Consider the following 144,179-nt stretch of genomic DNA (forward strand, 5'->3'; position numbering starts at 1 on the left):
ATGTGACATGAATGTTCAGATCCTTAAGATTCGAAACAATAGTTTGCTATTGACATGAAAACAATGATACTTCAAGCAAACTAGCAAGGTTATCATGAACTTTGGAAATAACAAGGCCAAAGAAAGTAATCCCTACAAAATCATATAGTCTGGCTATGCTCCATCATCCCCACACAACGAATTTAAATCATGCACAACCCCGGTATTGGTCAAGTAATTGTTTTTGCACTCTTACTTTCTCAAACATTTTTCAACTCTCACGCAATACATGAGCGTGAGCCATGGATATAGCACTATAGGTGAAAAAGAGTGTGGTGGAGGTTGTGAGGCAAAAAGGAGGAGATGGTCACATTGACTCGATGTATCAAAGGGCTATGGAGATGGCCATTAATAGATATCAATATGACAGAGTAGGGATTACCATGCAATGGATGCACTTAGAGCTATAAGTGTGTGAAAGCTCAAAAGGAGAACTAGTGGGTGTGCATCCAACTTGCTTGCTCAAGAAGACCTAGGGAAATTTTGAGGAAGCCCATCATTGGAATATACAAGCCAAGTTACATAATGAAGATTCCCACTAGTATATGGTGGTGACAAAACAAGAGACTCTCAATCATGAAGAACATGGTGCTATTATGAAGCACGAGTGTGGAAAAGATAGTAGCATTGTCCCTTCTCTCTTTTTCTCTCTTTTTTTATATATTTATTTGTTTGGGCTCTTTGGCCTCTTTCCATATTTTTTTTGTGTGGGCAACTTTGGCCTCTTTTTTTTATTTACTCACATGGGACAATGCTCTAATAATGATGATCATCACACTTTCATTTACTCACAGCTCAATGCTTAGAACAATGATGACTCTATAAGAAATGCCTCCGGCAGTGTACCGGGATGTGCAACGATCTAGCTTAGCGTATGACTCGCTAGCTATCTTACGGTCATGCAACGACAATATGAAAGTGACGACACAAGTCATGAGACGGAACCGTGGGAGTTGCATGGCAATATATCTCGGAATGGCTATGAAAATGCCATAGTAGATAGGTATGGTGGCTGTTTTGATTAAGGTCTATGGTGGTTTTGTGTACCGGCGAAAGTTGCGCGGCACTAGAGAGGCTAGCAATGGTGGAAGGTGGAAGTGCATCTATACCATGGACTCACATTAGTCATGAAGAACTCACATACTTATTGTAAAAGTTTTTATTAGTAATCGAAACAAAGTGCTAAACGCATACTCCTAGGGGAATGGTTGGTAGGTGTTAACCATCGCGCGATCCCGACCGCAACACAAAGGATGACAATCAATAAATTAATTGTGCTCCGACTTCCTAACATAGTGGTTCACCATACGTGCATGTTACGGGAATCACTAACTTCAACACGAGTATTTCTATATTCAGAACACCCTACTAACACGTCTCTTAATATTACCAAATCCATGTCTCAAAACTAATTGAGAGGAATCAGACTTCTCTTTCTAATCAATGCACAATAATATGGAAGTTTTATTGTATCCTCTTTGGACGCCTATCATCTTTAGGACTACTTTCATAGCACAAGCCAACTACCAAGTTACTCAGAGAGAGCACTCTCGAAAAGATATAAGTGAAGATCGAGAGTTCTTATTTCTCCAAAATATGACACTACCGTGCTTTAAAAGATCTAAGTGAAGCACACAGAGCAAAGTTATCTAGCTCAAAAGATATAAGTGAAGCACAATGAGCTAAATTGCCTAACTCAAAAGATATAAGCAAAGCTCAATGAGTATTCTAGCAAATTCACGATGATTGCATCTCTCTCTCAAATGGTGTGCAGCAAGGATGATTGTGACACAACAAAAATAAAAGACTCCTATAATACACGACGCTCCAAGCAAAACACATATCATGTGGTGAATAAAAATATAGCTCCAAGTAATGTTACCGATGGATTGAAGACGAAAGAGGGGATGCCTTCCCGGGGCATCCCCAAGCTTAGGCTTTTTGGTGTCCTTGAATTTGGCTTGGGATGCCTTGGGAATCCCCAAGCTTGAGCTCTTTCCACTCTTTATCCCTTTGTCCATGAGAACATCACCCAAAACTTGAAAACTTCACAACACAAAACTTAAACAGAAACTCGTGATATCATTAGCACAAGAAAACAAACTACCACCTCTTTAGGTACTGTAGCAAACTTGATTTCTATTTTATTGGTGTTAGATTACTGTATTCTCACTTTTCCATGTCTAGTACCCCCCGATACTATCCATAGTTTCATCAAAATAAGCAATCAACACAACAAAAACATAATATGTCAAAAACAGACCAATCTGAAGCAATATGTATACTTCGTATACTTCTGGTATCTCAAAAATTCTGAACAATTATGACAATTTGGGCAATTGACATATCAACCAGAAGCAAAAAGAATCAATTCAAAAGCTCTTTCTGGATAAAAATGAAAAATAATTTCGTGAGCGAAAAGTTTCTGTCTTTTTCCAGCATGATCAAACAACCATCACCAAAACTAGTCATAAAGGTTTTAATTGGCACAAACACAAAAAGAAACAAAAAAACACAATCATAACAGAATTATGATGATGTGGACACAACAAAACAGAAAGCAAAAAGCAAAGATAAACTCATTGGGTTGCCTCCCAACAAGCGCTATTGTTTAACGCCCTTAGCTAGGCATTTGATAATTCAATGATGCTCACATAAAAGGCAAGAGTTGAAGCACAATGAGAGCATCATAAAGCATGTGAAAAACACATCTAAGTCTAACATACTTCCTATGCATAGGCATTTTGTAGGAAAACAGATTGTCAAGACAACCAATAGCTACCATATGCAAGGAAGAAGAGAGAGACAATAGCAATCTCAACATAGCGAGAGGTAATTTGGTAACATGAAAGTTTCTACCACAATATTTTCCTCTCTCATAGCAATTACATGTGGGATCGTAATCAAAATCAACAATATAGCTATCACAAAGGATATTCTTTTCATGATCCACATGCATGCAAAGTTGACGCTTTTCAAAAATAGTGGGGTTATCATCAACTAAAGTCATGACTTCTCAAAACCCACTTTCAATAATATTGCAAATATCATAATCATCATGAGGCTTAAACAAATTTTCAAGATCATAAGAAAAATTGTCACCCCAATCACGATCATTGCAACAAGTAGTGGACATAGCAAAACTAGCATCCCCAAGCTTAGGGTTTTGCATATTTTTAGCATGATTGTCATTAATAGAATTTATAAAGAAATCATTGCAATCATGCTTTTCATTCAAGGAGCCCTCGTGAATCACTTCATAAATTTCTTCATCACGATTTTCAGATTCACGCATCTCAAGCAAAACTCCATAAAGATAGTCAAGTGCACTCAACTCACTAGCAATTGGATCAACATAATTGGATCTCTTAAAGAGATTAGCAAGTGGATGAGGATCCATATAAATAGATTTTCAGCAAGCGAAGATGCAAGCATATTGAAGGCACATAGCACACAAGCAAAGGAAAGGCAAACGAAAAAGGCAAATATTTTTGTAAATTTTTGTTTTTCAGAAGTGGGGGAGAGGAAAACGAGAGGCAAAAAAAAGTAAATGCAAGAGATGAGTTTGCGACAGTTACTTGGATAAGCTTCACTTAGGCCCTGTTTGGAACCATAATAGATTATAATAATATGGATTATGAACATAGATTATATAATCTGGTTTATGAAAATAATCCAGGTGGGCATGTTTGGAGGCCAAATTATATAAACTGTAAACCAACTTTTAAATTGTACAATGACATGTTTGCCCTCTGTTTTTTTTCAACAATCATTTTTTTAATTCATCTTGCCATTTGGTTTGCTTGGCGCCAAGTTTGAATAGATAGACATTTGTACTAGCCATGTACGGACGTGTTATTTCCCGGCAAATTTGTACTGTAGACTAATCATTGTACGAAAAAATACGATAGACGCACATCGTTAACTTTGAAGAAAAATCTCATCCGAACGAACAACATAGTTACATGGTCCATGGGAAATTAAAAATTACATTACAAAATTATCATATGATACCAAATCTACTGTACTTCGATATGGCAGAGAGGATGGTGGGATTGGAGGTCGACCGGTCTACCCACTGCGACCTACGCCACGCACACGTCCAGCACCACGACCAACGGCTGCGTCATCTGATCCCGATACAAGGCCGCGGCCACGGCGACCACCGCGACCACCACTCTCACCACTACAGCGCCCCCACGTCCACCACCAGAGCGCCCAACACGGTCAGCTCCGGTGCGCCCACCATGGTCACTCGTCAGGCCCGCCCCTGCACCACGACCACCGCCTTGTGCGGCTCCGGCCAGGAACTCCGGTTGCTCTTCTCCATACAGCAGGTCCATGAACGAGCCCCATAAATTGAGGTCGAAATCTCCAAGAACAGCAGATCCACGGGCAGGGACTGAATCGAGCGGGTTCAGTTCCTCTGCCTCCTCCTCTTCTTGCGACGCCATCTCGGGCAGGGACTGAATCATGCAATGGGGATTGAACCTGCATGACTAAGGGGAAGTGGCAGCGGTGGCGGTGCCCTAGGGTTGGAGCAGGGGGCGGCGCGATGGGACTGGAACCGCTCGGTGGAGGAGAAGGCTGGTTCGTGCGCGATGGGGATTGAACCCGCGCGATGGGGAAGAAGAGTCGGGCCGTGCAGGAAAAATAGGAAAGTGGCGGTGGCACTTCGTAATTCTCTTGAAGTTTACAAGGGTAACAGGTCATTTGTAATCCATGATCTCATTTTAGCTGGGGTAGATCAGATTATGAGATTATAATAATCTGGTCATCTAGTTTATAAAATCTACAATATAAATTGTCCTGTTTGGAAACACAATAGATAATAAAAACCAGATTATATAATCTGGGTGGTTCCAAACAGGGCCATAGAATAATCCCCGGTGCCAGAAATTGACACGTTGGAGGAAGACTATTCTTGACTTGATGCTCCCCGGCAATGGCGCCAGAAATTGGCACGTTGACGGGAGACTATTCTTGACTTGATCCTCCCTGGAAACGGTGCCAGAAATTCTTCTTGCTACCTCTTGAGCTTGTGTTGGTTTCTCCCTTGAAGAGGAAAGGGTGATGCAGCACAGTAGCAGTAAGTACTTCTCTCAGTTTGAGAACCAAGGTATCAATCCAGTAGGAGTATCAAGCCAAGTCTCCACCGTACCTGCGCAAAAACAACAAACTTGCACCCAACGCTACAAAGGGGTTGTCAATCCCTTCACGATTGATTGCAAGGTGAGATCTGAAGGCGGAAAGTGCAACAAAGTAAAAGTGTAAAGCTGAAAATATGATGTGAAGTAGACTCGGGAGCCATAATGTTCACTAGAGGCTTCTCTCATGATATCAAATATTATGGTGGGTGAACGAATTACTGTCGAGCAATTGATAGAACCGCACAAAGTCATGACGATATCTAAGGCAATGATCATACATATAGGCATCACGTCCGAGACAAGTAGACCGATACTTTCTGCATCTACTACTATTACTCCACACATCGACCGCTATCCAACATGCATCTAGTGTATTGAGTTCATGACAAACAGAGTAATGCCTTAAGTAAGATGACATGATGTAGAGGGATAAATTCATGCAATAGATATAAACCCTATATTTTTACCCTTGATGGCAAAAAACACGATGCGTGCCTCGCTACCCCTTATGTCACTGGGTGAGGTCACCGCACGGTATGAACCCAAAACCAAGCACTTCTCCCATTGCAAGAATCATAGATCAAGTTGGCCAAACAAAACCCACAACTCGAAGAGAATTACAAGGATATGAAATCATACATATAAGAGATCAGAAGAAACTCAAATAATATTCATAGATAATCTGACCATAAATCCACAATTCATCGGATCTCGACAAACACACCGCAAAAGAAGATTACATCGGATAGATATCCATGAAGATCATGGAGAACTTTGTATTGAAGATCCAAGAGAGAGAAGAAGCCATCTAGCTACTAGCTATGGACCCGAAGGTCCATGGTGAACTACTGACGCATCATCGGAGAGGCAATGGTGTTGATGGAGAAGCCCTCCGTGTCCGAATCATCCCTCTGGCAGAGCACCAGAATGTGCCCCAGATGGGATCTTGCGGAGACAGAAGCTTGAGGCGGCGGGAATGTATTTTCGTGGCTCTCTCCCGTGGTTTTGGATTTTTCGGGGATTTATAGGCAGAAGAAGTAGGGTAGAGGAGCCAGAGGGGGCCCATAAGCCTGCTAGGCGCGCCCCCAGGTCGCGCCTAGGGGGCTTGTGACCTCCCCCGGGGTCCTTTGCCTTGGTTCTCAAGTTCCCCGCGTATCTTCTGTTCCGGAAAAAATGTTTTCGGGTGTTTTATTCCGTTTGGACTATGTTTAATATTCTCCTCTGAAAAGGGTCAAAAACATGGAAAAAACAGGAACTGACACTTGGCACTGAGTTAATAAGTTAGTCCCAAAAAAGATGTAAAAGTCATACAAAACATCCAAAGTTTGACAAGATAATATCATGGAACCAACAAAAATTATAGATACGTTGGAGAAGTATCAACCCTTCACAGAGGGAAGCACAGAATTGTAGAGGTGCCAGAGCTCAAAGCTTCAGTTGAGGGATAAAATTATTTTGGGTGGTATGCTTTTCCTGTCAATGAAAACGACTAAGAGTTCCCAATATCTTCCATGATAAAAAAATCATAAGTGGTTCCCAAACTGAAAATAAAGTTGACACCTTTTTACACCATTCTTTCACATTCCACGGTTAGCCGCATCCACATGTACCGTCCATACCAATACTTTCCAAGGAATTTATTATTTGACAACATAAAATAAATTTTCTTTGCATTTCGGGATTGGGAATCCCTATTACCACCATACTCTCGTGCAATGACAAGTGAATAAACACGCATCTTGAGAATAACCTATTTAACATGGAAGATACCGAACACTCCTTGCTGCTTCATGAGCGGTACGGGCACACAAAACAAAAAATTATTTTGAACATTAGAGTGGGAACTTGCAAATTTACTTAGAATGGCGTTGAAATACCACATATAGGTAGGTATGGTGGACTCGTTTGGCACAAGTATGGGTTTAGGATTTGGATGCACAAGCAGTATTCCCGCTTAGTACAAGTGATGGCTAGCAAATAGATTGAGAAGTGCCCAACCTAGGAACGAAAACCATCATAAGCGAACATTAAACATAACTAACACCAAATAATGCAACACAAGTAGGATGTAATTTCATAGCATAACTATTGACTTCATGTGCATGCATAGGGAATCACAAACCTTAACACCAATATGCTTACTAAAGCATAATTACTCATCAACATAACTCACATATCATTATCTTCATATCGCAAAACTATCGCAAAGAATCAAGTTTAACATCCAATGATCTTCATGAAAGTTTTATTATATCTTTCCTGTATATCTATTACTTTGGGACTATTTTCATTTAAAGCAAATTTCCATTGCAAATAACAAGCTCTAAAACAAATATAAATGAAGAACAAGAGCACAAGTTTCTTTGAAATTTTCAACTCTAAAAATAATATAAGTGAAGCAAGAGAGGATTTCTTCAAAATTTCTACTAACTCTCAAAATAATATAAGTGAAGCACTAGACTAAATTTATTCAAAATAACAGCACCACCATGCTAAAAAGTATGTAAGTGAAGCACTATAGCAATTCCATGGATCTAAAAAATTTAAGTGAAGCATAAAGAGCGATTCTAACGAATCATAGCATAATTTGGCTCTCTCAAATAGGTGTGTACAGCAAGGTTTTTATGAAAAACTAACAAGCAAAGCAAGCAAAGACTCATATAACATAATACTCTCCGAGAAAAACTCATGATATGTGATGAATAAATATATAGCTCCAAGTAAAATTACCTATATTGTTAGAAGAAAGAGGGGATGCCTTCCCCAATCTTAGTTGCTTGGTACCCTTTGGATATTACCTTGGGGTGCCATGGGGCATCCCCAAACTTAGGATTTTATCACTCCTTATTCCTTCATCCATCGTGATCTCACCCAAAACTTGGAAACTTCAATCATACAAAACTCAACAAAACTTTCGTGAGATCCGTTAGTATAAGAAAACCAAACTTTACTTTGGGTAGTGTTGAAAACCCATTCCAATTTTGTTTTTGCATTATACCTATTGTATTCTAACTTTAACATGGCTTATACCTCCCGATACAAACCATAGAATCATCTAAATAAGCACACAACACAAAGAAAACAGAATTTGTCAAAAACAGATCAATCTCTAAAGATTCGAATTTTACCCATTCTTGTGTAACTCCAAAAATTCTGAAAAGTTAGGAAACATAGGGAATTTGTATATCAATATTGTGTAAGAAAATTCAGACGGTTCAATGATTTTTAAAATTTTTGCTACTGGACGCAAAAGTTTCTATTTTCCAACAAGATCAAAGCAACTATCACCCAACATGATCCTAAAGGCTTTACTTGGCACAAATACTAATTAAAAGATAAAAACACAATCATAACAGTAACATAATTCTTCAAACACTCAAGAACAGAAAGAAAAAGTGAAAAATCAATTTTATTCATTGGGTTGCCTCCCAACAAGCGCTATCATTTTACGCCCCAAGCTAGGCATAAAGCATAGATTTCAAGTATTGTCATCTTTAGTTTCCAAATCCTCAATCAGACATCCATGATTGCTTAGAGATCTAGCATGCATATTCTCAAAAATTACACTCCTAGGAATAAATTTAAAGAGTTCATTCATATGAGTAAGTTCATTCAAGTTGGAGTGGGCTCTAATCATCTTAAGATCTACGTTGTTGCTAGAAGAGGCACCCTTCTTCTTGGGAACTTGGGTAGTTTTCTTGCCAAGAGGAGTTTTCTCAATAGTTTAAATGGAATAAAAAGGCGTGCTCAAGTTACAAAAAAAATCCTCTAATTTATCAACTCGAGCAGGACTCTCTACTACCCTTTCATTAGTTATGGGTTGTTTCTCTTCCAGCATTTTAATAGCTTCTCCCATCTTTGAACAAATACGATTAACAAGATCTTGCATCTTTTTGTCCAAATTTTCAACATGCTCTTTGGTAAGAATTTTCTTTTCAATAGCATCTAACCTTTGCATAACATGCTCAAGAGTTAAAAACGTTTCATTTATAATGATAGGTGGAGACCCCAATAAACTTCCCATGGCATCAAGCATCAGAGGGTGGAGAACTTAAGAAATTCCCCCGGTGATAGTGTCAAGAACAAATCTATACCAAGTAGTAATTCCCACATAAATTTTTGGAAGAAGAACGATAGTAGATTGCTTGTGGATAGATCTATCATGAGCATTGCAAATCCTATAGCAAGCATCTTTCAAACTTTCTCCTCCCATTTGCTTAAAATTGAGAACTTCAATCTCACGGGTGCCCATTGCGAAGGAGGAATTTGCTATATCGATAAGCTAATAAGAGATCCAGCAACAAAATGGCAAACGGAAAGAAGGCAAATGAAAAGGCAATTTTTTGTGAAGTGGGGGAGAGGAAAATGAGAGGCAAATGGCACATAATGTAATTGCAAGGATTTGAGAGTTTATGTGTAGGAACCTGATAGATCTTGACTCCTCGCTGATTGTGTTGGTGTAAGGACGTGGATGTCGCCTAGAGGGGGGTGAATAGGCGCTTTAACACAATTATAGTTTAGGCTTGAACAAATGCGTAATAAAACTAACATTTAATTTGTCAAGCACAAAACCTAAAACAACTAGGCTCACCTATGTGAACCAACAACTTATGCTAAACAAGATAAACAACTAAGTGATAGCAAGATATATAACAAGAAACAATATGGCTATCACAAAGTAAAGTTCATAAGTAAAGGGTTCGGGTAAGAGATAGCCGAGGCACGCAGAGATGATGATGTATCCCGAAGTTCACACCCTTGCGGATGCTAATCTCTGTTTGGAGCGGTGTGGAGGAACAATGCTCCCCAAGAAGCCACTAAGGCCACCGTAATCTCCTCACACCCTAGCACAATGCAATATGTCGTGATTCCACTAAGGGACCCTTGAGAGTGGTCACCGAACCCGTACAAACAAGATTGGGGCAATATACATAACTTAATTGGAGGCTCCCAACAACACCACAAAGCTTCACCGCAATGGATTGTGGCTCCGAGAGACCTCAAATGCTTGAGGAAATCTCCACAACCTAATTGGAGACCCCCGACGCTTGACCGGAGATTTACACCACAATGATTGAGCTCCTAGGCACCACCAAGCTTCTAGGATGCCAAAGCACCCAAGAAGAACAAGCTCTAGAGTACCAAGCACCCAAGAGTAATAAGCTACTCAAACTTCACTTCCATGTATCACCGTGGAGAATTCAAACCGATGCAACTAATGTAATGGCAAGGGCACACGGAGTGCCCAAGTCCTTCTCTCCCGAATCCCTCCACAACAACTAATGCTACGGAATAAAACGAGAGGAAGAACGAAGAAGAACACGAAGAACTCCACGATCTAGATCCAAGGGGTTCCGCTCACAAAGAGGAGAAAGTGATTGGTGGAAATGTGGATCTAGATCTCCTCTCTCTTTTCCCTCAATAACTAGCAAGAATCATTGGAGGGATTGAGAGTTAGCAAGCTCGAAGAAGGTCAACAACATGGGAAGAACACGAGCTCAAGAGTTGGGGAGCAATGGGGAAGAAGACCTCCTTTTATAGTGCTCCCAAAATCCAACTGTTATGTGCAATGGTCCCGCACATGCGGTACTACCGTTGGGATGAGCGGTACTACCGCTCCAACCCAAGCGGGACTTCCGCTTAAAATGGGCAACAACTCATTAGAATCCAGAGAGTAAAAATAAGCGGAAGTAGGGACAGAAGGGGAGGGTGGCAGTACCGCTGGAGTAGTATTACCGCTCCCCCCAAGCGGTACTTCTGCTCAAAGTGGAAAAACGCATCAGTGAAGCCGAAGAGAAATTATAAGTGGAAGAGAGGCCTGCAGGGGAGGACGGCAGTACCACTAGAGCAGTACTACCGCTCTGCCTAGTTGTACTTCCGCTTCAGAGAGAAAACCTACCCAAAACCGTCATAACTTTCGCATACGAGCTTCGAATTGAGCAAACTCAAGCTTGTTGGATAGCACATGACAAGTACTATCCAAACAACAATGATTCACATGAAGAACCGACAAAAACTCTAACATCAAAAACATCATAGAATATGCACATGAACTCTATTTTCTATGAATTTGAGCTTGTCGTGGAGATGACCATAAGCTCAAGAACCCACATAGAGAAAAGCCAACCAAGAACCAAGGAAGATGACCATTCCAAGAATGCAATGGTTTGAGCTATTAACGAATGATACGATCAAGCTACTCACTTGAGTGCCTACCTTGATAGTACGACAATCTATCCTAAAATAGAAAAGCTATCAAGGGAAAACCTGTACCTTGCACATAGTCTACTTGAGCTAGATGGTGACGATCTTGACTTCCTCAAGATGGGCCACCTTTATTGATTACATTGGCTTTATGAAGACTAGTTGATTGCTCCCCATACTCATTATGGGTGAGCCACTCTTCAACACATCTTCACAAGTACATTGCCACCACAACGGACGGCAAGCTTCAAGCATGATATCTTCGTGATGCTCCACTTGAATTTGCACACCACAATCTTGATGACGATCACCACTTGATGTCATCCTCCATTGGTCTTATGAGATCTTACTCTTGACACAATCCCATGGAAACACACCTAACCCAACATAGAACTCTCACGAAGACCATGGGTTAGTACACAAGGCGTAATGGACAATCCTTACCATACCATGGGATCACTTGATCCCTCTTGGTACATCTTGTATGCTTTGTGTGTTGATCAACTTGATTCACTCTTTGACTTAGTCTTGATCAACCTTGCGTCTTCATGACCAATCTTTGGATAAAACCTTGAATACCACACCTTGGTCATCATATAAAATCCTTGAAACCAACACATGGACTTTAAGAAGTGCCATGGACAAATCCTTCGAATATAACTCAAGGCAACCATTAGTCCATAGGGATTGTCATCAATTAACAAAACCACATATGAAGAAATATATCCTCTAACAGTTGGTTTCCCTCCAAGCTTAAAGGGTGATGTAGCACAACGACGACAAGTATTTCCCTCAATTATGAAACCAAGGTATCAATCGAGTTGAAAGATCCACAAGACTATGTAAGCGATACATGCATAGAAATAACAAATCCTTGCAACCCAACGCGTGTAGGGGTTGTCAATCCCTCATTGGTAAAGTGAAAGGATAGATTGATAGATGCAAATAAAGTGTTGGTAAATAAAACGAAGCAAGGTACTTTTGGGTATTTTGATAATATATATTTGAAAGTAAAAAAGCAAATAAAATGGAAATACGAATAGCAAAGTAGAGATTGCAAATAGATGATGTAAAATAGACCCGGGGGCGTAGGTTTCACTCGTGGCTTCTCTAAAAAAAATAGCGAACGATGGGTAGACAAATTACTCTTGGGCAATTTATAGAAGAGAAAATAATTATCATGATATCCAAGACAATGCTCATGTATATAGGCATCGCGTCCAAGACAAGTAGACTGACTTCTGCGTGCATCTACTTCTATTGCTACACACATCGACCGCTATCTAGCTTGCATCTAGTGTATTAATTTCATGGAGAAATGGAATAATGCATTAAAAATGATGACATAATGTAGACAAGATCTATTCATCTAGGAATAGACCCCATCATTTTATCCTTAATAGCAACGATACATGCGTATCATGTCTCCTTCCAATGAGCACCGCAAGATGGAACCCATCATAAAGCACCTCTTCCCATTGCAAGATAAACAGATCAAGTTGGCCAGACAAAACCAAAATATCGAAGAAGAAATACGAGGCTATACTAACCAATAATGGATATAATTTCATAAATGTGATCATAAACTCACAATTCATCCGTTCCCAACAAACACACCGCAAAAGATAGAGTTACATCAAATAGATCTCCAACAGACCATTGTATTGAGATGCAAAACGAGGGAGAAAGCCATCTAGCTAATGCCTACGAACTCGTAGGTCTGATATGAACTACTCACGCATCATCGAGGAGCACCAATGAGGATGATGAACCCCCCCGTGACCGTGTTCCTCTCCGGAACGGGCTCTAGATTGGATTTCATGGCTTCTGGAACTTGCGGCGGCTGAAACGATTTTTCGTCTTTGCTTCTAGAGTTTCTGGAATATTGTGGTATTTATAGGGCACAGAGGCGATCAAGAGGTGCCCGAGGCGCCCACTATCGACCAGGCCGCGCCAGGGGCCTAGGGTGCGCCCTGGTACCTGGTGGGCTGCCTAGACCTCCCCTCGTGATCATCCCTGGTCCTCAAGTTTCTTACCGGTCCAAAATATATCTCCAAAAGTTCTGTGGCATCTGGACTTCATCTGGTATTGATTTTGTGCGAAGGAAAAAAAACAGCAAAAAACAGCAAGTGGCACTCGACACTATGTCAATAGGTTAGTCCCAAAAAAGATATAAAATTGCAATAAAATGATAATAAAACATCCAAAATTGATAATATAACAACATGAAACAATAAAAAATTGTAGATACGTTGGAGACGTATAATGCCGCCTCATCGGACCGCCTTCGCAACGCGGTGAAAGCCGACCCACGCGAGAGGAACGAGTTGACTAGGTAGTTGGTTGGAGTTGGAGTTAAGGTTGGGAGATGTGAAGGTGTGGATGGGCCCGTGAGGGCACGTGTTGTGCGAGGGAGAAGGCTCACGAGTCAAGATTTTACATCTGGATGAATCGGATTAGTTTCCTTAAAGATGCTTGTAAGGAACCTATTATTGGTAAAACTAAAATACAAACTTATGCTACTAATCTGGTCATGTTGAATGCTTATATTAAGAAGACTCCTTTTCTTGTAGGAAGCATGCTTACATTGTTGTTCTAAGTTAGGGCAAACTTTTTTTCTTGTAGTTTTGTTTGGTCGTAGGTGGTTGTTTTTGGACTTCTCCGGGTGTGGTGTTTGTGCTATGCTCGTTGTTCGCATCGAGTAATAGTTTTTTTACTTGAAATTTTGCGAGAAATTGCTTTTGGAGCTCGGCCTCCATGGAGGCCTTTAAATTTGAAATTCAAAATTTATGAAAATTCATATTTTTACATTTCATTTTTTAAAAAAATACAAAGACAAGTGAGGGTGTAACACACGTATGTCTAAATTCTCAGAAAAAATACGTTGAAATGGGTGTTGTACAAAAAAAACAAATATGGGGCTTTTTAACACATGCACAAAAAAACAAATTACTATTCATCATTTCAGGTCATGAATTTGTATTTTTTGTGCAGATCATATTTCAAAGTATTTCATCCTAAAATTTTACACAAATACACATAACATCATCCTTCTTTACTTGCATATTTTTTCAGTTTTTTTTTAAACGAAAAGTTTGAAATTTGAAATTTCAAAAATTTTGAGTTCCATGAAGCTCGGCCATCAAAGCGTTCGTTCTCAAAATTTGCCTTCTATAAAGCTACGGTACACCTAGAGGTATTAAAAAAAAAACTTTGTCAATCATATATCTAATAGTTTTGGCTCTTTTCCCTCGCATGTGCATAGTTTTGGTTTTATATGATTTTACTAGTTGTTGGTTTTTTTTTGCATGTGTTGATGTTGATGCTGTGCATCCTAATGATGCAAATTTTTGATGTGTGCTAATCGTGTTTTTATGCTCATGATGTTTCAATTTTTAGGGTTCTTGATGCTTCATTCCAGCTAACTAGCAAAAAACTCGTGTGTTGCAATAGAAGGAAACAATACAACACACCTTACCTCAATAATAATGACTCAAGACCTCAATAAATTCATGTCCTTTATTTGAACATGGCATCACATCTATGTTCTCTCTCTCAGCATAAGATGGACATCAACTTCTTTTTTTCCATGCGATGTTTTGTCGAGACATGCATGTGTGGTTATTGATGGTTTCTTTTCTTTTCAACCAGATTTTGATGAGGTGTTCATTTGCAACACGAATCGGCCTCAGTACGGATAAAAGACGGATTGTGCACTATTGATTAAAATTACACTATAAATATAATTTAAAAATGTTAAAAAGATAAAATAACATCATATTTACACTGTACACATCACTTTTGATTAAAATTACACCAAAAAATAGAATTTAAAAAATGTTAAATAGACAATATAACATCCTATTCAAATTTTACACATTTTTTAATCAAATTTTATATATAATAATTTGAAATTGAAATTACGGTTTAAAAGATATGATTTTTTGAAGTATTTATCACTTATAGTTGAACTGCAGATTGACATATCTTGGACATTGACTGAGCACTTTGCAAGCCCCACAAATGTCAAATGCCTTTTGTAAATCTTGAACAAATGTGAAGTATCTACAGTTAATTAGGCCGCACACAACAGCTCTACTATGAAAGAACAGAGAACATAGAATTGATAGCTCAGAACAAGAACGGACTGATGTTCTGCTCCATCTTCATCGCGGCCACCGGCGACAGGAACGAGGCGGCGTAGGAGTCGTCCCATGGCAGCATCAGGGAGCCGGGGCCCTGCAGGTCGTCGAGGCTGATCCCCATGAGCCACTCGTCGGTGTCCAGCTCCAACTCCTGCACCTCCTCCTTCGGCAGCATCGCCGCGTTTGTCGTCCCCATTCCCTGGAGCGCCGTCGGCAGCGAGTCCAGCTCCGGGAATGCATCGTTGTCGACATCGGACTCCGGCGTCCATGTCTCGCCCCCCGAGGCCGACTGTGACGCCACAGCCTTGACGCGCGCCTCCTGCCGCTGCCGCTGCATCTTCTCCCACTAGTATCGGTTAGAACGGACGAGACTTTGGAGCCGAGCACGCGCGCATCTCCGAGACGCGAGCAGCTCGCGGCCACGCTCGGTGAGCTGCAGCAGCTGCAGGGACGGCATCCCTCCCGCCGCCGCCGGTGCCGCGAGGCACGACCTCCCGGGAGCAGCAGGCCGGGCGCACGACCCGAGGGGGAGAAGATCTTGTATGCGCACGACACCTCCGGCGGCGACATCGCCCTCCTTCATCGGTCCGCGGAGCTCGGCTGCAAAGACCGGCGAGCGGGCCGCGAGCACGCACCGGTGTGCGGAGACCGTCTCACCGCCGACCTCGAACACCACGTCGGCATCCTTCTCGGTCTCGAGGAGCTCTCCCAGGTGCCGGCCCAGGTCGCACGGGGGCACGGAGACCAAGCCGGTGGTGTACACGGCGCGGAAATCCTGGACGACGGCGATGTCACACCGGATGGTGAACGAGTCGTTCCTGAGATGCTCGGATGCCTCCAGGTCCGTCCTTTTAATGAACTGCGCCGCGCAGGCCGACAAGCTTCCCGGGGTATAGCTTCTCACCTTCTCCAGCGAGAGCAACTCAGCTTGCTCCACCTCAGTCCCCGCCTCGCCGGCAAGGCAGAACAAGTGGTGCGACTTCGTACGCGTGGTGGTGGAGAACGCGAATGGATAAGCTACGAGTGGAGGAGGACAAGGGCTGTTTTGCAAAAATGAAACGTTTTTTCCACTTAATGTAGGACCGCGGGTTGATTACGAAAAAATAGGGAGACGTTTTTGTAAAAATACCACAACGGACAACCAGAACCCTATTTGCTTTATTATTAGGAAGAGATTTGAGTTTTTTCGACAAAGAGCGCATCTTTTTCGTCAGTGGGCTAGTCGGTAGTGGCCCATCAGAGCCCACATACCTAGGGTTCGCGGAAGGTATAAACACCGCGCCGCCTTGCAAATAGAACCCTGCCGTCGCCGCCGCCGCCGCCGCCGTTCTTCTTCTTCCTCGCTTCGTGTTAGAGTTAGGGTCGTCAGCTTTCTCAGGTACCGGCGAGCAGTCCGTGGCAGAGCTCCGACCCTGTCCTCTTGCGATTCTATTTTCTCCATCTTATTCAAGCTCCTTCTGTTGTTTTTGCCCGACAGATCAGAGATGGCGGTGCCGCTTCTGACGAGGAAGATCGTGAAGAAGCGGGTCAAGCACTTCAAGAGGGCCCATAGCGACCGCTACATCGGCCTCAAGTTGACCACTTATACCAAACTTTTACCCAGTGGAATTCGTAGGTGCAACGCCCGCGTGTTTTGGTTGCTCAGTTCAGATGATGTGTTCCGCCTCTAGATCGCGATTCCTGTTCGCCGGTGTGGTTGGTTGGCCTTTCTGAGTAGTTTCTGAATTCTGATGCTAAATTCTAAGCGTGACTATTGTTGGCCGTTATAGTGGCGGGCATTTGAGCTCGAGCTCAAAAGGGTACTTTCCTGCTAATCAACCTTACTTATTTGGACTTGACGCCTCATTTGAACACTTCGTGCATTGCTGTTGTTTTGGTTCACTGTGTCATTCTTGGGTTTGAAATGAAGGAAATGATGTCTCAGTAAAAGGTCTGAGGAAGAGAACATTTTCTTCAGCGAGCATTGGGATTAAGTAAGAGAGCACACTAGCCCTTGCACAAGTATAGCACTGGCTGTCGCAAACTCTTCTACAACAATACCTTCATGTTTTTCATGAAGTGGGTTGGATATTAAAGGCGTGGCTTCATTCTGAGTATGAGTGCTTGCCTAGATTTCTCCCAACACTTGTTATCCAGTGGTTGCTGAAGAAAATCTTGTCTTCCACATGATTAGAGCCTTCTGTCTGATCCTTCCAGTAAACGGATTCTTTCCCTGTTATATTTAATTGGTGGCTGTAGTCAATTTTCTTTTTCTGAATTTAAATTTTTGTACCTCCTCCGATCCGTATTGCTTGTCTTGGATTTGTTTAGATAATTTAAAATTTTCTGAACATCCGTATCTAGGAAAATCTAACACAAGTAATATGGATAGGAGGGAGTATATTCTTTTGTTCGATGAATCTGTGGTAGCAAGTGCACCTTCCAAAGAGGTGATGTTTCTCTAGATGTAGCATTTGTGTTGCTACGCTCAGCATCTTTAAATATCCGTTGTTTGCATGGACTGCTTTTTTTTTTTAAACGTACTCCTCTGTAAGATGTTTTAACCTTTTTCTAAATTGGATGTATGTAGACACATTTTAGTTTGTTTTTTCACTCATTTCAGTCCGTATGTAGTCCATATTGAAATATCCAAACATCTTATAATAGTGAACGGAGGGACTATTTTCTAAGCAATATCTTAAAAATTGAATGTATAGCTTCTTGTAGCTGTAGCTTATTCCTGACTGGCAACGTGCTTTATACAACACATAAACAGCAGCATATGCTAAACTTCTTTTGTGTTTCTTATATGCTTAAGTTCTGTGTCTCCTTGGCAAATTGTTTTTCTTAATCCCACATGTTAACTATTACCTCCGTCCCAAAATTCTTGTCTTAGATTTGTCTAGTTTTGGATGTATCTAACACTAAAATATGATTAGATACATCTGTATTTAGATAAACCTAAGACAAGATTTTTGGGACGGAGGGAGTACTTATCTTGTGCTTAAACCAAACATTTTCACTTCTCTATAACTACAGACCAGCTGGCGCAGGCCAAAGGGTATTGATTCCTGTGTCAGGAGAAAGTTCAAGGGATGTACTTTGATGCCCAACATTGGCTATGGTTCTGACAAGAAGACCAGACATTACCTGCCGAACAAGTTCAAGAAGTTTGTTGTCCACAATGTCTCCGAGCTGGAGTTGCTTATGATGCATAACAGGTAACTTGTGCTGTCCATATTAGGTGCTGATTGGTGTCAAGAACCTAATATTCTGAAGTTAGATGGTTCTTCACTGTTCTGATTCTGAACTGTGCTGATTTGTGTCAACATTCTTCATTTTCTGATTTAACTCTTGCATCGCTTTTATTGCCAACAGGACATACTGTGCTGAGATCGCCCACAATATCTCTACCAAGAAGCGGAAGGACATCGTGGAGCGTGCTGCGCAGCTGAATATTGTTGTCACAAACAAGCTTGCTAGGCTTTGCAGCCAGGAGGATGAGTGAAATGTTTTCTTCGCACTCGTGTTATTGGCCGCTTTGCCTATTGGCTATTGGAAACTGTTCGCTCTAGGAGCTTGTCTAGTCATCTGTTCGTTTTATGATATGAACACGCTGTTATTATCAGTAACGAGTGGCAGGCTAAATTTCTGTTAATGGTATCAACCTCAAAATCAGAAACTTGGCTTTGTCTCTTGAAGACAGCATGCTGGTCGTCTTGTTACTTTCCCAAGTCCCCTTTTGTTGTTAAAATGTACTGTAACTGGTTAATGATCAATGTTCGGTACATGGTCCTGCTTTCCAAAGCAAATGTCCTAATGTTTGATCCGAACGTTGATACCCCAACAGGTTTTAATGTCTTACCTAAATAGTTAAAGGCGACATAATAATTCACTGAATGTAAGAGTCATCTTTCTCCTTTCATTTTGTCATCCTCTTTTGAGGAAATTTCGCGAACCACTAACTACTGGGTTCAACTCTGAATTTTCTCAGGTAGGTGGTTGATTTTGCACAAAACACCATCTATTCATATAGCCTGTTGTAATTATCCCAATCCACCATTTGACTATGTTCGCGTTATTCCAGATCAGTGGACCTCTGTTTATATGCACACGATGGCAAGAAAATACGGTTTTAGTTGCTCACTACTCCCTCCGTTCCTAAATACTTTCCCTAGTTATTGGAAATATGATTTAGAGACAATAATAAAGTAATTATTATTATATTTTTTGTTCATAATAATCGTTTATTATCTATGCTATAGTCCATATGCAAGCATACGCTTCATGCTTGTTTGAGTAATAGCAAGGATCTTCCCCAAAATCATTCTATGAATAGCTAGGATTTTCAGAAGAAGATGCCATTAGTTTGATGAATATCGAGAATTCGCGTGGCTGAAGCTGAAGCAACTACTTTCGAAGTAACACAAAGAAAAGCAATGACTCGAGTGGGGGAGTTAGAGTCGAGAAGAGGATTCCTCGCTTCTTTCTCTCATGCAAAACCGTGCATGAGACTATCATCTCGTGCGACTCCTAAGTGATAAAACAAAGAAGAACTCGTCTTCTCTCTTTTTTATTACCTTCCTCGCGTATGTATAAGATCAAATCCATTCTTTTTTAAATTAGTATTGATCCAAAACTCAAATACATGTGTGGATACATAGACAATAAAAGTGTCCCTAGTAAGTCTTTACCGGACTAGCTCGTTGATCAAGCATGGCTAAGGTTTCTTAGCCATAGACATGAGTTGTCGTTTGATAACGGGATCACATCATTAGGAGAATGATGCGATGGAAAAGACTCAAACCGTAAGCATAGCATTTGATCGTATCAAATTTACTCTTATTGCTTTCTGCATGTCAATATATGTGTTCTTATGACCATGAGATCATGCAACTCCATGACACCGGAGGAATACCTTGTGTGTATCAAACATCACAACGTAAACTCGGTGACTATAAAGATGCTCTACATGTATCACTGAGGGTGTCTGTGGAGTTGGCATGGATAAAGACTGGGATTTGTCACTCCTTGCAACAGAGAGGTATCTCAGGGCCCACTTAGTAATACAACATCACAATAAGCTTGCAATCAATGTGATTAAGGAGTTAATCACGTGATCTTGTATTATGGAATGAGTAAAGAGACTTGTCGGTAACGAGATTGAACTAGGTATGGAGATACCGATGATCGAATCTCGGGCAAGTAACATACTGATGGACAAAGGGAACTGCATACATGATTAGATGAATCCTTGGCATCGTTGGTTCGACCGATATATATCTTCGTAGAATATGTAGGAACCAATATGGGCATCTAGGTCCCGTTGTTGGTTATTGACTATAGAGGTGTCTCGGTTATGTCTACATAGTCCTCGAACCCGCACGGTCTGCGTACTTAAAGTTCGGTGACAATATAGACATAGTTGAGTTATTGTGTTGGTGACTGAATGTTGTTCGGAGTCCTCGATGAGATCCCGGGCATGACGAGGAGCTTCAGAATGGTCCGGAGGTAAAGATTGATATATGGGAAGTTGGTATTCGAGTTTCGAAAAAGTTCCAGAAGGTTATCGGTTTTATGACGAAGGTTTTGGAAGAGTTTCGGGGGTCCACAGGGAGGGTCCACCTGCCCCGGAGATCCCCATGGGCCATGAGAGGGGGCGCACCAGCCCCTGGTGGGTTGGCCGTCCCTCCCACCTAAGGCCCATGCGGCCAAGGAGGGCTGGCCCAGAGGTGGCCACCGTCCCGCCTTCCTTGGGGGCCAAGCCACCTATTTGTGGCCACCGCCCACCCTAGGGAAACTCTAGGGCGCCGACTTCGTCCTCCCCTTCCCATATATATACTAGAGGAGAATAAGGGCAGCCGCACCTAAAAGCCACGACGCAACCCTCTCTCTCTAGTAGTGTTTCTGCACCGTCACGATTGCGGTAGTGCTTGGCAAAGCCATGCCGAGATCGCTCCACCGCCACCGCCACCACGCCATCGTGCTGCCAGAGAACTCATATGCTACTTTGCCATCACTCGTTAGATCGAGGAGGCGAAGGCGTCATCGAGCTGTACGCGGAGGTGCGATCCATTCGGCACTTGATCGGGACGTTCGTGATTGGATCGCGGGACGGATTGTGATTAGATCGCGAAGACGTTTGACTACAACAAACATGTTTCTTAATGCTTCCGCTTAGCTATCTACAAGGGTATGTAGATGCAATCTCCCTCTCGTAGTTGTTGATCTCCATAGATGATCTTGGTGAGCGTAGGATTTTTTTGTTTGTTTCCCATGCGACGTTCTCCAACAACGGCATCATGAGCTAGGTCTATGTGTAGATAACATGTACGAGTAGAACACAAAGTGTTTGTGGGCGTTGATGTTTAGATTGCTTACTTAGTCTTATTTTGATTCGGCGGTATTGGGGATGAAGCGACCCGGACCAACCTTACTCGTCCATGTACGAGAGACCGGTTCCATCGACTGACATGCAACTTGTTTTATAAAGATGGCGGGTGTCTTTCTCTCCCACTTTAGTTGAATCGGATTCGATAAAGGCTGTCCTTGTAGAAGGTTAAATAGCAACTTGGGCATCACCATTGTGGCTTTGTGTAGGTAAGAACGGTTCTTGCTAGCCCATAGGAGCAACGTAAAACATGCAACAACAAAGTAGATGACGTCTAACTTGTTTTTGCAGGGTATGTTGTGATATGATATGGCCAAAGACATGGTGAGATATATGTGATGTATGAGATGATCATGTTTTTTTATATATTTATAACGACTTGCATGTCGGTGAGTACAACAACCGGCAGGAGCCATAGGATTGTCTTTAATTAATTTGTGCCTTTTTTTGCTTTACTTTATCGCTTTGAGTTAGCAATAGTTGTAGAAGCTTAGTTGGCATGACAACCCCGATGGCGACACGATGATGGAGATCATGATGATGTACATCATGGTGTCATGTCGGTGACGATGGAGATCATGCCGATGCTTTGGAGTTGGAGATCAAAAGCACAAGATGATGATGGACATATCATGTCACTTTTATGATTTGCGTGTGATGTTAATCCTTGGGACTTTTCCATTCCCCCTAACTTTGGCCCGACCTCATCTTTACCCCTAAAATAAAACAATGCTCAACTTTGCCCCTCTTACATTAGAAGCCCTTATGGAAATACCCTTCTGTGCCGTTTCTGTCCGGTCAACGACCTTTAAGTGTTAATGATCTGTTCTTTAGACATAGTTGCCCTTGTGTGCATATGTCACTTATACGTGGGGCCTACTTTGTAAAAATGAAAACAAATCTCTCACACGTTAGTGTAACACTTACACTTGAGGTATAAATAAGAAAAAAAAGGAAAAAAAACTCTCTCCCACCTACCTCTCTAACTTACATGTGGGTACTAGCAAAACCTAATAAAAAAAGAAAAGTAAAACAACCCCTCTCCACCTAACGATCTCTCTCATCTATGACATTCCCTGCGCCGCCGGCCCGATCCCTGCACTGTCAATGCCGCTTGCTTGAAAACATGTCTACAATCACCAAAGACCTCCGCTGCATCTTCCACTGTGAGTAATTGGACCAAGGCGTGCCATAGCGATAGATCCTTTCTGGTCTTCTCCGACTCCGGTGTCGCGCCGCCGCTGCCTATCCCTTCAAAGTGGACGCCGATGGATTCCCTCAGGTTCTGTAGCTCTCTAAAGACCCGACGAATCTTATGGCGCACCCAAGAGTATCCTCGCATCCTCGAGCCACCACTCCCCAAGCACCCGCATCGACGTGCGCCGTTGATGACGAGGAGGTCGTCTCCGAGCGCCTCCAACCTCACAGACCCACTCCCTCGGCAACGAGACGTGCCCGCGTAGCTCCTAGCGCCTCCAGTACAAGTCACATGACCCCGAGGAATCATTCCCCTGATGCCAAGATCCGCCAGTCGCCGTCGTTGTTGGAGTCAAGTTCGGTCTTCCCCGCCGGTCCTGTTGGACGCGATGCAACACCCCGAGAGCTCACCCACCACCTTACCTTGCTCGTGTGCCCACCCACCTTGCTCTCGTGTGGGATCGTGCTCGCCTTCGTGCGTGCTCGTGTGCTGCGTGCCGGTGCAGCCGGATTTGAGCCGCCCGAGCCGCTGCCTGTGGCCCCCACATTTTGGCCAAGTCACTAGTTGACCCAGTCAACTACAGACTTTTTGACTAAGTCTATGGGCCCACATGTCATACACTATGGCTATTCATTTTTCTTTCTTTGAGGTGGATCCCACCTATAAGTGTCATAAGAAAACAAGGGCAAAAATGTCCAACGAACACCCTTGTGACGGTCAAAGGTCTTTGACCAGACGGGAACGACACGGGAGGGTACTTCCATGATGGCACTGGCACCTAACGGTAGAGGGTATAGTTGAGCAGTGTTTTATTTTAGGAGTAAAGATGAGGTCGGGCCAAAGTTAGGGGGGGAAATGGAATTGTCCCTTAATCCTTTTATGCATCTTATTTTGCTTAGGATGACGATAGCATTATAAGATGATCCCTCACTAAAATTTCAAGATAAAATTGTATTCTACCCAAGTGTGCACTGTTGCAAAGGTTTGTTGTTCCGAGGCACCACATGATGATCGGGTGTGATAGACTCTACGTTCGCATACAACGGGTGTAAGCTAGTTTTGCACATGCAGAACACTTGGGTTAAACTTGACGAGCCTAGCATGTACACACATGGCCTCGGAACACAAGAGAGCGAAAGGTCGAACATGAGTCATATAGTAGATATGATCAACATAGAGATGTTCACCATTGAAACCACCTCATCTTACGTGATGATCGAACTTGGGTTGGTGGATTTGGATCATGTTGCACTCGGACAACCTGAGGGATGTTGATTTGAATGGGAGTTCTTAAGTAATATTATTAATTGAACTCATTATCATGAACAATAGTCTAAGTTGTATTTGCAAATTATGTTGTAGATCAATGGCTCGCGCAATAGCTTCCCTGAATTTTAATGCGTTCCTAGAGAAAGCTAAGTTGAAAGATGATGGAAGTAACTTTTAGGGTTGGGTCCATAATTTGAAGATTATCCTCATGGCTTCACAAAAGGCTTATGTCCTTGATGCGCCGCTTGATATGCCACCCCTCCAGTGTCGTCTGTAGATGTTGTGAATGTTTGGCAGGCGTGTGTTGATGACTACTCGATAGTTTAGTGCGCCATGCTGCATGGCTTAGAATTGGGACTTCAAAGGCGTTTCGAACGTCATGGAGCATATGAGATGTTCCAGGAGTTGAACTTTGTTTTTAAGCAAATGCCCAGATCGAGAGGTATGAGACCTCCGATAAATTCTTTGCATGCAAGATGGAGAAGAACAGTTCTGTCAGTGAGCACATACTCAGAATGTCTGGGTACTAAAACCGTTCTACTCAGCTGGGAGTTGAGCTTCCGCCTGAGACGGCCACTGACAGAGTTCTTCAGTCACTGCTACCTAGCCACAAGAGCTTTGTGACGAACTATAATATGCAATGGATGAACATGTCCATCTTAGAGCTATTTGCGATGCTGAAAGTCACAGAAGTAGAAATCAAGAAGGGAAAGGTAAAGAAGGGTAACTTCAAGAAGAACGGCAAAGCAGTTGCCGCTCCCATGAAGAAACCCAAGGCTAGACCCAAGCCTGAGACCGAGTGCTTCTATTGCAAGGGAACTGGCCACTAGAAGCGAAATTGCCCCAAGTATCTGTCCGATAAGAAGGCTGGCAACGTCAACAAAGGTACATATTATATACATGTGTACGTTTCTATCTCTTGTAGTAGTGCCTGGGTATTTGACACCGGGTCAGTTGCTCATATTTGTAACTCGAAGTAGGAACTACGGAATAAACGGAGGCTGGCAGAGGACGAAGTAATGATACACATGGGAAATGGTTCCAAGGTTGATGTGATCACCTTCGACGTGCTCGCTCTTCGATCACCGTCAGAATTAGTGATGAACCTAAATAATTGTTATTTGGTGCCTGCGTTGAGCATGAACATTTTGTTTAGATCTTGTTTAATGCGAGATGGTTACTCAATTAAATCAGAGAACAATGGTTGTTCTATTTATATGAGTAATATATTTTATGGTCATGCACCCAATGTGAATGGTTTATTCTTGTCGAATCTAGATAGTGATGGTACACATATTTATAACATTGATGCCAGAGGATGTATAATTAATGATAGTACCACTTTCTTGTGGCACTGTCGCTTAGATCATATTGGTGTAAAATGCATGAAGAAGCTCCATGTTGATGGACTTTTGGAGTCACTTGATATTGAATCACTTGACACATGCGAACCATGCTTCATGGGCAAGATGACTAAAACCCCATTTTCTGGTACAATGGAACGGTAAGTGACTTGTTGGAGATCATACATACTGATGTGTGCGGTCCAATCAGTGTTGAGGCACACGATGGATATCGTTACTTTCTCACCTTCAACGATGATTTGAGTAGATATGACTATATTTATTGGATGAAGCACAAGTCTGAAATGTTTGAAAAGTTGAAGCAATTTCAGAGTGAAGTTGAGAATCATCGTAACAAGAAGATTAAATTCCTACGATCTGATCGAGGTGGAGAATATGTGAGTTATGAGTTTGGCATGCACTTAAGAAAGTGTGGAATTGTTCCACCGTTGATGTCACGTGGAACACCACAACGTAATGGTGTGTCCGAACGTCGTAATCACACTTTATTTTTTTGAAGGAAAACTATAGGGGAAACCCCCCACAACGAGTTTTTTTTGAAATAATAAGAACTCAAATTCGCACCCATTGGGACTTGAACCTGGCTGCCTGGGTTGTACATCCACTCCACTAGCCAAGTGAGCTAGGCTCACTTCCTTTAATCACTCTTTATTGGATATGGTGCGTTCTATGATGTCTCTTACTGATTTGTCACTATCGTTTTGGGGTTATGAATTAGATACAATTGCATTGACTTTAAATAGGGCTCCATCTAAATCTGTTGATACGACACCGTATGAATTATGGTTTGGCAAGAAACCTAAGCCGTGGTTTCTTAAAGTTTGGGGCTGCGATGCTTATGTTAAAAGGCTTCAGCGTGATAAGCTCAAACCCAAAGCAGATAAATGCGTATTCATAGAATAACCAAAGGAAACAGTTGGGCACACCTTCTATCTCAGGTCCGAGGGAAAAGTGTTCGTTGCTAAGAACGAGTCATTTCTCGATAAAGAGTTTGTCTCGAAATAATTGAGTGGGTGGAAGATAGAACTTGATGAGGTTACTGAACCGTCACTTCAACCAAAGAGTAGAAGGGCGCAGGAAGATGCTCCCGTGGAGCCTACATCAGTTGAAGAGGAAGCTAATGATGATGTTCATGAAACTTCAGATCAATTTACTATCAAACCTCGTAGGTGGACAAGGACACATACTGCTCTTGAGTGGTATGGTAATCCTGTCTTGGAGGTCATGTTGTTGGACAATGATGAACATACGAGCTATGGAGAAGTGATGGTGGGCTCGGATTCTGACCAATGGTTAGAGGCCATGAAATCCAAGATGGGATCCATGTATGGAAACAAAGTGTGGACTTTGGAAGTGTTACCTGAAGGTCGAAAGGCTATTCAGAACAAATGGATCTTTAAGAGGAAGACGGACGCGGACGGTAATGTCACCGTCTATAAAGCTCTACTTGTGGCAAAGGGTTTTTCGCAAGTTCAAGGAGTTGACTACGATGAGACTTTCTCACCCGTAGCGATGCTTAAGTCCGTCAGATTCATGTTAGCAATAACTCCATTTTTCTATTATGAAATCTGGCACATGGATGTCAAAACAACGTTCCTTAATGGTTTCCTTAAGGAATAGTTGTATATTATGCAACCGGAAGGTTTTGTTGATCCAGAGAATGCTGACAAAGTACGCAAGCTCTAGCGATCTATTTATTAACTGGTGCAGGCATCTCGTAGTTGCAATCTTCACTTTGATGAGGTGATCAAAGCGTTTGGGTTTATACAAGTTTATGAAGAAGCTTGTATGTACAAGAAAGTGAGTGGGAGATCTATACCGTTTCTAATATTATATGTGGATGACATATTGCTGATTGGAAATGATATAGAATTTTTGGAAAGCGTGAAGATATGTTTGAACAAGAGTTTTTTAGTGAAAGACCTTGGAGAAGCTGCTTACATATTAGGCATCAAGATCTATAGATATAGATCGAGACACTTAATAGTACTTTCACAAAGCACATACCTTGACAAGGTTCTCAAGAAGTTCAAAATGGATCAGTCCAAGAAGGTGTTCTTATGTGTCTTGCAAGGTGTGAAGTTGAGTAAGACTTAATGACCAACGACTATAGAGGATAGAGACAAGATGAGTGTCATCCCCTATGCTTCAGCCATAGGCTCTATAATGTATGCAATGTTGTGCACAAGACCGTATGTCAGCCTTGCCATAAGTATGGCCGGAAGGTTTCAAAGTGATCCAGGAGTGGAACACTGGACATCGGTCAATAATATCCTTAAGTACCTGAAAAGGACTAAGGAGATGTTTGTCGTTTATGGAGGTGATTGATACGTCCATTTTGCATCATGTTTTCATGTTGATATTTATCGCTTCTTTGGCTGTTATTTCACTTCACGGTACTATTCTTATGCCTTTTCTCTCTTATTTTGCAAGGTTTACATGATGAGGGGGAATGCCGGCAACTGGAATTTTGGCCTGAAGTGGAGCAAAGTTGATATACCTATTCTGCGCAACTCCAAACGCCGTAAAAATCAACGAGGATTTTTTTATCGATTTATCAAAAATATTGGGCCGAAGAAGTGCCAAAGGGGCACCAGGGGGTGCCCACAAGCCTGAACGGCACGGCCACCCCCAGGCTGCGCCATGGGGGCTTGTGGGCAGCCCACTAGCCCACTTGCTCCCCTCTTTTGCTATATGGAGGGTTTCGTCCAGGAAAAAAAAATCAAGGATGAGCTTTTTCGTGGTTTCGCCGCCGCCACGAGGCGGAACTTGAGCAGAACCAATCTAGAGCTCCGGCAGGACGATCCTGCCGAGGAAACTTCCCTCCCGGAGGGGGAAATCTTCGCCATCGTTATCATCTACACTCCTCTCATCGGAGGGGACTCGTCACCATCAACATCTTCATCAGCACCATCTCATCTCCAAACCCTAGTTCATCTCTTGTAACCAATCTTCGTCTCCCGACTCCGATTGGTACTTGTAAGGTTGCTAGTAGTGTTGATTACTCTTTGTAGTTGATGCTAGTTGGATTATTTGGTGGAAGAGTTTATGTTCAGATCCTTGATTCTACTCATTACCTCTCTGATCATGAATATGACTATGCTTTGTGAGTAGTTACTTTTGTTCCTGAGGACATGGGATAAGTCATGCTAATAATAGTCATGTGAATTTGGTATTCGTTCGGTATTTTGATATGTTGTATGTTGCTTTTCCTCTAGTGGTGTTATGTGAACGTCGACTACATAACACTTTGCCATTATTTGGGCCTAGAGGAAGGCATTGTGAAGTAGTAAGTAGATGATGGGTTGCTAGAGTGACAGAAGCTTAAACCCTAGTTTATGCGTTGCTTCATAAGGGGCTGATTTGGATCCACTAGTTTAATGCTATGGTTAGACTTTGACTTAATTCTTCTTTCGTAGTTGTGGATGCTTGCGAGAGGGGTTAATCATAAGTGGGATGCTTGTCCAAGTAAGGGTAGTACCCAAGCGCCGATCCACCCACATATCAAACTATCAAAGTAACAAACGCGAATCATATGAACATGATGAAACTAGCATGACAGAAATTCCCGTGTGTCCTCGGGAGCGTTTTTCCTCCTATAAGACTTTGTTCAGGCTTGTCCCTTGCTACAAAAGGGATTGGGCCACTTTGCTGCACCGTTGCTACTTTTGTTACTTGTTGCTTGCTACGAATCATCTCACCACACAATCACTTGTTACCGACAATTTCAGCGCCTGCAGATTTTAGCTTGCTGAAAACCACTTGTCAGATCCTTCTGCTCCTCGTTGGGTTCGACACTCTTACTTATCGAAAGGACTACGATTGATCCTCTATACTTGTGGGTCATCAGTGATCAAGAGCTCGTTGTAAAGGGTTACGTTGATGGTAGATTTCACACTCATCTGGATGACTCTAAGTCTCAATCCGGATACATATTTATTCTAAATGGTGGAGCAGTAAGCTGGTGCAGTTCCAAGAAAAGCGCGGTAGTTGACTGTAGATGTGAAGCGGAGTACATAGCTGCTGGAGTTGTGCCTAGTGCCCTGGATCCACTCACCATGTTTTGTGATAACACTTGTGCCATTGCTCTAGCCAAGGAACCAAAGTTTCACAAAAGGACCAGACACATAAAGTGCCATTTCAATTCCATCCACGATGACATCAAGGAGGAAGACATAAACATTTGCAAAGTACATATAGATGTGAATGTTGCAGATCCGTTGACTAAACCTCTTCCACGAGAAAAACATGATCAGTAAGAGAACTCTATGGGTGTTAGATTCATTACCTTGCAATACTAGATTATTGACTCTAGTGCAAGTGGGAGACTGTTGGAAATATGCCCTAGAGGCAACAATAAAGTGGTTATTATTATAGTTCCTTGTTCATGATAATCGTTTGTTATCCATGCTATAATTGTATTGATCGGAAACTCAAATACATGGTTGGATACATAGACAACAAAAGTGTGCGTAGTAAGCCTCTACTAGACTAGCTCGTTGATCAAAGATGGCTACGGTTTCCTAGCCATAGACATGAGTTGTCATTTGTTAACAGGATCACATCATTAGGAGAATGATGTCATGTACAAGACTCAAACCGTAATCATAGCATTTGATCATATCAAGTTTACTGCTATTGCTTTCTGCATGTCAATGTATCTATTCCTATGATCATGAGATCATGCAACTCCCTGGCACCGGAGGGATGCCTTGTGTGTATCAAATGTCAAAACATAACTGGGTGGCTATAAAGATGCTCTACAGGTATGTCTGCGGGTGTCTGTGGAGTTGGCATGGATAAAGATTTGGATTTGTCAGTCCGTGTGACGGAGAGGTATCTCGGGGCCCACTCAGTAATACATCATCACAATAAGCTTGCAAGCAATGTGACTAAGGAGTTAGTAACGGGATCTTGTATTACAAAACGAGTAAAGAGACTTGCCGATAGCGAGATTGAACTAGCTATGGAGATACGGGTGATCGAATCTTGGGCAAGTAACACACCGATGGACAAAGGGAACTACATATGGGATTAGCTGAATCCTTGACACCGTTGGTTCAATTGACATGTATTTGTAACGCCCAAGATGCTATCCTATCCTTATTTTGGCTCGAGGGCCCCGACAGGGATAGTAGTGCATCTCGTTGTTTCGCAAGAATGGATATCATTACAAGTACATGTATAAAAGAGGTGAGTATATGGAATTGGCTTACACTTGCCACAAGCTACAACATGAACATCTCAATACAACAGTACGTTCAATCACCAAGTAGAAGAATAGGGTCCAACTACGGATGTAAACAAATGATAAAAGAACGATATCCATCCTTTCTATCCCAGGTTGTCGGCCTGGAACCCATTCCAGATCAATGAAGAAGAAACTCCAAATAGAACTATCATCGCGCTCATGCCAAAGTATCGCTTTACCTGTACCTGCAAGTGTTGTTGTAGAAAGCTGTGAGCCACACAGACTCATCAATCTCATTTCCAAAGGTATCAAGACTTGCAAAGCTTAATGGGTGAGGTATGGTTAAGTGCCGAGGCTGTAGCAAGTACTAAGCATTTATTTGAGTGGCTAACATATGAGTATAAGAATAAGAGGGGATCCTGAACACCTACTTACAAGTCAAACATAACCCCACCATGTTCTCTCTCGGATTCAGAACTCACAAGAAGAAACAGTCACGGTTACACACACAATTGTCATGTTTTAAGAGAGTTTACTTCAAGTTTGCTATGACCGTGTGTTATATAAAGTTTCCAAGTTGCCACATAATCGCGAGCATGGCTTTCCGGAAGACTTAAACCTGTAGGGGTGCTCCAACTTTTTCATCACAAACTACCATAAGTTGCATGCAATAACCTCAACCACGAAAAACCTATAATCTCCTCAGAATTCCGATGCACGACTTCAACCTCGAGATAGCCCAAAGTATCATCGAAATCCCGTGCACAAGACGTTCGAGAAAGGTAAAACAAATCCAACGAGGCCACCCAGTGAGCCAGATCCGCATCTAGAGCCGCGCACTCTCTATCTGCGGGCGTCATCCGTCTATGCAAAGTGGACGATGGCCAAAAGATGCCTCGAGTTGCCCCGAGGTGGCACCGCCGACTGCTAGGTAGGTGGACCAACACTCATGAGGAGCACTGGACTGGCGGGTTGATTAATTATCCACATGGTGATCAATTATCTATGCAATTTTTTAGTTGTTATTAAGAAAATAGTACCGATGTTTAGCCTTACCAGAAGAGTTTTATCCCAAAACAAAAATCAAGGGGGTACCCATAACAACACCAAGCATCTAAGGAGCGCTCAATATGGAACATAACACCGGTACACAAGTAACTAGGGCGACAAAGGTGTAACAAAACACCGAGCTAGAAGGCCAAGCCTTCCACCACTTACCAAGTATATAGGTGCATTAAATTAAATAGCAATAATATGGTGATATATCAAGGAACCCATGTTTTCACATGGAAGAAGCTTGCACATGCAACTAGCAACGCTATAAGAAGGGGTGAGCAAGCGGTAACATAGCCAAACAAAAGTTTTCTGGTTTGTGGAGGGGGTTAAAGGCTTTTCATGGAAAAGTTGGGAGGCTTGACATAACAGGTGGTAGGCAGCAAGAAATCGCGATAGAAACAATATAACTAGCATAGCAATGATAGTAGTGGTATCTAGGGAAATGATCATCTTGCCTGAGATCTCGCTTGGAAGAAGTATGAATCCATGAAGTAGACGAACCAACGTAGCCGAATGAATCCTCACATTCTGAAGCAGTTTCAGAACTCTATCAAGAAGAACAATCTGAAACAAACAATCAACGCACGATAAACACCACAACATATTCATGACATGATGTGCACGAAATTACGATGCATGTCCATTTAATTATGCAAGACACGACACATCACAACAATCAACTTCTACACATTAAGTGAAGCTCAATATGCAACAAGTTGCATATTGATGAAACTCGACATTTGAATTACTTAGTCCACTCCCCTTTAGGTACACGACCATGTTAAATGTTATTAAACATGGCAAGAGGTGAAGCATAAATAAACTGCACTATCTAAGCATTTGAAATGAGGTCTGAAACAACATATAACATTTCCGAAATGACCCCATATGTTAATTTTGAAATTGATCCTGATCTGAATTAAATATATTTTTATATTTATTAAACAGAAAAATAAGTGCACCATGTGATTCTACACGTCATTCTAGTTGATTTACATATATGGATCATCTACAACGTAGTTACGATCTAAAAGATATGACCAACAAAAGATAATATGCCATGAATGCAAATGACAACCACAAGCATTTGAAATCATGGATGCAACAAGATATTACAGAGCTACATGAAATTCCAGGCAAGTTTAAATTAGGCCGGAACAAGAATAATAATTCCGAAAAGTCCCCATATGCCAATTAAGATTTTGGTACTGTTCTGCGTATAACACAATTTTATTCTACACGTTATTCTAGACGTTATTCCCCATATGCAAAATAAATGCCACCATGTTATTCTACACATTTTGCTGGTCAAGTTACATATGCAGAATATTTTAAACGGAGTTACGGTTATTTTGTTATGAAATTAATCATTTTAACATGGTATTTATGCAAAAAATGAAATCAGCAAATCAAATATTTTAAACATGGTTTAAAGTTGGATATTTTGAAACTACGCAAAATTTTAAGCATTTTTCATGTATAAAGTTTTTAAATCTGATGCACGATTATTTTGCTGTGAATTATATCATTTTAATGCGGCATCACGCAAAACAATGCAAACAACAAGTTTAAATATTTGAACACATGTGAAAGTGGGATATTCTTATTCTACAAAAAATTCTGAGAATTTTCCGAATATAATTAATTTTAATCCGTTGCACGGTTTGTGAGATATTAACTGCATGCTCAATATGGGGTTTTCTACAAATCTATAATCCCCTAGATAATAGACAATATCTCAGACAATGAAACAAACTACATGGGCCGAATCTGTGTAGGACATGGGCTAAGAGATGGGCTCAAGATATACACAACGCACATGGGCGCACTTTAGTGGGGGTATGCTCACCTAGGGCCTGGAAGGCCTTCGTTGATGGGCTGGGCCTCGGCGGGAGAGTTGGGCGTGCTGCGGCTAGCGAGGCGCGAGTCGAAGACAAGCTGGGGCGGGGGCGTTGGGCCGAGGAGGCACAATAGGCTGATGAATCCTGACACGTAGGCGACATGGGCACAGGAGGTGGACCGGCACGGGTCGCGAGCGTGCAGACGCTGGTCGTCGTTGTCCCGTCGTCTCGTAACAAGCCAAGGAGGAAGATGCCAAGACGCTCGAACTCAGGGAGCCATGGCGGGCGAGGCGGCGGAGGGATCCAGTGAAATGCTTCGGGGGGATCTAGCAGAGGTGGGCCGAATCTGGGGCGCGAAGGCGAGCATCCATGGCGACGGCGACTCCATGGCTAGTTCTTGCGGGAGAGGGAGAGAGAGAAATCATGAGGGAGAGAGACAAAGAGGAAGGATGAGAAGGGATGCGCAAGGGCCGGTGGGGATGACCTTTGCAGCAGCGGCGGCGGCTCCGGTGGGGCTTCCAGCAAGGTTTGGTGGGGTCGAGGGCGACTTGGCTCGGGCACGGGGACGAGGAGAGGGAGGCTCCTAGCTGCGGGAGCAGGCGACGCTTGGTTGCGGGCGCCGACGGCGGCTCGGCCGTGATCTGGGTCTGGCGGGCCTGGTGCGGTGGTGGATGTTGTGGGTGGCGGATGGGGGTTTGGCAACGTGGAAAACGAGGGGGAGATGGCTAGGGTTCCATTTTTGGAAGGGAGGCATGGTTTAGATAGGTAGGGCTAGGTTTAGGGGGGGTTTAATACCGTTTTTGAGCCCTCCAATCGTGATTGAACAACTCCGGTCACGGGGAATGTTTAGCTAGGATGTAGTGGGTTGTGTAGAGTTGATTGGAGTAAGATGAGAGGTAAGTACGAGGCCCGCGAAAGACTTTCAAATACCGAAAACGTCTGCGATTTAAACCGGCTATAGTGTCGCAATACATTTAACGGTTTGGGTATCAAACGGACTCTGATTGTAATGAAATTTGGCAGACGACCTATCTAGACTATAATAAGACCGCACTCCAAGTTTCAACCCAATCTAAGGAAGTTTTATATGCACTTAAAAAATATTTTAATGATGCTGTGGGCGCGTGCGTGTGAGGTTGGTCCCGAAACGGTCAACGACAAAACGAGAGAACTCGCAACTGCCAATGGATGCAAGTTTAAAAATGACAGCAATGAAGTGCCGATGCAATGCAGATGATGTGCATGATGTGATGATGAATGCGGCGACCAAATAAATGACACGACATCAACATAATAAAAAGAGAATCTTCTGGAGCGCCGGTTCCGGGTTGTTACGACTCTCCTCCACTAACAAGATATCTCGCCCCGAGATCTTAGAATAAGAAGGGGAAGAGGAAGAGGGACAAAAGAGGTAAAACTTAGTTGCTTCTTTGACAAATGAGTGAAATCAACAATCCTTGAAGGTTGCAAAGAGATGAAGAATGACATAAGGAGCACGAAAGAATTCAAAAGAGATTTGGGCAACACTTCGGTTGGAAATAGAGGCAAAACTTGATAAGATGAAATGAACTTGAAAAGATTTCACAACACTACAGTTCAATAGATAAGAAAGGAAGGAACATGATCTTGAAAAATGAGGTGATGGAAAATAAGAGAGCAACATCACAATGGCTTTGGAACAAAAGAATAGAAACTATATCATTTGACGAAGAATAAAATGACAATTCTACCACAATTGAATTTAAAAAGCATCCTTACGAAGAAGAACTGAACGGAGTTGTTGGAAAAGCAAAAACGAATAGAAAAGCTTGTTGTGGGCCTATGGAAAACAACTCATAATGATGAGGTGATAACCAACCACTAACGAAAGAGATTGCTTGGAAGCAACAAGATAAGCAAGGCTTCTTTCACCAAGAGGATATATTGAGAACTTGGATCAACAATAATAACCATAATAGCAACAATCCTTAGGAAAACCTTAGGTTAAATCCAATCCAAGATAGCTTCAATGAAGAAATCATGGGTTGAAAATATCTCATGATCGAAGAAATTGGTGGGTTTAAATATCTCATTCTTGAAAAAAATTCTCTTTGAGACTCCTCATGAATCAATAATGCTATAACACCACCTCAAATGATAATGGAGGAAGAATTGCACTTTAAATGCAAGATGAATGATACTTGAAGTACCGCCACAAGAATCTTGATGAACACTTCGTGAAAGAATTATATCATTAACGAACCACCATGAAGAGCCTCCATATACAAAAGAATGATGAAAACAAATGAAGGTTGAAATAAAAAGATTATGGCCTTTCAAAGACTTATATGAAGCTTCACAAAGAGATAATTGAGAAAAATTGAACACCGCAGAAGAAAAGATGGAAAACTTAGAATTGTGATTTGATATCATGAACAACTCGAGAAAAGAATTTAAATAACTTCAAGGGAACAAGAATAAGAATTATGTTATGCATATCCTTGACCAAGTTCAATTGATGACAAGTAGCGGATTTGGCATACGACTTATTCCTCTAGAAAAACATTAATTGATATGAAACAAGCTTGAAGACGTCTTGAAAGAAACACCGGTAAGAGTTCACAAACGAATGAATGGTATACACGATAGCGAAGAGACTGTGATCCGCCTAATATGGAACTTGAATGAAGCACCGAAATAATTGAGATACGAACAAAGAGATAACAATAGAGAAGAGTTAGAGAATGAATCCTGAAAGCTGAGAACAAAGAAATCTTCTGCAATGATGGCCTTCGAGAGGACCGAGAAATGAAAAAACTCTGAAATGCATCAGATAGATATGGAAGGAATTTCTCATGACTGGAAATAATTTGAAAGGATAACAACATGCTGAAACATAAATCTTCAAATGACCGAACCAAGATTTAAGAGGAACTCTTTTTGGTGTTCAATGCAGAGGCTAATGGTTAGAAACACCACCAAGAATTACTGAGACACTCTAGAATAATGAATAAGGAATGGTTGAGACAAGGATGGAAATAATTCAGATCAATTTTGGAGAAAGAATATGACTGATGAGTTCGCTGTTACGCCACATAATAAAAGAATTAGAGATCTCTGAAAAATATTGAAAGTGCTAGGTAAGATCCTGGAGAAGAACCTGTGGGTTATGGGCCCACTCAAAGAAAGCACCACATAAACGATTGCTTAGGAAGAGCGATTGCACCGGTTCAATGAAATATTGATGAGGTTGAGCACCTTGAAATAATTTGAAGGATTTATAATTAAAACAACAAACTTCTAAGGTATCTTCAACACTCCGGATAGAATAGAGAGAGGTAATAAACTAGAGAGGCTTGAATAAGAATTTCTAACACGGGAAGCATTGAAGGAATGAAAATGATATGATGGACACCGAAAGCTTGAATTGAATCCTTCGGAGAAGAAAACAAGAATGAAGAATGATAAAATTATCACGTGAGCATATTCACAACGAATCATCGGATACAATATGGAAGAGAAGATGAGGGTAGCATCAATGAAAAGAAAGGCACTTGGATGATAATTTAATCATTAAAGAAAAAGGGCGGGAGGGTGGGGATAACAAAGAGAACTTCAAACAGATGAGGCGAACTCCGAAATGAAATATGAAGTTGGATCTTGCAAATATTGGATAGGATTGAATTGACTTGAAGAGAAGCACACTCGTTGAAAATAATTTCATGACAACTCCGGTTGTTCCAATGGATTAACATTCCCATAAAAATATTAGAACACCACTTAGGAAAGATATGAAATCAAGACTTGACATCGAAGCAACTTGAATTACCATACTCCAACAAAACAAAGAATGAGGCTTGCGAGTTAAGCGAGAAACAAATTCATTGTAGAGTTTCCGTCCGATATTTTCGTGGTAAGGCTCGCACGGGCTGGATCGTACATTGGATTATCATATTGAAATGACGCTGTAATATGCTCCATAGGCGTAGCGAACGACAAGGCTTGACGAAGCATGCCGAGACTGTCCTCTATAAGAAAGACCGTGAACAAACAAACCACTAGATGTCGAACCCCAACCTCACATCATGCATCTGTTGGAAGATAGCCTAGCTAGCTACTTGAATTCCCACCTAAAATCTCCCAAAATTTTCCAGTTATGCAATCGGGTCCACGGATACAAGGAGTAAAATCCATCACTCAACTCCGAGCATGATACTACGCTCCAAATGTATCACCTCCGTCAACACATAACCAGAGATCTCAAAAACTCATCTACCTCAGACCCTCCTAATCACAATAATACCAATTATGACAGTACATCTCGACGCTCTCCCTAGTACTCGGTGATGCCAAACTCCTCTCGCCACAAATAGTATTGAAGCAATTTCGAACATCCGCGTCCTCACATGCTAAGGAAATTGAACGATAACGGTGTGAAAAGAATCCCGTGGAGCTCAACTCCGCGGGATGCTTCTACCCCAAATTGACAGGAGACACCAGGAACAAAATCCTGCTCACAACAGCATCATATAGTTCCCAAAATACCCGCGTGATCCTAAAATTTTTAAGTGAGAAGAGGAATAGAATCAAAATTCCTACGTCAAGATTCCTCACCAGAGCATAGAAGAGGAGTAAAAAGAATCCTAATCTCCGATATAGAACTAGACACAAAGTTGTTTTACACTAGACTCTACTCGGCCAAGTTTGACCAATCAAGGGGGCAACTAGGTCGGTACTGCTTTGATACCAACTTGTAATGCCCAACATGTGATCCTATCCTTATTTTGGCTCGAGGGCCTCGACAGGGATAGAAATGCATCTCTTCGTTTCACAATAATGGATATCATTACAAGTACATGTACAGAAGAGGTGAGTATGTGGAATTGGCTAGCACTCGCCACAAGCTACAACATGAACATCTCAATACATGAGTACATTCAATCACCAAGTAGAAGAACATGGTCCGACTACGGACGAAATCAAATGATAAAAGAACGACATCCATCCTTTCTACCCGAGGTTGCCGACCTGGAACCCATCCTAGATCAAAGAAGAAAAAGAAACTCCAAATAGAACAATCATTGCACTCACGTCAAAATATCGCTTTACCTGTACCTACAACTATTTTGTAATAATCTGTGAGCCACATGGATTCAACAATCTCATTTCCAAAGGTATCAAGACTAGCAAAGCATAATGGGTGAGGTATGCTTAAGTGGTGGGGCTGCAGCAAGCACTAAGCATTTATATGACTGGCTAACTTATGAGTACAAGAATAAGAGGGGAGATGATCTATGCATAAACGACCGTGAACTAATAATGATCAAGAGATGATCCTAAACACCTGCTTACGAGTCAAACATAACCCCACCGTCTTCTCTCCTGGAGTGAGAACTCACGAGAAGAGACAATCACGGTCACACACACAATTGACATATTTTAATAGAGTTTACTTCAAGTTTGCTATGACCGGGTGTTAAACAAAGTTTCCAAGTTTCCACATAACCGTGGGCATGACTTTTTTGAAAGATTTAACCTTGCAGGGGTGCTCCAACAAGTCCATCACAAAGTGCCACAAGCTGCATGGAATAACCTCAACCATGGAAAACCTGTAGTCTCTTCGGAACCCCAATGGAAAACCTCAACCTCGAGATAGCCCAAAGTATCCTCGGAATCCCGCACACAAGATGTTCGAGGAAGGCAAAACAAATCGAGCAAGGCCACTCGGTGAGCCAGATCCGCATCTAGAGCCGCGCGCTCTCTATCTACGGGCTTCATTCGTCTATGCAAAGTGGACGATAGCCAGAAAATGCCTCGAGTTGCCCTAAGGTGGAACCGCCGACTGCTAGGTAGGTGGATCGACACTCATGAGGAGCACTGGCCCAGGGGGTTGCTTAATTATCCACACGGTGATCAATGCCCTATGCAAATTTTTAGTTGTTATGAAGTAAATAGTACCAATGTTGGGCCTTGCCAGAAGAGTTTTATCCTAAAACAAAAATCAAGGGGGTCGCCATAACAACCCCAAGCATGTTAGGAGCGCTCAATATGGAACATAACACCGATACACAAGTAACTAGGGAGGCAAAGGTGGAGCAAAACACCGAGCTAGAAGGCCAAGCCTTTCACCTTTTACCAAGTACTCCCTCCGTTCCTTTATATAAGGTGTATTTGTTTTTTGATAAAATTCCACAATGTAAGGTGCACTTCTTCTAATTCTTTGTAATTCCATCATTAGCCCTTCAAAAAAAGGAAAGTATCTCTCCCCTGATTGCATGCATCTCTTATTATAAAGAGAAAAAGAAAGAATCTCTCTCATGATTGTGTGTATCTCTTACTTCCCTAGCCTAAATGATTTTATTGCCTCTAATTAATGATTTGGCCAAGGTTAATTTCGTCTTAACATGTGTATAATTATGCGCCTTGGTCACCATGCCGGAAATAATACACCTTACATAAAGGAATGGAGGGAGTATATAGGTGCATTAAATTAAATAGCAATAATATGGTAATATATCAAGTAATCCATGTTTTCACATGGAAGTAGCTTGCACGTGCAACTAGCAATGCTGTAAGAAGGGCTGAGCAAGCGGTAACATAGCCAAACAAAGGTTTGTTGAGATGTTGAAGGGGTTAAAGGATTTTCATGGCAATGTTGGGAGGCTTGACATAACAAGTGGTAGGCAGCGAGACATAGCGATAGGAACGATACAACTAACATAGCAATGATAATAGTGGTATCTAGGGAAATGATCATCTTGTGTGAGATACCGCTTGGAAGAAGAACGAATCCATGAATTAGACGAACCAACAGAGTCATACAAATTCTCACACTCCGAAGCGGTTTCAAAACTCTATCGAGAATAACAATCCAGAAACAAAAAATCAACACAAGATAAACACCACAACATATTCATGACATGATGTGCAAGCAATTATGATGCATGTCCATCTAATTATGCAAGACACGACACATCACAACAATCAACTTCTACACATTAAGTGAAGCTCAATATGCAACGAGTTGCATATTGATGAAACTCAACATTTCAATTACTTAGTCCACTCCCATTTAGGTAGACAACCAAGTTAAATGTTGTTAAACATGGCAAGAGGTGAAGCATAAATAAACTACACAATCTAAGCATTTTAAATGAGGTCGGAAACAACATATAGCATTTCCGAAATGACGCCATATGTTAGTTTCGAAATTGGTCCAGATCTGAACTGAACGTATTTTTATATTTATTAAAGAGAAAAATAAGTGCACCATGTGATTCTACATGTCATTGTAGTCGACTTACATATATGGATCATCTAAAATGGAGTTACGGTCTAATTAATATGACCAACACAAGATAATATGCCACAAATGCAAAAAATATATGCAAATGACAACCACAAGCATTTGAAATCATGGATGAAGCAAGATATTATAAAACTACATGAAATCTAGGCAAGTTTAAATGAGGTGGGAACAACGAATAACAATTCTGGAAAGTCCCCATATGAAAATTGTGATTTCGTTACTATTCTGCCTATAACACAAATTTAGAGTTCTTAAATAGCTAAGTAAATGCCACCATGTTATTCTACACGTGTTTCTAGTCAAGTTACATATGTGGAACATTTATAAACGGAGTTATGGTTATTTAGTTATGAAATATATCGTTTTAACATGGTATTTATGCAAAAAAATAAATCAGCAAATTAAAAAATTTAAACATGGTTGAAACTTGGATATTGTGAAACTACACAAAATTCTAAGCATTTTTCATTTATAAAGTTTTAAGATCCGATGCACGGTTATTTTGCTATGAATTAAATCATTTTAATATGGCATCACGCAAAACAATGCAAACAACAAGTTTAAATGTTTTTAACTTGTGTGAAAGTGGGATAGTCTTAATCTACTCAAAATTCTGAGCATTTTCCATATATAATTCATTTTAATCCATTGCACGGTGTGTGAGATATTAAATGCATGATCAATAGGGTTCTGTGCAAATCTGTAATCCCGTGGATAATAGACAAGATTGCACACAGTAAAAAAGCTCTATACGAGCCGAATGTGTACAGGATATGGGCTAAGAGATGGGCGCAAGATATAAACAACGCATGTGGGCGCAGTTTAGTGGAGTGTGGTCACCTAGGGCTTGGAAGGCCTTCGTTGATGGGTTGGGCCTTGGCAGGAGAGTTGGGCCTGCTGCAGCTAGCAAGGCGCGAGGCAAAGACAGGCTCGGGCGGGGGCGCTGGGCCAAGGAGGCACGCTAGGCCGGCGGAGCCCAACACCTGGGCCACATGGGCGTGGGAGGTGACCTAGAAGGGGTTGCGAGCGGACGAACATTGGCAGTCGTGCTCCCGTCGCCGTGCAACAAGCCAATGAGGAAGATGTCGCGACACTCAAACTCAGGGCGCCATGGCGGGCGAGGCGACAACGGGATCCACTTAAATGCTTCGGGGCGATCGGATCTGGCAGAGGGGGGCAGATCTAGGGCACGAAGGCGATCATCCATGGCGGTTGTGGCTCCATGGCGAGCTCAAGTGGGCGAGGGAGAGAGAGAAATCGTGAGGGACGAAGATAAAGAGGAAGGAACACAAGGGATGCACACAGGCCGGTGGGGACGACCTGTCTAGCAGAGGCGGTGACTCCGGTTGGCAGCGGCTCCGGTGGGGCTTCCGACAAGGTTTGGTGGGGTAGTGGTCAACCTGGCTCGGGTGTGGGGACGAGGCTCTCGGGAGGAGTGGGAGGCTCCTGGCTGCGGTGGCGGGCGGTGCTGGGTTGCGGGCGTCAATGGTGGCTCGACCCCGATCGGGTCCGGGACGGGCCACATTTGTGTCTGGCGGGCCCGATTCAGTGGTGGAGACCATGGGTGGTAGCTGGGGGTTGCTTAGCATGGAAAACAAGGGAGATATGGCTAGGGTTCCATTTTTAGAAGGGAGGCATGGTTTAAATAGGTAGGGCTGGGTTTAGGGGGGTTTAACATCGTTTTCGAGCCCTCCGATCGTGATCGGACGACTCCAGACATAGGGAATGTTTAGTTGGGCTGCAGTGGCTGTGTAGAGTTGTTTGGACTGAGATGAGACAGAAGTATGAGGCCCGTGACAGACTTTGAAATATTTAAAACGTCTGCGATTTAAACCGGATATAGTGGCGCTATACATTGAACATTCCGGGTATCAAACGAACTCCGATTGCAATGAAATTTGGCAGGCGGCCTATCTACACTATAATAAGACCGCACGCCAAGTTCCAAACCAATCTGAGAAAGTTTTATACGCACTTTTAAAAACAAACATTTTAACGATGTCGCGGGCGTGTGCGTGTGAGGTTGGTCCCTAAATGGTCAACGACAAAATCGGAGAGAACCGACAACTAACAACGGATACAAGTTTAAAAATGATAGCAACAGAGTGCCGATGCAATGCAGATGATGCGATGATGAATGCGACTACCAAATAAATGGCACAACAACAACGGAATAAAAAGAGAGTCTTCTAGAGCGTCGGTTCCGGGCTGTTACAGTATCTTCGTAGAATATGTAGGAACCAATATGGGCATCCAGGTCCCGTTGTTGGTTATTTACCGTAGAGGTGTCTCGATCATGTCTACATAGTTCTTGAACCCGTAGGGTCTCCACATTTAACGTTCGGTGATGATATAGACAAAGTTGAGTTATTGTGTTGGTGACCGAAGTTTGTTCGGAGTCCCGGATGAGATCCCGGAAATGACGAGGAGGTTCGGAATGGTCCGGAGGTAAAGATTGATATATGGGAAGTTGGTATTCGAGTTCCAAAAAAGTTCTGTAGAGTTACCTGTTTTGTGAAGGAGGTTCCAAAAGAGTTCCGGGGGTCCACCGGGAGGGTCCACCTGCCTCGGAGGGCCCCATGGGTGTGAGAAGTGGCGCACCAGCCCCTGGTGGATTGGCTGCCTTTCCGACCTAAGTCCCATGCGACAAAGGAGGAGGGTTGGCCCAGAGGTCGACGCCGCCCCTTCTTCCTTGGGGGAAAAGCCACCTATTGGTGGCCGCCACCCTCCTTAGGGAAACCCTAGGGCGCCGGCCTCCTCCCCCCTATATATAGTAGAGGAGAGGGAGGGCAGCTGCACCAAAAAGCCACGACGCAACCCTCTCTCTCTCTCTAGTAGTGTTTCTCCACCTCACAGTTGCAGTAGTGGTTGGCAAAGCCCTACCGAGATTGCTCCACCGCCACCACCACCACGTCGTCGTGCTACCGGAGAAATCAGCTGCTACTTCACCATCACTTGCTAGATCGAGGAGGTGAAGGCGCCATCGAGTTGTATGTGCGCTGAACGCGGAAGTGTCATTCGTTAGGCACTTGATCGGGACATTCGTGATTGGATCGCGGGACGGATCATGATTGGACCGTGAAGATGTTTGACTACATCAACAACGTTTCTTAACGCTTTCGCTTAACGATCTACAAGGGTATTTAGATGCAATATCCCTCTCGTAGTTGTTGATCTCCATAGATGGTCTTGGTGAGCGTAGTATTTTTTTTTTGTTTCCCATGCGACATTCCCCAATACTAATGCCTCGAAATATCCCTCATGAATCAACATACTGGCCTTAAATAACTCCCCATGTGAGGGGTTTGAGGTATTTACGGAAATACAATTATTCCTCACATAGATCCCAACTATATGTTGAGTGGCCAATGATGTATGCCGGGTGATGATATCGGTATGCAACCGTATTACCATAGATGGGAAATACTTGGTATATTTCCATGTATCAAAGATACACGGGAATAATATGATGCAGTTTGGTCATGAGCGTGTAAAACTACATGGCTCCAACATAAAGTTGGCAAGTTGCAATGTCAAAGTAAAGATCATGCAATGAGCTTAATTCTTTGGATATGATTATAGCAAACCATTTTGTGTCTAGACAAATAGGACAAAGTGTTAAACTTCAACCCTAGGTGCAAAGTGAAGGCACAAAAGGAGAATTCTGCAACTTGTCCATTCGATTTGCTTAAAATCGATGTCAGGATAACGAGCCAACGGTTTTGTGTGAATAAAGCACATACTTAAGACCATCATGTAGATATGTCTTTTAGAACCATGGAATATCTGAATGGTCTAGTCAATGGATGGGAAGAGTCAGATACCTCGACTTGATGCATTCAAGGAGTCTAAGTGGTTCAACATAGATTTTAAGGTGCACAAACCTTAAAATTAGCTTCCCTGTGCCACATGTAGTGCACACAAAATCCAAATGTTGTTAGAATTTATCATCATAATAATCATAAACTATTGGAATTTTTGATAGTTCTGGTTTCAACCCGATGTCTAGATGACCAAGGAGAGTAAGCCCCCAATCCTCCCATCATAGAGAGGGCAAATTGAATCGGTGTCTCCCATGGATGACTCGCCATCAGAGTTGACAGGGGTGTCTCCATCGGTCGTCGACTCATCCGGGAGGGTGACCCCCTGCATGAAGCCAACGAAGACGCGAGGCCGCCTGTTGGGGATGTAACCTGCGGATGACCCGCCCTAGTTGGGCCGGATTATCCATTGGGCGACTCATCTAAGTGTTTAGTTGGGCCTCGTTTTGGCCGAATCAAGGTTGCACGACGAGTATGGCTCTTGGCGGGTCTCCCAAGCTTTGGAAGATGGCGATTTAGAGATCGCAATGGTCACGAGTTGTAAAAAGGAAGGAATCCTTGTAAACCCTAGGGAATCGACCTGTATATAAAGGCGAGGTCCTGGGGGACAGAGGATAGGTTAGAAATCATCGAGTGCTAGGTTCAGGCGAGTTACGCCTTCCTTGTAATCGAATCCACATCAATACGCACAAAAGCAGGACGTAGGCTATTACCTCCTCTCGAGGGGCCGAACCTGGGTAAATCGCCGTGTCTCTCCCGCTTAACCCCTTTGAGTCGCCACCAAGGTGCGATGGCTCCAGTATTAAGTCCTTTCATGAGGACATCTGCCGTGAAAAAACCACGACAGTTGGCGCCCACCGTGGGGCCTACACACGGTGGAGTTGAGTTCTCAAAGGGAGCCCTACCAGGGTTTGGGAGTTACGCGACGGCGCTCATGACTCGGAGCCACCGCGGGATAACCTACATCGACAACCAGCGATGGGGACCTGAAGCGAATTCGATTGAATCTGGCTACAGGGTCCCCTTCGGCAAGATCAACGTCTTCATCGGTATGATCGGATCATCCGTTCCTGAGCCGGACATCTCCACCGACATTGTCGAGCCGGCCAGGTACGTCCGCCCAGTCATAACGCAAAAATTAACTCGCCCGGTCTTTGTGGGGTTCAAGCAGGGATCGGAGGAGCCAGAGCACTTGGCAACTCAGGAAACTACCCCGGTCAACGTGCTTGCCGCAACTCGCCACCTGGAGTCTCTTCCGATTCACGGCAACACCCCAGCCGAGATAGAAGCAAGGAATGCCATCGAGATGTTGAAGACGGCGGTGGTTCAAAACGCCCAGTTCTCGCATAGCCTCGAGAGGTTGCACTCCACCCCTCAGGCGAGTTATACCAGGAGCAGGCCTGAGGACCAGCCTGCCGTAAATAGTGGGCCGCGACACTTCCCGCAGGACAACCCGCCCGAGTGGAACCCGCCGGGCCGAGACTTCCCGAACATCCAAAACGAGGCTCCGGCCCCCTCGTAGGGAGCGGAGGGCGAGTTGGGGTACCATGCTTGTCCCCGGCCCTTCGGAACGAAAGGATGCCCAAGGATTTTAAGGGACCAAGGAAAGTGCCTAATTATACACCAGACCTTGAACCAACGTCATGGATCGAGGGTTATGAGATTGCCATGGACATGATCGACGTAAATGAGGCGGTTTGCGCCAGATACTTCACAATGATGCTCGAGGGGTCGGCACGCACTTGGTTGAAAAACTTGCCTCCCAATTCCATCCAGTCCTGGGCCGAGTTAAAAGAGCGTTTCATCAAAAACTTCCGGGGAACCTGCAAATGTCCGATGACGATTGTCGATCTACAACATTGTGTTCAGCGCTCGGATGAATCGGCCCACCATTGGTCACGGCGGGTTGCAGAGATCATTCATTCGTCAGATGGTATTACGGCGGCTCAAGCTGTGCTTATCCTCGAGCACAATTGTCATTACGAGCCCTTAGTGCAGAAGTTTGGGCGACTCAAACGGAAGGTCCAAGACATGGGCGAACTAATGGACACCCTCACTAGATATGCCGAGGCCGATGATACTAAGGATCCCGGCGAGGATGGTAAGGTTAACTCGCCCAAAAAAGGCGAGTCATCCAAAAATCATACCCGTTTCCAGGGGCGCAACCGTCACAATCAGGGGACCAATGGCAAACGTAGACCGCAGGAGGAGCCCTCGGACCTGGTCGCCAACACCAATGCTAATGACGGCAAAAAGAAGAATCGAGGTTTCAGTGGGAAAAGGCCGCGTAACTATTAAGAGTTACTCAAGGGCCCTTGCCCGCACCACGCCACGGCTGACGGCACGGCGAGTCATTCTTGGGAAAACTGTTTCGTGATGCGAGAGTTTCGGGCGGAGGCGATCAAGAAAAGTCAAAACGAAGATCCAGACCGACGCCTGGACCAACTCGCCGCGTCCAACCAAAGACAGAACCCCTTCGGCGGCTTTCCCGAACAGGGGGCTCAGGGAGGCCCGCAGCCAGGCGGTGGCCAGTACCTGGTGCACCACCAGCGGCGGTACAACCCGCCGGGAGTTTTCCAGCAGCCGCCCCCACAGGGGGCTCCACAGGACCAGGATGATAATGGGGGCTTCCGCCGCAATCCCAAACAGCTAAGTAATGGGAAGTACCACGTTTTCACTACTAATGCTTGCAGGCGTGATAAAAAGGTAAGTCACCGGGCGTACAGTATATCTGAGCCGGCGATTCCCAGATATCTCCATTGGTCTGAGCAGACCATAACATGGAGCAGGGAGGATCACCCGCCAAGAGTAGATAACCCGGGCGATCTAGCATTGGTCGTGGCTCCCCAAGTGGGAGGTTACACCCTATCAAAGGTATTAATGGATGGTGGCAGCAGCATCAATATCCTATACTTCGACACCTTCCAAAGGATGAATCTATTGGAGAAAGACTTGATGCCTTCAACCACGGTTTTCCACGGAATTGCCCCGGGCAAGTCGGCTTATCCCATAGGCCCGGTCAGGCTCACAGTGGCGTTTGGAACTGCGCAGAATTACAGGTCGGAGTCTCTAATCTTTGAGGTGGTCAAGCTGAAAAGCCCCTACCATGCACTGTTCGGGCGACCGGCTTACGCCCGCTTCATGGCCCGCCCGTGCTATGTCTACCTCAAGCTTAAAATGCCTGGTCCCAAAGGACCCATCACAGTTGATGGAGATAGAAGGATTGCAAAAGAATGTGAAGAAGGGGACGCGGCTTATGCGGAAGTCGCCTGTGCAGCAGAAGAGCTCAAACACCATCGGGCCAATGTTGACCCGGCAGACATGTCACCGCTCAAGAAGCCAACTACAGATTCTGAGTCACCCCTCAAGTTCAAACCGACGGATGACACTAAGACAATCGATTTTGTGCCTGGCGATTCATCCAAGCAGTTCACCATTGGGACGGGTCTGGACCCCAAATAGGAAAGCGCGCTCATCGAATTCATCCGTGAGAATCGGGACATCTTCGCATGGAAACCTTCTGACATGCCTGGTGTACCAAGATAATTCGCTGAGCACCATCTTAACGTTGACCCAAAATGCAAACCTGTCCAGCAGTACCTTCGCAGATTCAATGAGGAACGACGCAAGGCGATTGGAGAAGAAGTTGCCCGCCTTTTAGCCGCCGGGTTCATCGTGGAAGTTTTTCACCCCAAATGGCTGGCTAACCCGGTGTTGGTACTCAAGAAAATTGGCACTTTCCGTATGTGCATTGACTATACAGACCTCAACAGAGCTTGTCCCAAAGATCCCTTCGCTCTTCCCCGCATCGATCAAATCATTGACTCGGTGGCGGGATGCGAACGATTGTGTTTTCTGGACGCCTATTCAGGATATCACCAGATCAAGATGGCCGTAGAGGATCAGGAGAAGACGGCCTTCATAACCCCCTTCGGGGCCTTTTGCTATGTGTCCATGCCTTTCGGACTCAAAAGCGCGGGGGCGACTTATCAACGCTGCATCCAGAATTGTCTTCGTAACCAAATTGGTCGCAACGTCCATGCCTATGTCGACGATATTGTGATCAAGACCCGCTAGGGGGAGACACTATTGGAAGACCTTAAGGAGACTTTTGATAATTTATGGGTATATCAAATGAAGTTAAATCCTACCAAGTGCGTTTTTGGTGTACGTGCAGGAAAATTGCTGGGTTTCTTGGTATCGGAGCGCGGCATCGAGGCTAACCCAGACAAGATCGAAGTGGTTACCTCTCTCGGAAAGCCGGCGAATGTTAATCAAGTTCAACGGCTAGCGGGTCGCATTGCGGCTTTAAGTCGTTTTGTGAGTCGCCTAGGGGAAAAGGCGATTCCTCTTTATCAATTATTGAGGAAGTCCGATCGATTCGTGTGGACAAATGAGGCAGACGAGGTGCTCGAGGCCCTGAAACGCCAATTGGTTAACCCGCCGGTCCTGGCAGCCCCGACTGAAAAGGAGCCTATGCTTCTGTATATCACGGCGAATTCCAAGGCAGTAAGTGTGGCCATGGTCGTTGAAAGAAAGGAATAAGGGAAGGAATACCCAGTGCAATGCCCAGTATATTTTATCAGCGAGGTGTTAACTCTTTCCAAACAGCGATACCCGCATTGGCAAAAACTGGTCTATGGGGTGTTTATGGCGAGTCGAAAACTTAAGCATTACTTCCAGGAGCACCCGATCACAGTGGTTAGTTCTGCTCCCCTTGGTGACATTATCCAGAATCGGGAGGCAACAGGGCGAATCGCCAAATGGGCGATAGAGCTTGGGTCTCATCACATACAATATACTCCCCGCACAGCTATCAAGTCCCAGGCACTAGTTGATTTCGTTAACGACTGGACCGAGCTACAGTCTCCGGAAGACCGGCTTGACCTTACCTACTGGACTATTTACTTTGATGGATCCAGGCAGCTGGAAGGCTCGGGGGCTGGTGTGGTGTTAGTATCCCCTCAAGGAGATAAGTTCTGTTACGTTCTCTGACTCATGTTTCCCTGCACTAATAATGCGGCGGAATATGAAGCTTTGCTTCACGGCTTGCGACTCGCAAAAGAGATGAACCTAACACGAGTCAGGTGTTTTGGTGACTCCGATTTGGTGGCGCAACAAGTTTCGGGTACCTGGGACTCTCGGGATCCCATGATGGCGGCTTACAGACGAGCTGTGTCTGACGTGGCGGGTCATTTTCATGGCTATCAGGTGGACCATATTGACCGGCGCCTCAACGCGGCAGCTGATGCCCTCTCACGACTCGGCTCACAGAGAAAGCCGGTTCCCCCTAATGTTTTTCTGGATATCTTGCATAAACCATCCGTGGTTTTACCCTCAGAGGAGGAATTGGCGATACCACATCCCGAGTCTCAGCTCGTGGCAGCTCTCCATGTCACTTCGGATTGGGTTCTCCCTTATCTGGCTTATCTCACTCGCGGCGAGTTACCCACCGATGAAGTTTTGGCTCGCCAGATCGTTCGGCGCAGCAAATCCATGGTCATCATTAATGGCGAGTTATATAAACGGAGCGCTTCTGGGGGTTTTCAGCGATGTGTTTCCCCCGAAGAAGGATGCGCGATCCTAAATGACATTCATTCCGGAGACTGTGGGCATCACGCCGGGTCACGTTCTTTGGTATCAAAGGCTTTTCGTCATGGTTTCTTTTGGCTGACGGCTCATGCGGATGCAGAAGACATAGTTCGTCGGTGCGAAGGGTGCCAACGTTATGGGAGGCAGGCTCATGTGCCGGCTCAAGAATTGAGAATGATTCCCATTACTTGGCCCTTTGCAGTCTGGGGGCTGGACATGGTTGGTCCCTTTAAAATGTCCTCCAACAAGAAGACCCACCTATTGGTGGCAGTTGATAAATTCACCAAGTGGGTTGAGGCGGAACCTGTTGGAGCTTGCGATGCGGAGACAACGGTCAAATTTTTGAAGAAGCTGATTTTCCGGTTTGGATATCCGCACAGTATTATTACTGATAATGGTACTAACTTGTCCCAAGGGGTGATGCAGGATTTTTGTCGTCGAGAACATATCCGACTTGATATTTCTGCGGTCGCTCACCCGCAATCTAACGGGCAAGCAGAACGGGAGAATCAGGAGGTCTTGCGAGGGATCAAGCCCCGACTCATGGTTCCCCTGGAAAGGACTCCAGGGTGTTGGGTTGAAGAGTTACCTTCGGTACTATGGAGTATTCGGACCACCCCGAACCGGTCCACGGGATTCACCCCTTTCTTTTTGGTCTATGGAGCAGAGGCTGTTCTTCCTACAGACATAAGGCATGACTCTCTTAGAGTCGCCGCATATGTGGAGCAAGATAATGAGCTGGCGCGTCAAGATTCTTTGGATGCCTTGGAGGAGGCGCGTGACCTAGTTGCGGCCCGTTCGGCTATCTACCAGCAAGATCTGCGGCGTTATCATAGTCGCCGGGTTAAGAGTCGGACCTTTCAGGAAGGCGACTTAGTGCTTCGTCTAATACAAGATCGTGCAGGCATGCACAAGTTGTCACCCCCTTGGGAAGGGCCGTTCGTCGTCAGCAAGAACCTCCGCAATGGCTCTTATTATTTGGTGGATCTTCGGCCTAATCGACCGACCACGGAGGCTGAGTCAACTCGCCCCTGGAATATTGCCCATTTGCGGCCTTACTACACTTGAGCTCTTAAGCTCTACACTTTGTAAGTTTTTCAGTTTCATTATGAAGTAATAAAATACTCCCCGACTTGGGGGCTTCTTCATTAAAAAACAAATTGTGCCATCCTGTTGCGACCGTATGAGCCGACAGAATTTGCATTTTGGGTGGGTGCACGAGCTTTCTGACTCGCCTCCCCCTGTCGCGACCTTATGAGCCGACGAAACCTGCATTTAGGGTGGGTGCACGAGCTTTCTGACTCGCCTCCCCCCGTCGCGACCTTATGGACGAAACCTGCATTTAGGGTGGGTGCACGAGCTTTCTGGCTCGCCTCCCCCTGTCGCGACCTTATGAGCCGACGAAACCTGCATTTAGGGTGGGTGCACGAGCTTTGTGACTCGCCTCTCCCTGTTGCGACCTTATGAGCCGACGAAACCTGCATTTAGGGTGGGTGCACGAGCTTTCTGACTCGCCTCTCCCTGTCGGGACCTTATGAGCCGACGAAACCTGCATTTAGGGTGGGTGCGCGAGCTTTCTGACTCGCCTCTCCCTGCCGCGACCTTATGAGCCGACGAAACCTGCATTTAGGGTGGGTGCACGAGCTTTCTGACTCGCCTCCCCCTGTCGCGACCTTATGAGCCGACGAAACCTGCATTTAGGGTGGGTGCACGAGCTTTCTGACTCGCCTCCCCCTGTCGCGACCTTATGAGCCGACGAAATTACTGTTGCTATTTTTCGTTGTGGCATAGCCCTGAAGGTTTTAAGCCTTTTCTTTCGGATGCTTGTTGAAAATATCTATAGTTTGTTTGTTTTCACATATGCTATTCTCAAAGCTTAAGACAGGAGGGTGATAAGAATTGTTTCATCCATGGCGAATTAAGCGCTATAAAAGACTCTTATAAAAGGCGGGTCAAATATTTCAAATCGCCTTAAGGGCGATATAAAAGTTCTTGCAAGAGGTATCATCAAAAATAGTACTGACTTACGGAAAAGGGACCTATTACATGGCTCTCAGGCCAAATTCAATAAAATTTACTTTGCTGGCGCCTCGGGATCATCCTGATGTGAGCTCTGGCCGACTTCGATTTGCAAGTCGCCCAATACCCAATTGCACTTGACCAAAGCAGCAAAGTCATCTTCATCAGTCAGAATTGATGCCAGGTCTGCTTCCAAGTCGAAAGGATTCTTGGGTCACCGAGGAGTTAGACTGGTCGTCACGAAGGTTGGCGGGCTGACCTTCTTGTTTCTGCTATCATAAGCCGCCTGGTATTTTGTTAAGTCAAGGCTTGCGGCAAGTTGAGTTGCAGCCAGCCGAGAGTCCTTGACGACTCGCTGATAGTCCTCTTCAACAAATTCGGACCCGTCGTCCTTGAGCTGAGGAAAGCCTGCGGCTACTTCTTCTACGTTGATTTCTGGAGCATATGCCAAACAGCGACTCAGGACAGTCAGAATACCTCTCCGGGCGGCTGACCGAGTTAACTCGCCAATTTGAGGGGGAAGTGTGGACAAGCAGCCAAGCACCTTCTTGATGGAAGTGATAGGTTCTTTGGCACCCATCACAGCTTTAACAGTCAAGACACTGCCTGTGTACAATTGCTCTGTCAGCGTGTAAATCGCCTTCAGCATCAACACACAGTCTTCTTGAAGGTTGGCGGCTCTTGGACCTGAATCATGATGATTAGCGACTTGTCATAAGTAAAACAAAAAAGAGAGGAGGAGATCAAAGGTTCAAGTAAAGCTTACCAAAGACGGCTTGCGTCATGTTGGAGATATGACGCTTTAAGCCGGACAATTCCTGTTGTACAGTGGCCAGCCTAGCTTCAGCTTTCTCTGCCCTCTTCAAAGCGGCATTTTGTTCAGCCTGGGCTTCTTTCAACTCGGCCTTGAGTTTTACCAGTTCGGCCAGGGCCAATTGACATTTTTCCTCCGACTTAGCTCGGGCGTCTTGTTGTCCAGCTAAGTTTTTCCTTAAATCGCCCAGCGCCGATTTGGTCTGAGCAAGGTTTTCCTATTGAAAGTTTAAAATAAGGGCAAGTCTCAGAATTACTGCAAAGCAATATCCCTGACACTTGGGGGCTAATGTATAATTTTTTCAGGTGAAATTATACAAAAATCAAGACCCGGCTCATCTTTTTACTAATGACCCGGCCCTTGGGGGTTACTGGTCGCGAAGTTTTTTCTAAATTTTCAAGACCCGGCTCATCTTTTTACTAATGACCCGGCCCTTGGGGGTTACTGGTCGCGAAGTTTTTTCTAAATTTTCAAGACCCGACTCATCTTTTTACTGATGACCCGGCCCTTGGGGGTTACTGGTCGCGAAGTTTTTTCTAAATTTTCAAGACCCAGCTCATCTTTTTACTGATGACCCGGCCCTTGGGGGTTAATGGGAATAATATAAGTATAACAAAATTTACCTCATGTTTGTTGTTTAACATCTTCAGCAGGTTTTTCTCCATCTCATAGCTCGCCTCCAGGCGACTTGCAAAGCCAGAGCAGAGTTCCTTAAACTCCAAATTTGCATAGTCGGAAAGTTTCGCCTTGGAGAGCCCAGACTCGGGAATGGCTTGAGAGGAGGATGCTACATGTTTGGACAAAACTGTAGCCGCCGGTTTAGAAAAGCCAGAGCCAGTAATAACTACAGCATCTGGGTCTTCTGTTGTCATCAATGGGCTCGGAGGCTTAGGGGCATCCATTGTTTCCTTGAGTCGGAGTTGATTCTTTCGTGGGTTCTGAAGTTGCATCAGGAGTTGATCCACTGGTTTTCCTCTTCTTGGCTTGTGCCCTGAAAAAAGGGAATAAGCACGTTAAGGAATTGAAAAGATCGTTATACTCAAAAGTCAAGGCAAGGTTATCAAAAGACTTACCCCGGAACTCGAATCATTGGTGGAAGTGTTGACATCACTGAATCGCCGGAAGTGGGAGGAGAGTTCTGCAAGAATTATACATCAATAATACAGGCGGGTTACAAACATGATCCAAAGAAACATGAAGAATGGCTACTCATAAGAGTACCTCGCTTGGCTTTCTTTTGTTCGTTGCTCGTAAGCCAGACACCAGATCGCCGGAGTGACTTCGTGTTTTCCGGTTTGAGGCATGCTGTGCTTTCTTCAGTAGGAAATTTGGGTCCAAATAAGCATTTGGATGTGAGAAAGGAACTTTCCCACAAATTCGCCTGGCCGGCTTAGGTGGAGAAGGAGATGAATCGGAGGAAACAGAAATTACCTCAACAGAGTCCTCTTGGCTTTCGTTATCTTCATTCTATTTCAAAGGAAGGGAGAGATATAAATACAAAGGCTAACAGTAATAGGTGGCGAGTGAAAAGAGAACGAATTTTTACCTCCGAAAGTGCATCGCCGACTTGAGATTCGTCAACTTCGGATGGTTCAGCTGCAGCAGATTTGCCTTTACCCTTGGTTTTCTTTGAGGGCGGCTTGACATTTTTCACGGCTTGCTTTTTGGGCCTCCTGGACCAGAACTTATCGCCTTTCTGAAACGGCATATATTACGAAACCACAATGCAAATGAAGCATAAAGAATAAAGACCAAAGGCGGGTTAGATTTGTTTACCTTGGGCGCCGGGTTAATTTTGCAGAAAGGCTTAAGGCCGATTTGGCCGCATTTCCCCGCAGGCTCGCCAGTCAGCTTTTTGATAATGGTAACAATATCCTTTTCCATTAAAGCTGTGCGGAAATAGAATTGAGGATGATCCAGGGTGCCATCAAAGTCACACATCATACCATCCCGGCGGCTCAGAGGGAGGATACGCCATTCAACCCAACAGCGGATTAGGTCGACCCCGGTAAGACCATTGTTCGTCAAAGATCTTAATTCAGATAGTATTGGGATGAATTCCGATTACTCTTCCTCGGTAAGCTTGTGTGGAAGCTTGAAGTTGGTCGGAAGGCGAGTTGTCCTATAACCCAGAAGCTTGTTCTCGCCAGCAGGAGACGTCTCTTGGCAGTAAAACCAAGACCCGCCCCAGCCTTTGGGATGGCTAGGCATGGTGAGTGAGGGGAATGGGCTATCCCTGCGGCGTTGGACATTGACGCCACCAAGTTCCAAGCTGGGGCCGTTGTGGAATTCCGTTTGGCGATTCAGATGAAAGAAATGCCAGAATAAAGGGACAGAAGGCTCGATCCGTAGATAAGCCTCACAGAGAACTTGGAATTGGCACAAATTACTTATGGAATTGGGTCCCAGATCCTGGAGACGGACGCTCATGGAAGTTAAGGCGTCCCTAAGAAACTTTGATCCGGGCGGCTTAAAACCTCGCTCCAGGTGTTCAACAAAAACGATTATTTCCCCTTCTTTGGGGTTAGGGAGATCTTCTCTGAACCTAGTGCGCCAGCCAATAACATCCTGAGGATCCAAACTGCCCGTTTTTACATAATCGGCTAATATGGAGTCATCGACCTTGGTAGGAAGCCAGTCGCTCTTGAAGACGGCGCCCATGCTACAAATAAGTAAAATATGATATTACATGCCTTGGACACCTACTGTATGGGATGAAATCAGTTCATTTAACCCGCCGAGTACTTTGATTAAGGAAGGGTTTTGACCCGCTAAGATCAAAGGGTCGAGTTGGGTCACTATGGCGACTTATGGAAGTGTGGCTATTCCAAGGACTACGTTCTGAAGACGGTAAGTGCGTTTCATTTGAAGTACCAGGAGATGAAGACTATAAACAACTTTTTGCAAACAGTAAATAAGGAATGGATCTACCAGACAGACGCGAAAACCTAGAGAAAATGACTGGTCACGACAATTTATTATCAGATGATGCCCTTCGCTTGGTGAAAACATTATTTTTGAAGATTCACGAGTACAGCGGGTAGATGAAAGTATTCGGAACATGAGCTATCCTACCAATACTCGTGCTAATCGATTCAGAGCAGATAGCGTCTATATGCAAGGAGCTTCAAGAACACGGCAATGGCGGAAGTTCAAGCAGAGAATAAATCTACTCCTAAAGATAGGTGGAAGCCTAACCTGATGCTGTCGGGTGAGAAGAGCTGACGATGATGGGGTTTGCTGGAGAAGCACGGGCGTCCCGTCGAGCGAAGAGGTTTTCGGTGGCGGCGAAGTTCGTGGTGAATGGCAAGGTGACCGGCGGCGATGCAGTCGACGATAACGATGGCGGATGCGTTGGTTGCGGCAAGAGAATGGACGACGGAGAAAGCCCACAGGCAGCACCGAAGTTCCTCGCGTGAAGGCCGAAAGCACGGTCGGCGACGGATTCCTCGGGGCGATGCGTTTTCCTCGCTGCGCCGATGGGGAGGAAGGTGACAGGACTGGTAGGTGGGAAGCGCCAGTTCTGTCCCCCCTGGCCTATTTATCAAGGCAGGTGCTGGAATCGAGGCGCCATGAGCGGGAACCGCCGGGGAATAAAAGATTCGCTATAAATGTGCGCCAAAAATTTCGGGATAACAATGCGCTAAGGATTCGTTGGAGTTGTGGCGGTCTTCCCGAAAAAAGAGGAATAAGAAAAGGCCAGTTAGTAATGATCTGGCGACTCAAGGGATTGTCAGTGCCCAAGGGCGATGGCGGGTGTGCAATTTTTTGACAAATAAAGAAAAAATAGGGGATGAATCGCCTTCAATGGAGCAGAGGTATTGGCATGAAGAAGAAAGGTTCAAGTCAATTTGGGGCCTAATGTTGGGGATGTAACCTGCGGATGACCCGCCCTAGTTGGGCCGGATTATCCATTGGGCGACTCATCTAAGTGTTTAGTTGGGCCTCGTTTTGGCCGAATCAAGGTTGCACGACGAGTATGGCTCTTGGCGGGTCTCCCAAGCTTTGGAAGATGGCGATTTAGAGATCGCAATGGTCACGAGTTGTAAAAAGGAAGGAATCCTTGTAAACCCTAGGGAATCGACCTGTATATAAAGGCGAGGTCCTGGGGGACAGAGGATAGGTTAGAAATCATCGAGTGCTAGGTTCAGGCGAGTTACGCCTTCCTTGTAATCGAATCCACATCAATACGCACAAAAGCAGGACGTAGGCTATTACCTCCTCTCGAGGGGCCGAACCTGGGTAAATCGCCGTGTCTCTCCCGCTTAACCCCTTTGAGTCGCCACCAAGGTGCGATGGCTCCATTATTAAGTCCTTTCACGAGGACATCTGCCGTGAAAAAACCACGACACCGCTCGACCTGACGTTCGGCGGGTTGAGAGAGCCGAGCCGGCTCGACGATGTTGATGTAGATGTCTGGCTCGGGAATAGGCGCCGCGATTTTGCCGATGAAGACGTGAATCTTGCCGAAGGGGACACGGTAACCACATTTGATCGAACCAGCCTCGGGACCCCAGCTCGAATTGTCGATGTAGAACTTCCATGGTGGCTCTTGGTCTTGTGACCAACCGCGTAGCTCCCGAACCCTGGAAGGGCTCCCTTTGAGAACTCAACTCCACCGTGCGCTGGCCCCATGGTGGGCGCCAACTGTCGTGGTTTTATCATGGCACATGTCCTTGTCAAAGGACTTAGTGATGAGGCCATTGCAACTACGTGGCGACTCAAAGGGGTTGATCAGGAACGAGAGACGAGTTTACCCAGGTTCGGCCCCTCCGATGGAGGTAAAAGCCTATGTCCTGCTTTGTGTGTATTGATGATGAAATCGATTACAAGGGTGCGGATTTGCCTGACCTAGCTCTCGATTGATTGTAACTTGACCCTATCATCCTTGAGACTCGCCTTTATATACAGGTCGAGACCCTAGGTTTACAAGAGTCCGGGTCACGTTATGATTTGTGACCGATTATGTCTCTAACTCGCCTTGCTCCTTAAGCAAGGAAACTCCTGGTGACCTTCTTCCTTGTGGGCCAAGAGTCGCCATCATCGTGTCCTGGGCCGCTGCTGGCTCTCTTTAGTAAACCTCCTTGCGCCTCCTACATTGTATGTCAGGGCCCATCTTGAGTATGAACATTGAGCCACCTGTTGGGGAACGTTGCATGGGAAACAAAAATTTTCCTACGCACACGAAGACCTATCATGGCGATGCCCATCTCCGAGTGGAGATTTGGATCTACGTACCCTTGTAGATCGCACAGCACGAAGCGTTAAGAAATACGGTTGATGTAGTGGAACATTTTCACGTCCCTCGAACCATCCCACGAACCGTCACGCGATCCGTCCCATGATCCGTTCCGATCTAGCGCCGAACGGACGACACCTCCGCGTTCAGCACACGTACAGCTCGACGATGATCTCGGCCTTCTTGATCCAGCAAGCAAGACGTAGAAGTAGATGAGTTCCCCGGCAGCGTGACGACGCTTCAGTGGTGGTGATGATCTACTCCTGCAGGGCTCCGCCCGAGCTCCACAGAAATCCGATCTAGAGGTGAAACTGTGTGGTATAGGCTAGAGTTGCACGTGGAAAAGTTGTGTCTCAAAAAGCCCTAAACCTCCACTATATATAGGAGGGAGGGGGAGGGGCTAGCCTTGAGGAACAAGGCCCTCAAGGGTGCGCTGGCGCTAGGAGGAGGAGGACCCCTCCTCCAATTCAGTTTGGGAAGGAGGATTCCTCCCCTTCCTTCCCACCTCCCTCTTTCCCTTTTCTTTTTCTTTTCTTTTTGGTATTTTGTTATGTGGCGCCATGGGCTCCTTGGGCTGACTCCACCAGCCCACTAAGGACCTGTGGAGCCACCCTAGGGCCTTGGGCTCCTTGGGCTGACTCCACCAGCCCACTAAGGACCTGTGGAGCCACCCTAGGGCCTTGGGCTCACTCTCGGGTGGTTGGGCCCCTCCCGGTGAACTCCCGGAACCCATTCGTCACTCCGGGTACACTGCCGGAATTGCACGAAACTTTCCGGTAACCAAATGAAACCATCCTATATATCAATCTTCGTTTCCGGACCATTCCGAAAATCCTCGTGATGTCCGAGATCTCATCCGGGATTCCGAACATCATTCGGTAACCATACATATAACTCAACTATACTAAAACATCGCCGAACCTTAAGTGTGCAGACCCTACGGGTTCGAGAACTATGTAGACATGACCCGAGGCACTCCTTGGTCAATATCCAATAGCGGGACCTGGATGCCCATATTGGATCCTACATATTCTCCGAAGATCTTAGCAGTTGAACCTCAGTGTCAAGGATTCATATAATCCCGTATGTCATTCCCTTTGTCCTTCGGTATGTTACTTGCCCGAGATTCGATCATCGGTATCTGCATACCTATTTCAATATCGTTACCGGCAAGTCTCTTTACTCGTTCCATAATACAAGATACCATGACTTACACTTAGTCACATTGCTTGCAAGGCTTGTGTGTGATGTTGTATTACCGAGTGGGCCCCGAGATACCTCTCCGTCACACGGAGTGATAAATCGCAGTCTTGATCCATACTAACTCAACGGACACCTTCGGAGATACCTGTAGAACACCTTTATAGTCACCCAGTTACGTTGTGACGTTTGATGCACACAAGGTATTCCTCCGGTGCCAGTGAGTTATATGATCTCATGGTCATAGGAATAAATACTTGACACGTAGAAAACAACAACAATAAAACAGCACGATCAATATGCTACGTTTATAGTTTGGGTCTGGTCCATCACATGATTCTCCTAATGATGTGATCCAGTTATCAAGCAACAACACTTGCACATAGTCAGAAAACCTTGACTATCCTTGATCAACTGGCTAGCCAACTAGAGGCTTGCTAGGGACATTGTTTTGTCTATGTATCCACACATGTATCTATGTTTCCATTCAATACAATTATAACATGGATAATAAACGATTATCTTCAAACAGGAAATATAATAATAACTATTTATCATTGCCTCTAGGGCATATTTCCAACAGTCTCCCACTTGCACTAGAGTCAATAATCTAGTCCTCACATTGCTATGTGATTTACATTGTAATAAATCTAACACCCATACAGTTCTGGTGTTGATCATGTTTTGCCCGTGGAAGAGGTTTAGTCAGCGGGTCTGTTATATTCAGATCCGTGTGCACTTTGCAAATATTCACGTCCTCTCCTTCGACGTAGTCGCGGATGAGGTTGAAGCGTCGTTTGATGTGTCTGGTCTTCTTGTGAAATCATGGTTCCTTTGCTAGGGCAATGGCATCATTGTTGTCATAGAACAAAGTTAGTGGATTTAGTGCGCTTGGCACAACTCCAAGATCCGTCATGAATTGCTTCATCCAAACACCCTCTTTTTGTGCCTCCGAGGCAGCCATGTACTCCGCTTCACATGTAGAATATGCTACGACGCTTTGCTTGGAACTGCACCAGCTTACCGCACCCCCATTAAGAATAAAAACGTATCCGGTTTGCGACTTAGAGTCATCCGGATCGGTGTCAAAGCTTGCATCAACGTAACCCTTTACGACGAGCTCTTCGTCACCTCCATAAACGAGAAACGTTTCCTTAGTCCTTTTCAGGTACTTCAGAATATTCTTGACCGTCGTCCAATGATTCACTCCTAGATTTCTCTGAAACCTGCCTGCCATACTTATGACCAAGCTGACGTCTGGTCTAGTGCACAGCATTGCATACATGATAGATCCTATGGCTGAAGCATAGGGGACAAAACTCATCTATTCTATATCTTCCGCAGTTGCTAGGCACTGAGTCTTACTCAATTTTATACCTTGTAACACTGGCAAGAACCCTTTCTTGGACTGATCCATTTTGAATTTCTTCAAAACTTTATCAAGGTATGTGCTTTGTGAAAGTCCTATCAGGCGTCTCGATCTATCCCTATAGATCTTAATGCCTAGAATGTAAGCAGCTTCTCCTAGGTCCTTCATAGAGAAACTTTTATTCAAGTAATCCTTTATGCTCTCCAAAAACTCCACGTTGTTTCCATTCAACAATATGTCATCCACATATAATATTAGAAACGCCACATAGCTCCCACTCACTTTCTTGTAAATACAATATTCTCCAACCACTTGTATAAACCCAAATGCTTTTATCACCTCATCAAAGCACTTATTCCAACTCCGAGATGCTTGCACCAGTCCATTAATGGATTGCTGGAGCTTTCACACTTTGTTAGCATTCTTTGGATCGACAAAACCTTCGGGTTGCATCATATACAACTCTTCCTTAAGGAAACCGTTAAGGAACGCCGTTTTGACATCCATCTGCCAGATTTCATAATCGAAAAATGCAGCTATTGCTAACATGATTCGAACGGACTTAAGCATCACTACCGGTGAGAATGTCTCAGCGTAGTCAACTCCTTGAACTTGTAAAAAACCCTTTGCCACAAGTCGAGCTTTATAAACGGTCACATTACTGTCTGCGTCCGTCTTCTTCTTAAAGATCCATTTGTTCTGAATAGCCTTGCGGCCTTCAGGTAGTACCTCCAAAGTCCACACTTTTTTCTCGTACATGGATCCTATCTCGGACTTCATGGCCTCCAGCCATTTGTTGGAATCCAGGCCCACCATTGCTTCTTCATAATTCGCAGGTTCATTGTTGTTTAACAACATAATTGGTAAGATAGGATTACCGTACCACTCAGGAGCAGTACGTGATCTTGTCGACCTGCGAGGTCCAATAGGAACTTGATCCGAAGTTTCACGATCACCATCATCAACTTCCTCCTCAACCGACGTCGCAATGACAGGGGTTTCCCCTTGCCCTGCGCCACCATCTAGAGGGACTAGAGGTTCGACAACCTCATCAAGTTCTATCTTCCTCCCACTCAATTCTTTCGAGAGAAACTCCTTCTCAAGAAAAGCTCCATTTTTAGCAACAAACACTTTACCCTCGGATTTGAGACAGAAGGTGTACCCAACTGTCTCTTTCGGGTAACCTATGAAGACGCACTTCTCCGCTTTGGGTTCCAACTTTTCAGGCTGAAGCTTTTTGACATAAGCATCACATCCCCAAACTTTAAGAAATGACAATTTCGGTCTTTTGCCATACCATAGTTCGTATGGTGTTGTCTCAATGGATTTTGATGGTGCCCTATTTAAAGTGAATGCAACCGTCTCTAATGAATAAGCCCAAAAAGATAATGGCAAATCAGTAAGAGACATCATAGATCGCACCATTTCTAACAAAGTACGATTACGACGTTCGGACACACCATTACGCCATGGTGTTCCAGGCGGTGTCAACTGTGAAACAATTCCACATTGTCTTAAGTGAGCACCAAACTCGAAACTCAGATATTCACCCCCACGATCACACTGTACGAACTTGATCTTCTTGTTAGGATGATTTTCAACTTCACTCTGAAATTGCTTGAACTTCTCAAATGTTTCAGACTTGTGCTTCATCAAGTAGACATAAACATATCTACTCAAATCGTTAGGGAAGGTGAGAAAACAACGATATCTGCCGCGCGCCTCCACACTCATCGGACTGCACACATCGGTATGTATGATTTACAACAAGTCACTTGCACGCTCCATTGTTCTGGAGAATGGAGTCTTAGTCATCTTGCCCATGAGGCATGGTTCACACGTGTCAAGTGAATCAAAGTCAAGTGACTCCAAAAATCCATCGGAATGGAGTTTCTTCATGCGCTTTACACCAATATGACCTAAGCGACAGTGCCACAAAAACATGGCGCTATCATTGTTACCTCTAACTCTTTTGGTCTCAATGTTATGTATATGTGTATCATCGCTATCAAGATTCAATATGAACAATCCTCTCACATTGGGTGCATGACCATAAAAGATACTACTCATAGAAATAGAACAACCATTATTCTCTGACTTAAACGAGTATCCGTCTCGAAATAAACAAGATCCAGATATAATGTTCATGCTTAAAGCACGCACTAAATAACAATTATTTAAGTTCATAACTAATCCTGATGGTAACTGAAGTGAAACTGTGCCGACGGCGATTGCATCAACCTTGGAACCATTTCCCACGTGCATCGTCACTTCATCCTTTGCCAGCCTTCGCTTATTCCGTAGTTCCTGTTTCGAGTTGCAAATATGAGCAATAGAACCGGTATCGAATACCTAGGCACTACTACGAGAGTTGGTTAAGTACACATCAATAACATGTATCGAATATACCTGATTTTTCCTTGGCCGCCTTCTTATCAGCCAGATACTTGGAGCAGTTGCGCTTCTAGTGACCCGGTCCCTTGCAATAATAACACTCTGTTTCAGGCTTAGGCCCAGCCTTGGGTTTCTTCGTCAGATTGGCAACAGGCTTGCTGCTCTTCTTGGAGTTACCCTTCTTGCCTTCGCCGTTTCTCTTGAAACCAGTGGTCTTATTGATCATCACCACTTGATGCTCTTTCCGGAGTTCCGACTCTGCGACTTTTAGCATCGCGAATAACTCGTCGGGTGACTTGTTCATCCCTTGCGTGTTATAGTTCAACACAAAGCTCTTGTAGCTTGGTGGCAGTGATTGAAGAATTCTGTGAGTGATAGCCTCTTGCGGGAGGTCAATTCCCAGCTCAGCTAGACGGTTTGAGTACCCAGACATTTTGAGCACATGTTCACTGACAGACGAATTCTCCTCCATCTTGCAAGCATAGAATTTATCGGAGGTCTCATACCTCTCGATCCGGGCGTTCTTCTGAAAGATAAACTTCAACTCCTAGAACATCTCATATGCTCCATGACGCTCAAAGCGACGTTGAAGTCCCGGCTCTAAGCCATACAAGACTGCACATTGAACTACTGAGTAGTCCTCCTTACGTGTCAACCAAGCATTCTTAACATCTTGGTCAGCCGTAGTGGGTGGTTCATCTCCTAGCGCAGCATTAAGGACATAATCCTTCTTCCCAGCTTGTAGGAGAAACTTAAGATTACGAGCCCAGTCTACAAAGTTGCTTCCATCATCTTTCAACTTAGCTTTCTCTAGGAACGTATTAAAAATTCAGGGTGACTGTCGCATGAGCCATTGATCTACAACACAAATATTTCAAAGTGGGATTAGACTATGTTCAAGATAATTAGAGTTTAACTAATCAAATTACTTGCTAAACTCCCACTCAAAAAGTACATCTCTCTAGTCATTTGAGTGGTACATGATCCAAATTCACTAACTCAAGTCTTATCATCACGTGAGTTGAGAATAGTTTCAGTGGTAAGCATCTCTATGCGAATCATATCAACTATACGATTCATGCTCGACCTTTCGGTCTCATGTGTTCCGAGGCCATGTCTGCACATGCTAGGCTCGTCAAGCTTAACCCGATTGTCCCGCGTGTGCAACTGTTTTGCACCCGTTGTATGTGAACGTTGAGTCTATCACACCCGACCATCACGTGGTGTCTCGAAACGACGAACTGTCGCAACGGTGCACAGTCGGGGAGAACACAATTTCGTCTTGAAATTTTAGTGAGAGATCACCTTATAATGCTACCATCGTTCTAAGCAAAATAAGGTGCATAAAATGATTAACATCACATGCAATTCATAAGTGACATGATATGGCCATCATCTTGTGCTTCTTGATCTCCATCACTCAAGCACCGGCATGATCTTCTTGTCACCGGCGCCACACCATGATCTCCATCATCATGATCTCCATAAATGTGTCTCCATCGAGGTTGTCGTGCTATCTATGCTATTACAACTAAAGCTATGACCTAGCAATATAGTAAACGCATGTGCAAGCACAAACGTTAGTTTAAAGACAACCCTATGGCTCCTGCCGGTTGTCGTACATGGACGTGCAAGTCGATATTAACTATTACAACATGATCATCTCATACGTCGAATATATCACATAACATCATTGGCCATATCATATCACAAGCATACCCTGCAAAAACAAGTTAGACGTCCTCTAATTTGTTGTTGCATGTTTTATGTGGCTGCTATGGGTATCTAGTATGATCACATCTTGCTTACGCAAAAACCACAATGGACATGTGCACATTGCTATTTAACCTCTCCAAGGACTGCCTTGGTCAAAAACAATTCAACTAAAGTTGAAGAAACAGGCACCCACCAGTCATCTTTATGCAACGAGGTTGCATGTCAATCGATGAAACCAGTCTCTCGTAAGCGTACGAGTTATGTCGGTCCGGGCCGCTTCAATCCAACAATACCGCTGGATCGAGAAAAGACCAAGGAGGGCAGCAAATCGAACATCACCGTCCACAAAACCTTTTGTGTTCTACTCGAGATAACATCTACGCATGAACCTAGCTCATGATGCCACTGTTGGGGAACGTTGCATGGAAAACAAAAAAATTCCTACGCACATGAAGACCTATCATGGCGATGCCCATCTACGAGTGGAGATTTGGATCTACGTACCCTTGAGATCGCAAAGCAGGAAGCGTTAAGAAACACGGTTGATATAGTGGAACGTCTTCACGTCCCTCGAACCGTCCCACGACCCATTCCGATCTAGCGCCGAACGGACGACACCTCCACGTTCAGCACACGTACAACTCGATGATGATCTCGGCCTTCTTGATCCAGCAAGCAAGACAGAGAAGTAGATGAGTTCCCCGGCAGCATGACGGCACTCCGGTGGTGGTGATGATCTACTCCTGCATAGCTTCGCCCGAGCTCCGCAGAAATCCGATCTAGTGGTGAAACTGTGTGGCATAGGCTAGAGTTGCACGTGGCAAAGTTGTGTCTCAAAAACCCCTAAACCTCCACTATATATAGGAGGGAGGGGGAGGGGCTAGCCTTGAGGGACAAGGCCCTCAAGGGTGCGCCGGCGCTAGGAGGAGGAGGACTCCTTCTCCAATTCGGTTTGGGAAGGAGGAGTCCTCCCCTTCCTTCCCACCTCCCTCTTTCCCTTTTCTTTTTCTTTTCTTTTTGGTATTTTCTTATGTGGCGCCATGGGCTCCTTAGGCTGACTCCATCAGCCCACTAAGGACTCATGGCGCCACCCTAGGGCCTTGGTCTCACTCCGGGTGGGTGGGCCCCTCTCGGCGAACTCCCGGAACCCATCCGTCACTCCCGGTACAGTGCCGGAATTGCCCGAAACTTTCCGGTAACCAAATGAAACCATCCTATATATCAATCTTCGTTTCCGTACCATTCCGAAAACCCTCGTGACGTACGAGATCTCATCCGGGACTCCGAACAACATTCGGTAACCACACATATAACTCAAGTATACTAAAACATCGCCGAACCTTAAATGTGCAGACCCTGCGGGTTCAACAACTATGTAGACATGACCCGAGGCACTCCTCGGTCAATATCCAATAGCGGGACCTGGATGCCCATATTGGATCCTACATATTCTCCGAAGATCTTATCGGTTGAACCTTAGTGTCAAGGATTTATATAATCCCGTATGTCATTCCCTTTGTCCTTCGGTATGTTACTTGCCCGAGATTCGATCGTCGATATCCGCATACCTATTTCAATCTCGTTACCGGCAAGTCTCTTTACTCGTTCCATAATACAAGATCCCGTGACTTACACTTAGTCACATTGCTTGCAAGGCTTGTGTGTGATGTTATATTACCGGGTGGGCCCCGAGATACCTCTCCGTCACACGGAGTGACAAATCCTAGTCTTGATCCATACTAACTCAACGGACACCTTCGGAGATACCTGCAGAACACATTTATAGTCGCCCAGTTCCGTTGTGACGTTTGATGCACACAAGGTATTCCTCCGGTGCCAGTGAGTTATATGATCTCATAGTCATAGGAATAAATACTTGACACGTAGAAAACAATAGCAATAAAACGACACGATCAATATGCTACGTTCATAGTTTGGGTCTAGTCCATCACATGATTCTCCTAATGATTTGATCTAGTTATCAAGCAACAACACTTGCACGTAGTCAGAAAACCTTAACTATCTTGATCAACTCGCTAGCCAACTAGAGGCTTGCTAGGGACATTGTTTTGTGTATGTATCCACACATGTATCTATGTTTTCATTCAATACAATTATAGCATGGATAACAAACGATTATCTTTAAATAGGAAATATAATAATAACTATTTATCATTTCCTCTAGGGCATATTTCTAACACCACCATCATCTTGACCCGGCCTCATAGGGCGGGTCATACGATGGGATAATATCCCCAACACATTGGCAATGGAAGAACTGCCCCAAAGTTTGCGAGGAATGTACCAATGTCACAAAAAAGAGGCCACCATCGTACTAGAGGCGGTGACATCACATGACTTGTGGATTTGGCATGCTTTCTTTGAAATGTCGGGTTCTCACAACGACATCAACGTGCTTCAACGATCTTTGGTGTTCGGGAGGCTTTGCAACGGGGAATCGCCTCCGTGCAACTACACCCTCAGTGGCCAAGACTACAACATGGGATACTATCTTGCCGATGGCATATATCCTCAGTGGGTTGCATTTGTGAAGACCATATCTGAACCACATGGGAGAAAACAAAAGTACTTTGCAACAATGCATGAAGAAGCTAGGAAGGATGTGGAGAGGGCTTTTGGAGTGTGACAAGCGCGTCGGGGAATTGTTCATGGGGCTGCAATGATGTGGGAACAAGAAATTTTGTGGCAGCTGATGACATGTTGTGTTTTTTGTACCATATGATCGTCGAGGATGAGGGTGATGGTGTAGCTCAAACCAATGATTTCGAAGCATCTAGAGAACAAGTTGAAACCCGTGAAGATCAAGATGCAATGCAACTTATGAATTTTGTGCAGATGCATCAAAATCTCCGAGATCATCACGTGTACACGCAACTACACAATGATCTGGTGGACCATATGTGGACCCGCAATGGAAATTAAAGAGGAGATGATTGATTGTGAAATCCAAATAAAATTGATGTAAACACTTTTTATGTTCGGTACCAACATTTGTTTTACATGCGATGTTTTAGTATCGGATGATCCACATGCGTGACTTTGCATGAATTTGAGAGTCCGGATATGAGGTATGTGGATGCATGGAGCGAAATATGAGGGGTCATCCGGATGCGTTCGCGAGCGTTCCCAAACGCGTCCACGGACGTATAGGGCCCGAATTTGCCCAGTCCGACTGTAGATGCTCTAACATCCTCGTGTGGACTTTGCCTGGCGCTTCACACAGCGCCTCCGCGTGCGCTATCGTTGCAACTCAGCATTGCGCCACCGCACGGGAGGGCACCATGCCCGCTAGGCGCCCCTTACACTCGTGGGTAGGTTACGACGCCTCCACGCTGGAATGAGCATTGCCTCGCGTAAACCAGGTCGCATGCCGATCGAACGACGTGGGTCAAACGCAATATCCGCATGTCCTCGAAGACGTGTCGGCGGCTTGCTGCTTGCCGGAGTTGCTGCATTGGTCGTGCATATGAGGCACAACGCGTGGTCGGTGGCCGAAGTCTTCCACTGCGCGAGTCTTATAGCCTGTGTCAGCTGCTCTCGGGGATGGCCTTTCTATCTTAACAAAGAGCCAAGTAGTGATAACGTGTGAAAGTAAAACAAGGTTGAATGAAGTGAATGAATGATTAGTCTTAATTTCTATTGATTCTCAAATATATACACATGTGGAAGAGATGGTAAAAAAATATATCTATTCGTAGACATCCCTCTAGAATAGGTGCCTATTAGCAATAGAGAGAGAAAGGACATGATTGTCCGGGTTGGACACACTTCTTTACTAATGACTGCTCATTAATTAAGATGTACTAATTAACAATTTACATTTACTAATTAATGTACTAATCAATTTCTAAGGCTGGTTGTAATGGGTAGTATTATATACTAGTATCATGCATATGATACTAGTGTATGATACCACATCCCTAATGCATAGTATCATATGTTAGTATCATAGGGTAGTTCATATATTGCCATGCAAGACACATAGTAGCACATCATTTAATATGATATGGTATCATGATATGATACTCAATCCTCTCTTTCTTCATTTAATTCTATACCACATCATCGAAATTGCCTAGTTGACATGCATGATACTACCTATAATACTACCATTACGGGCAGCCTAACAGTGCATTCGAATCCGATCAGAACCATTTTCCATTTTAATTTCCTTGGCATACGGGCCCACCTATCATGGGAACTATTGTAATAATCGTGTTTCGTTGCTAGTAGTAGACTTCACATGCCACATCAAGTGCGGAGCCCGTCTGCACACTTTACATATACAAATAAAATAAGCATCATATTCACATGTCGGTGTCAAGTTTTAAAACCAGTTTAATGTATTTTTAAGTTTAAACATTTAACTAAGGGAACCACTAGGGATCAGACTACTGATCCCTAGCATCTCATCAGACCAGTCCATGGCCGTATGACAGTGGTCGTCAGACCTCTTTAAAATAACGTCCTGCTTTGATTATGCGGCTGCTATAACTGATTAATTAATTCTTGTAGCATCCCATGCATGTTGCTTGTGCTTCCATCCCCCTTTCTTGTAACGTGCCCATGTTGTTTCTGCTTTCATCTGATACGTAAACTTTTGCATTGTACATTTTTTTGAAAGAAATATTATTCAACAATTTTTTTGGATGTTAAGGAAATTCACTTTAATTTCTTTGATGTAAATTTTTTTTTTGTGCGGTATATCACTTTTCTATGTTTCCAACAGAATAATATTTTGCTTCCACCCTAGACACAATTTGCTTAAAATGCAAATGAAATTTGGCTGGACAAAACAATTTCTTTTGTTGCTTCCATGTAACAAAAATTTGCATCCAAGTTTTTGTTTTCACAAGGAAATTTTGATTCCCACCTATCTTTTTATTATGTTTCCAACAAACGGAACTTTGCTTCCACCTACTATAGAAGTGTTTCCACCGCAAATATAATTTGCTTCTAGCGAGACATAAGTTTTCACCATGCTACATCCGCTCATACAACTTATTTCGGATATGCTGCAAATTTTCTTCCGAAGGTTGAAGTACTACAGTGCTTTGTAAGGTCACATTTTATGTTTCTTAAATACTATTGACTTGCTTCCCTTTAAAGTACTACAGTGCTTTGTAAGGTCACATTTTATGTTTCTTAAATACCATTGACTTGCTTCCCTTCATCTGGCACTTGTTTGTCTTCATTGTGAAGTAGAGTGAGGTATCGCCACGCTTGTTAGTGCATGTACTAGTTGCCTTCTGATATTCCTTTCTGGTCTGCACTGATCAGCCCTGAAATATGCACACATATGCTTGAAGCATAGACAAGTTAAGCATGATGCATTATTATCAAAGGTAAGAAGCAACAATTTTACTACATGTACATTGCAGTACTGAAGAAGAGAATGTTTACATTCGAACGACACATGCAAATTATAAACATAATTTGGAAGCTAGAACTCTGGAAGCAACTACTAAAACGAAGAAGCAAAAAATGTAGTATCATGTGGGGGCATGTTATGTTCCAATGGCGACAACAAGGACAATAACTAACTAAATTGCAATATAAGGCGCATGAAAAACTTTAGCAAAATGTACCTATAGTGTAGAAGCATAGTGCACTTCAGAAGCTTCGTATATAGGAAGCATGTAAAGATAACCGGCACGAATTGATTATTGAAGCAGGGAAATGTAAGCAATGGTCTACTAAAAACTAGATAATTAAAATAATAGGAAATAATATCAACATACTAATTCAAAGCAACTAGAACTCAGAAACACGTTGGGTACTATATCGAAGCATGGCATGTTTGAGAGGAGATAACAATGGAGAGAGTGCATCACAAAAAAATCAGGGCGGTTGACAAGTGCAATATATTTGATTGTGACATTGGGACTTCGAAATAGGTGAGAGGGGGAGGCCATTGCATGTTTATTGGCCGACCGGTGCTGCTACGGCGGCTGATTCAGCCGGAGGGTGACCTGGTGAGGAATCAATCAAAACAAGAGAGACACCTCATACCCTGCTATGTCTCCTGACCCCCGGAGGTCACATCGATGGAGAGATGGAGCTTCTCGTAGCAGAGGAACGGATCCAGATGGTGGGGCAGCCGTGGCCCTCGACGATGAGGTAAGCAGGCAATGTGCTGCGAGCTCGGGGGCGATGCGTAGTCACAAACCAATGGTGGTGCCGTTGACGGCAAGCACACGGGCGGTGCATCTTAGCTGAGAAGAGGGGGATTGAGGCGATTAATTAGGGATGGGTATTTGTTTCGAGATGGGTTTGAGAGGGCATTGTTTCAATGCAAGGGAACGTGATAAGCATTATATTCGCCGTGAGATTCAACAAAAATTAACGGTAATCGGCCCGTCTGCAGATTTGCTTCAAATCAGACTACTTATTATAAGTATTTCCCTTTAACTAAACATATGTGTCAAGTTCAAGGGGACCTCCTATGCGCCGCTCGTTGCGGTCGACTACCGAGCGGACGCACACACGGTCGCCCCACTCGACCCGCCCAGTTTTTTTGGTCTTAAGAAAATCTGATATTTTTTTGTTCCTTTTTTTTCTTTTCGGTTCGTATTTTATTTCATCTTATTTTTTTTTCGAATATGAAGCAAAAACATTTTTCGAATTTTAAGAACAATTTTTGGAAATCCATATTTTTTTAATTCCATAAAATTTTCAAAATTTATGAATGTTTGAAATACTACAATTTATTGAACTTTGTAACAGTTTTTAAAAGCAATAACATTTTTTGAAATTTAAGAACAATTTTCAAACAAGAACCTAGTTTAAAAACTGAACAAGATTTTAATATTTCGAGTTTTTTGCGAAAGTAAAGAACATTTTTTGGAAATACCAAACATATTATCAAAATAACAAACATTTCCAGAAAATCCCGAACATTTATTGAAATTATGAATGTTTTTGAAAAAGCGGCAACTATTTAAATTTAAAACATTTTTAGATAAAGCAAAATTATTTTTCGAATTTCAAGAACAATTTTTAATTTTATGAACAGTGCTTTAAAAAGATATTTTTTTGGATTTTTGAACATTTTATAAAAGCAAGAACATTTTTCGAAATTTAATACCAATTTAGAACAATAACTAAATTTAAAAATTGAACAAAGTTTTCATATTTCGAAAGTTTTTGAAAATACCAAACATGTTTTGAAATTTCGACCATTTTCTTGAAAGAACTGAACATCTTTTGAAATTCCAAACATATTTTAAATTTATGAATATTTTTTAAAAATGACAACTATTTAAAATTTAGATCATTTTTAAAAATAAATTGTATTTGACGTTTTCTTGAAATTCCACAACATTTATTGAAAATCCAGGTCATTCTTTGAAACAAAAACAGAAAATAATAAATAGAAAATAATAAAAAAATGGAAGACAGTACAGGTAACCTTCTATAAGTTTCTTAAAACCAGGATCTGTAAAAAGCGCTAAATTGTCCAGCAAATTAAAGTCGGACCCTCATCTCGCTATGCGTTTGTCCGACAACTCATCGCAGCGAACAGCAAATAAGAGATTTTAAGTTCAAGCATCACTAATATAATTGCAAGATCCTATTTACCGCTCGTTGCGTCAATCTGTCGGGACGCAACCGGCCGGCCCATATAACTGTTGCAACGCCTCGGTTTTGAAACCTTCTAGGGTTTTCCAGTTTTTTTCGGTTTTCGAAACTTCTAGGCCAGAACCGGTATTTGTTTTTATTTTTCTTTATTATTTTATATTATTTTTGTGTTCTGTTTCGGAAAATGTTCTATATTAAAAAAAAGATTTTTAGAAAATGTTCGGGATTTAAAAAATTGTTCTTAAAATTCTATATTTTTTCTTTTATGAAAAAATGTTGTCGACTTTCAAAAGTTATTTTCAAGATTCAGAAAATATTTGTGCTTTAAAAAAACCGCACTTCCAAAAAATTTCGGGTTTTTCAAAGTTGTTCCGTTTCAAAATTTTCGATTCAAAATTCAAAAAATGTTTGTGCTTTAGAAATTGTTCGCTCTTACAAATTTGTCCAAAATTTACGTTTCAAAATTGTTCTTGGTTTTGAAATTTGTTCTCAAGATTAAAGAAAAATGTGTTTTAAAAATTTGTTCACACTTTTAAATTAGAACAGGGTTTTTCAAAATTGTTCTCCATTTCAATTTTTTTATCAAGATGCAAAAAATGTTCGTGTTTTAAAAATAGATTAAGGATTTTGCAAATTTATTCAGTATTTTTCAAAATTATTCTTGGTTTCAAAATTTGTTCTCCGTTTAAAAAAGTTTATGTTGTCAAGAAAAGATTGGGAAATTCAACATTTGTTCGCTTTCATAAGAAAAAGAAAAAGAAATAAAAAAGAACAAAAGAGGAAAAAAGAAAGAAAGAAAATAAGCAGAAGTTCAAAAAATGAAACAGAAAGAAAGAAAAAGGAAAAATACTGGGCTGGCCCAGTCCGACGATCACCCTGTGCGACTGAGCTACTCCAGAAAACCCTATTTGCTGCCCTGTATAAAGTGATGCCTAACTTTCGCATATAGTGGGAGGTTGGGCTGGCCCATGTAGCGGCGCTGCAGTGCCCGGTTTTGGAAACCTTCTAGATGTTTTCATCCGTTTTTTGGTTTTGGAAAAATTCTACAAGGTTTCCCGAACTGTTTTTTTCTTTTTCGTTTTTCTATATTCTTTCTCTTTCTTTTTTATTTTCTGTTTTTGCTTCAAAATTATTCGGGATGTCCTTTTTAAAACATGGATTTTTAAAATTTGATATTTTCCAAAAAATTGATCTCAGTTTCAAAAAAAAATCTAAATGTTTAATTTTTTTCTCATTTCAAAAAAAATAATTCTTAAGATTCAAAAAATATTCGTACTTTAGAAATTTGTTCGCGCTTACAAAATTATTCAGCATTTTTCAAAATTGTTCTTGGTTTTAAATTTGTTTTAAAAAATCAAAAAATGTTTATGATTTAAAAATTTGTTCGTGTTTCGAAATTTGTTCAGGGTTTTTTAAGTTTGTTCTCAGTTTTAAAATTTGTTCTGGAGATTCGAAAATTGTTTGTGCTTTAAAAAATTGTTCGTGCTTTCAAATTTGTTCGTGATTTTTAAAATTGTTCTCAAAATTCAAAAAATGTTCGCGCTTACAAATTTTTTTGGTAGTTCTTTTCAAAATTCAAAGAATGTTCGTGCTTTAAAAAATTGACCATGCTTTCAATTTTGTTCACATTTTTTCAAAATTGTTCTCGGTTTCAGAATTTGTTCTAAAAAATCAAAAAATGTTTGTGCTTTAAAAATTTGTTCGCATTTTCAAATTTGTACGGGTTTTTCATAATTATTCTCCTTTTCAATTTTTTTTTTCTGAAGATTTAAAAATTGTCCGTGCTTTAAAAAATTTCCTGCGCTTCCAAATTTGTTCTTGTTTTTTGAAAGTTGTTCTCTGTTGGAAAACTTGTTCTCAAAGTTCAAAAAATATTCATGCTTTAAAAATTTGGTCGCGCTTTCAAATTTGTTTGGGGTTTTTCAAAAAATTTCTCCATTTGAAAATTTTGTTCTCAAGATTCAAAAAATATTAGCGCTTCCAAATTTGTTCATGTTTTTTATATTATTCTTGATTTCAAAATTTGTCCTCAAAATTCAAAAAATATTCGTGCTTTAAAAATTTGTTCGGTGATTTTCAAAACTGTTCTCCTTTTTTAAAATTTGGGCTCAAGATTTTAAAAATATTTGTGCATTAAAAAATTGTTCGTACTTTCACGTTTTTTATTGAATCGAAATGGGTTTCTCCCTGCCCCATTTTTATTAGAAATGAGGCAAAACAGCCCGTGCCAGAAGTGTATCCAAGACAACTTAAAAGATTATCCTTGGCAACTAGCGAAATAACCAACAACAAAAGAAAAAAACTCAACTCCATTAAACTTTGCTAGTTATTACAGAGAACCAAACTGCTGCAGGGTAGACTACTACTACTAGAGTTCCCAAGTCATCTCCACGCAATCCTTAGCTAGATGCACCTTAGCAGTAGAGCAGCTTCAGAGTGACGCAGAGAACCTTCCATTGTTGCAACTGTCCACTGAGTTTGGCAAAGACGCAGTTCACATTTTTTCACTTGCGCCCCTCGAAGCAAAAATCATTTCTCACTTTCCATATACTCCACAAGGATGCAACAACAACCATATTAGTGACAGAGTTTTTCTTCTCAGAATGCAATAACATAATTAAAATTGGTAATATGATCAATACTGAAGCATTCAGCCACAAAGGACCAAACATGACTATCCACCACACAATCAAACATGAGGTGCTGAACAGATTCATTCCCTCCACAAAATAGACAAGTTACATTAGCCAATTCCTTTCTTTTAGCCAGATTATCTGCGACAAGAATTTTGTTATAGATGCAAAGCCAAAGGAAAAACATGAATCTTTTGTGGACACACAATTTTCCACAGCTTAATCCCCACAACAGGGACCACACCCCCAAAATTAATCTTGCTATAAAAAGATTTAACATAGTACAACCCATTGGTTTCAAGTCCAAATGGGAGTATCAGGTTCAGGCTTGATGGGGTAAGCTTTAACCAAAGCAACCAATTGTTCCCATCTAGCCATCCCCTCAGAGTCAACACACCTCCTAAATGACAATTTAAGGTCACTCACATCCCAAACTTGAGCAATACTACTATCCATTTGGTTGCAAATCTCAAACAGATCCCACAATTGGACCTTGAGGGAACAATCCCCCAGCCATGTATCATGCGAGACATTATCCAACTTCCATTTGTAAAAGATTCTGGAAGCATTAAGAGCCCATGTTATACTTTTCCTAAAGGTAGATTCCCTGTCACTCTTAGCCCACAAGATACTTGGAGAGCCCACATCATATTTATCAGAAATAATTTTTTTTGAATCACCATCGCTACTATCAAAAAATCTTTTACCTGAGAAAGCCAACAAGACCATGTTAAATTCCCTAATATTAAAGACCCCCATACCCCCAAATTCTTTTTGTTCACATTTTTTTAATTGTTTTTCAAATTTGAAAAATGTTTTTGCTTCAAATAAAAAATAAAGGAAAAGGTAAAGAAAAAACGAAAAAAGAAAGAAAATAAACAGAGAAGGAAAAAAGTAATAGAAAAGAAACTAAACTGTGGTGGGTCAGTTGGGGTGCCCCGTGTGCGGCGCGGGGGCTCCACGTAGAGGAACAAAATCACTGTTCTGACCTTATACGTAAAGAATGACACAAAATGAACTTGCGAGGAAAGTATTTCACGATCTGACCCTTTTAGAAATGTCATAGCTCGCGGCATTGCTGGTCAACTAAGGAACGCCGGTTTGCCTCGCGTTTCTACACGTCTACAACACCGGTCCAGTCCGCGTTTCCGACCACAACGGCAACGCGAAGTAGCCTGACGTTTCTTCGGTCGATATTTGTTTAGGCTTGCCCCACTCACCCATCAACCCGTTCTTCCTCCTCTCCTCGCAACGAACAAAGACGTGAAATGCCTCTCTCTTCCTCCCGATCCCCCCTTCGATCTTCCTCCTCCGTCAACTATTTTTGCGGATCTTTGGGGCAAATCGAAGAGGCCGGTAAGCTCGTCCAATCCCTCCAATCACTTTTCAATAACTTTGTATTTTTGGAGTTTTTTTGGCACTAGGTGCAACCTAGGTTTTCAAGTAAAACAAAATTTGGTGATGATTTAATTGTTTAGTATCATATGATTTAGTAGTAAGGATGAGGGCTGGCCAAGGATGAGTGCATTGTGAAATATGATGTAAATTTGTGTATTTTTTATAGTTGCAAGTGTGATGGTGAATGCATATCCCAAAAGTATTTGTTCCTATTATTTAGGATGTTTCAGCCGGATATATATCCGGGCCTTGATGATTTCTACGAGCAGAAGCATTGTGCGGTGCTAGTGGAAAGAGCGGAGGTAATTATCCGGGCCTTGATGATTATCTTTCTATATTGGTTGATTTTCATATTGTGACAAGTTGAGAGAAGTAAGAAATTATGCGTTTCTTTGTTTAGGTTACTCCAGTACTTCGGTTGAGGGGGCACAACCCGAATGAATCTCTCGTATATGACCCTCGCTACGAGCCTTACTTTAGAACAATGGATCTTCTCCAGTTTGTGCTCAACTTTAAATGCACACCACCAGGGTTGAATGCCACGGCCCTTACCGCCCTTACGGACCGTTGGAGGCCGGGGACGCACTCTTTTCACCTTGATCTTGGTGAGATGACCATAACTTTGGAGGATATTGCTATGATCATCGGGCTTCCGATCGAGGGCAGGGCTCTTACAGGGAAGGTGAGGTCTAATAGGTGGCGACAATGGATTGCAACATTGGTTGGTGAAGGATGCTAGGCTATCAGGCATGTTGTTCTTGTGGATACAGAAACATTTTCGCACGTGCCCAAAGGATGCTAGTCCGGATGTTGTGGAGAGGTACGCCAGGGCTTACCTATGGAATCTTTTGACCCAAGTGGTGTTTCCGGATGGCACGGGGGACACAGCCTCATGGATGTTCTTGGATCCTCTTCGTGACTGGGATGTTAAGTGGAGTTGGGGGTCGGCGGCACTAGCCTTCTTGTACCGTCAGGTACTGATTACCATGATGCATTTTGATTATATTAAATAGGTAATTGCGTGTGGTCGTTTAACGTGTGCAAATCTGCAGTTAGATGGAGCATGTATGAGGAGTAAGCCGACGTCCACTCTTGGTGGTTTCGTTTGGGCCCTATAGGTTTGGATGTGGGAGTGTATACCTGTAGGCCGTAACGTGACCCTTCCTCCTGAAGAACATTGGAAGTACCCTTTCAACAGGGATGAGTAGCGGTACCCCACTATCGCACACACATGGGCTAATGTCCAATGGTCGAGTATCGCAGCCATGGGGCGGTACAAGGCATACATAAGCGAGCTCGACATGTTGACTTATGAACACGTAATTATCCAAATGCTTTGGCATGTTTTTTGATTTTTTTTCGTGCATGGGCGAGTGACTTGTTGTGATGTAAGTCAATTGGAGGCCGTACACGGTACTTAGGAAGTTCCCTCTAAGCAATATGTGCCTTCATTACCAGCATCATTGGCGTGTGCGCTGCCCCATGATATGCTTTTTTGCGGTCGAGTGGCATCTTCCTCATCGTGTTTCAAAGCAGTTCGGAGTCCAACAATGCAACCCGCTGGATCACGTCGAGACAAGTGTGTTGCTACATAAGTGAGAGTTTTTTGTATCACCTGTTGATCAATGCCTAACACGAGAAAATGGAACTGATGTATTCTTCTAATGCTTTGTAGGACGAACCGGCAAAACAATAAGAATGTCATCAATTGGGAGGAGCACCACATTATGTGGGTGGACATGTGGAATGCTCAGAGGAATGTTCAAGTTGAAACTGATCAAACACCCGACACTAACGAGGCGACATATTTAAGGCATTTGGAGTGGATTCGCAAAGAGTAAAGAGTTATCCACAAGGGTTCTTGGAGTCGTTCAGATTGCTTGGATGTAATGCCAAGTGAGGCCGCTGATGGTGCATTCAACAACTCTATTAGGGAGACAACTGGAGCGCATCTTGACTATGGCCCTCTCCATGACCGAGTGGTACAACCCTCTTTTGTATTTCTTTTGAAATATGAACATGTGTCATTTCTTCGTGGGTGGTCTGTCACATATGTTTTATCCAGGGCACGGAGCTATGGAGATGTATCAACGATAGTAATGTGGTTCTTGGCCGTGCCCCTGGTCCAGAAACGGACGGGCTTGTTAGGAGTACTCTGCAGGTTACATGCCTTGTTAACCGTTGCTTTCTTTTTTGTAGCTCTTTTAGCATATTAACATGTCTATATCTTCTCCTTGTGTACAAGGTCGGCAATCGATGCCGCACACTAGCCGCTTTACTGTCTTGCCACAGTGGTTCATCCACGGATGTGCGGGCATGTGCTTAGTACAGAATGGCTGTGCTTTCTTCCGCTTGTCTGTCTTCTAGTCGACCACATGCTTCTTCTGCTCGTCCATCTTCTAGTGGAGCTCATGGTTCATTGAGCCGAGCACATATTGACGAAGATGAATAAGAAGAGGAGACATACAAAGAGGTGGATCCGGACTATATGGAGCTTGGGGCTTCGCAGACGGAAGACGCTCTGCAACCAACTCAACCTACTTAGTCGACAAAAGAAACACGCTGAGGTAGCTCAAGGAACATCCGACGTCCTTCATGGCAGAATACTCCAAAGGGCTACGTCAACAGGGGCAAGGTCCCTGCGAAAAGAGGAAAGAAGTTAAGTGATGACCAGTGCTTGTCATGTGTGAACTTGCTATGCTTTATGTCATTTGAACTTGTCATTTGAATATATGATCTTCTGAGTTTGCTGAGTTTGCTGCTGGCCGTGGCAAGGAACAACTGTTAATATACATGCTGTGAATATATGTTGTTAATATACATGTTGTGAATAGATGATGTTCTGAGTTTGCTGCTGGCTATGGCAAAATATGTTGGGGAACGTTGCATGGGAAACAAAAATTTTCCTACGCACACGAAAACCTATCATGGTGATGTTCATCTACAAGAGGAGATTAGATCCACATACCCTTGTAGATCGCTCAGCGGGAAGCGTTAAGAAACGCGGTTGATGTAGTGGTACAACTTCGTGATTCAAATCACCGTCGTCCCACGATCCATCCCTCGAGTCATCCCATGATTCGTTCCACGAACCGCCTCGCGATCCGTCGCACGATCCATCCCGATCTAGCGCCGAACGGACGACATCTCCGCATTCAGCACACGTACAACTCGATGACGATCTCGGCCTTCTTGATCCAGCAAGAGAGACAGAGAAGTAGATGAGTTCTCCGACAGCGTGACGGCGCGCCGGTGTTGGTGATGATTTATTCCTGCAGGGCTTCGCCCGAGCTCCGTAGAAATCTAATCTAGAGGAAGAACTACGAGGTGTAGGTTTGAGTTGCACGTGGCAAAGTTGTATCTCAAATAGCCCTAAACCTCCAGTATATATAAGAGGAGCCAAGGGATGGGGAAAAGCCCTAGGGCGCCGACTAAGGAGGCCTCCTTGGGTCGGCCGACTTGGGGAAGGGAGGAGTCCTTCTCCAATCCCACTTGGATTAGGACTCCTTCCTTATTTTCCCACCTCTTTTGGACTTTCCACTTTTTCCTCATGGGCTTTCCTTGGATGACTTTGTTAGCCCATTATACCTTATTATACATCCAATAAACCCATGTGGACTCCTTGGGGCATGGTGGGCCCACCCAGTGGGCCCCCGGAACCCATTCGTCACTCCCGGTACACTATTGGCAATGCCCGAAAACTCTCCGGAATCCAAACACCAACTTCCTATATATCAATCTTCATTTACGGACCATTCCGGAAACCCTCATGACGTTCGTGATCTCATTCGGGACTCCAAATAACCTTCGGTCACCAACACATATAACTCAACTATACTAAAACATCATCGAACCTTAAGTGTGCAAACCCTGCGGGTTCGAGAACTATGCAGACATGACCCGAGACACTTCTCGGTCAATATCCAATAGAGAGACGAGATGCCCATATTGGATCCTACATATTCCACGAAGATCTTATCGGTTGAACCTCTGTGCCAAGGATTCATATAATCCTGTATGTCATTCCCTTTGTCCTTCGGTATGTTACTTGCCCAAGATTCGATCGTCGGTATCCGCATACCTATTTCAACCTCGTTACCGGCAAGTCTCTTTACTCATTCCGTAAAGATCCCGTGACTTACACTTAGTCACATTGCTTGCAAGGCTTGTGTGTGATGTTGTATTACTGAGTGGGCCCCGAGATACCTCTCCGTCACACGGAGTGACAAATCCCAGTCTTGATCCATGCGAACTCAACGGACACCTTCGGAGATACCTCTAGAGCACCTTTATAGTCACCGAGTTACATTGTGACGTTTGATAAACACAAGGTATTCCTCCGGTGTCAGTGAGTTACATGATCTCTGTTGGGGAACGTTGCATGGGAAACAAAGTTTTTCCTACGCACACGAAGACCTATCATGGTGATGTCCATCTACGAGAGGAAACAAAAATTTTCCTACGCACACGTACCCTTGTAGATCGCACAGCAGGAAGCGTTAAGAAACGCGGTTGATGTAGTGGAACGTCTTCACGTCCCTCGATCCGCTCCACGAACCGTCCCATGAACCGTCCCACGATACGTCCGATGATCCATTCCGATTTAGTGCCGAACGGACGACACCTCCGCTTTCAGCAATCGTATAGCTCGACGATGATCTCGGCCTTATTGATCCAGCAAGCAAGACGTAGAATTAGATGAGTTCTCCGGCAGCGTGACGACGCTCTGGTGGTGGTGATGATCTACTCCTGCAGGGCTCCGCCCAAGCTCCGCAGAAATCTGATCTAGAGGTAGAACTATGTGGTCTAGGGTTGAGTTGCACGTGGCAAAGTTGTCTCAAATCAGCCCTAAATCACCAGTATATATAGGAGGGAGGGGGAGGAGCCTTGCCTTGAGGACCAAGTACTCAAGGTGTGTCGGCCAAGAGGGAGAGTAGGACTCCTACGCCAATCCTACGCAAAATAGGATTGGAAAGTGGAGTCCTTCTCTTCCTTCCCACCTTTTCCTTTTTTTTTCTTTCATTGGTTTTTATCTTATGGCGCATAGGGCTTATTGGGCTGTCCCACCAGCCCACTAAGGGCTCGTGCGCCAACCATAAGTCCTTTGGGATTCCCTCAGGAGGGTTGCCCCCCTCCCGGTGAACTTCCGGAACCCATTCGTCACTCCCGGTACATTCCCGGTAATGCCCGAAAACTTTCCGGTAACCAAATGAAGTCATCCTATATATCAATCTTCGTCTCCGGACCATTCGGGAAACCCTCGCGACGTCTGTGATCTCATCCGGGACTCCGAACAACATTCGGTAACCACTCATATAACTCAACTATACTAAAACATCGCCAAACCTTAGGTGTGCAGACCCTGCGGGTTCGAGAACTATGTAGACATGACCCGAGGTACTCCTCGGTCCATATCCAATAGCGGGACCTGGATGCCCATATTGGATCCTACATATTCTCTGAAGATCTTGTCGGTTGAACCTCAGTGTCAAGGATTTATATAATCCCGTATGTCATTCCCTTTGTCCTTCGGTATGTTACTTGCCCGAGATTCGATCGTCGGTATCCGCATACCTATTTCAATCTCGTTACCGGAAAGTCTCTTTACTCGTTTCGTAATACAAGATCCCGTGACTTATACTTAGTCACATTGCTTGCAAGGCTTGTGTGTGATGTTGTATTACCGAGTGGGCCCCGAGATAACTCTCCGTCACACGGAGTGACAAATCCCAGTCTTGATCCATATTAACTCAACGGACACCTTTGGAAATACCTGTAGAGCACCTTTATAGTCACCCAGTTACGTTGCGACGTTTGATGCACACAAGGTATTCCGCCGGTGCCTGTGAGTTATATGATCTCATGGTCATAGTAATAAATACTTGACACGCAGAAAACAATAGCAATAAAATGACACGATCAATATGCTACGTTCATAGTTTGGGTCTTGTCCATCACATGATTCTCCTAATGATGTGATTCCGTTATCAAGTGACAACACTTGTCTATGGTTAGGAAACCTTGAACATCTTTGATCAACGAGCTAGTCAACTAGAGGCTTACTAGGGACAATGTTTTGTCTATGTATCCTCATAACCCACAAGTTTAGGGGATCGCAACAATTTTCGAGGGTAGAATATTCAACCCAAATTTGTTGATTCGCCTCAAGGGGAAGCGAAAGAATATTCTCAAGTATTAGCAGATGAGTTTGTCAGATTCAACCACACCTGAAAGATTAGTGTTTGCAAGCAAAGTATCAGTAGCAAAGTAGTATGATAGCAACGGTGTCAGAAACAGATCTGTTGACGGCAGACTATTCCTAATTGTTGTATCAATGGCGCCAGTAAGTTGCACGTGGACGGGGAACTATTCTTCCCCGACAATGGTGTCGGAAAAGGTTCTTGCAACAAGTAACAACAAAGGACCAAGTAACAATAGTAATGAAAGCAGTGGCAAGGAACAACAGAGTAACAGCAGTAGCGACAGTAGTAGCAGCAAAGTGGCCCAATCCCTTTTGTAGCAAGGGACAAGCCTAGACAAAGTAACATAGCAAGGACCAGTAGTAAAAGACTCATAGGCAGTGGATCAGTGATGGATGAGTATGATGGATGTGATTCATCATGTAACAGCTATAACACGGAGAGATATGTAACTAGCTCCCGTTCGTCAATCTAATGTAGGCATGTATTCCGTATGTAGTCATACGTGCTTAGGGAAAAGAACTTGCATGACATCTATTGTCCATCCCTCCCGTGGTAGCGGGTCCTAATGGAAACTACGGGATATTAAGGTTCTCCTTTTAATAAAGAACCGGACCAACACATTAACACTTGGTGAATACATGAACTCCTCGTAGTATGGTTCCAGCTATTGTCACTCCGGGGTTGCCGGGTCATAACACATAGTAGGTTACTACAACTTGCAAGATAGGATCTAAAACACACATATATTGGCGAAAACATAATAGGTTCAGATCTGAAATCATGGCACTCGGGCCCTAGTGACAAGCATTAAGCATAGCCAAGTAGTAGCAACATCAATCTAGAACATAGTGGATACTAGGGATCAATCCCCGTCAAAACTAACTCGATTACATGATAGATCTCATCCAACTCATCACCGTCCAACAAGCCTACGATGAGATTATTAACGAACGATGAAGAGCATCATGGAATTGTCGATGGAGGAAGGTTGATGATGACGATGGCGACGATTTCCCCGCTCCGGAGCCTGAAACGAACCCCATATCTGCCCTCCACATGAAGAACAAAAGGTGGCGGCGCCTCCGTACCGTAAAACGCGATGAATCCTTCTCTCTCATTTTTTTCCGGGAGTGACGGAAGATATAGAGCTGAGTTTGGAGGCGGTGGTGCCACGTGGGCCCCACAAGCCCTCACAGCGCGGCCAGGGGGGTGGCCGCGGCCTGTGGGCTTGTGGCCCACTGGCACGCCTCCTCCGATGGATCTTTGCGCAGGTATTTTTCTTTTATTCCAAAAAAATCTCCGTAAATTTTCAGGACATTCCGAGAACTTTTATTTCTGCACAAAAACAACACCATGGCAAGTCTGCTGAAAACAACGTCAGTTCGGGTTAGTTCCATTCAAATCATGCAAATTAGAGTCCAAAACAAGGGCAAAAGATTTCGGAAAAGTAGATACGACGGAGACGTATCAACTCCCCCAAGCTTAAAGCCTTGCTTGTCCTCAAGCAGTTCAGTTGACAAACTGAAAGAGACAAAAGAAAAACTTTGACGATCTCTGTTTGATCTTGTTGTTGCAACTATGTCTAACTCCTATCCAGAGTTTCAGCAAGATCACAAGCAAACCACATAAGCAAATGACATCTAGGTCTCACGGTAAACTCATATCAATGGCATAATCAACTAGCGAGCAAATAATAATAAGCCTCAAATGTCAACACTTCAATCAAAACAAGATGAAGCAGTAGGAATAGATGGTATCTCGCTAGCTCTTTCTGAGACCGCAAAACATAAATGCAGAGCACCTTCAAAGACCAAGGGTTTACTAAACATTGTAATTCAAGGCAACGAAGATCCAGCCACAGTCATACTCAACACAGTTAAAAGCAAAGCATAAAAATAACAGAGGTTCTCTCTAATTGGTGCTTTTGTAAGAGGAGGGTGACTCAACAGGAACATAAATAGACAGGCCCTTCGCAGAGGGAAACATTGATTTGCAGAGGTGCTAGAGCTCAAGCTTTGAAAACAGAGATAACAATTTTGGGTGGCATGCTTTCATTGTCAACACAATGACTAAGAGTTCTCAACATCTTCCACGCTACACATGCTATAGGCGGTTCCCAAACAGAAAAGTAAAGTTTTGACTCCCCACCACCAATCAATCACACTCCACGGCTAGCCGAATCCTCGGGTACCGTCCATACCAACATCAATCCTGGGGGAGTTTTGTTTACAATTATCTTTTCGATTTGAGTATGGAACTAGGAATTCCAATTACCGGCCCATTTCCCGTGAATGATAGTGAATAAACACATATCGAGGATAACATGCCTAGCATGGAAGATACTAATAGCCCCCTGTCACCACATGAGCGGTTCGGGCATGCAAAACCGATTATTTCTTGAAGGTTTAGAGAGTGGCACATGCAAATTTACTTGGAACGGCAGGTAGATACCGCACGTAGGTAGGTATGGTGGACTCATATGGCACAACTTTGGGTTTATGGAGGTGGATGCACAAGCAGTATTCCCGCTTAGTACAAGTGAAGGCTAGCAAAAGACTGGGAAGCGACCAACTAGATAGCGACAACAGTCATCAAAATGCATTGAGATTAACTAACATTGAGTGCAAGCATGAGTAAGACATAAATCACCATGAACATGAACATCATAGAGGCTATGTTGATTTTGTTTCAACTACATGCGTGAACATGCGCCAAGTCAAACCACTTGAATCATTCAAAGGAGGATACCATCCTATCATACTACATCATAATCATCTCAACATTCATGTTGGCAACCAAGACAAACCATTATAAGCTCCTAGCTAAGTAAGCATGGCATAAGCAACTATGATCTCTAAGTTGTCATTGCAAACATGTTTCTCTCACAACAAAGCTGAATCAGGCATGATGAGCTAGTCATATTTACAAAAACAAAATAGATTGAGTTCATACCAGCTTTTCCAGGCTCAGTCACTTCATCGTATATCGTCATTATTGCCTTTCACTTGCACGACTGAATGATGTGAACAATAATAAGAGTGCTCGTGCATTGGACTAAAGCTGGAATCTGCAGGCAAACACAAAGGAGAAGACAAAGTAATATGGCTCTTTGAAAGCTAAACAGGTATGCATGCAAGAGCAACTAAACATTGTAACCATGGTCTTCTACCTTGACCCAAAGAAAAATAAAACTATCTACACGGGAAAGCTCCCAACAAGCAAAAGAAGAAAAAGAAAATATTTTTGTTTTTTCTCAAACTAGACAAACACACAAAAAGAAAATGAGAAAAAGAAAATAAACTAGCATGGATGATACAGTGGCAAAGTGTGAACACCGGCTAACAAAGTGAAAGCATAAGCAAGAATGTAAAGTCGGTGAGAACACGTACTCCCCCAATCTTAGGCTTTTGGCATAAGTTGGTCTACTCCCAAGGAGGGAAATAACCAGCTCCGGGGTACTACGGAGTGGACTGAGGATGCCACTGCTGTGTGAGCTCCTCCGGCTCCCACTGATAAACTGGCGTCTGGTACTCGACTGGCGGCTCGGGCACAGTCACTTGTGGTTGGGCTAAGCCCCAATATGCGTAGATGTCCGAGGGCATAATAATGTACCTACCTGCATGAAGATTGAACAAAGAAGGAGCAGGCAAAGTAATAGTCTCACGAGTACCCTCACTAAATACTAGGTTATAAATCATCCTTCTATTTATATCTCTATCAAGAAAGTCATGGCGAACCATGCTATCGTAATCTAGATATCTCTCGGGAAGAAGAACCTCTTCTTCCTCCTCCAGTCTAATAGGTATCTCAAAGTGTCTAGCAAGACGAGTAGTGATACGTCTCCATCGTATATACTTTTCCAAATTCTTTTGCCCTTGTTTTGGACTCTAATTTGCATGATTTGAATGGAACTAACCTGGACTGACGCTGTTTTCAGCAGAATTGCCTTGGTGTTGTTTTTGTGCAGAAATGAAAGTTCTCAGTGTTGGAATTATGCCCTAGAGGCAATAATAAATATAGTTATTATTATAATTCCTGTATCAAGATAATCGTTTATTATCCATGCTATAATTGTATTGAATGAAGACTCATTTACATGTGTGGATATATAGACAAAACACCGTCCCTAGCAAGCCTCTAGTTGGCTAGCCAGTTGATCAAAGATAGTCAGTGTCTTCTGATTATGAACAAGGTGTTGTTGCTTGATAACTGGATCACGTCATTGGGAGAATCACGTGATGGACTAGACCCAAACTAATAGACGTAGCATGTTGATCGTGTCATTTTGTTGCTACTGTTTTCTGCGTGTCAAGTATTTATTCCTATGACCATGAGATCATATAACTCACTGACACCGGAGGAATGCCTTGTGTGTATCAAACGTCGCAACGTAACTGGGTGACTATAAAGATGCTCTACAGGTATCTCCGAAGGTGTTAGTTGAGTTAGTATGGATCAAGACTGGGATTTGTCACTCCGTGTGACGGAGAGGTATCTCGGGGCCCACTCGGTAATACAACATCACACACAAGCCTTGCAAGCAATGTGACTTAGTGTAAGTTGCGGGATCTTGTATTACGGAACGAGTAAAGAGACTTGCCGGTAAACGAGATTGAAATAGGTATGCGGATACTGACGATCGAATCTCGAGCAAGTAACATACCGAAGGACAAAGGGAATGACATACGGGATTATATGAATCCTTGGCACTGAGGTTCAAACGATAAGATCTTCGTAGAATATGTAGGATCCAATATGGGCATCCAGGTCCCGCTATTGGATATTGACCGAGGAGTCTCTCGGATCATGTCTACATAGTTCTCGAACCCGCAGGGTCTGCACACTTAAGGTTTGACGTTGTTTTATGCGTATTTGAGTTATATGGTTGGTTACCGAATGTTGTTCGGAGTCCCGGATGAGATCACGGACGTCATGAGGGTTTCCGGAATGGTCTGGAAACGAAGATTGATATATAGGATGACCTCATTTGATTACCGGAAGGTTTTCGGAGTTACCGGGAATGACGAATGGGTTACGGAAGTTCACCGGGGGGGGGGGGGGGGGGGGCAACCCACCCCGGGGAAGCCATAGGCCTTGAGGGTGGCACACCAGCCCTTAGTGGGCTGGTGGGACAGTCCAAAAGGGCTCTATGCTCCAAGAAGAAAAAATCAAGAGAAAAAAAAAGGAGGAGGTGGGAAGGAAGGGAAGGACTCCCTACCACCAAACCAAGTCCAACTCGGTTTGGGGGGGGGAGTCTTCCCCCCTTGGCTCTGCCGACCCCCTTGGGGCTCCTTGAGCCCCAAGGCAAGGTCCCCTCCCTCCCACCTATATATACGTAGGTTTTAGGGCTGATTTGAGACGACTTTCCACGGCAGCCCGACCACATACCTCCACGGTTTTTCCTCTAGATCGCGTTTCTGCGGAGCTTGGGCGGAGCCCTGCTGAGACAAGGTCATCACCAACCTCCGGAGCGCCGTCACGCTGCCAGAGAATTCTTCTACCTCTCCGTCTCTCTTGCTGGATCAAGAAGGCCAAGATCATCGTCGAGCTGTACGTGTGCTGAACGCGGAGGTGCCGTCCGTTCGGTACTAGATCGTGGGACTGATCGCGGGATTGTTCGCGGGGTGGATCGAGGGACGTGAGGACGTTCCACTACATGAACCGCGTTCACTAACGCTTCTGCTGTGCGATCTACAAGGGTATGTAGATCACTCATCCCCTCTCGTAGATGGACATCACCATGATAGTTCTTCGTGCGCGTAGGAAAATTTTTGTTTCCCATGCGACGTTCCCCAACAGTGGCATCATGAGCTAGGTTCATGCGTAGATGTCTTCTCGAGTAGAACACAAAAGTTTTTGTGGGCGGTGATGTGCGTTTTTCTGCCCTCCTTAGTCTTTTCTTGATTCCGCGGTATTGTTGGATTGGAGCGGCTTGGACCGACATTACTCGTACGCTTACGAGAGACTGGTTTCATCGTTACGAGTAACTCCGTTGCTCAAAGATGACTGGCAAGTGTCGGTTTCTCCAACTTTAGTTGAATTGGATTTGACCGAGGAGGTCCTTGGATGAGGTTAAATAGCAACTCATATATCTCCGTTGTGGTGTTTGCGTAAGTAAGATGCGATCCTACTAGATACCCTTGGTCACCACGTAAAACATGCAACAACAAAATTAGAGGACGTCTAACTTGTTTTTGCAGGGTATGCTTGTGATGTGATATGGCCAATGATGTGATGTGATATATTGGATGTATGAGATGATCATGTTGTAATAGAAATATCGACTTGCACGTCGATGGTACGGCAACCGGCAGGAGCCATAGGGTTATCTTTATACTAACGTGTGTGCTTGCAGATGCGTTTACTATTTTGCTAGGATGTAGCTTTAGTAGTAATAGCATGAGTAGCACGACAACCCCGATGGCAACACGTTGATGGAGATCATGGTGTGGCGCCGGTGACAAGAAGATCGTGCCGGTGCTTTGGCGATGGAGATCAAGAAGCACGTGATGATGGACATATCATGTCACTTATGAATTGCATGTGATGTTAATCCTTTTATGCACCTTATCTTGCTTAGAACGACAGTAGCATTATGAGGTGATCTCTCACTAAAATTTCAAGACGAAATTGTGTTCTCCCCGACTGTGCACCGTTGCTACAGTTCATCGTTTCGAGACACCACGTGATGATCGGGTGTGATAGACTCAACGTTCACATACAACGGGTGCAAAACAGTTGCGCACGCGGAACACTCGGGTTAAGCTTGACGAGCCTAGCATGTGCAGACATGGCCTCGGAAAACATGAGACCGAAAGGTCGATCATGAATCATATAGATGAGATGATTAGCATAGGGATGCTTACCACTGAAACTATACTCAACTCACGTGATGATCGGACTTGAACTAGTGTAAGTGGATCATGAACCACTCAAATGACTAGAGAGATGTACTTTTTGAGTGGGAGTTTAGCGAATAATTTGATTAAATTAAACTCTAATTATCTTGAACATAGTCTAAGTCCACTTTGAATATATTTGTGTTGTAGATCATGGCTCACGCGACAGTCATCCTGAATTTTAATACGTTCCTAGAGAAAGCTAAGTTGAAAGATGATGGAAGCAACTTTGTAGACTGGGCTCGTAATCTTAAGCTAATCTTACAAGCTGGGAAGAAGGATTATGTCCTTAATGCTGCGTTAGGAGATGAACCACCCGCTACGGCTGATCAGGATGTTAAGAACGCTTGGTTAGCACGTAAGGAGGACTACTCAATAGTTCAATGTGCAGTCTTGTATGGCTTAGAACCGGGACTTCAACGTCGCTTTGAGCGTCATGGAGCATTTGAGATGTTCCAGGAGTTGAAGTTTATCTTTCAGAAGAACGCCCGGATCGAGAGGTATGAGACCTCCGATAAATTCTATGCTTGCAAGATGGAGGAAAACTCATCTGTCAGTGAACATGTGCTCAAAATGTCTGGGTACTCAAACCGTCTAGCTGAGCTGGGGATTGAACTCCCGCAAGAAGCTATCACTGACAGAATCCTTCAATCACTGCCGCCAAGCTATAAAGGCTTTGTGTTGAACTACAACATGCAAGGGATGAACAAATCTCCCGGCGAGTTGTTTGCGATGCTGAAAGTCGCAGAGTCTGAACTCCGTAAAGAGCATCAAGTGTTGATGGTGAATAAGACCACTAGTTTCAAGAGAAACGGCAAAGGCAAGAAGGGAAATTCGAAGAAGAGCGGCAAGCCTGTTGCCAATCCGACGAAGAAACCCAAAGCTGGACCTAAGCCTGAAACGGAGTGTTACTATTGCAAGGGTATGGGTCACTGGAAGCGCAATTGCCCCAAGTATCTGGCAGATAAGAAGGCGGCCAAAGAAAAATCAGGTATATTTGATATACATGTTATTGATGTGTACTTAACCGGCTCTCGTAGTAGTGCCTGGGTATTCGATACCGGTTCTGTTGCTCATATTCGCAACTCGAAACAGGAACTGCGGAATAGACGAAGGCTGGCAAAAGATGAAGTGACGATGCGCGTAGTAAATGGTTCCAAGGTTGATGCAATCGCCGTCGGCACAGTGTCACTTCAGTTACCGTCAGGATTAGTGATGAACTTAAATCATTGTTATTTAGTGCCTGCGTTGAGCATGAACATTATATCTGGATCTTGTTTATTGCGAGACGGTTACTCTTTTAAGTCAGAGAATAATGGTTGTTCTATTTCTATGAGTAACATCTTTTATGGTCATGCACCGAATGTGAGAGGATTGTTCATATTGAATCTTGATAGCGATACGCATATACATAACATTGAGACCAAAAGAGTTAGAGTTAACAATGATAGCGCCATATTTTTGTGGCACTGCCGCTTAGGTCATATTGGTGTAAAGCGCATGAAGAAACTCCATGCTGATGGAGTTTTGGAGTCACTTGACTTTGATTCACTTGACACGTGCGAACCATGCCTCATGGGCAAGATGACTAAGACTCCGTTCTCCAGAACAATGGAGCGTGCAAGTGACTTGTTGGAAATCATACATACCGATGTGTGTGGTCCGATGAGCGTGGAGGCACGCGGCGGATATCGTTATTTTCTCACCTTCACTGACGATTTGAGTAGATATGGTTATGTCTACTTGATGAAGCACAAGTCTGAAACATTTGAAAAGTTCAAGCAATTTCAGAGTGAAGTGGAAAATCATCGTAACAAGAAGATCAAGTTCCCGCGGTCTGATCGTGGGGGTGAATATCTGAGTTTCGAGTTTGGTACTCACTTAAGACAATGTGGAATTGTTTCACAGTTAACACCGCCTGGAACACCACAGCGTAATGGTGTGTCCGAACGTCGTAATCGTACTCTATTAGAGATGGTGCGATCTATGATGTCTCTTACTGATTTGCCGTTATCATTTTGGGGTTATGCATTAGAAATAGCTGCATTCACTTTAAATAGGGCACCATCAAAATCCGTTGAGACGACACCATACGAACTGTAGTATGGCAAAAGACCAAAGTTGTCGTTTCTTAAAGTTTGGGGATGTGATGCTTATGTCAAAAAGCTTCAGCCTGAAAAGCTGGAACCCAAAGCGGAAAAGTGCGTCTTCATAGGTTACCCAAAAGAGACAGTTGGGTACACCTTCTATCTCAAATCCGAGGGCAAAGTGTTTGTTGCTAAAAACAGAGCTTTTCTCGAGAAGGAAGTTCTCTCGAGAGAATTGAGTGGGAGGAAGATAGAACTTGATGAGGTTGTCGAACCTCTCATCCCTCTGGATGGTGGCGCAGGGCAAGGGGAAACCTCTGTCATTGCGACGCCGGTTGAGGAGGAAGTTAATGATGATGATCATGAAACTCCAGTTCAAGTTTCTGTCGAACCACGCAGGTCGACGAGACCACGTACTGCTCCAGAGTGGTACGGTAATCCCGTCTTATCAATCATGTTGTTAGACAACAATGAACCTGCGAATTATGAAGAAGCAATGGTGGGCCCAGATTCCAACAAATGGCTAGAGGCCATGAAATCCGAGATAGGATCCATGTATGAGAACAAAGTATGGACTTTGGAGGTACTACCTGAGGGCCGCAAGGCCATTCAGAACAAATGGATCTTTAAGAGGAAGACGGACGCTGACGGTAATGTGACCGTTTATAAAGCTCGACTTGTGGCAAAGGATTTTTCACAAGTTCAAGGAGTTGACTACGATGAGACTTTCTCACCCGTAGCGATGCTTAAGTCCGTCAGAATCATGTTAGCAATAGCTACATTTTTCGATTATGAAATTTGGCAAATGGATATCAAAACGGCGTTCCTTAACGGTTTCCTTAAGGAAGAGTTGTATATGATACAACCCGAAGGTTTTGTCGATCCTAAGAATGCTAACAAGGTGTGCAAACTCCAGCGATCCATTTATGGACTGGTGCAAGCATCTCGGAGTTGGAACAAACACTTTGATGAGGTGATCAAAGCATTTGGGTTTTTACAAGTGGTTGGAGAATCTTGTATTTACAAGAAAGTGAGTGGGAGCTCTGTGGCGTTTCTAATATTATATGTGGATGACATATTACTGATTGGAAACAACGTAGAGTTTTTGGAGAGCATAAAAGGTTACTTGAATAAAAGTTTCTCTATGAAGGACCTAGGAGAAGCTGCTTACATTCTAGGCATTAAGATCTATAGGGATAGATCAAAACGCCTGATAGGACTTTCACAAAGCACATACCTTGATAAAGTTTTGAAGAGGTTCAAAATGGAACAGTCCAAGAAAGGGTTCTTGCCAGTTTTACAAGGTACGAGATTGAGTAAGACTCAGTGCCCAGCAACTGATGAAGATAGAGAGCATATGCGCTCCGTCCCCTATGCTTCAGCCATAGGTTCTATCATGTATGCGATGCTGTGCACTAGACCGGATGTTAGCCTAGCCATAAGTATGGCAGGTAGGTTCCAGAGTAATCCAGGAGTGGATCACTGGACAACGGTCAAGAATATCCTAAAGTACCTGAAAAGGACTAAGGAGATGTTTCTCGTGTATGGAGGTGACGAAGAGCTCGCCGTAAAAGGTTACGTCGATGCAAGCTTTGACACAGATCCGGGCGACTCTAAGTCGCAAACCGGATACGTATTTATTCTTAATGGGGGTGCGGTAAGCTGGTGCAGTTCCAAGCAAAGCGTCGTAGCAGATTCTACATGTGAAGTGGAGTACATGGCTGCCTCGGAGGCGGCTAAGGAAGGTGTCTGGATGAAGCAATTCATGACGGATCTTGGAGTAGTGCCAAGCGCACTGAATCCAATAACCTTGTTCTGTGACAACACGGGTGCCATTGCCTTAGCAAAGGAACCACGGTTTCACAAGAAGACCAGACACATCAAACGACGCTTCAACCTCATCCGCGACTACGGCGAAGGAGAGGACGTGAATATATGCAAAGTGCACACGGATCTGAATGTAGCAGACCCGCTGACTAAACCTCTTCCACGGCCAAAGCATGATCAATACCAGAACTGTATGGGTGTTAGATTTATTACAATGTAATTCACATGATGATGTGAGGGCTAGATTATTGACTCTAGTGCAAGTGGGAGACTGTTGGAATTATGCCCTAGAGGCAATAATAAATATTGTTATTATTATAATTTTAGTATCAAGATAATCGTTTATTATCCACGCTATAATTGTATTGAATGAAGACTCATTTACATGTGTGGATACATAGACAAAACACCGTCCCTAGCAAGCCTCTAGTTGGCTAGCCAGTTGATCAAAGATAGTCTGTGTCTTCTGATTATGAACAAGGTGTTGTTGCTTGATAACTGGATCACGTCATTGGGAGAATCACGTGATGGACTAGACCCAAACTAATAGACGTAGCATGTTGATCGTGTCATATAACTCACTGACACCGGAGGAATGCCTTGTGTGTATCAAACGTCGCAACGTAACTGGGTGACTATAAAGATGCTCTACAGGTATTTCCGAAGGTGTTAGTTGAGTTAGTATGGATCAAGACTGGGATTTGTCACTCCGTGTGACGGAGAGGTATCTCGGGGCCCACTCGGTAATACAACATCACACACAAGCCTTGCAAGCAATGTGACTTAGTGTAAGTTGCGGGATCTTGTATTACGGAATGAGTAAAGAGACTTGCCGGTAAACGAGATTGAAATAGGTATGCGGATACTGACGATCGAATCTCGGGCAAGTAACATACCGAAGGACAAAGGGAATGACATACGGGATTATATGAATCCTTGGCACTGAGGTTCAAACGATAAGATCTTCGTAGAATATGTAGGATCCAATATGGGCATCCAGGTCCCGCTATTGGATATTGACCGAGGAGTCTCTCGGATCATGTCTACATAGTTCTCGAACCCGCAGGGTCTGCACACTTAAGGTTCGACGTTGTTTTATGCGTATTTGAGTTATATGGTTGGTTACCGAATGTTGTTCGGAGTCCCGGATGAGATCACAGACGTCACGAGGGTTTCCGGAATGGTCCGGAAACGAAGATTGATATATAGGATGTCCTCATTTGATTACCGGAAGGTTTTCGGAGTTACCGGGAATGTACCGGGAATGACGAATGGGTTCCGGAAGTTCACCGGGGGGGGGGGGGGGCAACCCACCCCGGGGAAGCCCATAGGCCTTGGGGGTGGCACACCAGCCCTTAGTGGGCTGGTGGGACAGCCCAAAAGGGCTCTATGCGCCAAGAAGAGAAAATCAAGAGAAAAGAAAAAAAAAGGAGGAGGTGGGAAGGAAGGGAAGGACTCCCTCCCACCAAACCAAGTCCAACTCGGTTTGGGGGGGAGTCTTCCCCCCTTGGCTCGGCCGACCCCCTTGGGGCTCCTTGAGCCCCAAGGCAAGGTCCCCTCCCTCCCACCTATATGTACAGAGGTTTTAGGGCTGATTTGAGACGACTTTCCCACGGCAGCCCGACCACATACCTCCACGGCTTTCCTCTAGATCGCGTTTCTGCGGAGCTCGGGCGGAGCCCTGCTGAGACAAGGTCATCACCAACCTCCGGAGCGCCGTCACGCTGCTAGAGAAATCTTCTACCTCTCCGTCTCTCTTGCTGGATCAAGAAGGCCGAGATCATCGTCGAGCTGTACGTGTGCTGAACGCGGAGGTGCCGTCCGTTCGGTACTAGATCGTGGGACTGATCGCGGGATTGTTCGCGGGGCGGATCGAGGGACATGAGGACGTTCCACTACATCAACCGCATTCACTAATGCTTCTGCTGTGCGATCTACAAGGGTACGTAGATCACTCATCCCCTCTCGTAGATGGACATCACCATGATAGGTCTTCGTGCGCACAGGAAAATTTTTGTTTCCCATGCGACGTTCCCCAACACTCAGAACGTCCTGAAAATTTACGGAGAATATTTATGGAAAATATGAAAAATACCTGCGCAAAGATCCACCGGAGGGGATGGGCCAGTGGGCCACAAGCCCTGTAGCCGCCACCCCTTGGTGGCGGCTAGCAAGCTTGTGGGGCCCACGTGGCTTTGCCCCCCAATCTCAGCTCTATAAATTCACTTTCGTCCCAGAAAAAATCAAGAGAGAAGATTTCGTCGCGTTTGCGATAAGGAGGCGCCGCCACATCCTGTTCTTCATTTGGAGGGCAGATCTGGAGTCCGTTTTGGGCTCCGGAGAAGGGAAATCGTCGCCATCGTCATCATCAACCTTCTTCCCTCTCCAATTCCATGAAGCTCTTCGTCGTTCGTGAGTAATCTATTCATAGGCTCGCTGGACGGTGATGAGTAGGATGAGATCTATCATGTAATTGAGTTAGTCTTGACGGGGATTGATCCCTAGTATCCACTATGTTCTGAGATTGATGTTGCTACTACTTTGCCATGCTTAATGCTTGTCACTAGGGCCCGAGTGCCATGATTTCAGATCTGAAATTATTATGTTGTCACCAATATATGTGTGTTTTAGATCCGATCTTGCAAGTTGTAGTTACCTACTATGTGTTATGATCCGGCAACCCCGGAGTGACAATAACCGGAACCACTCCCGGTGATGACCATAGTTTGAGGAGTTCATGTGTTCACCAAGTGCTAATGCGTTGGTCCGGTTCTTTATTAAAAGGAGAATCTTAATATCCCGTAGTTTCCTTTTGGACCCCGCTGCCACGGGAGGGATGGACAATATATGTCATGCAAGTTCTTTTCCCTAAGCACGTATGACGACACACGGAATGCATGCCTACATCACATTGACGAACGGGAGCTAGCCACATATCTCTCCGTGTTATAACTGTTGCATGATGAATATCATCCAAACAAATCACCGACCCACTGCCTACGAGTTTGTCCCACAACTGCTGTTACTTGTCTTGCTCTGCTGCTGTTACCACTGTTGCTCCTGCTATTACTTGTCTTGCTCTGGTGCTGTTACCACTGTTCCTGCTGCTGTTACTTGTCTTGCTCTGCTGCTGTTACCACTGTTGCTGCTGTTGTTACTTGCTTGCTCTGCTGTTACTTGCTACTGTTGCTACTTGCTACTTCTGTCACTACTGCTGCTACTTTGCCGTTGATACTTTGCTTGCTGATACTAATCTTTCAGGTGTGGTTGAATCTGACACATTCAACTGCTAATACTCGAGAGTATCCTCTCACCTCCTATTGGTGAATCAACAAATTTGGGTTGAACACTCTACCCTCGAAAACTGCCTCGATCCCACGCGCTGGTGGGTTATTGCAAGACAATTTCTAATTGTTGAGCAATCGAGAACAACATTCGGCTAGCTATTGCCAAAGGGTGCTAGTCAGCATTTTTCTGGCGCCGTTGCCGGGGAGGTATTGCTATATTCTTTGAGTCACTTGGGATTTATATGTGCTGATCACTATGAAGAATCTGAAGGATCCGAAAACCAAAGTCTTGCCCTCAACTACGAGGGGAGGTAAGGAACTGCCATCTAGCTCTGCACTTGATTCACCTTAAGTTATGAGTAAGTTTGCGACATCACCTCCTGCTAGAGATGCTATTATGCCTAATGATGCTATGCTTGATACTGCTAGAGATACTACTTTGCCTGATGTTCCACTAGGGGTGTTCCTTGATGCTCATATTGCTAGAGTTATTGCCAATGCTCGTGATGCTTCTGAAACTGCCGATACTATTGAGATAGAACCTGCTTTTGCTCCTGCTAGATCTAGCTCTCCTAGATATGAATTGCCTGATATACCTGAGGGTTACGTTATGGAGGGAGAGATGGCTGAGGATTTTCTTGCGTGTAAGGATGCCTATGACACTGAGAAATTACTTCTCAAGTGGAAGGAAAAAAATCTGTGAAAGCTAGGATGAAATACGATCCGAAGTTTGCCACTTCACCTATATTTATCACCGATAAGGATTATGAATTCTCTGTCGATCCTGAGATAATCTCTCTAGTCGAATCTGATCCTTTCCATGGTTATGAGTCTGAGACGATCGTAGCCCATCTTACCAAACTACATGATATAGCCACCCTTTTCACTAGTGAGGAGAAGATCCGCCACTACTATATCCTTAAGTTGTTTCCTTTCTCTTTAAAGGATGACGCTAAAGCCTGGTTCACCTCTCTTGCTCCTGGATGTGTGAGTAGTCCCCAGGATATGGTCTATTACTTATGTGAGAAATATTTGCCTGCCCATAAGAAGCAAGCTGCCTTGCAGGAAATATACAACTTTGCTCAACTCCAAGAAGAGAGTCTCCCACAAGCTTGGGGGAGGCTCGTCCAGCTACAGAATGCTTTGCCTGATCACCCTCTTAAGCAGAACGATATACTTGCTATCTTCTATAACGGACTTATCGATGCTTCTAGAGACCATCTAGATAGTTGTGCCGGTTGTGTTTTTAGGGAACGAACTGTAGAACAAGCTGAGGCCCTATTGAATAACATCTTGATCAACGATAATGCTTGGACTATTCCCGAATCACCTCCTAAGCCAACTCCGAAGAAAAGAGGTATTCTATTCCTCAGTCCCGAAGATATGCAAGAAGCCAAGAAATCTATGCAAGAGAAAGGCATTAGATCTGAAGATGTCATAAATCTACCCCCTATCGAAGAGATCCATGGTCTCGATAACCCGATACAGGTAGTTGAAGTAAATTCTATGCTTAGGTTTGATGAGAGTGATATTCCTTTTGATAAACCTGCTAGATTATGCTTTGATGAATTTGAGAACTTTGTTGCCAAACAACAGAGTTTCAATGATTATGTTAGCAGACATTTGGAACAAAGTACTCGTATGCTTAGCCATTTAAGTGCTTGTGTAGACAGAAATGTCAATGATCTGAAGATTCCGAGTAAACATGCTTCTATGATTACTACTCAGGTAGAACAAGTACTTAAAGCTCTGAATGACCTGCTCAATGAATCAAATGACAACTCTGTCAGAGTCATTACCAGAGGAGGTAAAATGACTCACGAACCTTTGTATCCTGAAGGCCATCCTAAGAGAATTGATCAAGATTCTCAAGGAATTAATGCTGATACACCCAGTCATCCTAAGGAGAAGAAGAAGGATGATAGAAACCTACATGCCAGTTCACCAAATACTGTCACACCTGAAGAACCTAATGATATTTCTGCGTCTGATGCAGAAACACAATCTCGTGATGAACATGAACCTGGTGACAATATGGACAGTGATGTTCATAATAATGCTCAACCTAGCAATGATGAGGCTGTGGAGATTGAACCTACGGTTAATCTTGATAACCCACAACCTAAGAGATACGATAAGAATGACTTCACTGCTAGGAAGCATGGTAAAGAAAGGGAGCCATGGGTTCAGAGATCTATGCCCTTTCCTCCTAAGCCATCCAAGAAAAAGGATGATGAGGATTTTGAGCGCTTCGTTGAGATGATAAGATCGATCTTTCTGCAGATGCGGTTAACTGATATGCTCAAAATGTCTCCGTATGCCAAGTACATGAAAGATATCATAACTAATAAACGGAAGATACCCGATCTTGAGATCTCCACCATGCTTGCCAATTACACTTTCAAAGGTGGAACTCCTAAGAAGCTTGGTGATCCTGGAGTGCCCACTATACCTTGTTCCATTAAAGGAAACTACGTAAGAACTGCCTTATGTGACCTTGGAGACGGTGTTAGTGTTATGGCGCTCTCTCTTTATCATAGACTTGAATTGGATAAGTTGACACCCACTGAAATTTCTCTGCAAATGGCCGACAAATCAACTGCTTTCCCTATCGACATTTGCGAGGATGTGCCTATTTGTCACAACCCTAGATTATAGCTTGTAGTTAGTTGCATCAGTGAGCATTCATGCATGCATTCAAATCAACTTAATACAATGGGGATGATCTACAATTAGGAAGTGATCAAAACCCCAATGATTTGAAAAATTGACAACAAGGCAATAAAAATTAATACCTTAAAAGGGACCAAGAAAAATGTTCCAAATATTTGGGAAAATAGTGCCAGGGAATAAATTTGTCAAACCAAATTTCTAAGTCACAGGAACTTATGAAAAGGATTTTTGATTGGATTAAATAACTGTTTGGAATGCAGTTATTTTGTTTTCTTTTAAAATAAAAGTTTCAAAAACGTTGAAACTATTTTGCATTGATTATTTTTATTACTGTCACATAATACTATTTTAGGGTTTTATAAAATGATTAAATGTTTTATTAAAATCCTAAATCTAAATGCCAGAAAGAAATAAAACAAAAATAGGAAAAGAGAGATAGGGAATTTACCCGTCGCTCACCTGCTGGCCCTGCCCACCAGGGGGGTCTCCCCTGTCGTCTTCCTCCTCGTGCCAGAAGGCACACGAGAAGGAAGGCACGGCGCCCCCTCGCCACCTCCTGCTTCGCGTGGAGTTCTCCCCTGCCTCCTCGCGCCAGCACGTCAAGCCCCCCTCTCCCTTATCTCCGCATCGCTGAGCCGCCCCCGACCCCTCTGCCTCATCTTCTTCCTCCTCTCTCCCTCTCTTTTCCCCTTTGCCCTCTCTCTCTCAGGGATCCAAGCCGTCACCGATTCGTCGCCTTCGGTGCACCTCTGACCCTGCCGTCGACGCTTGAAGCACCGCCTTGAGCCCCTCTTCCCATTCCCTCTCTTTTCCTCGAGTTTCCCCTCCTCTAGCCGCCTCCCGTCACGGAGCCCGAGCTCCCTGCTGCCGGCAATGGTAGCCGCGGCCAGGGCCTCTTCCTCGCCCGATCGAGCACGCTGGTGTGTTCGGGGGGGGGGGCTGTAGTTGCTGCCCCAACCCTCAGTTCCTTTCCCCGTGCCCGCTAGCGATGAACCCGTCCTGCCCAAGCATCGACCGCCGCCTCCGACGCTGCTGCCGCCGTCTCCGGCGATCCCTGCGCTCCAAACCTGCCGGAATGGATGCGGCCCAACATGGGCTATCTCCACGTGCTCTCTCTGCGTCAGACCGTCGCCGTTCATGCGATTCCGGCATGTAGCCGCCATCGGTTTGCTTGGTGCCGACGAAGCTCCGGCGTGCTGACGTGGCCTGATGATTAGCACTAACCTACTGACTAATTAACCCCCACTACACACTAACAGAGGGCCCCACGCGTGGGTCAAACCCCACTTAGTGCGGGTCAACTCGGGATTAGCCCTAGCTCACTGACGTGTGGCACCCACACGTCAGGTTTGACTCTGACGAGGCCAGTTGACTGCTGACGCAATGCTGATGCAGTGCTGACGTAGTAATTGATTTTCAATTATAAGATAAATCCAGGAAATTGCTAAAACTTGTAAAAATCATAGAAATTAAAATATAACTCGGATGAAAATAATTTATATATGAAAAAGGATCAGAAAAATCCAAAGAATCTGATTATGGCATTTCATGCTGGTTTGAGAAAGTTAACAACACCAAATAGGCAAAATGATGAATAGGGTAAATTTAATAAATAGTTTGGAGTTGGAATTTGATTCCTATTTGAATTCCACTTCAATTACTATGTTCAAAGATTGAGCTAGCAAAACCTGTACCTCAAAATACTAACTCCATGCATGTTGGAACAATTTGTTATGAGCATCAGGTCGAATCAATTATAAGGGTACTTGGAAAAATACCCGGCTTGAAGTGATGTTTGAATCCTAATTCAAACCAACTTCAACTTAAGAAATCATAGTCACATTAGCCCTGTCACCTTTCATTTCATGTCTTGAGCTTGCATCATAGTGTTGCATTTCTGTGAAGTAATTGTTGTTCTGTCTTGTTTGCCGGTGTTGTTCCCTCTCGGTAAACGATGTTTCCGACGATGTGATCGTTGACATTGATGAAGACTCATTATTATCTTCAGACGTGTCAGGCAAGCAAACCCCCTTGAGCATATTGATATAAACCAACTCTCTCGCTCCTGCTCTCTTTTACTGCATCAGGACAAACACGATTCAACTGTACATGTTATCGGTAGTTAAACCCATTCCTCTGCATGACCTGATTTTGTCACAGTAAATAGTTGAGACCACTTAGCATGAGTAGCAACTGCTTGAGCCTTGTTGTGCTTACTCATCCATGCTTGTTTACAATGCCTGCTATGCTTAGAGTCATGTCGGTCTGATCCATCTGAATGATGTATCGGAATGGTTGTGTTCATGTCCTACAGTGTGAGAGTAAAAGTGTGAATCCGATTTGGTAAAGGTAGCGATGAGAGACCATGTAGGAGCACATGGTGGGTTGTCTCATTGGGATCGTCCTTAAGAACTAAGTTCTGTGTATGTTATCCAAGACAAGATACTACCATGCATTGGGCCCTGAAATATGACCCCGCTCGGCTTATTAATTGCCTAGATCCCTGTCCAGGAGTTGCAATTAGTTTCTGGTGTTTGTAGTAAAAGTGTTGGTGACCGTGTTTAGCTTTGCCCGACGGGGTAGGCTTCTCTGCCGTAGATACACAATGGCACGGTGTACCAAGTGGCACCCGGATGGTGGGCTTGGGAACCCTGCGCACATCGTTTGGGGCCGTACAGGAAACCTCGACCAGATTTCCTTGCGGGTTCAGTCTCAAATAGGCGATAAACCTGGACTAGGGTCTTGTGTGGTTAACGGTCGTGGCCGACACCCACGCCAGTGCTTCCGCTTGAAGGTTGCCGAGATGCATGACGTGCATATGGTGCTAAGTGGTGAGAGCATGTGTGAAGAAGTTTACCCCTGCAGGGTGATTCAATCTGTTTGAATAGCCGCATCCTCGGATATGGACTACTTGGAAGCATTACGTGGTACATAGACAACTTAAATGGATACTCTAAAACATGCAAGATAAGTGTGAGTGCTATGGAAGGCTTTCTCGTAGGGATACGAGAGTGGATCCATAGTGGTGTATTGCATTGGTGAATATGTGGACTCCTGTGCGCTATCCCACCTCAAAGAAAGAACTTGTAGTCGTAGTACAGGTTAGCCAAGAGTCAAACTGGCTTGCTGCAATCAAACCCCACAATCCTTTCATTGAGACATGATGCATATGTAGATAGTCCTGGTGTAAGACTTGTTGAGTACCTTTGTACTCACGGTTGCTTTATTTATGTTTTTGCAGAGAAGATTTAGTCTCATTAAAGGTTTCTACGCAATGTGTTCGATGTTGACCGGAATAGCTTGGGAATCCCAGACAGAGGTCTGGCTCCTTTGGTAGGGTCATAGTAGCTTTTCAGGCTCTTCCAACCACTTTTAGTAGATGTGTGTACCCAGACATGATTTGCTTCCGCTTGTTGTTTGTATGACTTAAGTGTCGGGTCACGAGACCCCTGTTTGTAATATCACACTATGTTGATTCTTATGAGTCCTTAATAAAAGCTTGAGTCATAGAGTTATGTTGTGATGCCATGTTGTATCTACACATATCGTGCATATTGTGTGTATGTTATGAAATGCATTATATGTGTGGGATTCGACACCTAGTTGTGTGCCTTTAGTAGTATTCTTTACAGGGAAATGCCTCTTTGTGCTTCTATCGAGCCTTGGTAGCTTGCTACTGCTCTAGACACATTGATTGACCGGCGTGTATCCTTCTTTGCTGCTGTGTCTGTCCCCTTGGGGAAATGTCACGCGGTGTAATGGAGTCCTTGTAGCTTGCTACGACTCGTCTACACACGCTGTTGATCGACACCTGCCTTGCTGGGTTATGTATGCCTGTCCCTGTACGGATGTACCGCTTGGGTTTATAACTAGTCATGTCGACCCGGGTTCTTTGTCGTTTGAACGCTAGCAACATATTCATATACGTGAGCCAAAAGACGCAAACGGTCCCGGCCAAGGTAAGGTGGCAGCCGTGGAGTTTACCGTGCGTGAGGCCGCAAAGTGATGTGATGTGTTATAGGCTGGGTTCTTATGACTCAGGATCGGGGTCCCGACAGCTTTGGTATCAGAGCTTGACTGCCTGTAGGATAACCAAGCCAAACTGGTCGATGTTGAGTCTAGCAACTCTTTAGTTATATAAGGGAATTGTTTGTGGAAGGGAACGTAAGGCTCGTTTACTCCTTTCCTTGTGTCATTCTTATTCTGAGTCACCCTCTTCTTAATTCTATGGGATTTAAGAATTAGGCTTTCTCATCTATTCATTAGGATGATGAGTTTCTATGCTGGAGACTTATAGAAAAGTTGTTGTCTTCCTAGATCAGTGTCTCCATAAGAATTCAATTGTTATGTTGTTAGTTTTCTTGCAGGTTGCCTCATATTTCATGCCCGTACAGCCGTTATGCTGTCCGAGTTTTCCAAAGTTCCCAAATAGTCTGATGCAATTGCAAATTCCTTCCTCTTTTCCCGATGACTTTCGGCCGGACAAAGCACACTAATAATTGTGTTGAGGTACTCTATTACCTCGACGTTTTGTTGAAGTATTAGGAAAACATGTTACTCCGAAAACTACCCAATAGTCTAGATGTGTGCTATGCCTTCGAGTGCGATAATTCTGGCCATCTTTTTAGAAAAACATCTCGTGATGTTATTTAGTTTTTAGGTATTCTATTTCTGGGTCTTTGAATCCAAGGATCATTCTGCTCATCTTTGTTGATAGTGCTGCTAGTTCCTTTAGAATGATTAGTAACCTTGTTGTAGTTCCCAAGGTTCATGGTATATCATTCTTCCAACACCATAAATCATCTTTGGCAAAAGTTCTCCGTGAATTAAAGATCATAACAAGAGTGCTCGTGATGAGTTCTCTACTCCATATTGCGATTCTGCCTACTCCGCTCTTCTGCATGGGTTATCTGGAAGAATTATGTTGAACTTGTTCGACATTCTAATCCATGCATCCATAACTCAAGAAATCATGTGCTCTTGAGTTGGCCCATATCTAGTTGTATTTTGACCTTCATCATTGAGAGGTTAGTCAAGAGTAGTTGTGCATTCTTGTTATCAATGTCTTTTATTCCCGTGGTCTGTCAAGTTGTTCTATTCTCGAATGACCGGGAGAAGCAAACTCTAGTATCACATCCATTTCTTGGATTGGGACAAAGTAGTTGTATTCCGCAGATCGAAATGCTAACCCATCTTTTGTTCTGTTCTATCTTGGAGCATTATCTTCTTTTGTCAAGAATATTATGAGAATTGCACCATCTCTTATGAGCTCTTGATGTAGTGATACTTTTCACTATCATTGTTCATTCCTCGGTTTTCGTGTTGGTTGTAACCGGAATATCGACAAGTGAACCATGATGTGTGAAATGAATACTCCTAGCAATGTTATTTCTTGGTAGTTAATGGACAATAAATTTACTCTTATGGTGATGATGATTGAATCGTCATCCTAGGATTGACCGTGCTAGCTAGTCCATGTTTCATGGTGCACTTTTCGATCAATGAGTTAGGATTTTGTCAATCCCTCATTCTATTGATCACATCATCTTGCCCTGAAAAGTGAGATTGTTCCCGAGCTTAATAATATATTGGTGGTTCGTGATTTTCCAAATATCTTCTCGGAAGTATTACCAGGTTGTTTCCTGACTATTATGATAGAGCTCGTGATCAAGTTGGTTTCTTTATAAGCCATCTTCTCCAAGAATCCGTGTTGGATACCCCGAGCTAGTTGGTTAAGCTAAACAACAACTTGGAGAGTTGGGAGATAAAAGCTTCGCCTAAACTTAGTTCATTTTAAAGGGATATCTTTCCTGTTGTGAGAGTCTTGAAGAAAGATGATATTGCTATCGGTTGATTCGTGTGATCAATTGTTGCATATATTATCTTGTTCAATTTTGATTTGAGTATGGGCTATTGTCAAATCAAACTCAGAACCAAAGATTTTAGTAACGGTGTCTTACTCATGGATCTATCTGAGCATACACCATTATATTCTTTGATCTGACCAATGCTATTATCTTGCTCACATAGTTGTGGAAATCCATTTATATGGGTATCTTGATGAATTGTTGTTGAGCCCATCGGCAACATTCTCATTTGTTCCATGATCTATGTTGGACATCAAGCTAGTGCTGGAAACTTTGTAGACATTGTCTTCGTGTCTCGTGCACGAGGTATATGTTAGGTGTAAGAAGTGAATTCCTCTAATTCATGTGCATCTGATGCAAGTTGTCGCCGTGAATCCGAGAAAAGTTAACTTGTTATCTTCGGAATCATCTCAAGTCAGTCATGCACGTGCGAAGTATTCTATGGTATGAGAGATTAGCTACCTCGATTCCATATGTATCTCCTAGCACACCAAGCCACTCATTGATTTGTTCAAGGAAAAGAAGGTAAGTGCCATTCCCGAAGGTACCAGACGGACTTGCACATGGCTTCGTTATCCGCAATAATGGTTCCCATCCAGAACTCGGTAGTGTTTTGTTGTAAGACTTTTTATGTGGTCATCATTGTCTTGGGAAGCGCGTTCACATGTGTCTTGCAATCCAGCTCATGTTTTGGAGTTTTCTTTCGTAGTTCATTTCCTGAGAATCTTGCAACGTTATCCCGTTGATTTGTGTTGCAAACCATATTTTCGGACATGCTGAGTCTGAAGCATCGTGTCACCAACCGGAGCTGAATCTCATGCAGTTATAATGGTTGGAACTTTCCCAAGAATTATAATATTGGTCTCTATGTAACCCGATAAAGTGGTGAAATGGTTAACACACCTAGCCGGAAGACTTGATATTATAATATCTTGCATCAGCAATATTAGCCATCTTCCGTGTGGTTTTTGAATGACCTATTTTATAAGTTGTTCCTCATGGATCCCCTTTGAGCCCGAAGTCCGACCTATATTTGATGTGCTAGATATAACGCATGACCTATAATTGGGTTGTGCTAGTACATCAAGGAGAAAATTAGAAGCGGAGTGCTAAATGTCTCTCGGTCGATCAACCAGATTTCGTTCCCTTGGCACAGCTAAGGTGAAATCTGAGGAAATGTTGTCTTCCTTTGCATCTGCATCCTCCATCACTGTTCATCATGGTAGTATGTTGTGTCACCAGGATCCTTGGCACGGATGTTGGTAAACTTTGATGAATATGGAAATGCTCAAGTTCTTGGGAGCACGCTCAGACACTAGGTTATATCCTCGGTAATACTTGGAATGTGCCTTCCGTTCGCCGAGTTGTTCTATAACCCTAGTTTCTTTCCAACCTGAGTATGCCATTCCTTCAAATTCCTTCAAACAATCATTTGTGAATTGCCTTACTTTGGTATGAAGAGTTTCAATGATATTTGGATCAAAAGTAATTCTTCTTGCCACTTAAAGGAATACCTCTATGAGTCATCTTCTAAGGTGCCCCGTTGTGGTATGAAGGGCAACTTAATCCTCGCTACTTTGAAACCTCGCCACCATCTGTTTTAAGCCTGGATTTGTTGCCTACCAATTGAACCTCTGTCATATGTCTCATTTTCTCATCCGTGTTTTGGTGTTGTGTCTCAGCTCAAGGGACGTTCCTATGTCTCATTCTATGAGTTGATCTTGAGTTGCTAGATCTTCGAGGAGATCGAATCTTGTAGAGCCTTCCTGTTCTTTTGTCGTCGAGCTAGATGAAGATCTCAAAGACAAAGATGTCAAGATCAACCTGATGCAATGAATCAACACCTTCAAGAAGGGCAATTGGATCGTGAAGATTCTGATATTCTAGTGCCCCTCTTCCTCTTCCCGACTACGCTTGAATCTCGGGACGAGATTCTTGTTTAGTGGGGGTGAGTTGTCACAGCCCTAGATTATACCTATAGTTAGTTGCATAAGTGAGCATTCATGCATGCGTTCAAATCAACTTAATACAATGGGGATGATCTACAATTAGGAAGTGATCAAAACCCCAATGATATAAAAAATTGACAACAAGGCAATAAAAATTAATACCTTAAAAGGGACCAAGAAAAATGTTCCAAATATTTGGGAAAATAGTGACAGGGAATAAATTTGTCAAACCAAATTTCTAAGTCACAGGAACTTATGAAAAGGATTTTTGATTGGATTAAATAACTCTTTGGAATGGAGTTATTTTGTTTTCTTTTAAAATAAAAGTTTCAAAAATGTTGAAACTATTTTGTGGAATTGATTATTTTTATTACTGTCACATAATACTATTTTAGGGTTTTATAAAATGATTAAATGTTTTATTAAAATCCTTAATCTAAATGCCAGAAAGAAATAAAACAAAAATAGGAAAAGAGAGAGAGGGAATTTACCTGTCGCTCACCTGCTGGCCCAGCCCACCACGGGGTCTCCCCTGTCGTCTTCCTCCTCGTGCCAGAAGGCAAAGGAGAAGGAAGGCACGGCGCCCCCTCGCCACCTCCTGCTTCGCGTGGAGCTCTTCCTGCCTCCTCGCGCCAGCACGTCAAGCCCTCCTCTCCCTTATCTCCGCGCCGCTGAGCCGCCCCCGACCCCTCTGCCTCATCTTCTTCCTCCTCTCTCCCTCTCTTTTCCCCTTTGTCCTCTCTCTCTCAGGGATCCAAGCCGTCACCGATTCTTCGCCTTCGGTGCACCTCCGACCCTGCCGTCGGCGCTTGAAGCACCACCGTGAGCCCCTCTTCCCATTCCCTCTCTTTTCCTCGAGTTTCCCCTCCTCTAGCCGCCTCCCGTCACGGAGCCCGAGCTCCCTGCCGCCGGCAATGGCCGCCGCGGCCAGGGCCTCTTCCTCGCCCGGCCGAGCACGCTGTCGTGTTCGGGGGGCCTGTAGTTGCTGCCCCAACCCTCAGTTCCTTTCCCCGTGCCCCCTAGAGATGACCCCGTCCTGCCCGAGCACCGACCGCCGCCTCCGACGCTGTTGCCGCCGTCTCCGGCGATCCCCGCGCTCCAAGCCTGCCGGAATGGATGCGGCCCAGCATGGGCTATCTCCAGGTGCTCTCTGTGCGTCAAACCGTCGCCGTTCATGCGATTCTAGCACGTAGCCGCCGTCGGTTTGGTTGCCGCTGACGAAGCTCCGGCGTGGTGACGTGGCCTGATGATTAGCACTAACCTACTGACTAATTAACCCCCCCTACTTAGTGCGGGTCAACTCGGGATTAGCCCTGGCTCACTGACGTGTGGCCCCCACACGTCAGGTTTGACTCTGACCAGGCCAGTTGACTGCTGACACAATGCTGATGCAGTGCTGACGCAGTAATTGATTTTCAATTATAAGATAAATCCACGGAATTGCTAAAACTTGTAAAAATCATAGAAATTAAAATATAACTCGGATGAAAATAATTTATATATGAAAAAGGATCAGAAAAATCCAAAGAATATGATTATGGCATTTTCATGCTAGTTTGAGAAAGTTAACAACACCAAATAGGCAAAATGATGAATAGGGAAAATTTAATAAATAGTTTGGAGTTGGAATTTGATTCCTATTTGAATTCCACTTCAATTACTATGTTCAAAGATTGAGCTAGCAAAATTAGTACCTCAAAATACTAACTCCATGCATGTTGGAACAATTTGTTATGAGCATCAGGTCGAATCAATTATAAGGGTTCTTGGAAAAATACCCGGCTTGAAGTGATGTTTGAATCCTAATTCAAACCAACTTCAACTTAAGAAATGATAGCCACATTAGCCCTGCCACCTTTCATTTCATGTCTTGAGCTTGCATCATTGTGTTGCATTTCCGTGAAGTAATTGTTGTTCTTTCTTGTTGCATGACCTGATTTTGTCACAGTAAATAGTTGAAACCACTTAGCATGAGTAGCAACTGCTTGAGCCTTGTTGTGCTTACTCATCCATGCTTGTTTACAATGCCTGCTATGCTTAGAGTCGTGTCGGGTCTGATCCATCTGAATGCTGTATCAGAATGGTTGTGTTCATGTCCTACAGTGTGAGAGTAAAAGTGTGAATCCGATTTGGTAAAGGTAGCGATGAGAGGCCATGTAGGAGTACATGGTGGGTTGTCTCATTGGGACCATCCTTAAGAACTGAGTTCTGTGTATGTTATCCAAGACAAGATACTACCATGCATTGGGCCCTGAAATATGACCTCGCTCGGCTTATTAATTGCCTAGATCCCTGTCGAGGAGTTGCAATTAGTTTCTGGTGTTTGTAGGAAAAGTGTTGGCGACCGTGTTTAGCTCTGCCCGACGGGGTAGGATTCGCTGCGGTAGATACACAGTGGCACAGTGTACCAAGTGGCACCCGGATGGTGGGCTTGGGAACCCTGCGCACATCGTTTGGGGCCATAGAGGAAACCTCAGCCGGACTTCCTTGCGGGTTCAGTCTCAAATAGGCGATAAACCTGGACTAGGGTCTTGTGTGGTTAACGGTCGTGGCCGACACCCACGCCAGTGCTTCCGCTTGAAGGTTGCCGAGATGCATGACGTGCATATGGTGCTAAGTGGTGAGAGCATGTGTGAAGAAGTACACCCTTGCAGGGTGATTCAATCTGTTCGAATAGCCGCATCCTCGGATATGGACTACTTGGAAGCATTACGTGGTACATAGACAACTTAAATGGATACTCTAAAACATGCAAGATAAGTGTGAGTGCTATGGAAGGCTTTCTCGTACGGAGACGAGAGTGGATCCATAGTGGTGTATTGCATTGGTGAATATGTGGACTTGTGTGCGCTATCCCACCTCAAAGAAAGAACTTGTAGTCGTAGTACAGGTTAGCTAAGAGTCAAACTGGCTTGCTGCAATCAAACCCCACAATCCTTTCATTGAGACATGATGCATATGTAGATAGTCCTGATGTAAGACTTGCTGAGTACCTTTGTACTCACGGTTGCTTTATTTATGTTCTTGCATAGAAGATTTAGTCTCATTAAAGGTTTCTACGCGATGTGTTCGATGTTGACCGGAATAGCTTGGGAATCCCAGACAGAGGTCTGGCTCCTTTGGTAGGGTCGTAGTAGCTTTTCAGGCTCTTCCAGCCACTTTTAGTAGATGTCTGTACCCAGACATGATTTGCTTCCGCTTGTTGTTTGTATGACTTGAGTGTCGGGTCACGAGACCCTGTTTGTAGTATCACACTATGTTGATTCTTATGAGTCCTTAATAAAAGCTTGAGTCATAGAGTTATGTTGTGATGCCATGTTGTATCTACACATATCGTGCATATTGTGTGTATGTTATGAAATGCATTATATGTGTGGGATTCGACACCTAGTTGTGTGCCTTTAGTAGAACTCTTTACAGGGAAATGCATCTTTGTGCTTCTATCGAGCCTTGGTAGCTTGCTATTGCTCTAGACACATTGATTGACCGGCGTTTATCCTTCTTTGCTGCTGTGTCTGTCCCCTCGGGGAAATGTCATGCGATGTAATGGAGTCCTTGTAGCTTGCTACGACTCGTCTACACACGCTGTTGATCGACACCTGCCTTGCTGGGTTATGTATGCCTGTCCCTGTACGGATGTACCGCTTGGGTTTATAACTAGTCATGTCGACCCGGGTTCTTTGTCGTTTGAACGCTAGCAATATATTCATATACGTGAGCCAAAAGACACAAACGGTCCCGACCAAGGTAAGGTGGCAGCCATGGAGTTTACCGTGCGTGAGGCCGCAAAGTGATGTGATGTGTTACAGGCTGGGTTCTTATGACTCAGGATCGGGGTCCCGACACTATTGTGGTTGCTAACACCACTATCTTAACAAACTTTGTTATCTTGGATATTCCCGAGGACGATTCCATGGTTGTCATCCTCGGAAGACCCTTTTTAAACACGGCAGGGGCAGTTATAGATTGCTACGAAGGCAATGTCACTTTCCATGTCAACGGTAATGAGCACACAGTGCACTTTCCGAAGAAACGATATCAAGTACATTGCATCAATGCTATCGAAAAGACATCATCGATTCTTATTGGGAGCTTTGAATGCCCTATTCCTCGTGTCAAGATGAAGTATGATTTGCTTGTTGGGGAGATACATATCCCCATTAAGGTGACTTAGTGGCTATTCGAAAATTCTCCGTTCTCTCTTGCGATCCGAGAAGGTTTTGTCATGAGGACTTGATCAACCCCATTGACGGATTTCTTTCGATGACCATGAAATGGATGAATTAAAGAGTCACATACCTCAATTTTGAGCTTTCATTTTCTGTTTCTTAGAAGAAAAATGATAGAACTAGTTTAGTTTTTCCTGTTTTCTGTTTTAGTGTCCCGGAGAAAAATACCCTGAAAATAAAAGTTCTCTGATGGTCCTGAAAATTTAGTATGATTTTTTATGGAATATTTGAAAAATACTGGGCCTGAGAGATGGCCTGGGGGCCTGACCAGTGGGCCACAAGCCCTGCAGCCGCCGCCTCCTGGTGGCGGCTAGCAAGCTTGTGGGGCCCACAGGGACTCCCTCCACTCATTCCAGCTCCCATCCTCTTCTTCCACCTCCAGGAAAAATTGTTTCGCAGCTCAAACCCGTGTTCTTGCTCATTTGGCTGTGATTTTCGATCTCCTTGCTCAAAGCACCATTCTCCGAATCGTTTTGTGGAAATTACTCCTTGATAAGTGACTCCTCCATTGGTCCAATTAGTTTTTGCTCTAGTGCTTTATCCTTTGCGTATTCTTGCTACCTTGGTGACCCTGTTCTTGAGCTAGAAATGTTGATTTAGATGGTCCCAAGTAGTTTTAGCGCGTGATACGGTCTCTAGGCACTAGTAGGAGTAGTTGCTACAAGGTGTGGTTTGTCTTCATTCACTTTTCTCTTGAACTTACAAAAATTTCAGCAAAAGGAAATTATGTTCAGGAGGAAGTTTCATGGTGGTTCCTCAAGTAAGAAGGGTCGCCGTCTTTCTTTTCGGGAGCCCAAACCTTTTCAACTAAGGGATGCACCGGTACAACCATGTGAATGGCCTTCCGATGAGTTCATGATCAAAGCAGGTTTCAAGGATAAGTTTGATACACTTGTCCGCAATGCCGGGTTAGAAGAATTCCTCTCAGATAAATGTGAACAGTATGCTATGCTCACTGCCTGTTTCGTGCGTAGATTTAAATTTTCAGTTGGCCGTGACTCATCCATACTGTTTGATCTGTATGATAAATCCTACGCCATGGATTTGGAGCATTTCAATAGGATTTGCAAGATACCCGTTGGGGGTAGTATTAATGATCCTTCTAAGTCTTCGGTCAGAGACTTTGTCTCCAGTATAACTGTTGGAGAGACTAGAGATATCACGCAAGCTACCATAGGTAGCATTCATTTCCCTGCCTTGCACTACTTTGCCCTCTTCATAGGTAGGTGCATTAACGGCAAGGGTGCACATTGTCACCTATATGCTTCCGTTCTTAGTATCCTTAAGAGCGTAGTAACAGGTGACAAGAGCTTCAATATGGGAGCTATAATAGCAAGGAGTCTGAATAATAATGCCATTGAGGGGGATTTATTTGGTGGAGTTTATGCTACACGCTTAGCAAATTTTCTTGGAGTATCCATCCGTTCAGAAGACCCTCCTCTCCATATAGCCTACCTTGATCGTGTCGCTCTAACACGCTACCAGTTCCTTGAGAGAGATCATGGATCCCTCCTATACCGCTTGATACTTAACCGGCAGCGTGTTTTCCATATTACCCTTCCTGCTCCTGCTTTCTTTGACTTTCAGGTAAAACGAAGATACTACATAACCATAGGAGAGGCAGAGGAGTATGAGAGGGAGGCGACGGCTGCTCGACTTTGTGAGGCAGCTATTCAGGCAGTGGCTGCAGCACTCCCGTATAACACCCATTATGATTTTGGGTTTCGCCAGGACCATCCTTGGGAGTAGACCAAGCTAGGCAAAAAGCCTAAGCTTGGGGGAGTACGTGTTCTCACCAACCTTACATTCATGCTTATGCTTTCGCTTTGTTAGTCGGTGTTTACACTTTGCCACTTTATTATCCATGCTAGTTTATTTTTATTTTCTTGTTTTGTGTCCTTTTGAGAAAACCCAAAAGGATTTTTCTTTCTTCTTTTGCTTGTTGGTAGCTTTCCCGTGTAAATAGTTTTCTTTTTCTTTGGGTCAAGGTAGAAGATATTGGTTACAATGTTTAGTGGTTCTTGCATGCATACCTGTTTAGCTTTCAAAGAGCCATATTACTTTGTCTTCTCCTTTGTGTTTGCCTACAGATTTCAGCTTAGTCCATTGCACGAGCACGCTTATTATTGTTCACATCGTTCGATCGTGCAAGTGAAAGGCAATAATGATGATATATGATGAAGTGACTGAGACTGAAAAGCTCGTATGAACTGTATCTATTTTGTTTTTGTAAATATGACTAGCTTGTCGTGCCAGATTCAGCTTTGTTGTGAGAGAACCATGTTTGCAATGACAACTTAGAGATCATAGTTTCTGATGCCATGCTTATTTAGGTACGAGCTTGTAATGGTTTGTCTTAAATGCCAACATAGATTTTGAGATGACTATGATGTAGTATGATAGGATGGTATTCTCCTTTGAATAATTCAAGTGGCTTGACTTGGCGCATGTTCATGCATGTAGTTGAAACAAAATCATCATAGCCTCTATGATGTTCGTGTTCATGGTGATTTATATCTTGTTCATGCTTGCATTCAATGTTAGTCAAACTCATTGCATCTTGATGACTGTTGTCGCTCTCTAGTTGGTCGCTTCCCAGTCTTTTGCTAGCCTTCACTTGTACTAAGCGGAATACTGCTTGTGCATCCACTTCCATAAACCCAAAAGTTTTTCCATGAGAGTCCACCATACCTACCTATTCGCGGTATCTACCTGCCATTCCAAGTAAATTTGCACGTGCCACTCTCTAAACCTTCAAGAAATAATCTGTTTTGCATGCCCGAACCGCTCATGTGGTGACAGGGGGCTACTGGTATCTTCCATGCTAGGAGTGTTATCCTCGACATGTATTTATTCACTGTCATTCACGAGAAAGGGGCGGTAATTGGAATGCCCAGTTCCACGCTTAAATTGAAAACATAACTGTAAAACAAGACTCCCCCCGGATTGATGTTAGTATGGACGGTACCCGAGGATTCGGCTAGCCGTGGAGTGTGATTGATTGGTGGTGGGGGAGTTAAAACTTTACTTTTCTGTTTGTGAACCGCCTATAGCATGATTAGCATGGAAGATATTGAGAACTCTTGGTCATTGCGTTGACAATGAAAGCATGCCACCCAAAATTATTATCTCTGTTTTCAAAGCTTGAGCTCTGGCACCTCTGCAAATCAATGCTTCCTTCTACGAAGGGCCTGTTTATTATTTTCCTGTTGAGTCATCCTCCTCTTTTATAACCACCAATTAGAGAGCACCTCTGTCATTTTTATGCTTTGCTTTTGATTGATATTGAGTATGACTATGACTGCATCTTCCTTGCTATGAATTACAATGTTTAGTCATCCCTTGATCTTTGAAAGTGCTCTGCATTTATGTTTTGCGGCCTCAAAAAGAGCTAGCGAGATACCACCTATTCATATTGCTTCATGCTTGTTTTGATTGAAGTATTGGTATTTGAAACTCATTATTATTTGCTCGTTAGCTGATTATGCCATTGATATTAGTTTACTGTGAGACCTTTGTGTCACTTGCTTATGTGGTTAACTTGTGATCTTGCTGAAATTCTGGTTATGAGTTAGACATAGTTGCAACAACAAGATCAAACCGAGTTTGTCAAAGTTTTTCTTTCTCTCTCAGTTTGTCAACTGAGTTGCTTGAGGACAAGCAAGGTTTTAAGCTTGGGGGAGTTGATACGTCTCCATCGTATCTACTTTTCCAAACTCTTTTGCCCTTGTTTTGGACTCTAATTTGCATGATTTGAATGGAACTAACATGGACTGACGCTGTTTTCAGCAGAATTGCCTTGGTGTTGTTTTTGTGCAGAAATGAAAGTTCTCAGAACGTCCTGAAAAATTACGGAGAATATTTCTGGAAAATATGAAAAATACCTGCGCAAAGATCCACTGGAGGGGATGGGCCAGTGGGCCACAAGCCCTGTAGCCGCCACTCCTTGGTGGCGGCTAGCAAGCTTGTGGGGCCCACGTGGCTCTGCCGCCCCCAATCTCAGCTCTATGAATTCACTTTCGTCCCAGAAAAAATCAAGAGAGAAGTTTTCATCGCGTTTGCGATATGGATGCGCCGCCACATCCTGTTCTTCATCTCGAGGGCAGATCTGGAGTCCGTTTTGGGCTCCGGAGAAGGGAAATCGTCGCCATCGTCATCATCAACCTTCTTCCCTCTCCAATTCCATGAAGCTCTTCGTCGTTCGTGAGTAATCTATTCGTAGGCTCGCTGGGCGGTGATGAGTAGGATGAGATCTATCATGTAATCGAGTTAGTTTTGACGGAGATTGATCCCTAGTATCCACTATGTTCTGAGATTGATGTTGCTGCTACTTTGCCATGCTTAATGCTTGTCACTAGGGCCTGAGTGCCATGATTTCAGATCTGAAATTATTATGTTGTCACCAATATATGTGTGTTTTAGATCCGATCTTGCAAGTTGTAGTTACCTACTATGTGTTATGATCCGGCAACCCCGGAGCGACAATAACCGGAACCAGTCCCAGTGATGACCATAGTTTGAGGAGTTCATGTGTTCACCAAGTGCTAATGCATTGGTCCGGTTCTTTATTAAAAGGAGAACCTTAATATCCCGTAGTTTCCTTTTGGACCCCGCTGCCATGGGAGGGTTGGACAATAGATGTCATGCAAGTTCTTTTCCCTAAGCACGTATGACGACACACGGAATGCATGCCTACATCACATTGACGAACGGGACCTAGCCACATATCTCTCCGTGCTATAACTGTTGCATGATGAATATCATCCAAACAAATCACCGACCCATTGCCTACGAGTTTGTCCCACTGCTGCTGTTACTTGTTTTGCTCTGCTGCTGTTACCACTGTTGCTGCTGTTGTTACTTGTCTTGCTCTGCTGCTGTTACCACTGTTGTTGCTGCTGTTACTTGTCTTGCTCTGCTGCTGTTACCACTGTTGCTACTGCTGTTACTTGCTTGCTCTGCTGTTACTTGCTACTGTTGCTACTTGCTACTTCTGTCACTACTGCTGCTACTTTGCTGTTGATACTTTGCTTGAAGATACTAATCTTTTAGGTGTGGTTGAATCTGACACATTCAGCTGCTAATACTCGAGAGTATCCTCTCACCTCCTATTGGCGAATCAACAAATTTGGGTTGAATACTCTACCCTCGAAAACTGCCTCGATCCCACACGCTGGTGGGTTATTGCAAGACAATTTCTAATTGTTGAGCAATCGAGAACATCATTCGTCTAGCTATTGCCAGAGGGTGCTAGTCAAGTAGCGTAGATACCTCCATAGACAACACCTTTAGAACGGTTCAGGTTCAGCCGTTGAGCTACTATAGCGCCCAAGCTATAAGTTTTATCGTTATAAAGGGCTTCGCGCAAGACCGCAAGATCTGGGGAACTAAGTAACCCAGCTTTCCCACGGCCAATCAAACATTTTCCCACAAATAGTGAGAAGTATCGAAAAACGGGAAAATGAATGCTAGCAGCTCTAGCGCAAGACACTCCTCTCTCCTCTCCTACAGCAATAGTACCGATGAAAGCTTCCAAGTCCCGTGGACGAGGTTCATGAATATCCCCAACGTAAGGTAATTTGCAAACATTGCAAAAATCCTGGAGTGACATGCGCTGGGGGATATCATAAAGTTTAAACTCAACCATAGGAGGATTCTTCCTCGAAGAGAAGAAGCTTTGTACAAACATATTAGTGAGGAGGAGGTATTGCAGACACTTATCTTCAACGAAGGAGGTAAGGCCTGCGTTCTCCACCAAGTGATAAAAGTCCTCACAAATTCCAGCGGCGCGTAAGAACACGTCGCTTGGCCACTGACACGCTCGAATTTCTGCGACTCGAGGGACTAGATACTTGGGCTTCTTCTCACTCCCATCATCCTTGGGGTCGCGGCTGGAAGAGCCTCTTAAGAACCTCCTCATCTTTTCCCTTTTTCTATCTCTGCAAATTTCTGAAATTTTTAGCGACTCTAAGGAAAAGTGAATAAGGCTCAACAAAACTCGTAGCAACTACTCCCACAAATGCCTAGCGGCCATATTACGCATCAAAACTACTTGGGACTAGCTAAAATTAGCATGCAAAGCTCAAGAACATGGTCACCAAGGCAGCAAAAATACGCGGAGTATAATACACTAGAGCAAAAACTAATTGGACCAATGGAGGAGTCACTTACCAAGGAGTAATTTCCCCAAAACAGTTCGGAGAATGGTGATTTGAGCAAAGAGATCGAAAATCCCAGCAAGAGGAGCAAGAACACGGGTTTGAGCTGCGAGACGATTTTTTCTGGAGGTAGGACAACCAGATGAGAGCAAGAATGAGTGGAGGGGGTGCCTGTGGGCCCCACAAGCCTGTGTGGCGCGGCCAGGGGGGTGCCCGCGCCCCAAGGGCTTGTGGCCCACTGGTACAACCCCCAGACAAGCTCTTTGTCTCAGTATTTTTCAAAAAGTCCAGAAAAAATCATACTTGATTTTCAGGACGTTCGGAGAACTTTTATTTTCGGGGTACTTTTCTACCAAACACTAAAACAGAAAACAGGGAAAACTAAACTAAATCTATCATTTTTCTTCTAAGCAACCTAAAGTGAAAGCTTGGAACAGAGGTTTGTGACTCCTCGATTCATCCATCTCATGGTCATCGAAAGAAATCCGTCAATGGGGTTGATCAAATCCCCTTGACAAAACTTCTCGAATCGCAAAAGAAGACGGAGAATTTTTGAATAGTCACTAGGTCACCTCAATGGGGATGTGTATCTCCCCAACAAGCAAATCATACTTAATCTTGACACGAGGAATAGGGCATTCAAAGCTCCCAATAAGAATCGATGGAGTTTTTTCAATAGCATTGATGCAATGCACTCGATATTGTTTCTTCGGAAAGTGCACCGTATGCTCATTACCGTGGACATGGAAAGTGGCATTGCCTTTATTGCAACCTATAACAGCCCCTGCGGTGTTTAAAAAGGGTCTTCCGAGGATGACAGCCATGGCATCGTCCTCAGGAATATCCAAGATACCAAAGTCTGTTAAGATAGTGACGTTAGCAACCACAACAGGCACATCCTCGCAAATGCTCATAGGGAAAGCAATTGATTTGTCGGCCATTTGCAGAGAGATTTCAGTGGGTGTCAACTTATCCCGTTCAAGTCTACGATAAAGAGAGAGAGGCATAACACTAACACTGGCTCCAAGATCACATAACACAGTTCTAAGGTAGTTGCCTTTAATGGAGCAAGGTATAGTGGGCACACAAGGATCACCTAGTTTCTTAGGAGTTCCACCCTTGAAAGTGTAATTAGCGAGCATGGCGGAGATCTCAAGATCAGGTATCCTCCTCTTATTAGTCACAATATCTTTCATGTACTTAGCATACGGAGACATTTTGAGCATATCCGTCAAACGCATTTGCAGAAAGACAGGTGTGATCATTTCAACTAATCGCTCAAAATCCTCATCATCCTTTTTCTTGGATGGTTTGGGAGGAAAGGGCATAGGTTTCTGAACCCATGGTTCCCTTTCTTTACCGTGCTTCCTAGCAGTGAAGTCATTCTTATCGTATCTCTTAGTCTTAGGCTGTGGGTTATCAAGATCAACACTAGGTTCAATCTCCACATCCTTATCATTGCTAGATTGAGCATCAACATGAATATCACTATTGATATTATCATTAGGTTCATGTTCATCACCAGATTGTGTTTCAGCATCAGAAATAGAGGCATCGTTTGGACTCTCTGGTGAAGCAGCAACAGGGTTGCTAGCGTGCAGGTTCCTATCATCTTTCTACTTCTTCTTTCTAGGATGACTAGGTGCATCATTGCTAACTCCTTGAGAATCTTGTTCAATTCTCTTCGGATGACCCTTAGGATACAAAGGTTCCTGTGTCATTCTACTGCCTCTAGTGACGACTCTGACAGAATTTTCATTCAACTCATTGGGCAAGTCATTTTGAGCTTTAAGTACTTGTTCTACCTGAGTAGTAACCATAGAAGCATGTTTACTCATAAATTTAAGATCATTGACGTTTGTGTCCACAGAAGCACTTAAATGACTAAGCATACGAGCATTCTTTTCCAATTGTCTGCTAACATGATCATTGAAACTCTGTTGTTTTGGCAACAAAGTTATCAAATTCATCCAGGCATAGGCTAGCAGGTTTATCAAAAGGAATATCACTCTCATCAAACCTACGTAGAGAATTTACTTCAACTACCTATATCGGGTTATCGAGACCATGGATCTCTTCGATAGGTGGTAGATTTTTGACATCTTCAGCTTTAATGCCTTTCTCTCGCATAGATTTCTTGGCTTCTTGCATATCTTCAGGACTGAGGAATAGAATACCTCTTTTCTTTGGATTTGGCTTAGGAGGTGGTTCGGGAATAGTCCAAGCATTCTCATTGCACAAGATGTTATTCAATAGAATCTCAGCTTGTTCTACGGTTCGTTCCCTAAAAACACTACCGACACAACTATCTAGGTGGTCTTGGGAAGCATCGGTAAGTCCATTATAGAAGATATCAAGTATTTCATTCTTCTCAAGAGGGTGATCTGGCAAAGAATTCAGTAGCTGGATAAGCCTCCCCCAAGCTTGTGGGAGACTCTCTTCTTCAGCTTGAGCAAAGTTGTATATTTCCTGCATGGCAGCTTGCTTCTTATGGGTAGGGAAATATTTTTCAGAGAAGTAATAGACCATATCCTGGGGGCTACGCACACAACCAGGAGCAAGAGAAGTGAACCAGGTCTTAGCATCATTCTTTAGCGAGAAAGGAAATAGCTTGAGCATGTAGTAGTGGCGGATCTTTTCCTCACTAGTGAATAGGGTGGCTATATCGTGCAGTTTGGTAAGATGGGCTACAACCGTTTTAGACTCATAACCGTGAAAAGGATCAGATTCGACCAGAGTGATTAACTCAGAGTCGACAGAGAATTCATAATCCTTATCGGTCAAAAAGCTAGGCGAAGTGGCAAACTTCAGGTCGTATTTCATCCTAGCGTTCAGAGATTTTTCTTTCCACTTGCGCAGTAATTTCTCAACATCATAGCTATCCTTACATGCAAGAAAGTCCTCAGCTATCTCTCCCTCCATAACATAGCACGTATCAGGCATAACAGGCTTAGTAGCAGGTTCTACTTCAATAGTATCAGCAGTTTCAGAAGTATCATCACATCTAGCAGCAACTCTAGCAATATGTGCATCAAGGAATGCACCAAGTGGCAAAGCAGTATCAAGCATGGCATCATCAGGCATAGTATCAAGCATAGCATCATCAGGCATAGTATCAAGCATAGCATCATCAGGCATAGTATCAAGCATAGCATCATCATAAGCATCAAGGGCAGCAGAAGTAGCATCATCAAGCACAAGCGACATATCAAGATTTCTAGCAGGAGGTGATGTTGCAAACTTACTCATAACTGAAGGTGAATCAAGTGCAGAGCTAGATGGCAGTTCCTTACCTGTCCTCGTAGTGGAAGGCAAGACTTTAGTTCTTGGATCTATCGGATTCCTCATAGTGACCAACAGACGTCAATACCAAGTGACTCAGAGAATATAGCTGTGCTTCCCCGGCAACGGCGCCAGAAAAAGGTCTTGATAACCCACAAGTGTAGGGGATCGCAACAGTTTTCGAGGGTAGAATATTCAACCCAAATTTGTTGATTCGCCTCAAGGGGAAGCGAAAGTATATTCTCAAGTATTGGCAGCTGAGTTTGTCAGATTCAAACACACCTAAAAGATTAGTGTCTGCAAGCAAAGTATCAGTAGCAAAGTAGTATGATAGCAACGGTGTCAGAAATAGATCTGTTGACGACAGACTATTCCTAACTGTTGTATCAATGGTGCCAGTAAGTTGCACGTGGACGGGGAACTATTCTTCCCCGATAACGGTGTCGGAAAAGGGTCTTGCAACAAGTAACAGCAAATGAGCAAGTAACAGCAGTAGTGAAAGCAGTGGCAAGGAACAACAGAGTAACAGCAGTAGCGACAACAGTAGCAGCAAAGTGGCCTAATCCCTTTTGTAGCAAGGGACAAGCCTAGACAAAGTAACGTAGCAAGGACCAGTAGTAAAAGACTCGTAGGCAGTTGATCGGTGATGGATGAGTATGACGGATGTGATTCATCATGTAACAGCTATAACACGGAGAGATATGTAACTAGCTCCCGTTCGTCAATCTAATGTAGGCATGTATTCCGTATGTAGTCATACGTGCTTAGGGAAAAGAACTTGCATGACATCTATTGTCCATCCCTCCCATGGCAGCGGGGTCCTAATGGAAACTACGGGATATTAAGGTTCTCCTTTTAATAAAGAACCGGACCAACGCATTAACACTTGGTGAATACATGAACTCCTCATACTATGGTCATCTCCGGGAGTGGTTCCGGCTATTGTCACTCCGGGGTTGCCGGGTCATAACACATAGTAGGTGACTACAACTTGCAAGATAGGATCTAAAACACACATATATTGGCGACAACATAATAGGTTCAGATCTGAAATCATAGCACTCGGGCCCTAGTGACAAGCATTAAGCATAGCCAAGTAGTAGCAACATCAATCTAGAACATAGTGGATACTAGGGATCAATCCCCATCAAAACTAACTCGATTAGATGATAGATCTCATCCAACTCATCACCGTCCAGCAAGCCTACGATGAGATTACTCAGGAACGATGAAGAGCATCATGGAATTGTCGATGGAGGAAGGTTGAAGATGACGATGGCGACGATTTCCCCTCTCCCGAGCCCGAAACAGACTCCAAATCTGCCCTCAAGATGAAGAACAGGAGGTGGCGGCGCCTCCGTATCGTAAAACGCGATGAATCCTTCTCTCTGATTTTTCCCCGGGCGAGACGGAAGATATAGAGCTGAGTTTGGAGGCGGTGGTGCCACGTGGGCCCCACAAGCCCTCACGGCACGGCCAGGGGGGTGGCTGCGGCCTGTGGGCTTGTGGCTCACTGGCATGCCTGCTCCGGTGTATCTTTGCGCAGGTATTTTTCTTTTATTCCAGAAAAATTCTCCGTAAATTTTCAGGACATTCCGAGAACTTTTATTTCTGCACAAAAACAACACCAAGGCAATTCTGCTGGAAGCAGCGTCAGTCTGGGTTAGTTCCATTCAAATCATGCAAATAAGAATCCAAAGCAAGGGCAAAAGAGTTCGGAAAAGTAGATACGACGGAGACGTATCATATCCACACATGTATTTGTGTTTCCAATCAATACAATTATAGCATGGATAATAAAAAATTATCACGAATAAATAAATATAATAATAACTAATTTATTATTGCCTCTAGGGCATATTTACAACATTCTCCCACTTGCACTAGAGTCAATAATCTAGTTTACATCACCATGTGATTTAACGAATCCAACACCCATATAGTTCTAGGGTCTGATCACGTCTTGCTCGTGAGAGAGATTTTAGTCAACGGTTCTAAATCTTTCAGATCCGTGCGTTCTTTACAAATCTTTATGTCATCTTATAGATGCTGCTACTACGTGCTATTCGGAAATACTCCAAATATCTACTCTACTATACAAATATGTTTTACTACTCATAGTTATTCGGATTAGTATCAAAGCTTGCATCGACGTAACCCTTTACGACGAACTCTTTAACCACCTCCATAATCGAGAAAAATTCCTTAGTCCATTAGTTACTAAGGATAACTTTGACCGCTGTTCAGTGATTCAATCCTGGATCACTCTCTGTACCTCTTAACAGACTTGTGGCAAGGCACACATCAAGTGCGGTACACAACATGGCATACTATAGAGTCTACGGCTAAGGCATAGGGGACGACCTTCGTCCTTTCTCTTTCTTCTACCGTGGTCGGGCTTTTGAGTCTTACTCATATTCACACCTTACAACACAGCCAAGAACTCCTTCTTTGCTGATCTATTTTAAACTCCTTCAAAACTTATCAAGGCATGCATTTCATTTGAAAGTTCTGCTTGGCATTTTGATCTATCTCCATAGATCTTGATGCTCAATGTTCAAGTAGCTCTATCCAGGTCTTCCTTTGAAAACCCCCTTTCAAACAACCTTTATGCTTTACAGAAATTCTACATTACTTCCAATCAACAATATGTCAACCACATATACTTTATCAGAAACACTATAGTGCTCCCACTCACATCTTTGGAAATACAAGTTTTCCCATAAACCTTGTACAAACCAAAAATCTTTGATCATCTCACCAAAGTGTATATTCCAACTCCGAGATGCTTGCACCAGACCATAAAACTATCGCTGGAGCTTGCATACTTGTTAGCATCCTTAGGATCGACAAAACCTTCTCATTGTATCACATACAGTCTTTCCTCAAGGAAACTGTCGAGGAAACAATGTTTTGACTTCCTATGTGCAATATTTCACAAATAATGCAGCAACTACTAACATAATTCCAAGAGACTTTTAGCATCGCTACGAGTGAGAAAGTCACATCATAGTCAACTCTTTGATCTTGTCTAAAACATCTTTGCGACAAGTCAAGCTTTTCTTAATAGTGACTTATCACCATCATCGTCTATCTTCCTTTTAAATATCCATCTTTACTTAATAGTCTTACTACCATCAAGTAGTTCTTCCAAAGTCTACACTTTGTTTTATACATGGATCCTCTCTCGGATTTCACGGCCTCCACCCATTTGTCGGAATCCGGGCCCACCATTGCTTCTCCATAACTCGTAGGTTCATTGTTGTTCAACAACATGACCTCCAAGATAGGGTTACCGTACCACTTTGTAGTAGTACGCGACCTTTGTCGACCTATGAGGTTTGCAGTAACTTGATCCGAAGCTCTAATGATCACCATCATCATCTTCACTTCAATTGGTGTAGACGCCACATGAACATCTTCCTGCGCCCTGCTACACACTGGTTGAAGTGACGGTTCACTAACCTCATCAAGTTCCACCACCCTCCCACTCAATTCTTTCGAGAGAAACCTTTCCTCGAGAAAGGACCCGTTTCTAGAAACAAACACTTTGCTTTCGGATCTGACATAGGAGATGTATCCAACTGTTTTGGATATCCTATGAAGATGCATTTATCCGCTTTTGGGTTCGAGCTTATCAAACTGAAACTTCTCACATAAGCATCACAGCCCCAAACTTTTAAGAAATGACAACTTAGGTTTGTCTAAACCATAGTCTATACTGTGTCATCTCAACGGAAATACGCAATGCCCTATTTAAAGTGAATGCGGTTGTCTCTAATGCATAACCCATAAACGATAGTGGTAATTCGATAAGAGACTTCATAGTATGCACCATATCTAATAGGGCGTGGCTATGACGTCTGAATACACCATCACACTATGGTGTTCCAGGTGGCATGAATTGCGAAACAATTTCCACATTGTCTTAACTGTGTACCAAAAACTCGTAACTCAGATATTCATCTCTATGATCATATCGTAGACAGTTTATCCTCTTGTCATGACGATCTTCACTTTGGAATAGCTTTGAACGTTTCAATATTTAAGACTTGTAACTCATCAAGTAAATACTCCTATATCTACTCAAATAGTCAGTGAAGTAAGAACATAATTATATCCACTGCGTGCCTCAGCACTTATTGGACTACACACATCAAAAATATATTACTCCCAACAAGTTACTCTCTTGTTTCATGTGGCATGATTTTCATGTCTCAAGTGATTCAAAATCAAGTAAATCCAAACGATCCATCCGCATGGAGTTTCTTCATGCGTTTATACCAACAAGTATGGTTTGCATGTCTCAAACGTTTCAAAAATTAGTGAGTACAAAGATCCATCAACATGGATCTTCTTCATGCATTTTTCACCAACATGACTCAAGTGGCAGTGCCACAACTAAGTGATACTATCATTATTACTTTGTATCTTTTGGCACCAATATTATGAACATGTGTAACACTACGATCGAGATTCAATAAACCATTGAGGGTAATTATTCAAGAAAATAGAATAACTATTATTCTCTTTAAATGAATAATCGTATTGCAATAAACACGATCCAATCATGTTCATGCTCAACGCAAACACCAAATAAGAATTATTTAGGTTTTACCACCAATCCCGATGATAGAGGGAGCGTGCGATGTTTGATCACATCAACCTTGGAAACACTTCCAACACATATCGTCACCTCGCCTTTTAGCTAGTCTCCGTTTATACCGTAGCTTTTATTTCGAGTTACTAATCACTTAGCAACCGAACCGGTATCCTATACCCTTATGCTAGAAGGAGTACCAGTAAAGAACACATCAATATCATGTATATCAAATATACTTATGTCAATTTTGCCAGCCTTCTTATCTACCAAGTATCTAGGGTAGCTCCGCCTCACTGACCGTTCCCCTCATAACAGAAGCACTTAGTCTCGGGTTTGGGTTCAATCTTGGGTTTCTTCATTAAAGCAACAACTGGTTTGCCGTTCCATGAAGTATCCCATCTAGCCCTTGCCCTTCTTGAAACTAGTGGTTTTACTAACCATCAACAATTGATGATACTTCTTGATTTCTACTTTCGCAGTGTCAAACAGCGCGAATCGCTCAAGGATCATCATATCTATCCTTGATATGTTATAGTTCATCACGAAGCTCTAGCAGCTTAGTGGCAGTGACTCTTGAGAACCATCACTATCTCATCTGGAAGATGAACTCCCACTTGATTCAAGCGATTGTTGTACTCAGACAATCTGAGAACATGCTCAACGATTTGAGCTTTTCTCCTTTACTTTTTAGGCAAGGAATCTTGTCGGAGGTCTTATACCTCTCAACAAGGGCACGAGCATGAAATCCCAATTTCATCTCTTAGAACATCTCTTATGTTCCGCGATGTTTTGAAAACGTCTTTGACGCCTTGCTTCTAAGCCATTAAGTATTGTGCACTCAACTATCATGTAGTCATCAACAACGTGTATGTAAGATGTTCACAACATCCACAGACGACCCTCGAGGTGCAGCACACCGAGTGGTGCATTAAGGACATAAGCCTTTTGCGCAGCAATGAGGACAATCCTCAGTTTTATGGACTCAGTCCGCAAAGTTGCTACTATCAACTTTCAACTAAATTTTCTCTAGGAACATATAAAAACAGTAGAGCTATAGCTCAAGCTACATCATAATTCGCAAAGACCATTAGACTATGTTCATGATAATTAGTTCAATTAATCATATTACTTAAGAACTCCCACTCAAAAAGTACATCTCTCTAGTCATTTGAGTGGTACATGATCCAAATCCACTATCTCAAGTCTGATCATCACGTGGGTCGATAATAGTTTCAGTGGTAAGCATCTCTATGCTAATCATATCAACTATACGATTCATTCTTGACCTTTCGGTCTCATGTGTTCCAAGGCCATGTATGCACATGCTAGGCTCGTCAAGCTTAACCCGAGTGTTCCGCATGTGCAATTGTTTTGCACCCGTTGTATGTGAACATTGAGTCTATCACACCCGATCATCACGTGGTGTATCGAAACGACGAACTGTAGCAACTGTGCACAGTCGGGGAGAACACAATTTCGTCTTGAAATTTAGTGAGAGATCACCTCATAATGCTACCGTCGTTCTAAGCAAAATAAGGTGTATAAAAGGATTAACATCACATGCAATTCATAAGTGACATGATATGGCCATCATCATGTGCTTTTTGATCTCCATCACCAAAGCACCGGCACGATCTTCTTGTCACCGGTGCCACACCATGATCTCCATCATCATGATCTCCATGAACGTGTCACCATCGGGGTTCTCGTGCTACTTATGCTATTACTAATAAAGCAACATCCTAGCAATATAGTAAACGCATCTGCAAACACAAACGTTAGTTTAAAGACAACCCTATGGCTCCTGCAGGTTGCCGTACCATCGACGTGCAAGTCGATATTAACTATTACAACATGATCATCTCATACGTCCAATATATCACATCACATCATTGGCCATATCATATCACAAGCATACCCTGCAAAAACAAGTTAGACGTCCTCTAATTGTTGCTGCAAGTTTTACGTGGTTGCTATGGGTATCTAGTAGATCGCATCTTACTTACGCAAAAACCACAACGGAGATGTGAAAATTGCTATTTAACCTCTCCAAGGACCGCCTTGGTCAAAACCAATTTAACTAAAGTTGAAGAAACCGACACCCGCCAGTCATCTTTATGCAATGAGGTTGCATGTGAATCGATGAAACCAGTCTTTCGTAAGCGTACGAATAATGTCGGTCCGGGTCGCTTCAATCCAACAATACCGCTGAATCGAGAAAATACTAAGGAGGGCAGCAAATCAAACATCACCATCCACAAAACCCTTTGTGTTCTACTCGAGATAACATCTACGCATGAACCTATCTCATGATGCCACTGTTGGGGAACGTTGCATGGGAAACAAAAAATTTCCTACGCACACGAAGACCTATCATGGTGATGTCCATCTACGAGAGGAGATTTGGATCTACGTACCCTTGTAGATCGCACAGCAGGAAGCGTTAAGAAATGTGGTTGATGTAGTGGAACGTCTTCACGTCCCTCGATCCGCCCCACGAACCATCCCACGAACCGTCCCGCGATCCGTCCCATGATCCGTTCTGATCTAGTGCCGAACGGACGGCACCTGTGCGTTCAGCACACGTACAGCTCGACGCTGATCTCGGCCTTCTTGATCCAGCAAGGTTGACGGAGAAGTAGATGACTTCTCCGGCAGCATGACGGCACTTCGGTGGTGGTGATGATCTACTCCTGCAGGGCTCCGCCTGAGCTCCGCAGAAATATATCTAGAGGTAGAACTATGTGGTCTAGGGTTGAGTTGCACGTGGCAAAGTTGTCTCAAATTAGCCCTGAACCACCAGTATATATAGGAGGGAGGGGGAGGAGACTTTCCTTGAGGACCAAGTCCTCAAGGTGCGCCGGCCAAGAGGGAGAGTAGAACTCCTACTCCAATCCTACCCAAAATAGGATTGGAAAGTGGAGTCCTTCTCTTCCTTCCCACCTTTTCCTTTTTTTCTTTCTTTGGTTTTTCTCTTATGGTGCATAGGGCTTATTGGGCTGTCCCACCAGCCCACTAAGGTTTGGTGCGCCACCCATAAGTCCTTTGGGCTTCCCCCGGGAGGGTTGCCCCCTCCCGGTGAACTTCCGGAACCCATTCGTCACTCCCGGTACATTCTCGGTAATGCCCAAAAACTTTCTGGTAACCAAATGAAGTCATCCTATATATCAATCCTCGTCTCCGGACCATTCCGGAAACCCTCGTGACGTCCGTGATCTCATCCGGGACTCCGAACAACATTCGGTAACCATGCATATAACTCAACTATACTAAAACATAAACAAACCTTAAGTGTGCAGACCCTGCGGGTTCGAGAACTATGTAGACATGAGCCGAGGTACTCCTCGGTCAATATCAAATAGCGGGTCCTGGATGCCCATATTGGATCCTACATATTCTCCGAAGATCTTATCGGTTGAACCTCAGTGTCAAGGATTCATATAATCACGTATGCCATTCCCTTTGTCCTTCGGTATGTTACTTGCCCGAGATTCGATCGTCGGTATCCGCATACCTATTTCAATCTCGTTACCGGCAAGTCTCTTTAGTCGTTCCGTAATACAAGATCCCGTGACTTATACTTAGTCACATTGCTTGCAAGGCTTGTGTGTGATGTTGTATGACCGAGTGGGCCCCGAGATACCTTGCCGTCACACGGAGTGACAAATCCCAGTCTTGATCCATACTAACTCAACGAACACCTTTGGAGATACGTGTAGAGCACCTTTATAGTCACCCAGTTACGTTGTGATGTTTGATGCACACAAGGTATTCCTCTGGTGCCAGTGAGTTATATGATCTCATGGTCATAGGAACAAATACTTGACACGCAGAAAACAATAGCAATAAAACGACATGATCAATATGATACGCTCATAGTTTGGGTCTTGTCCATCACATGATTCTCCTAATGATGTGATGCCGTTATCAAGTGACAACACTTGTCTATGGTTAGGAAACCTTGACCATCTTTGGTCAACAAGTTAGTCAACTAGAGGCTTACTAGGGACAGTGTTTTGTATATGTATCCACACATGTATTTGTGTTTCCAATCAATACAATTATAGCATGGATAATAAACAATTATCACGAATAAATAAATATAATAATAACTAATTTATTATTGCCTCTAGGGCATATTTCCAACAATCTTATGGTAACAGGAATGAATACTTGACACGCAGAAAACAATAGCAATAAAATAAAACGATCACATGCTACGTTCATAATTTGGGTCTTGTCCATCACATGATTCTCCTAATGATGTGATCCCGTTATCAAGTTACAACACTTGTCTATGGTCAGAAACCTTGACCATCTTTGATCAGCGAGCTAGTCAACTAGAGGCTTACTAGGGATAGTGTTTTGTCTATGTATCAACACATGTATTTGTGTTTCCAATCAAGACAATTATAGCATGGATAATAAATGATTATCATGAACAAAGAAATATAATAATAACTAATTTATTATTGCCTCTAGGGCATATTTCCAATATTCTCCCACTTGCAGCAGTGTCAATAATCTAGTTCACATCACCAAGTGATTTTAACGAATCCAACACCCATACAGTTCTGGGGTTTGATCACGTCTTGCTCGTGAGAGAGGTTTTAGTCAATGGTTCTAAATCTTGCAGATCCGTGTGCACTTTACAAATCTTTATGTCATCTTATAGATACTGCTACTACATGCTATTCGGAAATACTCCAAATATCTACTCTACTATACAAATCCGTTTTACTACTCAGAGTTACTCGGATTAGTGTCAAAGCTTGCATCGACGTAACCCTTTACGACAAACTCTTTAACCACCTCCATAATTGAGAAAAATTCCTTAGTCCCTTAGTTACTAAGGATACCTTTGATGTGCTATTTTAGTGATTCAATCCTCGATCACTCTTTGTACCCCTTGACAGACTAATGGCAAGGCACACATCAGGTGCGGTACACAACATGGCATACTTTAGAGTCTACGGCTAAGGAATAGGGGACGACCTTCGTCCTTTTTCTTTCTTCTGTCGTGGTCGGGCTTTGAGTCTTACTCAAATTCACACCTTACAACACAACCAAGAACTCCTTTCCTGATCTATTTTGAACTCCTTCAAAAACTTGTCAAGGCATGCATTTCATTGAAAGTTCTATTAAGCGTTTTGATCTATCTCTATAGATCTTGATGCTCAATGTTCAAATAGCTATATTTAGGTTTTCCTTTGAAAAACTCCTTTCAAACAACCCTTTATGCTTCACAGAAATTCTATATTACTTCCGATCTACAATATGTCAACCACATATACTTATCAGAAATTCTACACTTCTTTGGAAATACAAGTTTCCCATAAACCTTGTACAAACCCAAAAGCTTTGATCATCTCATCAAAGTGTATATTCCAACTCCGAGATGCTTGCACCAGTCCATAGAAGGATCGCTGGAGCTTGCATACTTGTTAGCATCCTTAGGATTGATAAAACCTTCTGGTTGTGTCACATACAACCTTTCCTCAAGGAAACCGTCGAGGAACCAATGTTTTGACATCCTATGTGCAATATTTCACAAACAATGCAGCAATTGCTAACATAATTCCAACATATTTTTAGCATCGCTACGAGTGAGAAAGTCTCATCATAGTCAACTCTTTTGAACTTGTCGGAAACATCTTTGTGATAAGTCGAGCTTTTCTTAATGGTGACTTTTCACCATAATCGTTTGTCTTCCCTTTAAAGATCCATCTTTACTTAACAGTCCTATGACCATCAAGTAGTTCTTCCAAAGTCTACACTTTGTTTTTATACATGGATCCTCTCTCAGATTTCATGGCCTCCAGCCATTTGTCGGAATCCGGGCCCACCATCGGTTCTCCATTGCTCGTAGGTTCATTGTTATTCAACAACATGACCTCTAAGACAGGGTTACCGTACCATTCTGTAGTAGTACGCGACCTTGTCGACCTACGAGGTTTGTAGTAACTTGATCCGAAGCTCAATGATCACCATCATCAGTTTCCACTTCAATTGGTGTAGGTGCCGCAGGAACAACTTCCTGCGCCCTGCTACACATTGGTTGAAGTGACGGTTCACTAACCTCATCAAGTTCCACCACCCTCCCACTCAATTCTTTCGAGAGAAACCTTTCCTCGATAAAGGACTCGTTTCTAGAAACAAACACTTCGCTTCCGGGTCTGAGATAGGAGATGTACCCAAGATTTTTGGCTATCCTATGAAGATGCATTTATCCGCTTTGGGTTCGAGCTTATCAGACTGAAACTTTTTCACATAAGCATCGCAGCCCCAAACTTTTAAGAAACGACAGCTTAGGTTTCTCCAAACCATAGTCTATACTGTGTCATCTCAACGGAAATACGCGGTGCCCTATTTAAAATGAATGCGGTTGTCTCTCATGCATAACCAATAAATGATAGTGGTAGTTTGATAAGAGACATCATAGTATGCACCATATCAAATAGGGCGCGACTATGACGTTCGCACACACCATCACACTATGGTGTTCCAGGTGGCACAAATTGCGAAACAATTTCCACATTGTCTTAACTGTGATCCAAAACACGCAACTCAGATATTCATCTCTATGATCATATCGTAGACAATTTATCCTCTTGTCACGACGATCTTCACTCTGAAATAACTTTGAACTTTTCAATATCTCAGACTTGTGATTCATCAAGTAAATACTCCTGTATCTACTCAAATCATCAGTGAAGTAAGAACATAACGATATCCACCGTGTGCCTTAGCACTTTTTGGACCGCATCCAACAAGTTACTTCCTTGTTCCATGTGGTATGATTTTGCATGTCACAAGTGATTCAAAATCAAGTTAGTCCAAACAATCCATATGCATGGAGTTTTTTCATGCGTTTTACACCAACATGACTCAAGCGGCAGTGCCACAAGTAAGTGGTACTATCATTATTACTTTGTATCTTTTGGCACCAATATTATCAACATGTGTAACACTACGATCGAGATTCAATAAACCATTGAGGGTAATTATTCAGGCAAATAGAATAAGTATTATTCTTTTTAAATGAATAATCATATTGCAATAAACACGATCGAATCATGTTCATGCTCAACGCAAACACCAAATAACAATTATTTAGATTTAACACCAATCCGATGGTAGAGGGAGCGTGCGATGTTTGATCACATCAACCTTGGAAACACTTCCAACACTTATCATCACCTCGCCTTTAGCTAGTCTCCGTTTATTCCGTAGCTTTCATTTCGAGTTACTAATCACTTAGCAACCGAACCGGTATCCAATACCCTCGTGCTACTAGGAGTACTAGTAAAGTACACATCAATATCATGTATATCAAATATACTTCTGTCGACTTTGCCAGCCTTCTTATCTACCAAGCATCTAGGGTAGCTCTGCCTCAGTGACCGTTCCCCTCATAACAGAAGCACTTAGTCTCGGGTTTGGGTTCAATCTTGGGTTTCTTCATTAGAGCAGCAACTGGTTTGCCGTTTCATGAAGTATCCCTTCTAGCCCTTGCCCTTCTTGAAACTAGTGGTTTTACTAACCATCAACAATTGACGCTCCTTCTTGATTTCTACTTTCGCAGTGTCAAACATTGCAAATCGCTCAAGGATCATCATATCTATCCTTGATATGTTATAGTTCATCACGAAGCTCTAGTTGCTTAGTGGCAGTGACTTTGGAGAACCATCACTATCTCATGTGGAAGATTAACTCCCACTTGATTCAAGCGATTGTTGTACTCAGACAATCTGAGAACATGCTGAATGATTGAGATTTTCTCCATTACTTTGTAGACAAAGAATCTTGTCAGAGGTCTCATACCTCAACAAGGGCATGAGCATGAAATCTCAATTTCATCTCTTAGAACATCTCTTATGTTCCATAACGTTTCAAAACGTCTTTGGCGCCTTGCTTCTAAGCATTTAAGTACTATGCACTGAACTAGCACGTAGTCATCAAAAACGTGTATGTCACATGTTCGCAACATCCACAGACGACGCTCGAGGTGTAGCACACCGAGTGGTGCATTAAGGACATAAGCCTTCTGGGCAGCAATGAGGACAATCCTCAGTTTTACGGACTGAGTCCGCAAAGTTGCTACTATCATCTTTCAACTAAATTTTCTCTAGGAACATATAAAAAACAGTAGAGCTATAGCGCAAGCTACATCATAATTCTCAAAGACCTTTTGACTATGTTCATGATATTTAGAGTTTAACTAATCAAATTACTTAATAAACTCCCACTCAAAAAGTACATCTCTCTAGTCATTTGAGTGGTACATGATCCAAATCCATTAACTCAAGTCCGATCATCATGTGAGTTGAGAATAGTTTCAGTGGTAAGCATCTCTATGCTAATCATATCAACTATACGATTCATGCTCGACCTTTCGGTCTCATGTGTTTCGAGGCCATGTCTGCACATGCTAGGCTCGTGAAGTTTAACCCGGGTGTTCCGCGTGTGCAACTGTTTTGCACCCGTTGTATGTGAACATTGAGTCTATCACACCCGATCATCACGTGGTGTCTCGAAACGATGAACTGTCGCAACGGTGCACAGTCGAGGAGAACACAATTTCATCTTGAAATATTTGTGAGAGATCACCTTATAATGCTACCGTCGCTCTAAGGAAAATAAGGTGCATAAAAGGATTAACATCACATGCAATTCATAAGTGACATGATATGGCCATCATCTTGTGCTCCTTGATCTCCATCACCAAAGCGCCGGCAGGATCTTCTTGTCACCAGCGCCACACCATGATCTCCATCATCATGATAACCCTCATCGTGCCGCCATCGAGGATGTCGTGCTATCTATGCTATTACTACTAAAGCTACGACCTAGCAATATAGTAAACACATCTGCAAACACAAACGTTAGTTTAAAGACAACCCTATGGCTCCTGCCAGTTGTCGTAGCATCGACATGCAAGTCGATGTTAACTATTACAACATGATCATCTCATACATCCAATATATCACATCACGTCATTAGCCATATCATATCACAAGCATACCCTGCAAAAACAAGTTAGACGTCCTCTAATTTGATGTTGCATGTTTTACGTGGCTGGTATGGGTATCTAGTATGATCGCATCTTACTTACGCAAAAACCACAACGGAGATGTGCAAATTGGTATTTAACCTCTCTCCAAGGACCGCCTCGGTCAAAACCAATTCAACTAAAGTTGAAGAAACAGTCACCCGCCAGTCATCTTTATGCAACGAGGTTGCATGTCAATCGATGAAACCAGTCTCTCGTAAGCGTATGAGTTATGTCGGTCCGGGCCGCTTCAATCCAACAATACCGCTGAATCGAGAAAAGACAAAGGGGGCAGGAAATCGAACATCACCGTCCACAAAACATTTTGTGTTCTACTCAGGATAACATCTACGCATGAACCTAGCTCTGATACCACTGTTGGGGAACGTTGCATGGGAAACAAAAAATTTCGTACGCACACGAAGACCCATCATGGTGATGTTCATCTACGAGAGGAGATTAGATCCACATACACTTGTAGATCGCTCAACTGGAAGCGTTAAGAAACGTAGTTGATGTAGTGGTACAGCTTCGTGATTCAAATCACCGTCGTCCCATGATCCGTCCCTCGAGTCATCCCACGATCCGTCCCACGATCCGTCTCACGATCCGTCCCACGATCCATCCCGATCTATCGCCGAACGGACAACACCTCCGCGTTCAGCACACGTACAACTCAATGACGATCTGGGCCTTCTTGATCGAGCAAGAGAGACGGAGAAGTAGTTGAGTTCTCCGCCAGCGTGACGGCACGCCAGTGTTGGTGATGATCTATTCCTGCAGGGCTCCGCCCGAGCTCCGCTGAAATCTAATCTAGAGGAAGAACTACGAGGTGTAGGTTTGAGTTGCACGTGGCAAAGTTGTATCTCAAACAGCCCTAAACCTCTAGTATATATAGGAGGAGCCAAGGGGTGGGGCAAAGCCCTAGGGAACCAGCCAAGGAGGCCTTCTTGGGTCGGCCGACTTGGGGAAGGGAGGAGTCCTTCTCCAATCCCACTTGGATTAGGACTCCTTCCTTATTTTCCCACCTCTTTTGGATTTTCCACTTTTTCCTCATGGGCTTTCCTTGGATGACTTTGTCAGCCCATTATACCTTATTGTACATCCAATAAACCGACGTGGACCCCTTGGGGCGTGGTGGGCCCATCCAGTGGCCCCCCTGAACCCATTCTCACTCCCGGTACAGTGTCGGCAATGCCCAAAAACTTTCCGGAATCCAAACACCAACTTCCTATATATCAATCTTTGTTTCCGAACCATTCCAGAAACCCTCGCGACGTCTGTGATCTCATCCGAGACTCCGAACAACCTTCGGTCACCAACACATATAACTCAACTATACTAAAACATAATCGAACCTTAAGTGTGCAGACTCTGTGGGTTCGAGAACTATGCAGACACGACCTGAGACACTTCTCGGTCAATATCCAATAGCGGGACCTGGATGCCCATATTGGATCCTACATATTCCACGAAGATATTATCGGTTGAACCTCTGTGCCAAGGATTCATATAATCCCGTATGTCATTCCCTTTGTCCTTCGGTATGTTACTTGCCCGAGATTCGATCGTCGGTATCCGCATACCTATTTCAATCTCGTTACCGGCAAGTCTCTTTACTCGTTCCGTAATACAAGATCCCGTGACTTATACTTAGTCACATTGATTGCAAGGCTTGTGTGTGATGTTGTATTACCGAGTGGGCCCCGAGATACCTCACCGTCACACGGAGTGACAAATCCCAGTCTTGATCCATGCTAACTCAATGGACACCTTTGGAGATACCTATAGAGCACCTTTATAGTCACCCAGTTACGTGGTGACATTTGATACACACAAGGTATTCCTCCGGTGTCAATGAGTTACATGATCTCATGGTCATAGGAATGAATACTTGACACGCAGAAAACAATAGCAATATAGTAACACGATCACATGCTACGTTCATAATTTGGGTCTTGTCCATCACATGATTCTCCTAATGATGTGATCCCGTTATCAAGTGACAACACTTGTCTATGGTCAGGAAACCTTGACCATCTTTGATCAACGAGCTAGTCAACTAGAGGCTTACTAGGCACAGTGTTTTGTCTATGTATCAACACATGTATTTGTGTTTCCAATCAATACAATTATAGCATATTTAATAAACGCTTATCATGAACAAAGAAATATAATAATAACTAATTTATTATTGCCTGTAGGGCATATTTCCAACAAAATAGTGTACAAACGCCAGGGTCCATGGTGTTTCAATGAGAGGCGGCAACGCCAGAGCCAGTGGCGTTTCCAATCCACATAGAAATGTTCCTACGCACTCTGTCTGGTAGGTTCTGTTCTAAAGAAATGCTGATGTTTCTTTACAGTGCAGCAACGCCAGGGTCTATGGCGTTTCTAGTCCACATAGGAACGTTCGTACGCACTCTCTCTGGTAGGTTCTGTTCTGAAAAAACGTCGGCGTTTCTTTGAAGTGCAGAAACGCCATGGTCAATGGCGTTTCTATGTGGACTGGAAACATAGCACAATCATAGCACACATAGCAGAATCATAGCACAAGTAGATAACAGAATGATAGCACACATTTCAAATAACAGAATCATAGCACATATCACACATAGTAGAATCATAGCACAAGTAGAGGACACATAGAGGATTCCATAGCAATTAAAGTTCAAAGATCACATAGCGATTAAGAGTATACACAATGGAGTCCATAGCAATTTAGACCACCTCTACCACCAGCAATTTAGACCACCTCTACCACCAGCACTTGAACCACCTGTGCCACCCCCTTAACTAATAGAAGCATTGTGACCTTTTGAAGTTTTGTTTGTTTTGCAAGTCCTCTTATTGTGTGTCGTTCCATTGCAATCACCGCATTGGTTCCTATCACGTGGCTCCATGAAATGTCCACTACCAAACTCTCTGGTGCTCATGAGGTCATCCATATAATTCCTGTATCGCTTTGTTCTCCTTCTACCCTTCGGTTGTACCATCATATTCGGCCTAATATTAGGGCCGTGATACTCTGGCCACTGTGATGGGTCAAGAAAAGGGTGGAATCTCGACGCCCATGTTAACTTATGAGTTTGCAAGTTGAATTCATGCAACCTCACAACTACACCATCAGATAAGGGCAAATTCCTCGTGCGGCATGCCGTCATCATGTGCGAGCATGTCCAATGGTACTTACTAGGCCGCTCACAAGTGCAATGCCGTGTCCGAAGGGCCACCATAAATAAACGACCACCATATGATTGCCCATGTCTCGTTGTCCCACCTGGCTCATACACTTGGTATTTCATTTCAACATTATCGAAACAAGTGGCTCGCTGCATGGCTCACTTCTCTTTTTGAAACTCTAGCCACTCGGCAACCTTCTTTAGATAAATCTCATTGGGAGGCTTCTCACTCTCAACAATCCAGTTGTCGATTTCATCGGAGTGCTTCAGAAAATACTCATTGAGCTTATAGAAGGTATATTCTGCTATTGTCATCACCGGCAACTGACGGACACCCTTCAAGACAAAGTTGAAGCACTCAACAAGATTGCTTGTCATGTCGCCATATCTCATGCCTCCTTCGTCACATGCCCGTGACAACTTGTGCCTATCATCAATATTCTTTTCTAGGAAATCTTTCCCACCTTCATTTGCCTTTTCATAGATTATGTTCAATCATTTTGTGAACGACTCAACGAAGAAGGCCACACATGCGGAGTTAAGATCCGTCCCCAGATCTTTGTTCTTACAAGCCCTGTAAAAGTTTGCAATGAAGTGCCTCATGCACCACCGATGGTGAAGCCTTGCATGCCCTCGCATGTGAACATCCACGGCCTTCAATATACTTTGGTGTTCACAGATATTGCATTCTATTCGGAGGAATGACCGTGCTTCTCACAAGTCTCGTGAACCATTCCCAGTTGTCTTGGTTCTCCACGGACATCAAAGAAAATGCCACATGCAACACGTGATCATTAGCATCATGTGCCATTGCTATCATTGGTGTGCCCTTGTATTTGCATGTCAGGAATGTTCCATCTATAGACAAAACCGGACGACAATGCTCAAAAGCTGCAATGCATGGGCCAAACGTCCAAAAGGCATGACGGAACACTCCTTCAATATCTTGGACATAGTGGCACATTCCGGGGTTTCTATAGGACATCGCGCCCAGTAACCTGGGTAGCATGTTGTACGCCTCTTCCCATCCATCGTACAACATTCTAAGAGCGACTTGCTTGACCTTCCGTGTCTTCCCGTACTTGACCTTATATCAAAACCTCTCGTAAACCAAACTCATCAACAACTTCACTTTAATGGTTGGATCCTCACCTATATGTTTTTGGTATTTAGAACCGACGAATTCCGACGTTAGCTGATAGTGTGTCATCGGTGCTTCATCGGTCAGCGGTGTGCATTGGTGAGTGGCTTTTGCAACTACTTATCTTCCGCCAACCATCTTTTGTGAGTCTTCCATTGACTTTCCATTTGCATTTTTCTACCTTGCATTTCACGGTGTATCGCTTGTTGCAGTCCGAGTGAACAACTATGAAAGGCCTGTAGTGTTTGACGACATACTCACACAACCACATCTTGAATTCTAGCATGTGCTCGAACATCAAACCTTTCTATAGGTAAGATGTAGAAATCGCATCGGGTGTGCTACTTGGGAACATTCTAGCTTCAGTTATCTTGCTCATGCCACCATCGGTTATAGCCTTATCTGCAAGGTTAATATCACAAAACAAGGGAACTTTGTGATCACTACCGGTGATTTTTGTATACGACTCCGCTTCTTGCTCAGTGAAGCCATCCTCGTCCAACTCATTCACCGAGCCTTTATCATCCGAGTCATCCAGACAAGCACGCTGATAGACAATGTCAGGATCCATGTCATCATGCCTTACTTGAGCCTCTGCGTCAACAACAATGTTGTGGTGCCTCTCACACTCTTTGTCGGAGTCATGACTGTTGGAAATATGCCCTAGAGGTAATGATAAATAGTTATTATTATATTTCCTGTTAAAAGATAATCGTTTATTATTCATGCTATAATTGTATTGAATGAAAACATAGATACATGTGTGGATATATAGACAAAACAATGTCCCTAGCAAACCTCTAGTTGGCTAGCCAATTCATCAATGATAGTCAAGGTTTTCTGAATATGTGCAAGTGTTGTCGCTTGATTACTCGATCACATCATTAGGAGAATCATGTGATGGACTAGACCCAAACTATGAACGTAGCATATTGATCGTGTTGTTTTATTGCTATTGTTTTCTGCGTGTCAAGTATTTATTCCTATGACCATGAGATCATATAACTCAATGGAACCGGAGGAATACCTTGTGTGCATCAAAAATCGCAACATAACTGGGTGACTATAAAGGTGCTCTACAAGTATCTCCGAAGGTGTCCATTGAGTTAGTATGGATCAAGACTGGGATTTGTCACTCCGTGTGACAGAGAGGTGTCTCGAGGCCCACTCGGTAATACAACATCACACACAATCCTTGCAAGCAATGTGACTAAGTGTAAGTCACGGGATCTTGTATTACGGAACGAGTAAAGAGACTTGTCGGTGACGAGATTGAAATAGGTATGCGGATACCGACGATCGAATCTCGGGCAAGTAACATACCGAAGGACAAAGGGAATGACATACGGGATTATATGAATCCTTGACACTGAGGTTCAACCGATAAGATCTTCGGAGAATATGTAGGATCCAATATGGGCATCCAGGTCCCGCTATTGGATATTGACCGAGGAGTTCCTCGGGTCATGTCTACATAGTTCTCTAACCCGCAGGGTCTGCACACTTAAGGTTCAATGATGTTTTAGTATTGTTGAGTTATATGTGTGGTTACCAAATGTTGTTAGGAGTACCATATGATATCACGGACGTCACGAGGGTTTCAAGAATGGTCCAGAAACAAAGATTGATATAAAGGATGGTTTCATTTGGTCACCAGAAAGTTTCGGGCAATTCCAGCAGTGTACCGAGAGTGACGAATGTGTTCCGGGTGTTTACTTGGAGGGGCCGACCCACCCGGGAGTGAGCCCAATTCCCTAGGGTGGCGCCACAACTCCTTAGTGGGCTGGTGGACTCAGCCCAAGAAGGCTATGGTGCCACATAAAGAAAATACCAAAAGAAGAGAAAAAGAAAATGGAAAGAGAGAGGTGGGAAGGAAGAGGAGGACTCCTCCTTCCCAAACCGAATTGGAGGAGGAGTCCTCCTCCTCCTGGCGGTCGGCGCACCTTGAGCGCGTTGTCCCTCAAGGCTAGCCCCTCCCCCTCCCTCCTATATATAGTGGTGCTTTAGGGATTTTTGAGACACATCTTTGCCACGTGCAACTCTAGCCTATTCCACATAGTTTTACCTCTAGATCATATTTCTGCGGAGCTCGGGCGGAGCCCTGCAGGAGTAGATCATCACCACCACCGGAGCACCGTCATGCTGTCGGAGAACTCATCTACTTCTCCGTCTTGCTTGCTGGATCAATAAGGCCGAGATCATCGTCGAGATGTACGTGTGCTGAACGCGGAGGTGCCGTCCGTTCGGCGCTAGATCGGAACGAATCGTGGGAAGGATCATGGGACGGTTCGTTGGACGGTTCGAGGGACATGAAGATGTTCCACTACATCAACCGAGTTTCTTAACGCTTCCTGCTGTGCGATCTACAAGGGTACGTAGATCTAATCTCCACTCATAGATGGACATCACCATGATAGATCTTCGTGTGCGCAGGATTTTTTTTTGTTTCCCATGCAACGTTCCCCAACAGTGGCATCATGAGCTAGGTTCATGCATAGATGTTATCTCAAGTAGAACACAAAAGGTTTTGTGGACGGTGATGTTCGATTTGCTGCCCTCCTTAGGCTTTTCTCGATTCGGCGGTATTGTTGGATTGAAGTGGCCCGGACCGACATAACTCGTACGCTTACGAGAGACTAGTTTCATCGATTGACATGCAACCTCGTTGCATAAAGATGACTGGCGGGTGCCTGTTTCTTCAACTTTAGTTGAATTGGTTTTGACCGAGGCAGTCCTTGGAGAGGTTAAATAGCAATTTTCACATCTCCGTTGTGTTTTTTGCGTAAGTAAGATGCGATCATACTAGATACCCGTAGCAGCCACGTAAAACATGCAACAACAAATTAGAGGACGCCTAACTTGTTTTTGCAGGGTATGCTTGTGATATGATATGGCCAATAACGTGATGTGATATATTGGATGTATGAGATGATCATGTTGTAATAGTTAATATCGACTTGCACGTCGATGCTACGGCTACCGGTAGGAGCCATAGGGTTGTCTTTAAACTAACATTTATGTTTGCAGATGCGTTTACTATATTGCTAGGTCGTAGCTTTAGTAGTAATAGCATAGATAGCACGACAACCTCGATGGCGACACGTTGATGGAGATCATGTTGATGGAGATCATGGTGTGGCGCCGGTGACAAGAAGATCATGCCGGTGCTTTGGTGATGGAGATCAAGAAGCACAAGATGATGGCCATATCATGTCACTTATGAACTGCATGTGATGTTAATCCTTTTATGTACCTTATTTTGCTTAGAACAACGGTAGCATTATGAGGTGATCTCTCACTAAAATTTCAAGACAAAATTGTGTTCTCCATGACTGTGCACCGTTGCGAAAGTTCATCGTTTCGAGACACCACGTTATGATCGGGTGTGATAGACTCAACGTTCACATACAACGGGTGAAAAACAGTTGCACATGCGGAATGCTCGGGTTAAGCTTGATGAGCCTAGCATGTGCATACATGGCCTCGGAACACATGAGACCGAAAGGTCGAGCATGAATCGTATAGTTGATATGATTATCATAGAGATGCTTACCACTGAAACTATTCTCAACTCACGTGATGATCGGACTTGAGTTAGTGAATTTGGATCATGTACCACTCAAATGACTAGAGAGATGTACTTTTTGAGTGGGAGTTTATGAGTAACTTGATTAGTTTAACTCTAATTATCTTAAACATAGTGTAAGTCCATAGTTTGTGTTGTAGATCAATGGCTCACGCGACAGTCACCCTGAATTTTAATACGTTCCTAGAGAAAGGTAAGTTGAAAGATGGTGGAAGCAACTTTGTAGACTGGGCTCGTAATCTGAAGTTGCTCCTGCAAACTGGGAAGAAGGATTATGTCCTTAATGCTGCGCTAGGGGATGAACCACCCGCTACGGCTGACCAAGATGTTAAGAACGCCTGGTTAACACGTAAGGAGGACTACTCAGTAGTTCAATGTGCAGTCTTGTATGGCTTAGAGCCGGGACTTCAACGTTGCTTTGAGCGTCATGGAGCATATGAGATGTTCCAGGAGTTGAAGTTTCTCTTTTAGAAGAAAGCCTTGATTGAGAGGTATGAGACCTCCGATAAATTCTATGCTTGCAAGATGGAGGAGAATTCGTCTGTCAGTGAACATGTGCTCAAAATGTCTGGGTACTCAAACCATCAAGCTGAGCTGGGGATTGAAATCCCGCAAGAGGCTATCACTGACAGAATTCTTCAATCATTGCCACCAAGCTACAAGAGCTTTGTGTTGAACTATAACATGCAAGGGATGAACAAGTCACCCGGCGAGTTATTCGCAATGCTAAAAGTCGCAGAGTCAGAACTCCTGAAAGAGCATCAAGTGTTGATGGTCAATAAGTGGAACGCCCAAGATGCGATCCTATCCTCAATTTGGCACGAGGGCCTCGTCAGGGATAGAAGCGCATCTCGTGGTTTCGGAAGAATGGATATCGTTACAAGTACATGTACTGAAAAGATGAGATATATAGAATTGGCTTACACTCGCCAGAAGCTACATCAGAGTCACATCAGTACAATACATAAATAACACGAAGAAGAGTAGGGTCTGACTACCGACGAAAACAAACGAGAAAAGAAAACAACGTCCATCCTTGCTATCCCAGGCTGCCGGCCTGGAACCCATCCTAGATCGATGAAGAAGAGGAAGAAGAAGCAACTCCAATGAACAATCAACGCGCTCGCGTCAAGTGACCTTTACCTGTACCTGCAATTGGTGTTGTAGTAATCTGTGAGCCACATGGGACTCAGCAATCTTGTTTCCAAAGGTATCAAGACTAGCGAAGCTTAATGGGTGTGG

At 43.6% G+C, this 144,179-nt stretch overlaps 1 protein-coding gene across 1 annotated transcript; it reads left to right on the plus strand.

The window, feature by feature from the left end:
• Window positions 1-16,804: 16,804 nt before the first annotated feature.
• On the plus strand, window positions 16,805-19,324 carry LOC123411874 (60S ribosomal protein L32-1-like). Its single transcript, XM_045104832.1, has 4 exons — window positions 16,805-16,916; window positions 17,016-17,193; window positions 18,557-18,738; window positions 18,896-19,324. The coding sequence occupies exons 2-4, from the start codon at window positions 17,023-17,025 to the stop codon at window positions 19,023-19,025; spliced, it is 483 nt and encodes a 160-aa protein (XP_044960767.1). The 5' UTR covers window positions 16,805-16,916; window positions 17,016-17,022; the 3' UTR covers window positions 19,026-19,324.
• Window positions 19,325-144,179: the final 124,855 nt, after the last annotated feature.

The sequence above is a fragment of the Hordeum vulgare genome, chromosome 7H (genome assembly GCF_904849725.1).
Source record: "Hordeum vulgare subsp. vulgare chromosome 7H, MorexV3_pseudomolecules_assembly, whole genome shotgun sequence".
Taxonomy (NCBI): Eukaryota; Viridiplantae; Streptophyta; class Magnoliopsida; order Poales; family Poaceae; genus Hordeum; species Hordeum vulgare.

Coding starts and splice junctions, on each gene's coding strand:
- LOC123411874 (XM_045104832.1), top strand. CDS start 17,023: ATGGCGGTGCCGCTTCTGACGAGGAAGATCGTGAAGAAGCGGGTCAAG. Junction 17,194..18,556: donor GGTTGCTCAGTTCAGATGAT/GTGTTCCGCCTC, acceptor CTATAACTACAG/ACCAGCTGGCGCAGGCCAAA. Junction 18,739..18,895: donor TTGCTTATGATGCATAACAG/GTAACTTGTGCT, acceptor TATTGCCAACAG/GACATACTGTGCTGAGATCG.